Consider the following 141,011-nt stretch of genomic DNA (forward strand, 5'->3'; position numbering starts at 1 on the left):
ATTCTAAATTTAATGTGGGATAAAAACTATGTATTTTTCGTGCTCATGTGGCATTTATTTTGCCATTAGACATACTTTTATGGCTGGAAACTGTATAAAAAAAACACATTCTCTCACACCAATGTCCATTTAGAAAATTGACATTTTAAACAAGCAGAAAACTGGACGTACTTGCCTACTGCTGCCTCGTTGGGTAACTTTGTGCTATCTCAGTAAACCCAAACAAAGGATTTAAAACAAAAAGTCACAGGAAAACATATCAAGTAACTTACAGATGCAGCAGTTGTTAAACCACTCCTGTGTGCTGTGATATAACACCACTGTTTTTCTAAATGGACTTTAGTGCGGGAGAGTGAGCCATTTACAAACTTCAGTTTCCAGCCAGAAAAGTCTGTCTATGTGTGAGAAAAAGTAGTAAACAAAACATATTATTCTGAAGATAACGTAGAGTTAAGCAGGTGTAGATTTTATTAAGTCACCAACATGTCACCCAGGCTGGTTCACGAATGCTTGTTGTATGATCAATATTTCAAACAACCACACTTCAACAAAACCTGAACTATCCCTTTAAACTACTTGCTTCAACACAATCAACACTTTTTACGGCACAGTGATATGTAAAATATATATAAAAAACATTTAAACAAGTCATAGTGAATTAGTTTTATTTGTATTTCCCGTAATAATTTTATATTACATTATAGAATCAGTGAATCATTTTTGGATCGACATGGTAAGTAACCTTTGATATAATTGAAGACTAAGTATGCTACATGTGGTCTAACCTATTATTACCCTGCATCCTATGTTGTATTTCTTTCTTATTTTTTACTATCACTTTTGCTGCTGCTGTGACATTGAGGACACTTTTTGCCTTTAATAAATACATTCTGGGAGATAATAATTCAGTGTACAGATATCCCTTCTTTCCTCAGAACTGTTTGTTGGACTGGCACCGGTTAGTGAGTCTTTAGAACAAAAATACAATGTTGTTACATGTATGCTACCCAATTTTATATACTTTATTCTATGTACAATGCTATTATATATACTTTGTGTACAGTTTCATCCTGGATATGAATGGTCAAGGCATGATTGTTACGTGATGCGCTCAGCATTATGTTATATTGCCGGTCAGTCATTGCATATTACAAGTTTTTATTTGTCGTTGTTCCATTTTCAGCTCTAATAAGCCCAAATTTGGGCTTTATAATCTACAAATGCTGTGACATTGACATCTTTTGTCCTTAGACCCTCAGTTCAGGTACAATTTCCCGCTAAAATCTAAATTTTAAACCAATTTAACAGGGGAAAAATGGGAGAAACCACAGTAAGATAACTGGGTGAGGTAAAGTATTTTTTTCTGTGGTGTAACACAGTAGATGTAGACGTGAATGATTGGGAACATGTACAGATAATATAATCTACATTTATATTTCATTTGTATGAACTTAACCTCCTCAGTCTATAGCTGTGGGGGAAATGAGGACATTTTTTGATTACTGCATTTAGGAATTTTACAAATACAGTGATTTATATCATTACTTGACCTTAATGTGCTCACTCAGCACCTGGACCGCTTCATGTCACCAGTGGGGAGTTGTGTGCGGTGACAGTGAGGCACGGCTTCAGTTTAGTTTGGCTGCTGAGTTAAGCGGCTTAATAATAAAAGCTCAGTTTGCATGTGAAGGTACCTGTGGGCTCCTGGTGGGTTTTTGGGGAGGTAATTTTCTCACTGAATGCTGCCATTATTCTTTTTTTTCATTATCATTTATTGGACAGCATGTACGTGTTGCACTGTGGGAGACACTGCGGCTACAATGTTAATGGGGACGCGCGAGGAGCAGGGAGATCATTTCAAAGTGACGAGAGTTCTTTATATTTTGGGTGAAATCAATTTGCATAAAAATGTCCTCCTCGAGCTACGATTATATACCAGGAGTTACCTTGAGATTTACATTTACATGAGTTTACATTCATTTCAGTCTTTTTAACTGGCCTTGGTAGAACTACACCGTGCATTTTTGCAGTGTTTAACACTAATTGGGATTATGACAAGACACAATCAGGATTTGTGTTAAATTAACATTTTGTTTGAGTTCAACACTACATTAGTTAAATATAAAGAGTTAAAGTGACTCTTTTAGTGCCACTTTGATACTTTAACACTGCTAGACTGATTTACTTTGAATAAATATCACATTAGAGCAATGCAACAGTGTATTTCTCAAATAACAATGACAGTTAAGAATACATTTGACTATTTTAGTGTTACTTAAACACCAGGTTGTCGCTTTCTGTGCATTTTGGGATTCACATTTCATTTGCTGATTACTCGGAAGTGACAAATGCAAATTTGTGGGTGCATTCACAAATGATTACTGATTGCTCCTCCTAGAATCTCATCCCCCGCACAGTATATCATATTTTCTATTCACTGTTATATCAATATAACTTTTACACCATCATATGATTTAAAATACATTAACTGCGTCATTACAACTTGTAATGCAAACATGCACTAGCCTCTATAACTAAGTTTACAAACTACTTACTCCATACTGTATTCATTATTTTTAATAGTTGAAGTTACCTCTTCAGACAATTTCACATTCATTTACTCTCCGAAAAATCATCTTCAATAAGATTTCATTGTTACATTATGCTAACAAAAATATTGTTAAGAGTTGATTTAGACTCAGTAGTCCTATCAGTTTAACCGTTGTTGCCGTGGAGACATTAGGTTTGACAGCAGCTCTGATTAAGCTGCCATCCGTAAAAAAGATTGTTACATGTTTCCTGTATTTTTAAATATTTATCCTCAACAGATTTGTTAATATTCAGCCATTATGAAAACTCAATTTTTTTTTATTACAAAGTGAGACAGAGCCACATTATTCCAAAGTCTCATTTGGACCCAAATTATTCAAATTCCAAGTCCAATCATCCAATCTTTTGACAATTTACAAGAGAGCAGATCTTAGATTACGCTCTTGAATTTAAAGTCAAAGTGTGATGAGGCCGTTTCAGACGACATGTGGGCTAAATCTCCGGTAAACTGATGGCTTAAAAATGGCAAATCTATTTCTTCCATAGTTTATTTCCAGAAGGTTAAAGAAGTGTCTTTGCAGCTTTAACCAGATGATGGCAACAGGAGCCTTGTAAACTGTAAAATCACTCTTTTTATGACAAAAACATGCATTTCAAACACGGAAGCCACCACAACAACAACCACATAAGATTCCGCACATCAGCAGTGAAGGTTCAGCAATAATCAACTGAAAAGTTTTAATAAACTTTTAATGAATAGATGGGATATTTATGAAGGATCATAACACTTTCCTCAGCATTGCCACTGCTCCTAAGGAGCAAAAATGATTCAGCGGGGATGGATGAAAGCACCTGATTTAAATGACACGACTGCAACATATTAGCCCTCGGAGGGGGTGAACATATAATGTAAAAAGTGCATCATCGAGAAACAACAGTTAGAGAGCATAAATTTCTCTGCTGCTGTTGCTGCTGCTCCACAACACCTGCCTCATAAGCTGCTAACACTGTGGGCAGATGGCACTGCTGTGAAAACACCTGGCCCTCCACACTGAGGCTTCTTCACTTCAACTGTTGTCAAAGAGGCAATTTCAAGTGATTATCTCCCGATAAACGGGTTCATTACAGAAAGATAAGAGAATTAAGGGGCTGACGTGACACTTTATTGGACGCGTGACACGTTTATTGAATTTTTCTGTCCTGGGTGTCTTGCCCAGCTTAAGATTCTCTTTTCTTCATGTTCTGCACTTCTAAAGTTATATTAAATTGAACCACGTTTCACACATAATATCAGTATTTTTTCCAAGTTGTCTTAACAAGCTGTTGCTGCTTCAGAAACCTTTATTGTGTGATATAGGAGTTCAGATCATAACACTCATGGATTTAAACATTATTAGACTCACTTTTCCATAATAACTCGACCAGACAAACCAAGGATCTTCCAATAAATAAAATAAAAATAATCTCAAAGTGAGTGTTGAAATATCATGGCATGGATCTTGTGGAATTAAAACTTGCATTCTGTGCTTGATTCTGCACAATATATTGATCACTACGTCAAGAAATGATGACACATGTTATTCACAGTTAGTATTTATGTTCTTTTTATATAGTATAATGTATTTTTTTTTACAATTCATAATGTGTATTGAGTGTTTATTATTGTAACTAGTATACTGTATATATTTCTGTGTGTGGTTTTCATATCACCCCCTGTTGAACCCCCACTGTTACATACTGTCCCTTCTTTTATTATTTTATGTTATTTTTTAGTGTATAAATAAACTATAAGATGATGGTTGAAGAGTGACTATGATTCTCATTAAATAACATAGAACAAGAATAAAGCTATTTGCAGGGGAAACGGACAGTCAAGTGGATTTAGGAGCCATGTCTTCCTCACCTGACCTGTTTTATTTGTCTTCTTTGTCTACTTACAATGCTGAGCAATTTTAATCCCCTTGAACTATAAAATTATAACCATATGTACATTTGCTTATGCCATGTTATGCACATCCTGCACAGGTGTTAATATTCCATATGTCTCTTGTCTTATTTGTGTGCCGTATATTCTTTTACATTTTATATCGTTTGTTTCATCTTAATCTGCAAAAAATTAGTCTTGGTCATTTTTAGCATCTTGTTACGTCCCTTTGTTATGCACCAAAAACACCAACTTGCAACTTGTTGTATATTTAAAACCGACTTGGCAATAAAAGATAGTTATTCTGATTTGGAGCCACTGGAAATAGAAACAAATAAATAAATAAATGAGTGAATAGAAAAACATGGACAACAAGCAGCCACTAGAGGGCAGAACAGGCCTTTTTATGGACAGAAAGAGCCTGAGATTGTAGTTTGATGAAGCTCTCATGTGCAGGGTCAAGAAGGTTTTGAGGATCTGTGGGTGTGCACTGCCATAAGTGTGTGTGGTCACAACAGTAGGAATGCAGAATGTGGCTAAATTGAGGTTTTTCTACAAAACATGACAATTGACTTGAGGAAAAAGGGGCCTCACAATCAGTCAGCTAACCAGTGATTTCAAAAATAAAGGTTGCATCATTTCTCTGTAAGAAAGATCCGTGACAGATGATGGAAAAACTCGTGTCTCAGTGTCTTAAAAGTCCACAATGGGAAGATTTGTGTCTGTTTTAGCTGCAGTGCTGGTGCTAGAGCATAAACATCTCTGGGGCTTTGGTGAAAACACTTTTTGGTACGGTAGCAGATGGCTGGGCCACAGAGTACACACTCACTCGCTCTCTCCCTCTAACTGTCTTTCCACCAGGAAACACCGAGGGACTTGGTCGGTCTATCCTGCCATCACTTCCAATTTGGCTACAACCAAAACCTGCAACTCTTAGCATTTCCACGATCACCACGAATAGCTCCTTCTTAGGCCCCGTTTCAACTCCATGCCTTGTTTGACTCGTCTCCAAAAGTTTAAATGTATTCCTTATTATACTGTATGTTCCATTACGCACGAGTTTAATTACTGTGTAAGGGCATTTATTCCCCCGTAAACCTCTTGATGCTGTTGCAGGGAGCTGTCCATGGTGCTTAAAAATCAAACAAACCCCATAATTCCTTATGCACAGACGCTATAAGAGACTCCCACAGTGACAGGCACACTCTCTATATACAGTACATGCACCTTTTCACATGCAAACCCATTTGGGATTATAACACATAGCTTAAAATTTGGAGAGGCTACCCTTTTTTTTCTATATATATACACACGTTTTTTTTTTTCTTCCTGTAGAGTTGAATTATTAGATTGAAGTTGAATAATAAGCGAACCCTTCATCTGCGGAACTGTAATTAACGAGGAGGGCAAAATGCAGGAGGTGGCGAAGGCAAAAAAAAAAAGAAAAAATGCAAATTATTCTCTGCACAAAGGCTCCTCACAAATTGGCGTCACCATTTCTCAAATTATATCATTACTATATTTTGAAAATGTTAATCTGTTGAGCGGATTTCCCGCGGGAGTTGAGTAAATTAGTTCTATTTCCGAGACTGCCTCTCTGCAAAGGCACGGCAGCGACAAGCACCTCTGATTTGCTGATTACAATTAGACTCCCCAGTTTGGGCTCCTTCAAGCATTGATAATTTTCGGCATATTAAGCACGTTTTAGCAAAGGTGATAAGTCAGTTTTAATTGAAATGAAATTATTATTCTAATGGAAGTTTGGTTATTATTATTAGGAGGCACCAGTCATTCTAGATTCATTTTTAATATATAAATGCTGGGGAGTTTAAAAAAAGAAAAGAAAAGGAAAAAGATTTTGAAGGGCATTAGGGTGTCAGGATTGAATGAGGTAATTTGAAGGGAATTACTTTCCCTTCTATCAGAAATGAACTGAATTAAAAGTCCAAATCAATCGCTTTCACTTCTCCATTCTACTTTGACAGCGGCACAATTACAGATAATTAGATGGGAGGAAACTTTTAATTGTGGGATTAGAGGCAGGGAGAATTTGTTGGATCAGAGGAAAGAATTTCGAGGCAGAGTTCCTTGCTTATAAAATCGAATCAAAGGATTTGCGAGCTTAAAATGGCAACCATGCTTCTTCTTTTTCTCTCCCTCCACCCCACCACACCCTCTCCCTCCTCCCCCTACTGTTTAATTGGAACTGCATCTAGTTCATCCAAATCATCCAAAACAATTAATTTAGATTTAATTCTATAATTATCATCAAATCGAATAATGTGCAACCTAATTTAGATAGTTAAAAATTAACGTGCGTGAAGTTAATTGAGTAATTAAACTCCTAAACTGCCGCCTATTAATTTGCCTGCCTAATTAAAAATGAATTTGATTCTGTGCTGCTAAACTAGGTATCAGTGTTGGATGGGCATGTTGATAACAAAGCCACTTTTTTTTCTCCCCTTCTCCTTTTTTTGGGTGTGTGAGGGGGGGATTGTGGGTTGTTATCATTTGAACACCTGTATATTAAGTTGGCACTCATCCTGTATGGATTTCAGTTATCTGCTTATATCTGCAGTCAGGTGAGTGAGCAGCAGCGAAATCCTCTTATTGGAGACTCGGCCAAGAAAGTTGTCATTAGAGAGACTTAAAGGAGATAAAGTGCAAGTTGATTTGGCTGCGAAATGGAACTTGAAAAGTCAAAGACAAAAACGTCCGCGACTCTTAAATCAAGAGTGGAAATAAGTGAATGAGTGGGTCGTGGGGAGTCTTGTGTCCACCCCCCCCCCTCCTCCCCCCATGTGCTCCATCAGTGCCACTGCTGTTTCTCTTCACCTCATTCATCACCGTGGTCACTTAGTGGACTTAACAGCCTATATAGCGACCAACTTAAGGGAGTGATTAGAGCAACACACGGAGGCAGCAACAGAGGGGGGAAATGGGGGGGGGGAACAATAATGGGACAAGTGGCTCTATATATATATGTGTTGATGAGATAAACACTGTATGATGCTCTCCAGGATTTAGTGTGTGTGTGTGTTTTAATGCATTTAAGTGTGTTTCTAGTGCTAAAAGCAGGTGAGAGGTGATGACACAACCTGACTGAGTGACAGAAAAAGTAGCACAACACTGATACGCAGCTGTTTTATAGCAATATCTAACACTATTTATTCTACAAGTATACAAGCCTGTGTGTGGAAAGTTAATCAATTGGTCTATAACATATAGGCTACTCCTATTGATTCAACCCAACGATACATACATACATAAATGCAATAACGAGTGTTTGTCCAGCTGGAGGAAAACACACAAATACTGTATATAAATTGTGTGTGTGTGCATATGTGTGTGTGTAAGCTTATATAAAGTATATACATATACGACACAATGCTGGCCTTGTTCGCCTTTATCAGGTTAATTAAAGCAAGAATGAATCAATGTCACGCGGCAGAAATAAGGATTTAAAATATTTAAATGCAATGTCTCTGGAGACTGTTTTTTTTATATATATATATATATATATATATATATATATATATATATATATATATATATATGTGTGCATTATTATTGAGTCTGACAAAGAAGGCATTTATCAAATTTTAGATGTTCAAAAAAGGAGGTGAACAGGGAGGGATTACTCACACGATCGTGTCCATGTGCGCAAGAATTAAAGTTTAAAATACAGAGAGAGGGAAAAGGTTGGCGGGGTGGAGTGAGGTGGAGTGGGGGGGGGGGGGGGTTCAAAGACAAGCAGAGTGCTGCTCAAAAAAAAAGAGGGGAAGATGGATAAACAGGCGAGATCATTTCTGAGGAGTTCATTAAAATGTAGGGCTACACGCGGCGGAAGGTGCGGGGGGTGAGGGGGGTGCTGGTGGTGGAGTGTGTGCGCGCGTGTGTGTGTGTGTGTGTGGGGGGGTGTTATTTGGGCTTGGGGTCAAGTGACGAGCGGATTATATACTTCCTCATAATAATATTAATTAAACAATTTGCATGCTAATAGGGTAACAATTATCGCAGCTTCTGTTGAGAGATTCAGGTTATTACAACATGCCAATCCGGGTGCCAAGGGTCAGGGAATGAGTGGGGTGCGAAATTTCAACTCTGATTAACATTATGACAGCGCCAGACTTGGGATAAATAAAGTGGAATTAATTATTTGCAGACCTAATGAGCAGATATATAGGATTTAGGCTAGGTCACATATTGAGCTGGAGGAGCTCCTTGTGACAGGAAGAATCCCTGCAAATGTATATTTCCTTTCTTTAATTTTATTCTCTTGTGTTGTCCTTGTTCCGGTCTCTTCGGCTGCACAGGCTTCTCCTTTTATTTGCCCATATATTTTGTTCATATAACACAACGTTGCTCGTAATTGAAGCTTTCGCCTTGTAACAGTAAAATATTATAGTTTCACTCTCTCGCTTTTGTGCCTTCAGCAGTATCTCAGCTTCCCCCTTGGAAAGAAAATACCACCACCCATATATTTCACCACGTCTCACCTCACTGTGTGTTTTACGCCCTGCGTGTGTGCACGTGGACAAATAAAAACAATAGTAATAATAAAGTAATGTGTTTAAATCATGATGTATAAGTAAAACATGAGTCTCCAGAGGGGATGGAAAAACAGCGTTTTAATTTGAAAATATATAGAAATAAAGATATTTAACCTTTTTGTACAATTGTGGATCTAAACAACTTGTTGTTGCCTTAGATGAAAAAAATGTGTCAAATTCGGTGTATGTGCCAATAAAAGTCATATCTTTCATCAGCCAAGTCCCTATAAATGTGCACAATACACACCAATATAACACAAAAGAGAATGTATGCCCTATAATGAAAATAAATAGTACGATATTCTTTGATTAAGTGTATAATTTTATGGTTTAATACAGTCTTTAAAAAGTGCCGGAGCCTCTGGCCTAACCTATCCGCTTGTAGCCCTTCCCTTCCCGGTGACTGACTGAGCCCTTCCTCCCGGTGGTGGGTCCCCCGTGTAGTTGCCATGTAGTTCTTATCAAAGCCCTCCTGTCTTGTTGTGACAGCTCTGATATTGTTTATTGAGGTGGATGTCAGCTTTAATTAGCAATCGATACGGGGAGCGTCTGCAGAGCGCGCCTCTGACGTCAGCGCCGATTACCGCTTCTCATTGGGCCTCATATTCCCAGAGCCACGGGCTAATTATTGGGAGGTTCATGTGGATAAAGTACAGCTCATCCCCTCCCTTCACATCATGTCCCCCGCTCGCTGGCCACACTCGCTGCATGCTTTTTAAATTCCCGTCGCCGGCGGAATCCAGACGTCGTTTCCTCTCGCCTGCGGGATGATGGACAGCAGGATACTGGATCCACCGCACACCCAGTTCGGAGGCTCGCTCGGCGGGATGGTGGGCTTCCCGTACCACCTGAGCCACCATCACGTTTACGAATTAGCCGGGCATCAACTTCAATCTTCGTCCGCCGTTCCCTTCTCGATAGACGGATTACTAAATGGCTCCTGCACGGCGTCAGTGGGCAATTCCAATCCGCTCTTGTCGTCGGGCTGCGGGATGAATGGAGATAACCACCCGTACAAACTGACAGGTAAGCCACGCTATAAATATATATATGTATATGTATACTACAGACTATAGCGTCACTTGACTATATATATCTCAAGGTTCTGGGGGCTGCTTGTGGGCGCACAAAGACGCAAACGGGAAGACACAAAGACGGAGACGCTGGTGTTTTCTGTGTGTGAAGCTGCACACAAGCACAAGCGAGCAGAGGACAAATCCTGAAGAGGCACAAGAGCAGACAGCTAAAAAAAAAATACTAAAGCAACGACATGCTTCCACAAGATTATTTCATCTCAATTCTGTAGAATTTACGATACAAACAGGCTTTTGACAGATGCTTCAGGGTTCAAATATTTCCGAAAAAGATCCCTTTACGCACGAAATCCACTCTGTTCCAGTGCTATTGAAATGTAGTTATTTAAAACACACACAACATGAGAGAATCCTCCTTTGTTTACATGTGTTCTCATCCTGCTGTCAGACTCGGTGGATCCAGACAAAGATAGTCCAGGCTGCAAGAGGCGAAGAACTCGCACTAATTTCACTGGTTGGCAGCTGGAGGAATTAGAAAAGGCTTTTAATGAGAGTCACTATCCGGACGTGTTCATGAGGGAAGCACTGGCTCTGCGGCTGGACCTCATAGAATCAAGAGTTCAGGTAAATATCCATGTGTATTTTTGTTGTTGTTACTGTTGTGATGGTTTTTAGTTTGCATGTTTTCATTTCCTTAGTATTTATGACAATGTCTCAGTAGCCTATTTATATTTAAAAAAATAATAATAATAAATCTTAAAGCAGCACGGGTCAGTTGTCTGCCATAATGTGTAATTTAAAGGACTCACTGCATGTGTGTGTGTGTGTGTGTATGGTGTGTGTATGGTGTGTGTGTGTGTGTTGTCTGACCTTTCCAGGCTTATGTTGGTCCAATAAATCAATTTTAATTGCACCTTTATTTGGAAAAAAATGAGCTTTTAATGTGTGATATTCTTTTTTTACGTTTAATCATTTTCTAACAAGAAAACCATTTATTTTTTTCATTTCTCACTGTTATTCACTGTTATTCACATTAATGGAATAATTCCATTGAGGGTTTTACAACCATACTTTAATACTAAAAAAATAAAATTCTATATTGTAAGAATATTTGAAAAATACAGCTTCAATTTTAAAATTTATAGACGAATTGCAATTATTTCATTGGAAATTGTGAGATTTGTCAAACCTGACATCAATACATTTTTTATTTTTGACAGTGTTTTGTTTGTTTGTTTTATGCCTGTATGCAAAGCAAAACAGAAAGAGCAAAAACAAACCTCAATATTTGTTTAATTACCATATTATTGTCACTGTAATTGACAATAAATGTGCATCAATCTCTCTGCAGGTCTGGTTCCAGAACCGCAGAGCCAAATGGAGGAAAAAGGAGAACACAAAGAAAGGTCCGGGTCGACCTGCACACAACGCGCACCCCACCACCTGCAGCGGGGAGCCCATGGCCCCGGAGGAGATCGCCCGGCGAGAGCTGGAGCGGCTGGAGAAGAAGAAGCGCAAGCAGGAGCGGCGGCTGCTCAAGTCCCAGAACAAGCTCTTGTCTGGGGATTTATTTCACACCCCGGGCTCGGACAGCGACAGCGGGGTGTCGCATGTCACCGACAGTGACCACACCACAGGCCCGCCTTTTGACTCCGTGCCGGACAGCCAGACGCCGTCGAGCTGCGACCACCACACACCTCACTCTCTCCAGACCCAGAACCAAAGACACTTGGACGGGGAGGCTGGCGGATCCGAGCTGGACTCGCCCGATGCCAGTCACCGGACAAGCCTGATGTGCTCCAGTAACAGTGAGAGTAACAGCAACAGAGGCTCGGGTCTGCAGAAACTCAACCCTTTTAGCGTCGAAAGCCTCCTGTCTGATTCCAGACCGAGACGCACCCCCGCGGCCTTACCCTCCTCACGGCCTTTGATAGGGAAAGGACACTTTCTGCTCTATCCCATCACACAGCCGCTTGGATTCATTGTTCCACAAACTGCTCTGAAATCAACCACATCAACGGCTACAAACTGTGGCAGCGACTCATCGGTGGAGAGGAGCCTGCAGCCCAGCAGCGGCGGCCGCTGCAGCAGCATCAGCATCAGCAGCAGCAGCAGCAGCAGCAGCAGCGTCTCTGCGGGATGTAGGAGCAGCTCGCCGGACTCCGCTGCGCGCAAGGCGCAGGCGGGCTCCGAGGAACGCGCGAGTTCCCCGTCCTCTTCCAGCAGGGGCAAAGACACTCACACCTCGACCACTTTCACCCACGAACACTGCAGCCCACAAGTCACTAATCAGCCTGTCGACGTTGACTGTAAAAAAGAGCATTTAGAGAGCCAGGAGTGTGACAGCAGTCCTGCAGACACAAAGACAGACTCCAGCAAAGAAGATGTCGACATGGAATAAAAACTCTGGGGGTAAAAGAAAAGAAGGAAAGACAGAATAATAATAATAATAATAATAATCAGAAACATTGATATAACCTCTAAAATGACACCTTCCATTAGGCCAAAGCTTCACCATGCAGAATCTACATGTTTGCATTTAAAATTTCACTCTGCTGAAATTCTCTTTCTCTTTTTGCGAGTGTATGTGTGCGTGTGCGTGTGTGCGTGTGTGTGAGGAGTCTCTAGATATCCTTTAATGTGTGTGTCAACAACAACAACAACAGCAGCAACAGCAGAAAAAAATAATCATAACAAGACCATGAGACCAACAAAAATCCTCAAGAGCTGTAAAAAAGGGTATTACACTATTTATATATGTAAGGTTTTTCTTAAATAAATCTATTGTATACAAGCACCTCAAACCGTGTGAGACCTTAAATAGCTGCGGCTACAGTACAGTTCAGTACAGTACTTTCTCTTCTTTTTTTTTTTTTCGCCAAAAAAAGAAATCTCATGTTGTACTTTGTATATTGCCTTAACAAATTTATTCATCTATAAGCCCCCAACTGAAATGAGGTTACGAGCCCGGGGCGAAAAAAAGGACCCGCTCAACTCCTGCAGAGTTTTGATATGAAAGTAATTATTTTCCCGGTGGCTACTGCAAAGGGAGGAGGGGGGGGATTCAGTTTATTTTAGCTCAAAGGGGGGGTTATAATACATTACCGATTTCTAGTGATATGAAATCACATAAACTTCCAAGAATAATAGAATTAGCATGAAAAGGCCTGGGTGTCAAATTGAAATAGGAAAATAATAGCCCCGGCAGCTGGGAGTGTGTGTTTGTGCATATTGGATAGGAGATGGAGGATTCGTGGGGAGGCATTTTCATGAGGGTTTTTTCCTCCTTCTTCTCCTTCTACCCCCTCCCTCCCTCCATCCTCCTCCTCCTCCTCTCCACTTTGTCAGGTTCCCTTGTAGCGCGGCTATATTAAGATAGATGTTCGATGATATCCCTCATTGTTCTGTCGCTTTACATTGATGTTTCTGTGTTATCAGCCTATTGATCATGCGTCGGCTGTAATAGGACGGGCTGAGGCAAACGTGCCTATTTACAATAGCAGAACACATTTGTTCTAATAGGGGCTGGTGGTCCCCGGGGAAGCCGTGCAGGATCTGGGACATCTGCTCCCCGCTTTCTTTCTTTCTTCCTTTATTTCTCTCCCTCTCTCCCTCTTTCTCTCCCTCCCCTGTCCTTTTTATTTCGTGTGTTTAATAACAGCAGCGTTGACCACACAATCAGGACATGTCAACACCTTCCCCCCAAAAATATAGATTTTAAGACAAAAACAAAAGCAAGAAAACAAAATCAAACAACACAATTTGTATATGTAAAGCTGCTAAAACCCTTAAACCCTTTATATACACAGATAGTCCTCGTCGGGATTCTTGATTTGCAAATAAATTGAAAATAATCAGAGGGGTGAGCTTTACGTGTGAGCCGGCGCAAATGAATTTCTGGGCAAGTGTCCCGTTTCAAAAAATATTTACATACATTTCCAAACCCATGCAGCTGTTTGCACTGGGAAGCAATGTCTTATTAGGCTGCAGGAGGAGGAGGAGGGTGGAGGACATGGACATGCATGAAGATTACAGGGCTGCATGCATGAGGTTAGAGGGGTCTGCATGGTTTCCTCACACACACCAGACAGACGCCCTGTTAATGCTTGCTGGTTCTTCCAATTTCTTTATTTTCCTTGTGGTCACAAGTGAGTTTGCAGTGGGGAATTGAACACATGACTTCTAGGTTTTTTTTTTTAAATATAAAATATTGTTGAATTTTAGATTATACATGTAGTCATGTCAAGTCTCAAAAAGGAGGTAAAATGAACAGGTCAGCAAAAAAAAACTACAAATTGCTTAATTGTCATTGTTAATTCATATAAAAAAAAAAAAAACTAGAGGAAATACGTGGTATATATTCTAAAACTACGAGGCCAGAGTGAAATAACCTTTAATATTGCACGGAGTGTATGTTTCCATTGCACTCTCGAGGCTATTTGGGACGTGTGCCCAGTTCATCCATAATTCATTAGCGCACAGTGAATGGGAGTATCGCTGGCTGCACATTGGTGGCCTTAAGGTGAAATTAGCGATTTGCTTAAGTAGTTAAGCTTTCCTTGCCTGAGAGCCGCACGCTGCATGATTCAAGACAAACTATCAATCGATATGCCCAGGCAGCCTCCAGATAATGTGTCGTCCATGAATCATACTTTATGAATTCAATTTATACCCGCAGAAATTTTCAATTTGAACGCCGGATCATTATGGGAGAGTGTAAATTGTTTTTGCTCTATTATGCATCGGACGCCATCATTTTTCTTTCTAATTACGGAGGTGTCAGGTCGAGCTGTCATGCAGACGCTGATTTTCAATTTAACTGATCATCATGCATTCATTTTCCCATTTGATAAATCTGCTCCATCTCCAAGCGTCTCCATGCCCGGAATGCGTAAAGAGAAGGCACAGATTGGCAAAGTAATAGGGGCCTGTATGCGGCAATAAGTGCAGATCAGCCAGCTAATTTAGCACCTCCTGGTATTTTCCATTTCCATTTCTCATTTCCAACTCTCAAAGGAGGAGAAGCAGCCCAAAGGCAGAGAGCTGCGAGGCTTTCCACTATCGGAGAAAGACAGAGGAAAAAGGGAAGAGAGAAAAAAAAAATCTACCAAAAAGCGCTTGTTTTCAACGACACATTCCCCCCCAAATTAGGATATCAAGCTTAATTAAGGCTAATGGAGTTTTCTCAGTATGTGTTAGTTTTATTTAATAGAAACAAATTTGTGCAATTAATTATGGCCACGATATTGATAGGGTCTCATTTGGAGCACGCGAGCTGCTGCAGCCTAAATCAAGCATCTTCACGAAATGTAAGCCGCTCATTTTCCAAGCTACAAATGACTAACCAAATGTTTATTTTACACGTTTTGTTTTCCACTTCACATCCAAGCAAACCAACTCACACCAAGTCATTTTCGTTCCCAGTTAAATGAAAGATTTTGATTTCAAAGATTTGAATGATGTGCTATTAAGTTTCCCCTCTATTACATGGAGGTTTTTTTTAAATGATACAATCCCATATAAGAATGACAAAGAAGGATTTATTTGCAAGATTCATCCTCAAAAAAGGACCTGTGTGTGTGTGTGTGTGCACACACAAACATGGTGCTTTGTGCTGCTGCTGTGTGAGATCTTAGAGGCTCTGAAGGCTCAGTTTGGATGAAAGAAAGAGAAAACGTGTCCCCCTTTAAAAAAAAAGGAAAAAAAGGAAAATGGCACTTGACATTTGGCATCTCCCGCAGCAACTCTGCCATGCCTTTTTTGGGATTATTTTACATCTCATGCTCATTAATGCGCGTGTGGATTTAATCATTCTTATCTTTCCTGTGCATACCTGGGCTAAGCACAAAATTACCATCTGCATTGATTTCTGGACGATTCTTCAAATAATTTTTTTAATTATCTCAGAATATTTTGTGAAAAAAAAACAACCCACACCCTCTAATCAAATAACTCTTCAGTGTTTGCACCTGCAGGTTTCTAAATAACTTGAATTAAAACTACTTCAATTCAGGATCATCTAAAGATTCATTAAAATAAGATTAATTGACTCTATTAATACGTTTGTCTTTAGATTGTGATATCACATTTCAGCTTTATTGATTTTCTGCATAGCTATATTTAAAGAGGTGGATGACACTAGGTTCATAATATCACACCATAAAACATCACAATTCTAATAATGTTTTTATGTTCTTTCCCCCCTGCCCTGAATAAACAAACTATTAAACTATGATAAGACACGACGACACAAGTGATCACACTCAGACTGGAGTAAGTGCAACATAAAAGACCATCGATATAAATGTCGGCTTATAGTGATTGTTTTACATTATCTTTACTCCCAAAAAGGTCTTAAAAACTAAGCAAATATCACTTTGTAAAAGTAAATGAGTTCCTTTTATATCACAGCACAACAGCTGATGTGATCGCTACAGAAAAATCTATTTATATCTGGCAAAATTAGAATTGTGTATATTATGCTAAAAATTGCAAGGTATTGTTCTACAAACAAAACATAAATTAAAGTTAAAGTTTGTGAGTCGCAGAATGAATAATCATACTATTATAAATCAGAGGAATGAGTGCATATCAGTGCAATGGGACATATCATTACATGTCTGCCCCCCCGCCCCCCGCCCCCCTGTCCTGGAATAGCTGCAGGGAAGGATTACAACATTAGACTGTTCTCCACAATAAGAAGAGAGCACTTGCATCCTTGTACGATGATGCCACAGATTAGCACAGAGGCTTATTCAAAAGTGGTCACACCTGTTGCAGTCTTGTCTGCTCTCGTCCCCCAAAGTGACCCACGATTACAGGACGGCTTAAGAGGGACGGATGTGTAGGAAATGAGTTTTGTAGGATAATCTCAAAAGCAAATCTACAAGCACTCTTTTTTTTAAAAAAAACATCTCAAAATGAATGTAAAAGGTGTAAATTCAGAGGTAACCGATTGTTTGGAGGAACAAAGAGCATCTCACACGAGTACAATCATCTCAGATTGTCATTTTATTTGACAATTCCTCCACCTGAGGCTCACACAGACCAATTTGTGACTCACTATCTGGATAACAGACCAATGAAAGAGAACTTGGGATGGAACCTATTTGTGGTGAGTTAACATGTCCTTGGGAAGCATACAGTAGCTCCTGTGAAGCTGGCGCAGCTTGTAAAGTGACTGTACATCAGTTTTGATTTAAAAAGTTCTCCTCCATTCAGAAAAATGCAGCAGAACAAGGGGCAAAGCCACTACACTGTACCTCACACACTATTTCAAGGCTGCTAACTTTTACCTGGGAGACCGAGCATAATAATAATAATAACAATAATAATAATCATTAGCGCGTTGCGTGTTATTGCTCACTTCCAAAGTGGAACGTAAACGGGCTGAACAACAGCTTCTCTGGGCCTTTTAAAGGATGTCTGCGAGGTCAATCATATGCTGCAGCCGAGTAAAACTGGTGGAACAAAGGGACAGGGTGGTACACAGTACAAAGAAACATTTTCCTGCTGTACATCATATCTACATATGAACCAATTATCACCTTCTCTAGTGATTCTATAAAAATACAGTCAAAGCAATTTGAAATAAGGTCCTTGCTCTCTCTGTGGCTCCAATTTATGTGTGTGTAGGTTAATTAGCAGACTCGCTGCCCGTGTGTAGACTTTGCTTCCGATGGTCTTTTCAGCGTGTAATCATGATACAACATCTGTATGTGGTATACATGTGTGTGTATGTATATATGTATATATATACATATATATATATATATATATATATATATATATATATATATATATATATACATACATACATATATAAACCTATATATAGGTAAAGGTAGTGAACACCTTCTTTAGGTTTAAGAAAAAAATAAGAAGTTCAGGAACCTTAAAATAAAGGTTGATTTAAGCTGCAATCAGTGAAATGCAGAGAAACTTTCCCTGGTCTCTACTGTAGATCCAATCCAGAGCCAGAACATGAGGTTAGGCGGTTTGTTCAAAAAACAAATGCATATTCAGGACAATTTTCAAGTAATTTGGACAAGATTATGAACACCAGGACCACAACATTACTAAAGAACAGTGATTAGAAATTGTGAAGTGTCGTGAACGACGATTGGTCGAGGTAATACTTGAGGTATTGCCAGTCCCCCAAAAACAAGACATGGCAAGAATCCGTGACACTGTGATTGATAATCTGACATGTGGTGACCATCGCAAAGGCAGGAATATCGTGTCTCGGCATTAAGGCACGACCCATGGTTAGATCCTAGGCCTGCCAGATTACGAGGCACCAAAAACTGCGTCAGATATAGACAGAGTTACAGAGTCAGTTGGGATTGACTTTAGATCAACAAGAATGTGAAATTAAATAATTACCAGTATCTATGATCGGCCAGCTGAGGCACTAGCTTATAGGGGGTGTCAAACTCATTTTAAGATCAGGGGCCACACGCAGCACAATTTGATCTCTAGTGGGCCGGACCAGACAAATAATAACGAGCACTCAAAATGTTTCCCCCTTTATTTTACATTTAATGAAGTATCTTTTTACAAAACATATTATGAACAACCCGATCTTTTAAAAATAAGTCAAATTTCAAGTCAAATTTCTAGATTCTCTCAACTGCTGTCTCAATATATACTGTCAACTCAGGAATTGGTCAAGGTTTGTTTTTGAAATCCATCCAGGGGCAAGTTAAGCAGCATGGCTTTATTCTGCACCATCATGTTTCAACCGTCTAAAACCCTCCTTTCTCACTTTGCCATCCACAAAACTACCAAACACCAGCACAATTCTGTTCCTGTAAATGGACAGAGAGACAGAGAGAGAGAGAGAGAGAGCGAGAGAGAGTTTTCTATGACATTTATCTGTCCAAGCATCAACTAGTCACTACTCGCAGCAGTGAGCAAATTAGTGCAGCCAGGTAACCTTAATGTTAGAGGTCCCAGTATAGGATTTTATAGTTCAATAAGCCTATAATTTCTTTGATATTTCCTTGCTGGATCTATGTGAATCACCACCGGGCTGCATGTAGCTCATAAAAGGAAGACCCTGGAGGAGGTACATCCTCAGCTGCTGCCTGAAAGCTTTGGAAAAATGAATCTTTTGTTCAATAACCGCATCCCCAAAGGCCCGCAGACACAACCATCCGAGGCAAGACTGATCCAACGGAGAGGAGAAGTGGACACAGCTTCAGACCAGAGTCCCATGTTGACTTCTCCAAACAAAATACAGGTAGTAAGTTGAGCGGGCGTGCACAGACTCTCAGTGACCATCACAGCGACTGAGGCTGAGAGAAAACTGCAAAAACTGAATGTCTGTAGGGTTTCCATCGGGTTTTTCTTAGTCACTCCATCTTTAGTTAGGCTACTGTTGTAAAAACCCCACATTTGTTGCATTCAAAAAATAGTGTGCCCTAACTAGGGCTGCAACTAATGATTTTCTTAATCAATTATTCTGTGGGTTGTTTTTTTCAATGAATCAAGGTGTTTGTTCTGTAAAAGGTTAGGAAATGATGTTCTCAAATATCTCGTTTTGTCCGCAAACCTTAATTATTTAGTCATAGTGATTTGTTAGAATTAGGAGCAGTGGGCTGCCACACTGAGTAGCGCCCGGGGAGCATTGGGGGTTGGGTATCTTGCTCAGGGGTACCCCAGCCCTTTTTGGCCGGGTGGGGATTTTAACCAGCGACCCTCTGGTTACAAGTCAAGTTCCCTTTCCACTTGGCCACGGGCTGAATATTTTCTATTAAAAGTTTAGTGAGTGAGAATCAGTGACACCTATTGGTAAGACTGCAGAGTTCCCTAACTATGGGACATATACGGGACATTCTATCCGCAGGTACATTAACAAAAAAAAAAGTCGCCCCTAGTGGTAGTAAAAATAACAGTCAACAACAATCTGGTACCTTGTGTCGTCCAATGAGGTTTCCACCGGCAGTTTGCTTAGTGGTCAAAACATTATTCTTTGAGTTCAACATGGGTTTGACTCACAAGTTAGACTTTTACACACAATACCATGCAACACGGTAATTTTTAAAATGTCATTTTCTGTAACTTATTGCCTCGCCCAGTCTTTTATTTTAGCCCCGACCCTAACCTCACTAACGCTACGTGCGTATTTGAGTTGATAATTCAGGGGTTGACCAAAATGATCCATAGTTGCTTCTGCTCCCATCCATTCCCGCACATGAGCCAGAGAGTTACAGTACAGTACCCTTGGCATCCTTGTTTTGTCAGCTTCTGCATCAAAATGTGAAACACAATCTGGCTGCTTTACCCATTAGAGCTGTTGTAGAAACATGGCAGTGCAAGGCGGCAGCCACACTTGACCCTTAACGCAACATATCAAGAAGGCTATGGCTCAGCCAATGTCACCAATTAAATTATTTCTGAAGATGTCCCATCTGTTGGACACCAGCAGGCTCGGGTTGTAAAATCAAATCAAAGTTTAGTCAGCTGTTAACCGGGCAGACAACTTGAGGTTGAATGGAACGCTCCGCCTGCCATTGGAGTGAAGGATGTCACTGTGGCGGGTGAGTTTGCTTAGCTGTGTAGCATACAGACAATGGTTATTATGGATTTCAAGACACTTGGAAAGATCTCGACGGCGTTGAATGGATTCGGACGCGCCTCCACTGAGGAAATGGAACAAGGGAAAAAGTGATTGTTGTAGCAGCCGGGTATGTAGAAGCCAACACGCGGCGCACGGCACAAGCATGGGATGATAACAACATGGCCATCAGAAAACAATTTCAGGATGAAGATTCATTCTTTACCACAGAAAGAGGAGCTTGATGAAAGTGTGGAACCGTTGGTTCACTTCCAGAACAAGGTAGTTAAGATAGCGGAGCTTGATTTAACATTACAAAGAGAAACAACAGTTTCTTTCACCAACAATATACTGGGCCGTGTGCGACGTTGTTGTTGCTGCTGTAGCTGCTAAAGAAAGACACCGTAACCAGAGCAAATGTGAAGATATTCATCACATTCTCTGGTCCTTTGCAGCAATTCAAAGGAACTCTTTTGTTGGTTGTAGTGATATGGACTGACGGCAACAACAAATCAAACTTTTTACTCTGTTGTGGACTAAAAAAGTAAAACACAAATTTCTCTTTTGAGGAAATAGTCGTACTGAATGAATACAAAGTGGTTTATGGAATAAAAAGGTGAAAATTCCCTTTTGTGACGTTGTCTTCACTCTCCTGGCAATCGGAGCCTGAGCGAGCCGAGAGCAGATAATTCCACAGAGAGTTTGCGTCTTCCTGTCTCTAATGAAATACATTAACGGTCATTAGACAGATGATTATAGGTGTCATCTTGAGGACTTTAGAATTGCAGGCAGCGTCAGGCTGTGTACATGTTGACTCAACTAGTCACTAGTGTGTACATGTTGACTTCTCGGCCAAGTATATTCAAAAAGAATTCCTTCAACTTAAAAGCGACACATTGTCTTTGAGATCAATTTACAACGGGTTGAATATGGAATTTCTGGTTTCAGGTCTGTGCCACAAGACAACATTCTACTTTACAGCATACGTGAAAAAACACAGTTGTGTATAAAAAGAGAGATTTCTAATGTCTCCATGATTACTTTGAAAAATAGAGATGTTGTAATTCATGTTGTAGACATTTGGTGAACACTTAACATGTAATTTATAATATACACACATACAGTAGAATACTATTTATGGGTTATTTTTTTGGAAATCAATTAAAACCAAACAAACCAATTCTTTATTTTAATATTTTCATGACCGATGACGAATTAACATCACACTATGATCCTGCAATTAACACCTTCTCCTTTGTCTTTATTAAACATTGCAACTTTCGTCGTTGGATCTCTGATCTTTTTTTAATTAACACCTCAAACAAAAAAGCCAATAAACACCACGTTTTTTGAACATACAGAATAAACAACAAACTGTAAATATACTATCTCGGTAAGTATGACTTTTTTTTTTCCATTGTTCCAAAATCTTACAAGATGTCTTAATTCTTTGGTCAACATAAATGAATACTGACATTTTAATTGGAACTTAAGTGTTATTCCCGTCAAGGTCAAGGGTTTGGCCCAGTTAACCGTGTAGGTGCACACGCACAAAGAAACAACACCGAATCTCATTCACTGTGGAATTCTGTTACTCCAAAGCTTAATGTACATGGAAACATGTATCTGTAGTTATTTGCACGAGCCAGAAGTCAAAAAAGGAGACCTCGCCTTATCCAAATTATTATAATTTTTTCTGCGATTATAGCACGAGTTCGCCTTTCACAGTACGGCTCGGAATATTTTGTTTATGCACACGTGCACGGGTATTTGTGAACGAGGATATAAACGGCATTTACTGAAGTGCACCTTAACCGAAAATATCATCCATTATGTGGAATACTATGCATGTAAATGTTGTCATGGAGGGGGAGGGGGAGCGGGAGGAGGAGGAGGAGGAGGGGGGAGGTGCGGCTTCCTGCCCGTCGGTGATTTATATGAAAAAGTCAAGCATTTTCCCCCCTCCTTGACTTCCCAGGGAATCTGTGCCACAGAGGTTAATGAAGTGTGAAGTGTGAAAACTTCCTGAGATGGGATGCGTTAAACAGTGCTCTCACATGTTTAAAAGCAACATTGTCCAAATTTATTTGTGTGTGTCAGTTCTGTTTCGGAGTCTTAAATCTGGCAAACGTGGCCCCCGCGGGCCATCTGCTACCACCGTCGGGGCTAATGCCATCTCGCGTGTTCCACCCGGTCCACATGAAGGGATGTAATAACGCGATCCAACTATGGATTCAAATTGAATTCATGGGATTTGCCGACGCTCGGTTCACCATTTGGAATTTATGATGTTAAATAAATTGAGAAATCTCACAGGAGAATGGATTTTTAGCACTATTTTGCAATTTGGCACGTGGACAGTATCAGGTACACAGCAGTGCGATTAATAAACATGGTGAACACATTATGAAATTGAGCATTTTTAAAAGGGAAATGAGGCAAACTATTAATATATGTAAAATAATACACTGACAATTTGCATCTATAGCCAAGATTATTGATGTCAAACTATGGATTGAAAGAAATTGTAGTGAAAACCCCAGAAAACAAGTTCATTCAAAGTAACATTAGCCAACTTGCATACTGTAGTTTACCAACTGAATCAATTTTTTAATGGTTAACCATTTTCTTTTTTTATTTTAACTTTTGCAACATTTTGAATTGATACTAATTACACGTTTAACCCTTTAACATCGAGCGTATCGCAGACGACACGTTGCACTCTGCATTACCGTAATAACACGACGGTTTGTGCTATGGTGTTATAATTCCAGTTTCTGAAAGCTGAGAAGTTGTACGTCAAAGTCAATGTGTGGTTATTGTGGTAATTTCACTTGCTGTGTTGCAGGAAGCCGGTGAATCAGCGTCTTTGTCGGCAGAGACGAGAGGAGTCGGAAAAAAGCTTGTACGTATAGTTTCCATTTTTTTGGCCTGTTTTTTCACCTTTACACAAAAACTCATCAAATGCTATTTTAAATATTCATTATGCTATTCAAATTTCAATTATAACACCCAGAATGGGGTGTTCATGTTCACATGTTTTTACTGAATAATAAATTGTTAACTGTACATAACTGCCAGATATTGAAAGTTATTCTGGGAAAAATGGGCAAAAGCACTTAGTTACAGGACATTTTCTGCTCTTAAAATAAGCAAAAAAGCCTTGGCGGACATTTTGAGGCGTAGATGTTAAAGGGTTAAACTAACAATTTGTCTGTGGAATCAATACAAATCTTCATTATATCATTTAAAACACAACCTTATCCATTTGAAACACACACAAATGCATCAGTCTTTTTTTAAAAATCTTAAATTCACTCACTCGCTCATCTTCCATCACTTTATCCTCCACATGAGGCTGGTGGGGGTCGCTGGTGCCAATCCTAGCTGACATAGGGCGAAAGGCGGGGTCACATCCTGGACAGTTCGCCAGTCTATCACAGGGACACATGAGACAAACAACCATTCACTGTCAGGCTCTCATGTAAGGTCCAATTTGGAGTGTCCAATTTACAAATCTGCATGTTTTTGGACTGTGGGAGGAAACTGGAAAATCCACACATCATAAAAATGCAAGAAATTATCTTTAACATGGTCTTTTAACACACTAGTCACAGTTTTAGAGCCCTTTAGCCTCTTATTCAAAGTCATATCCTTTTTTTTCCCACAACATCCATAACCCAGATTAACATCAGTGTCTGTATTTGCCACATAAGGTGAATTCCGACGTGCAGCTGACAAAACTGGCGCGTCCCCAATGATATTAATTAAGACGTGAACTATAGCAATCACAACGTATTGATAAAAATCTCTCTCATGATATATTCCAACCTAAAAGTTTGACCTCTATAATGGATACAGTGTCTGCCTAAGGGAAGCCTCACTAATAGACATTTTTGGTTGCAATTAAAAATGGTTCCCATGAAAGGCCTGACATGTCCTCCAAGGCAAGAGTCTCAGACTCGGGCTCCTTCCTTTTTGCCGTCATTAAAGTGGTATTGCAAATGTTCTTAGCACATCCAGGCCAAGACCTCAGATCTCACTATTACATGCACATTATTTAATCCCTGGGCTCTGTGGTAGTACTGACATGTACAATTTCTGTCATTAACGTGCCCCGTATGAGCTCAAGAGATGGACCAGACCTCAAGTGGATCTCGAGGTCCAGTTTTTCATTTAATGGCTCAGGGGACGTCGGGTTCAACTAGGCCTGAAATGTTACTATAAAAGTGCTCTGTCGAAGGAGCATGTTATGGCTCTGTAGCCGTCCCAATCGATCACATTAGGGCTAAGGAAGTGGCGAGATGTGACGGGCCAGAAACATTTCAATACTGACAGTGTGCCTGAGAGCTTCAGGCACACTTGTGGAAATAAAGAAAAAAAGAAAAAAAAGAAAAGAAGAAGCCTCGGATCAGTCCTGTAAATGGGTGTGATTAGTCATAAAGGAGCTTATTGTGCAGAGGCTGGAAGCAAATTAGAGGTGATAGTGGGACGGAATCGATGCTGTTTACCTCTTGGAGGTGTGAGCATATCCATCAGCCATCACCGAGGATCCCTGCTTCCCACCACGTTATTGACAGCCTGGAGAGGACCTGAGGAAGGGACATTTTAAGACATAACATTCATTTCTCTGCCATCGACGGGCAGACCGGGCTTTCAGAATGATTAAGAAAGGGGAGGAAAATAATTAAAAACACCAGCACCTACAGTAGATGCTTAACCTGCATGTGTATGGACAGTCTCGGAACAATTATCATCCTGACAGTAAACAGTCTTTTCTACATGAAGAAATTCCCCACTTTGGATAAATAAAAGTGGAAAATTCTAAATGAAAATCTAAGTGACACTAACTTTGCTACTTAACACAGATAATAAAGTGTTAAACTAGCGATTGTTGTCACAACTTTTGTAGATTTGCAGTAACTACCGATGATAATGATACACATTAATGAGCAAATGCAGATGTTTATAGAATAACTAAGTCATGGTAATACTTTCATCACTGCACATCCTAACATTGTACAAATATAAAGAGATGAACTGTTAAAGCTTGTTATATACAACAAAGATGGCAAAATTATGGATATTATCACGTACAATAGTGTGTAAAAGCTTCTTTTATACAGTACATTGACATTAATTCACCACTGTGGTGTCTATTTTGATCCATGGTGATTGCTAAAATGTAATGTTAAAATAAGGGTTAGGGTTAATAATTAAAATAATTTCCCCTTAATCAACACATCACAAGACAAAACACAGTGCAGATCAGTAAACGAAATAGATGATAAACAACATCATAAATGCATGACATAGCCTGATACAGCCATGATAAAAAATACAAAATCTTAACTAAAAGTGAACTTAAAGTGTCTTTAAAATTACCTTTACTTTAGACTTAAAATTTAAACTAAATAAAGCTGGTTTTAAAAATTCATAGCTTGGTAGCTCCCAGCAAAAGCCTGGTCTGAAAATGTATCTGTTTTATCCATGCTTATGCCAGATTACCAGATTGTGATCGAACACAGAATATATAAAATCTAAGTGTTCCAGTGTTTCACCTCCTGTTGATCCCTTAAAGGGTTTCACACAATAGCTACTAAATTGTTGTTCTGTGCCACAAACGTTTCGACGGTGGTCTCGTCACCGGTGGCTGGAGAATACGGCAAACAAGTCAATCACAAGCAAAGTCACACACCGGGAGAGAAACAACATTAAGGAAATAATAGTATAACTTCCAGCAAAGAGGTGAGCTGACCTAGTTCTGGCAGTGGACTCACAAGCCACAGAGCGTCTCCCGAGGACTGGATTCTCCTCCAGAGGAAGGTGACTTTGTCCTTGATGGAAGGCGATTGGTGGCCTCTCCTGCACAATGAGAGTTTTCCTTTAAAAACACACACACAAGTGTACTGTGTGACACCAAGCCCAAGCAGTGTGGTCTGGTGACATTTTTTTTGTTTTTTTTCAAAATTAGCAGTGAAATTAACTTGGACTATGACAATTAAGTTCAGACTTAAGCCCAGATTCCAGTTTAAAAGGATTCCAAAAGCACAACAAAGTTCAAAATTCTATGGATTATTTGTAAAAAAACAAAACTTTCACATGATTGTTTGCTTCACCCAAACATCGAGGAATGAGAAAAGGTAGAGTACGAAGGATGTAGCAACATCTGCAGCTGAATATCTCTCATCTCACCTTTCCCTTCCAAGAATATATAAAATACAAAGTGCTCATTCTGTGGTAATGAAAACAACAACTCATATTCAGGTACATGCAAACAACCACACAAATACGTGTAATTATGTGCCACATGGTAATAATTTCACCTAAATCTTAAACAATGGCCACATATTTGCTCACATGTGCTGTGTTTTTCCAACATAATTTACAAAATAAACATCTTCAATTGAAGAGGAGCTCAAAATATGTTGACTTTACAAACAATTTGGGAAGTAGTCTGTAGAAAATTGAGTTATTTTAGTGAACCAGTGAAATCCACCACCTAGTGGTTGACATTATCACAGTTTTCTTGTTTTCTTCGCAGCCACGTAGTTTGTATTTTCTGTATTACTAGTTTTGCTAGTAAAGCTCACACATTTAGTTAATATTTAGTTTTGTCAAAGTTTTTTCTTGTATCAAACGATTTTGTTTGTCTTACCATGAATGCAACAGTCCAGTGCTACTTCCTGGTTTGGGCAAACCATGTGACTGTGGGTGGAGCCTGTTTAAATACAGAGGCACAGGAAGTGGGGCAAACCAAGAGGTAAACTAGCTATGGGGGGATTTTTTCTGCCATTTCCTGTCCACACTCCAGTCCAGTAGGTGGCAGTAATGCATGGTTAAGCTAGTTGCCAATCACCAATAGAAGAAGATACATTCATTAATGTTATGTTTTATTAAGTAGTATTTTATTTATTAAATATTTCTCCACATTCTTCATTCACTTATAAAAACTACACTTGAACACTATGCATGTTAAAATATAAATATCCATTAATGTTGCCATTAAGTGCCTTCTTAAAACCCTTCATAAAAGCAAATAAATTGGAAGTATTAAAAGTATTGGCCTTTTTTCCAAACAGTTCCAGTGAGAACTTTGTTTGGCATCAACACACAGTTTTAAGACTTACCAGGGATTTCAGCAATCAATCCAAATCTATTAATAAACATTAAAAACAAAAAGCTGTCAGCTTAATTTCTCTTCTTTTATTCTTCATTAGTCTTAAACCTCCACGCCACATAATTGTGTTTATTGTGCTGAGTCACTGGTGGAAGTGTCACGCGACGTCTAATTTGTGTCTAGTTTGCGCTTTTCGCAGTCGTCGTGCGAGTTCATGCTACGAGAAATCTTCTATTTTCCAATAATGTGTGTTGTTTTTTTTGTTTTTTTTTGGCCATTTCAAAACTACTCCTGAGAAGTTGAACAATGCGTTATCATTAAAAGTAGCCTTTTATTAAAAAAAGAAAGGAAAAAAAAAAGAAGACTTAATTGACCAACCAACACACCATTTCCTGACAACAGCCCGAGCCGTCAAAGATCTTAGAGCATGTCTGCAAATTCAAGATATCCTCCACTACAAAAGTGCTTTTCCCCCATTAATGAATAGAACATGAGCTGGGGAAATTACTTCTTGAATTCTCTGGGCAGATAATGATTCTCATCTTTATCAGTGGTTTATCTTCTAAGGTCAAGATTAAAGTGAAAAGTGACGTGAACCCCCAGTGTCTCCAATTAAGAGGAGCGAGAGACGGGGGAGAGAGAGCAGCAGAGAGGGGATGAGTGAGAGCAGAGGGTGGACTCTTCTGCATTACCCGGCGCCCGCGTTCCCTCCAGTTTCCACATGAGAAATAGAAAACAACACAATTAAATTATGACACCTGACATCAAGACCTCACATCGGTGTGAATCATAATGGACTAACTGCTGAAAGTGAGATCCTGTCAGACAATTTATGTGATCACACACATTAGCACCTTTCTAACTTGACAGTTTTTGATGTTTTTTTCCTTCTTCTTCTTTTTCTTTCTCTGCTGCTCTTGATGAAGAACCCCGCAGAAAGATTTATAGAAATTGCATAGTTGGAAGTTAAAAGTGAACACGACTTTGCGTCGATATGTTTCCGTGCAGTATCTTTTTTAAATAATTCCCAGAGTTTGAGAGCAGCAGGTAACCAATTGCTTACAGGCAGTGGGGGCTTCAATCCTTCCGTTTTCTGCTGTGCTCCCACTGCGTTTTCAGACCGGCTAATAAGAGCTCTTACAGGAAAAACCTCTCTCTCAGATATAGGTGTTAGGATGCGAAGTCACAATTTCAGATAAATTTACAAAACTAATAATAAAAAAACCCCACTCTATTCATTATTTCTCTTCAATTGTTTTAACAGAAATCCACAATTTGACTGCAGTGTTTTCTACATGAAAGTATTCCAGTGCATAAGAAATACATATCTGATGTTTAAGCAACATTGATGATTCAGTTTAGGAAGTAATGGACAACATAGATTTATAAACATTTATACTAAATTTAACAGAATTTAGTAAATTTGATATTTCTTCGCTTAGATTCAGACCCTTGTGATTAATTATTTTATATTGGTTATTTTCTCCATTAATCTGTACTGTAAACCTTAATAATGTAGTTTGAATGGTTTATTTGTTATATGGAGCAAAGAAACTAGACAATAATCACGTTTAGGAAGCAGAAAAATCGGAAAGCGTGTTTTAATTATTGAAAAAAAAACCACGTAAATCGATTAATCGAGTATCAAAATAGTTGCCGATTCATTTAGTAATAGATTAATAGAATGATTGATGCAGCCAAACAGGTGATTATAAGATAAAATGTAAATTTTTTTTAACATACAAGAGCAGAGGGTTTTTAATCTGCATGTTATAATGTAGCACAACATAAACCCTGCCATTTGTTTTTAGTAACAATAGTAATTATTATTTATGGGTGCAGGGAAACAAGCTCACAAGTTTTTACACTTAGAGCTGTTACTCTAAAGCCTGTGCCACACTAGAGAATTTAAAAACGTGGGAGACCACTGACACAACAAACTCTGTAACCCATTTTCAACGCTTTAATCCCGAGAAAGCGCAGACTAGACGATCCAGTCAAGACGCGCGACCACACACTTATGCGTTAAATCAAACCATTTGTGGGGGGGGGGGGAATTCCAGGGATTTGGGATCTCACAGAAACTTGCGTGATTTAACGCGACTTCAGAATATAAACATACATGGAGGCGGACGACGGAATCGACTTGGCTTGAAAGTACGCAACATCTGTTTCCCGGGCAACTCGCTCTCATTGGTTATTGTGGGGTTCTGCTCACGCCCCCCAATCGCTGTTCAGTGTTAAACCCTTAGTGCTCACCTGGCATTGATCTGTGCCGCAGGTGCATCCATGGTAAATTCTGTGGGAATAATACACAATTCCTTATATGGACATCCTGGGGGTGTTTATAGGTCACATATTCAGGCTTTAAAAATGCAAAAGGATTTTCCTCTTCATATGTGTTGTTGAGTCAAAGTTATAATTCACATTGTTAGTAGTGAAACTACTTTTTAAAATACTACTTTTTGCTCAGGTGTGTTAACATTGATTACAGTGTGTTTTTGGATGGATTTTTTTTTCATCAGATTACGGGTCGTGCTGAAAAAAGGGATATAAGACACTCTATATCGCACATATACTGTATGTTTTAACAGTAATGGAAAAAAAACTACCGAAATACTCTGTGTTCTAAAGTACGATTTGATATCGGGAAGACTCAGATGACGTTAAATTCAGGTCTGCTACACAAATATTTGGCCAGATAATCTGCTCAAACCAGCATCAAACGGAACGGAGCACCAACTTTCTTATCATATATAAGCAGTTTAATCCTTTGTTTATTCAGTCAAAGTGTCATTAAGACGCAAATTAAGAGACACTTTAGATTGTCACATAGCAATAGGACTATTGGAAATAAATGGTCATAATATATAAAGGTCATATGAAATTAATTAAATGAAAAGTTAAATAAATCAGGGTTTTGATAATAATATGTTTTGAAATATTGCTACAACCTCCTGGAGTCCCAAAAATGAAAATAAAAGCAGATTTCCAGTGTTAATTGTGAGGACCTACAGCACCTGTCACTCCTGTATATACCGTGCCCCAATAAGTGAAGTCAAATGTCTGACACCTCAGCGGCACCCCGCACCTCGGGGTCCTATTAAGAATACTACTCAGTGCGTTTTCACGAGACTCACTACCGGCGGCCAAAATTAAGAGACTTTCAACACCAGTGGAAATCGCTGCCGAGAGCGGCTCCCCCCCGCTGAGTGGCTGAAGGAGCTGCCACCGTGTATATTTTAAACGTGTAACCGACCCAATGCATAATAAGTGACCGCACAGCTGAGCTGCGTCACACGCCAGATGATGGAAATCCATATGTCCATCTGTAAGTTGACAACTTATTTATACACGGGGTTGTTAAGATGACATTTTTGGCTTAATTGAGTAAAATTGAATAAAATCTTAATTTTTTCTTACTATTTTAATTCGTATGGAAAACCAAAGTTAGACGGTAAGCATGTTGACAATTATGAGAGATCAGAGTGATGAAGGTGTACTTTGCACAGACTTTAAAAACACCACCATAGACATCATAAAGTATTCCTTAGACCAAGGGTGTCAAACATACGGCCCGTGGGCCAGATCCGGTCCTCCAGAGGGTCCAATACGGCCTAATGATTGAATGATTAGAATCTAATCATAATGTGAAATACTATATTTTTCACTTCCAGAAACCTGTGACTAAATGTTTGTGCCTTTGCAGATCCACTGTGATTTGTGAGTTGTAATGCAATGTGGTAAATGGTCAATTTAACTTATTTTTCTCAAGAAATGTGAGAGTGTCCATAAACTGTTTTGTAAAAGGATACATCATTAAATGTAAAACAAAGGGAACAATGTGAAGTTCTTGTTGTTTATAGTGCCTAACCCTAACATAAACCCAAACTTAACCCTAACCCTAAATCCAGGTCTTAATCCTGAAAAAAGCACTTTAAAGTTGTGGGGCCCAGACAAAATGTCCCCACAAAGATAGGTTTGTATGTTTTTTTGGACTCACAAAGATATAAATACCCCGATATAATAAGTCCATACACAGAGAGTCCTAAGGGGGCAGGAAATGGTGTAAGTGCTTAGTCTTGCAAACTTAAACAGTGTGAGCTAGCATGGCTAGCATTTCACAAACTCCATGAATTATGATTTACCTTTATTTGATTAATAAAACAAAATGTGTGTTTGAGTAAAAATGAATGCAACAGTTTCCAGTTTACTGACATTTGCTTTTACCATGTTAATGCACTCGCTGCAGCCAAGCAAGCCAAGAGTAAACTTCCTCCAGTTTTCAAGTCTAAACTGACAAAAAAAACAAAACAAACTTGATTGTCTTGTCTGTGCCCAGGCTCAAAATCTGTCCCAGATCCATGTATTGTTGGAGTAAAATCCTGGAATTCTCAACAGAATGATTTGATTGTTTGTAGAAAATGTAGAAAGAGAAACAAATGATAAAATATGCAGTGGAAATTTGACTGGATGTTTAAATTTTTGAAAATGAACACTTAACACGGGTTGTTTTGTTTGTTTTGTTGTATTTATTTTATTTAAGTTAGGGGGCAGACATAAATGGGAATTCCATTTCTTCTCACTGCTCCTTTGAAATCATGAAAAGTGTTGTCTCAAAAGTAATTATGGATTGGTGTGACATTGTACTGTATTGTACTCTACATGTTTATGAAAGGAACAGAATAAAAAGAAAGAAATAAAGAAATATTATTCCAGGTTTTGTGATTTGTATAGGAGTAGGTAAAATACACTAGTCACCTTAGACCGTCAACAGTGAAGGTTAAAGGTTAAACAGTGTAACCTCAATCAACTAGTTCTACATAGAAAAGCCTTGTGATTTCATATTTCAAACTTTGGTTGACGCAAAAGCAAAAATCTTTTTGTAATAGAGTCAAAAATATGAAATGTACAGTATCACAAACAAATAACGTCAACTTGCTTAGGTGTAGCTGTGTTAACCCTCAGAACACACCACACTTTAGCTGCTTTTGTCCATTAGTACGTTAAAACATATAAACAGGGGTTATAAGAATGTGCAATACAGAGTGTCTTATATCCTTTTTTTCAGCACAACCTAGACACGCTGATGAAAATGTGTTGTCATTTTCACCAACAATATAAACACACCTGAGCAAAAAGTACTAAAAATACTTCAAACAGTTCAAAGTTCAATTTTTTATGAACAAGAACAAAGGAAAAACTGTCTATTTCTGTCAATTATTGGTACTTTATATCACTATTAAAAATGTGATTTAAAATAAATCATAACTTTGACTCAACAACACAAAAAACTAATAATTTTTAAAGCCTGAATATGTGACATAGAGTATAAACACACAACCCCAGGATGTCCATATAATGAGTTGTGTAATAATCCCATGGAAAATGACCATGGGCCCACAGATCCCAAACCCTTAGATAAGGGTTAAATTCAATAATGGAAAATAAACTCAGAAATGCCTGGTTCCTAATGTTTATACTACTTTATAGCTCAATTGTACAGTGTACACTTTTGCAAACTTGTTTTTTTTACTGATTTCAGATTTCAAATTTGTATGAACAGTTTTAAAATTGTCCTCTTACTTTTAAATAAAGTAGACAAATCTTCCTCATTTTGATTTCATTACAAGACACAAACAGACATTGTTGTACCGTTGGTGAGCTGATGTGAGAATTAGCTCGAGTACCTGAAGCATCACAAAACAGGTTTGTATGTTGTTGACTTTCAAAGATCACATTTTTAAGACTTTGTGCTGATCTTTGAGCTACATTAGTTGTTTTTTTTTCAACTGTTTTCAACTGAATAGAAATATTTCAGCACATACACACACAAAGAAAGAAAAGAAACACACGCGTGCACATAACACGTAACACCTACACATCAAGCCCACATTATAACAGTGGGTGCATTGTTATCAACATGAGGCTTGATTAAAGCAGTAAATCCAAGTAATTCAGTGGCAGCAAAAAACAAGTTCAACACATTTAATTGCTGTATGGTATGGTGTCACTATAAGAAACAAACTAAATTAAACCGCCTCAAAGATGAAAATACCACGACGGAGAAAAGCACGAGAGATGGAGTTCAGGTTCGTGACTTTGTGAGTTTATGTTTGACACGTGGAATAAATAAAGACCAGTGTGCGACGTGAGGAAGAAGAAAATCTGCTTTGAAAACAAATGATTAGCCTTTTATTTATTGTACATTTAAAACTTTTCACTCCTCTCCATATGGAAAACATGTTATAATGTAAACGTTACAGTTTTTAATTGATCCATCTTGGATCATTTATCATTAATGTAAATATCTGATGAACTAATACAATCGGTGCTGGTCTTATACGAGTTAAATTCAATGAATCAGATATTGGAGGGGGGAAAAAAAGTCAAATTTAGTATAATCCCAAATCCCTTCAATACATGCTTTACTGAGCACAGGCTGTAAAAATGTAAATAAAATGCAAAAGCAGCATTTTGTTGTGTTTATATCGTCTTTTTGGGAGCAGAATATTTGTGACACAGCTGCTCTCTCATCATCATCCTCCTCTTCCTCACATACGTCACACACTGGTAAAGTGGCATTACATTAAGATAGAGTGACAGATAAGGTGACCAATTATTATTATTATTTATTATTTGTTAACTTTTGTTATTTGTTTCAGAACAAATAGAACAGTATTTCTGTTTTTACTCCAAGTACCAACCAGAGGAAGCTTGCGTACCACTGGTGGCACACGTACCACAGTTTGAGAACCATGGGCTTAAAGAATTTCCCATATTTCAAAACACTGACATTCAAACACCTCTTTAATATGAGGCCACGTTGACTCTCTCGGGGGTAAAAACGACGACTAACAGTCAATGTCAAGCAGGGGGTCTCAAACTCGCGGCCTGTGGCCCACATGCGCCCTCCCATCGATTTCATGTGATCCTTCCACTTAATGTCAATCATTATGATGCAGCAAGTTCGACCAGTTTTTTTTAATTTTATTATTTCTATTATGTAATATAATTATATTATATTTACTATTGTTTCCAGGTTTTACTCATACAACTTGACAGAAACACAGTAAACAGTGTAGGGCTTTTATTTTCTCCTTTGAAGGAAGTGAGTTTGACGTCGACTTTTGGTCAATTTTATTTATTTTTATTGACTCAATCCCAACGTCCTCTGTTGTCGTGGGAATGAGACATGATCTCATGATCAAATAAGACTTTTAGACAAATGTTTTCATGTTTAATTAGACAACAGTGATTAACCCTGTAGCTCTGCATCTTAAAGGTTGCACAACTACTAATAATAACGTGTCGTGACAGAATCAATAAGTCCTCAATCACGTCGACGCGCTAAAGAGTCTCACTCTTGTTTTCGCGCAGACAACAGAAAACAGAAGAGGCCGAGGAGAAAATAAAAGCAATCCTTTTGCTCGGGCGGTTTGTGGCAGACAGATGATTCCACCAGGTGTGTTTTCCTTTTTTTTTTCTCCTTTAGTTGAGCTGAGCTGCATTGATTTGGCAGCATCGGGTGGATGTCACACATGCACTGAACAATGCTCAATGACTTTGCCATCCTATTCCCATTTAAATTGCCTGTGCGTTTCCTTTCTGACACCTGTTTAAATCAATGCCTTCCTCTGCAGGTCATGGGCTGAATGTACGAAGGCGCACACCAGCCGCCTCTCAAATCCACTAAAATCAACACAATAATTGAAATATTTTCAAGCTGATTACACCCAAGCCCAGGGCTTGGCTGGTTGCTAAGAGTACGCTCCCTAGTTGCTAGGGGGAGTAAATCATCTTGCATTATTTGATTTTTGTTACTGATATGAAACTGCTAGTCCCTCGATTAAATGTCTCACAGTCAAACACCTAGGGGATGGACAGAAGAGAGAAGCAGAGAGGGGAAAAAAAAGGAAATAGTCACTGTGAACCTGTAAAATAGCATCTGTAACTTCTCTTTTCCGTGGGGCTTCGACACAAATCTATGTGCCCGTTTACGTTTGTTCCTGCCGAAATAAACAAACCTTCGCTTCTGTTTGAGTTGAGGAAAAGCAGAAAAGACAGCACCACAAAAAAAACAAAAAAAAAAAAACACAGCGACTCCCTCATCACACACACAAACATCACCGGTCCCCTAACTGTCCCCGTTTATCAAAACAGATTACATTGTCGGGGCTGTGAGATGTAAAAGCCTCACACGGTGCGGCAGTCAGTCAAATAAAACAAGAGCGTGCGCCGTCAAATAAAGTTCAAAGATAAATCACACGCTCTTTCACAAGAGTTTTAACAGATGTGACAGTTTATGGGCTGTAATAATTTACCTACAGCGGACATAAAAGTCTCACATTTTACTCAAGATTCTGCATTTTCTCACCACAGCTAACAAGCTCTAATACATTCACTTCTCCTCCTCATCATTAATAGAAATGATGATCTCCCCCCCCCCACACACACACACACACAACCACACCACACTCATCTGGAGCTGATGCTCGTTGATTACAACTGGACCTCCATTCTCATTTCATTTAATATTAATACCGCACTGAGGAGGATTTCCTCCAAAGACTTGTCAGACATCGAGGGCTGCTCCAGCCGGCTTTGTCAAATGAGATCAGTGTGCACCATAATGGTGAGGTCAAGTGGAGGGGGCAGCCTCTCAACTCCATAACAGCTTGACAGTGAGCGTTATATTATGCCGGAGCAAGTAAAGAGCACATAGACTTTACGCAGACACGTTACAAACTACAGACGCTCTTCAAGGTGTGCTGCATCGTTAAAAGAATGTCAATGTAATTCCCCCCCCCCCCCAGAACGGGTGTGAGATGAAGTAGTTAATCTACTTACGCAACATTAGATTCTATCCGTCAAAAGACTAAACTCCCATGAAGAGAATACAAACCATTTAGTGGTATTCTTTGACCTGGGCAATGAGCTGGCCCTGCCAATAAGAAAAGAAAAAAACAAAAAAAACAGCACACTGACAGCTCCACTAAACAGAAGCTGAGCAGTGATCAGGACCTGGCTGTCTCACCACAGACCGGGGTCCTTTCATTAGCCGGGCCGTCAGATTCTGGCTCGCGGTGCCATGGATCGATAAAACAGTCTCCACTCTTTTCTTTTTCTTTCATTATTTACAAACTAGCACGTTTCCTTGTAGCCGAGTTGTCTTGTAAACTGTGGCGCTGTTTAACCGCTTTATTCCCCCTCTGTGTGAGACCATCTGCTCCCCTGTCCTGTAAGTCTCTCCTAAAGCCCAGGCCTGACAAGCAAGAGATATGTCAATGCGGTCCTCAGCACAAAGCAACATCTGCCATGCCTGACGCCCACCATTGTGTGGCCATTTAATCTGTCCCCCTCCTCCCCTTTAACGGCACACAACAGTTCCTGGTATTATGTTTTGCCACTCAATTAGCATTATCATCCCGCTGAAATAGAAGCCAATTTACCTTTAATGACGTGATTGTTAGATGAGTGACAGCAGTCGGCGCCGCCACTATCGCTAGATAAACGGAGGCCGGCCCCTGTTTTCCTGACTGGTCGCGCCGAGGGCTGGGGAGTCACCGTGAGCCAATCACGCCGGCCCGGCTTCACCCCTGCACCACCAACATTGTTTCCTCCAGTTCATAGAGGCAGTGTGCTGGAAAATTGAGTCCAGATTCATTAGGTTTTCAGTGTGCCGCTCGAGTCAGTTAAATTGATACATTTCCTAACAAAATTGAAGTGCTTTTGTGGTGCCTGCGGATGGCTGGTGACCCCACTCGGCCCACTGAGCAGCCGAAGCAAGCTGATGGATCCATTAGACCGCTTAGACTGCTTATTCCTCTCCCTCCATCTCTGACTGACACTGTAAATCTGAACCAATTTCAGACTCTAATCACCATTACAAACCCCTTCCACTGTCCATTTGTTACTCTGCAATTCGAATACACTACCTAGATTGGTTCGGAAAGACCAGTTTAGAGGGGCCCTCCTGCTTCCCCCGTGGTTAAATGGCTCATGACTGGTCCCTTTTCTCAGCTGAAGCAGAAAAGCAGTGGCGACCAGGAGGAGAGGGAGCCGGGTAAATAACGCTCAGTGAAACAAAGGGGCCTTGAACAATTCCCAAAAGATAAACGGGAATTAAGAGAAGCGATAGATAAATGAATAAATATCGGGGTAAAAAATGGATAAGTGTGAAATTCGGTGAGATGACAGACAGGCCTCAAGGCCACACTGCCGGCTGTGGTGGAAGGGTGTCCCTTGAATAACAATCACTGTTACACCTCCAAAACATTTCCTCATCCACTAGCCATTTTTACACAAGCTTTTATCTGCTCAGTCAACCGCACAGCACTAGCGAAGCGGCTGGAGGATATTATTTCCCTGTTGGCCCCAGTCATATAACTCTGCTTAATATGCACTCTATAATTTAAGAAACTTGAATTATAACCCGAAAAGGCCTTGCTTTATATTATCTATCTAACCTTCAACTTTGTTCAACTTTAAATGAGTGACTCGGAACATTTACACATAACAGGTAAAAGGAAAAAAAAAGCTTCAAAAAGTCTTAAAGTAAAGCCTCACATGCATTATTTATGCCCTTAAATCATAGCAGTTCAATTGGAGGACTTATATTGAAAACCGGTAAGTTCGCCCGTCAGTCTCAACATCTAATTAACTGCTGCACCTAAGTGCAGTGGAAACACATTTTAATTGATATTTAGATGTTTATGCCCTCAGAAAGTAATTAAGATTTTCAATTAATCCCGTCTTATTTCTGGACATCTTGCCCCCGTGTCCTTGAGCGTCCAGCGATTAATTCCCCAAACCTCCTCCGAATGAGGGGACTTCAATTACTTTTGGCGAGCGAATCGCAGCCCTGCGAGTGACCTCATCCAAGGTTGCATCATCATTTAAATTAAAGGCAATACAAATCGGCAGCAAACGGAATGGCGCTTTCGTATCCCACGCGCTCCTCGTGCGTCGAGACAAAACCATTATGGAAAGAGCTGCTTTTTGAGATTATCAATACTTCCACTGCGCTCAATTAAAACTGCCTTCTTTTTTTTTCAGTGAAAGTTGTGGCCCCTTTGGGATCAGAAAGGCAATATGTGCCATGTCCGCTGACCTCTCCCCACTCCCCCCACTCGTCTCCATTTTGCTTGTCCACTATATTACGTCAAAGCACGGACTTTTATCAATCACCCCTGAAAACGTTTGTTTCCTCCTCCCAGATACACTCACACCGATACTGGTTTAAAAAAAAAAAAGAAAAGCAAAGCCCGATATGAAACAAAATCCATCTCCTACAGTCGTTTTATACCTCTGGAATTGCGTCTCCCCCCCCAAACCTCAAATGTGTACCTACAATATGACAACACTCTGACTGTCCAAACCTCTATTGTCATGCCAAGAATAAATAATAATTTCTCCTTGCTGCCCTTGCAGTGCTGTTTTGCTCACACATAGAATCACCTGCCCATCTAGGCAACAAAAAGCCTGCTTGGGGGATTATGGTGACATAATCTTAGCTGTGGCCTGTGAGTCAGGGGCTGAATGGGTTTGAACCCTCTATGCCACGCTGAGATAACATTTGTCACCGGGGTTCCTGGGCGTCCTATTCATAGATTAGTGGACTGTCGCCTTTTCAGAATGTGAAATGGCTTTGGCACTGCCGCATGTTTATTTTCAAAAAAAAAGAAGAAAACGTGCGCCTCCAAGGATGAGGAAGAGCGTCTCGTCCTTTCCCCGGGAGCACGGCCGCTTGGCCTCGCTCGAGCACACCGAAATCAGCGGCCTCTGTTCTCTGTGAGGACAGTGAACGCGGGGAGAACGCGGTGGAAGCGCATTGTGGCTCAGTGGAGTCACTGAGGTAATGCAGAGCATGATACGTCTGAAAAGGAAAAAGTGTGACGTCATTTTCAGTTTGTTACTCGAATGCAGTGTGTGTCATTCCTGCTGCTATAGGTGTCTCTCAATAATCCAAACAATTACAAAAAAAGATCCAGGCTGATGATGCTGAGAAGCAGCATGGGCTCATGGGAAATGTTGTCTGGTTTGGATCTCCTGTGTGTTTGCTCTGTGGGGGGACAGAACACACAGTAAGCAGCTGTATCAATCAGGATCAATTAGATTGACAATGCAAGAATCTTTTTTGTCACTAACCCTTCAACACCTAAGCTTCAGAATGTCCTTCTGGTCTTTTTATGCTTATTTTAACTATAAAAGGGTCAGAAAATGTCCTGTAACTAAGTGCTTTTGCCCATTTTTCCAGAATAACTTTCAATATCTGGCAGTATTTTACAATTTACTGCATGTTAAAATAGTGTATTAACAATTTTACATAAAGAAAAAACACTGTAGTTGTACACAAACACCAGATTTAGTGTGTTCAATTTGAAATTTCAACAGTATACAACATATTTAAAGTAACATTTGTTTGAGTTTTTGTCTCAATATCCAAAAACAGGCCAAAAAATCAAAACTATGTACAGGTGTTTTTCCAAATCTCTCCTCTCTGGTGACAAAGAAGCTGCCTCCAAACGCTGCCTCGCGCAAACGCGTTGTCTGCGATACACTGAATCGAATCACTGGCTAACTCTTTCCTCACGTTGAAGTTTCCAGCTGGCGTTTGCCTTGGATAGACCTTGACCTTGAATAGAAGTAGACATTTTATGGATTTAAATGATGTTGGAAATGTTGTAGCAAATGTAAAAGTACACGACTCAACAGAGTCAGTACAGAAATGTTACTGAGACAGTATATTTTTAAGTGCTCTTTGCTTATGTTGTCAGACATAGGTTCTTGCCAATAAGAGCTGATGAAGTTAAAAAACTGGCGGCTGTTTAGCTTCGCTTCGCCAAAATACTGGAAACAATGTAAAACTATAACTGAAAACTAAATAAATATGTTCAACGAAATACAAAGATCTGATGTGAAGGGGATGATCGATGAAATGGACGAAACGGAGACAGTGAGATAAATGCATTGTTTGCGTCAAATCACAATAAGCATTAGACTAAGCATTAGACAATAAGCATCAGTGACTGACGTCACTGATGTCATAATGTCAAATTATAGTTGTGGTACTACTAACAATCCAAGCAACTAAGTACATGGGATAAACGCAACGTGAAAAAGTTTTCTAACAAATCAAAAACTCCTCCTATTCTTTGTACACATTCATTTGAACGAGTAAGACGGATGATTAAGGTGTAAATGTGTTGGCAGGTGTTTTAATTAACTTCGGCCTTTAGGATTAGTTCGGCTAACCGGCAGATGATTTCTTTCAAAATTATTTTTAAGGACTTAACACTTTCCATCCTTAAAACCACCGTGTATCAGCAGTGATTGGTCACTAATTTATGTATTTATTAGTATTTATTCAGAGGAGCAGAACGCGACCGTCTCAAAAAACATCCGCAGTCGATTATGTGAGCGCGCTCCGCGTGCGGCGCCTTTAATCAGCCACAGCGCTCCCCACAGTTAGCATTTAAAGCGAATTCTTTTGCATCACAAAAGAGCGGGATGTGTAAATGAGATGTGACATTTTATTTATTTGTGTGTGTGAGTGGGGGGGGGCTATGCAGCAAATAAATAAATACCAGGGCGATGACAGACAGAGAGACTACAGGGGGAAATCTCCTCCACACTGCACTCACTGGTTAACTGTCACACCATTAAATTGTCTTTCACGTTGACATGTTGCCTAGCGATTGGTTAGCAGATGTAAAAAAAAAAAAAAGGAGCGAACACTTGCCAAACAGTTTCCAAGAGCATGAAATTGATATTGTGAATCACATGTGACAGTGACTCTTCTGCCCTATAATTGATCTACATTAAGGCTACAAGGCTTCAGCCTATGATTGGAAAGCGGGACACATCATGAGACTGTGTGTATCCGCGGCTGGCAGCCAGAGGAGTTTATTCTTGCAATGGAGAGATTACATCTTCAATTTTACCTGAGGTGTGTAGACCTCAGTAGGCCGGCAGATATCGCTCTATAAGTGGGACCTTACTTATTGCTCTTTCAAGTGCTAGATCTATCCATTCACTCTAATTAAATTGAGCTTTTTAATCTGGTTCTTCTAATCCAGAGTCAAGTGTGTTGGGACTCGGATGATGTGATTTGAAAGGGAATACTCCTGATTCACTGAAACACTGTTATCTCACACTCTGCGCTATTGAAATAAATTTGAAAATGAGGTTTGTGCACCTTTATAAGCGCCGCACACTCGCTCGCTTTCCGTGTAAAAATGTGCTCCGAGTAAAGCGGGAGAGGATAAATGAAAAGTAAAAGCCTTCAATCTGCGCCGGTGTGAAATGAAAATTATAGGAGAATCAGACAAATCCAGGCCAACGAGGATTTTTTTTTTTTATCCCCAATGTACTTTCTTTAAAGAGAGCAATTTAAATCACAGCATGCTTCACATCATCACCACATGAAACTGACAGGATACATAAAATGATCAGTTTTAAAATCAATACGGCAGCCACGGATCAGCGGTAGAGGTGGTTGTCTTCTAACCAGAAGGCTGGCGCTCGATCCTAGGCTCCACTAGTCTAGTGTGAGTGAACGGCTGTGAATGGGTGAATGGAAAAACTGTACAAGGTGCTTTGAGTGGCTATGACGACATGAAAAGCACCATATACTGTACATATACGGATTATTTACCATTACAAGGGTGGAAATGAAGAATTAAAACCAACCGGGAAAGACTTTCCGATAAAGGTGATGTAAAACCTTTTTAAGGTCCCCGGGCGCTACTCAGTGTGGCAGCCCACTGCTCCTAATTCTAGGATGGGTCAAATGCAGAGGAATACTTTCCCTAAGGGGATTAATAAAATTGAAACTTTAAAAGACGAAAGATTCGCTGCCATACCTGTATATACAGTATATCCCCACTACATAACATAAATCATAAAGGATGTGAACAGGGCAGCTACATATTAATGTCGGAATCCTAAAAGGCCTTGAACTCCCGTTTAAAACATCTCAACCAGAAGAGAAGATGTTTATCGTCGTGATGTGGATAACAAGGAAACATGTGGAGTGCCACACTCTCTTTTCCCTCTCGTTGACAGACAGTTCTCTGTCAGTCAGTTTTTCATGTATGTAACATTTTTACACTGTTATTTGTCGCCTTGTCATGTTTTCTCATCATGTGATAATCCTGCTGGTGCTGCTCTCAAGCGGACACAATGTCCTTCCACTGTTGACATGGTAAAATTAAACCAAATGAGTGTCTTATTTACATATTTTCTGGAGAATCTAGTGACCACACTCATGCAGTAGGTGCTGTACATGCTAAAGTTTAGTTTGACCCTTTGACACCGAGCATATCGCAGTTACCGTAGTTACGCGTCCTTTGTACTATCGGACAAATTCCAGTTCCTTGCGCTGTTGCAGGAAGCCGGAGAATCAGTGTCTGTCGCCAAGAGTTGGAAGTTGGAGTTTTTTTGGCCTGTTTTTGGACATTGAGACAGAAACTTTTTGATTTTCTTCATTTTAAATTGTTAAAACAGTATTTTAACAGGCAGTAAATTGTAGATCCTGTGCCAGATATTGAAAGTTATTCTGAAAAAAATGGTACTTAGTTGCAGAATATTTTCTGGCCATTTTATGGTTAAAATAAGCAAAAAAAAAGAAAAAAAAACTCTAGACGTGTTAAAAGGTTGATGCCAGAGTTCATTTGGAGAATGTTAACAAAAAAAAATAGAAGATAAATGACTAGGATCTGTACATTTGAAGATGACCTCTCCTAGAAAGTCCAAGGTCCATCTTGCCAAAGGTAAGCCCTCCATCTGAAAAGCAGTAAAGAAAACATCCATCGCTTCACGATATATAACCTCTCTGCAGAATTCATGGAGTTTGGTCTTAAAGATCCAGATCAGGACAGGGCTTGATAAAGCTTGTTCTAGCTGGGTATCCAGAGATACGGGTCTTACCTATGAGTCATTTTCAGCATGATCGCCCTTATCTGTGTTGAGCCGAGCTCCCCTGGCTACTCAGGGGCCCTCTGTTTAACCCCGGCACTCACATGGCTTCACCACACACACACACACACGCACGCACAAAAAAAAACCCTCACTCGCAGCCAAAGATGCTTGTTTGTCAGGGATTAAAGGTATTTTCCCTGCCTCTGTTGCAGCATCCTTATTTGGCAACGGCAGCCGTCTAATTCGGGTCACGGTGCCATCGCTCTCATCAGCAAACTCCAGGCCATGTTCCAAGTTACACTGGCCCACACAAACCTGTGCAAATCATGTTGGACAAACATGAGAACAGCCAACTGCCCCAGCGAGGAAGATAAAAATCCTACAATTAAAAAAAAAAAAAAAAAAAAAAGTTTAACGGTGCATTTTTCGGTGAGGATGCGTAATAAAAAAATGAAGGAAAAATGTGTCGAGATCAAAGCTGGGGGAGGTTTTTTTTTAGCGGGGATGAGGCTGAACCGAGTCAGACAAAGAATTATATTTTAGACAATTACCTCAGAGAGCATGGCAGCGGAGTTCCATAATTTATGTCTGTCAAGATAAAAGTAATCCACAACACAGAAACTAAAGCGCCGATCTCATAATGGATATTTTAATCAGGTCCCTTGCAAAGAAAGAGGAGCCTATTAAAGTCCAATTTTAATTTATGGACGGAGAAACGATTTAGCACCTTAGTGAAAATTACCAAGATGTTGTGCGGGATTGCACATTAAAGTTTAAAAAAAAATACTCAAATTATTTTTTAAATGTTTTTCCATTTTAAGAATTATGTGTTGACCCATAATCTGCTGTTATGCAACAAAGGAATAAAAAAAGAAGAAAAAACAAAAGGCTTTGCATCAATATTTCATGGAGGTTTTGAGGGACTCAATAAGGCGAGCTGTAGGTTGAAGTGTTGTCTCTATGGTAACAATATATCTGGTATATTTACATCTGGTCCTCATGGGGAGGTGCATGCATGGAGGGGCCACCATTCCCAAAAGGAATATCACAGTAAACTAATCATGACACTCTGACACCAGCTCCTCTCACGTCTGCGTATCCCTATGTGGAATACTCTCCTCTAGACTAATTGCCAACGTTAGCTGCACCATGCACATCCACTGAGACATCACTCAACATGGCTTTAAAAACAAACAAAAAACATTTAAAAAAACAAAATAAAAAAATCATCATCTCAGGGCATTTTCTGTTTTTCCACACATCAGGCAAAATCAACAGGGGGTGTCATTTTTTTTCTCCTAACGCCGTGATTTGGATAAACAGATAAACACCAAATTCAGTGGCCCCCGGTTCCATTGATTTAAGCTAACACACATTACGGCTCAAATAGCCCTAAATGGAGGTCTTAAGCAGCAGCAGCTCGTAAACAAACAGCGGCGGAGTGGGAACGGCGTCCGCGCCGCAGAGCGAGGCACGACACTCTTGGGGTTTGCAGATGGGATCTCTCCATGGTGACAGGATGTGATCAGAGATGTCCCTGCTGAGATCTATCCAGGTTACAAGATACCCACAGCAAAGGGGGGACTGAATTAGAGAGAGGGAAAATAAATAAATAAATCATGTGTGGCCACTGACCTTAAATGCAGGTAAAAAGCAAATATAGGCAAAAAAAAGTAGAGTAGGAGAACAGGAGGAGAATGCAGAGCCAAGAGGTAGAAATAAAAGGTTAAAGGAAGAGAAGAAGGAGTGAAGGCCATTTGATGATGTAAATTAAAAGCCTTCGAGCAACACAAGTTCTTTTTTAGACAGAAATTAAATTATAGGAGAAGTGGCTAAAACCAGACCACCAAGGTTAAGAAACATAATTTTTTATACAACTATTCAACAGCTTTGAAAGAAACTAAGGCTGTAAAAATGTATTTATTTTTCCTTAACAGCAATGAATCGCAATTTGTGCAATCACAAATTCTGTTCATTTCCTGGTCACAGCAGTCTTTAAGTCCATATTTACAAGGTAAAACAACTTTTACTTTGTGCATTTTGATTAGAAATCAAATAGATGACAAAGAAAATTAGAAATCTTGACTTTAGAAGTGCAGTGAGCCTGAGGAGACACAGTGTTCAGAAATGTTAATGAACACGGAGCATTTTTCGCATTTTTTTCTGCATTACTATGTCACATAGAGTGTCTTTATATCCTTTTTTCAGCACAACCTACAGGCAATCTGATGAAAGATTTATTTCATTTTCACCAAAATGAAATAAATTGTGACTCTCTGAGAGAGATTACGATTCTGTGAGTCAGACGAGCAACAGAATTATTTTCCACCTCTATATTTTTATGTCACTTCCTGACTAAGTTCAGCTGCAGTCGCATTAAATACATATTTTTTTTTATATGCATAAGCCACATAATGCCAGCGACCATCACTGTTGTTTTTAAAGGTCAGCCCTTAATTAATCACGGCAGCCCCCCAAAAAGAAATGTTAAAACAACTGTGTACATCAAACCTATAGATGTACAAGAGTGGAGATGCAGGAATAAATAATCTTAATGAGCGTCTTAAGCAAACAGCGATGAAAAACACTTAAAATGAGACATAACTGCTGGTGTGTATTTGTCTATGCAATGACAAGAGGTAAAAATAAAAGGGGAAGTTGGGGGTAAATAAAAAAAAGAAAAAGGGGAAATGACAAGCGAGTATTGAGGTCACACTGACGGCCACTGGATTGTGTTGTGAATTGAATGAACTCATCTTTAAAAGACGACTGTGTCTTCTCCCCCCTTTTATCGAGAGAATAGCCATATTAACATCCTGTTCTCGTTGCGAAGGCAAAGCCATATCCGATGATGATTGGGTTTGGGAAACGCTCGGATGGAAAAATAGAGCCCATCGCATCCACATCACCATCTCACACCACATTGGCATACGCGGCTCACTGCCTCCCACTTTTGGCCAAAATTGAAGAGCTTGCACGGAGGAAAATAAATAGACGGTTGAATAGCAATGGCCTCTGCCACTGAACCTTTTATCAGTGGGAATCTAACAGCCGTGCCGTTTCTGAATTTCAGTTTAGCTTCCGATTACGGTATGTCCCGGCATTTTATTCCCAACATCTCTATGCTTCGTAGCCTTCAAACACTTCTCGGTAACTGCCTATTATCCGACAGTTCCACTCCGCTGACCCTGCCAATAAAACTTTTCATATCCTTATAAATGAACTCAATTGCCACGTTCTAAACATTTACACTGCACTAACAGATCATCTCCACACCTTGGAATTGGCTAAATTCCCTTTTCCTTATGAATATATAGGAGGATATTAGAGATATGATAGCTTTTCAGATTGCTGCACCCAGTGAAATTAGTTTAGCGAGCATTTACAGACTAAATTGGAGCCATTAAATAGCGGATTGAATTGATGGCACATTCATTGTCTCTCCATCGGTATCACTGTAAAATCAATTAGCCGTCACTTTTCCATTCTCAATAAAGTATGATTGTCAGCCACGGATGAATAAAGAAGACCCTGACAGCCAGTCGGACCAGAACATCACGAGAAAACAAATGTGTAAGGCTGGAAAATGTGATCAGTAATTGGGCAAAAAGGAAAGAAAAAAAGAGGCACAATTGTCTTTATCAAAAGGCTGTAGGATCGGACGGGCCATTAGTTTAAAAAATGTATCCCATCAAAGTGACATCCAGCAATTTAAATCCAGTGATAACTAAAGAATATTATTGAATTTTGTTGACTTATTCATGAAGATCTGTTCAATTCATCTGCAGTGTATAAACATACAAATAACTGTGTGTTTATTAAAAGTTTCCCCATTCATTATAATAGCTAATAAAAAACCTCAAAATGTCTTATTTTAACCATAAGAGGTCCAGAAAATGTCCTGTAAGTTAAGTGCTTTTGTCCATTTTTCTCGAATAACTCTCAATATCTGGCAGTTATTTACAATTCACTGCATGTTAACATAGTGTATTGACAATATAAAATGAAGAAAAACTAAAAAAATAAAATTTGAGCAGTATAACACACATTTAAAATAACACTATTTTGAGTTGTTGTCTCAATGTCCAAATACAGGGTCAAAAATTGAAAACTATGGCGTTTTTTTTGGCGACAAAGACACTGATTCGCCGGCTTCCTGCAACCGTGCGAGTGAAATTACCGCAATAAGCACATAAACGAACAACAGCTTTCAGAAACTGTCAGAATGTATCTGATAGCACAAACCGTTGTGTAATTACGGTAATGCAAAGTGCGCTTGTGCGAAAGTGTCGTCTGCGTTACGCTCCCCCCGAAATAGAAATCATCTGAGACGTCGACTATGTTATAACGTCACGACAAATAAAACGAAAAAGGTCCAGTGAGTAAGAATTAGTGACTCCTAATGGTGAGACTGCAGATTGCAACAAACAGAGAACTCCTCCATTCGACACCCCACCCCACCTTTTTTTCCAAGCATGTCAAGGTGGCATGTCAACACTTCAACCTGGTGGCTTTTGCAGATCAGAAAACAATGTCCTTCTTCCTAATTTGGCTATTTTTTTCCCAGTTGGGCTTCCGTAGAAACATGAAGGCGCAAGATGGCGGCAAATGCTTAATATATTTAAAAAGGCTTATTCTATGGCTTTATTTTCTTTCTTTTTTTACTGATGTATAACACTCACAAATGTCTTTACTGGAGGTTTGTTTTTTTTCCAATTTACTGGTCAGCTTACACATGCAGTAAGCACACCATATCCATGTCATCATCGTATGCCATGATGGGCCGTGTGCCAATTACTCTGAAAAACATTCCACCATAGATGGCACATGAAACCATCTGGGCTCCTGCTGAGTTTCTATATCCTGGCAATATCAATAAGGAGTAGGAGAATGATTTGTTTAACCAAACGCTGTGTTTTGTAAATGCATTCATTGCCAGTCAGCTGTTCAGTTTGGGTTGCAAATCAAACAGCATTGTGTCATTTAGCCAGAGGCACTACTCAGTGTCCGCTGAGATCAAGACTTTCATCTCATTTTTCTTCTCCCCATCTAATGAAATCAAATAGGGTTTCCCCTCTTTCCCCTCATCAAGATTCTTTGTGCAATATCTACACTAAGGAGAGTCTTCTCCAAACAGCTGAAGCCCCCACTACTCTATATATTATCAGTATAGAGTAGCATATGAGCACCAACCAAAGGCAGCAGCGTCACATATGCTGCATATGCCATAGATAGCCTGGTGAAACGATGCCAGTTTTTCATTAGGCCATTTTGTTGGAATGGATAGAGCAGCTGAAGCTCTTTGTTTTTTCCTGATATGCCAACAACAGATTAAAACCAACAGCATGGTGGTCTTCAAACTTCCGAGACCCTGCCAACAATCACAAGCCAAGGCTTTAAAGCGCGGATGTTAATAAAACATAGGATTTGTTTGCAGATTTTGTTGCATTTCTCAACACAAAACATGCTCTTTTTTACAACATGAAAATGTCTTTATTTAAAAGGTGCAGGGGTGATTCAAGGGACTTGGGGGGGACAAGGATCTGGGGGGCCTACATCAAACCGAACTGGACTACACATCATGGTTTATATGCCGCCACTTTAACCCTGTTCTGAACATCCAGATCATGCTAAGTACAGGTCACAAAAACCATGTTCGAGGTGGTTTGAGGACACACGTGGCCCCATTTATGATCCGTGTCATTTTCCTTTGTTTACGTCTCAGTTTCTGTTTTAATTTAATTGCAAACACCACAAGAATATTAACACTAATTGACGCATGAGTTCTAAAGTAAAGTTTTTTTAATTCACTTAAGCCTCTTGTGTCTCCATACACGCACAGCCAGACTCATTAAAACATAATTTTTGTTCTTGTAGACACTCATGACGTTAGTGTGTATTTTAATACGGGGGGGATCCGATTGTATGTGCTTATATTTAAGGCTGTGTCCACAGGATGTGATCGGATCACTGAGGATGGATGTTAATACCGGGTCCAGCAGGGGGCCTTAAAAGGGGGGGTCCTCACAAAACAAGTCATTGTTCTGGACTAATGTAATCAGCCATTCTCAGGGGCCCCCCTCAAAGCTCAGGGCCCCGGGCAATTGCCTGTTTTGCCTCCCCTGTTGGTGAGGCAACATTATTTCTTTGATTTTCCTAAAATAGGCCGATCAGAGAAACTGTCAACAAAATAATGCAAAAAATGCCTGAATTTTAGTTACACCAAAACGAGGGAAGCGAGATTCGCACCCTTTTTTCTTTGTCAGTAATCACAGAATAAAAATGTCTCAGTTGTCCTGAAGGAAATTATTATATGCAGCTAAATGCAGACCATGATGAGAGGATGATTAAAAAAGATTTGCAATAGCATGCGGGAGCGCAGGTATTAAATTCACTGTCAGGAACATTTTACTCTAATTTCTAAAAATTTAATGAATCCTCATCCCCCCGCTGCAATTACACTGGTGTGCATTGTGCTGCGAGAGGATTGGTTATTTCCACACAAAGTAACGGGCTTTAGGATCCTCAGATGAAAGGTGAGATGGAAATGTGATTGGGTATTATTATTGCTCCATGTTATGAACCTCCCTGGCTTTCAGTGTATGTACAAATACATAGTAGATGCCTCATCTTAGAGGTAAATACTGTGATTTCATGAATACAAATGGTTGTTAACAATAGGCAGGGTTAAGAATTCAATCTGACTATACGATTCAGCGACTCTTCCAGGTCCTTAGAGGAGAATGAAGGGATCCGGTGCCAGCCTTCAGATATGAGATCTGTGTTTGGTTAGAGCAAAGAGGCGAGCTATAATAAACCGCCTGTGTGTTTTGCAGTCGGCCAATAGCTGCCGAGCTCAGAGGGATGGCTTGAGATTGATAATGTTTAAGGAGGCAGTGCAGGGCAGCGTCAGGGTCAGAGGATGTCCCAGGTAGCAGATCAACCTCAGACCAGCTGAAGAGCTCTTTAATGTTCAGGAACTGGTGGAAGGTGAGAAAAGCTTAGAGGGGGTTTTCTCATGAACCTGCTCTGACCTGGGGGAGAGGCTGTATATAGGGGAGGCCCGGGGCTTGGGTGGAAGAAGAAGAAAATAGACAGCTGATATGTTTGGCAGCAGGTGGAGCGCTGCTCTGTCCACAGGTGCTGCACAGATGTCTCGTGCAGCAGCGCGAGCACCAGTTATCCAGGGACACTGGGACCCGCAGGAGCCTCCTGATTCTCCGTCACCCACAGCCCTCGCATCTGCTCAGCCATTCTCTACGAGTAATTATACATGGCACCGGGTGGGCACATGATGGATGCAGGGAAACGAGGAGGGAAATCTGACATGATTGTTTTTTTAAGGTTCAATGGCAACAAATTAGGCAAGGGTTTTTTGAAAAAAGAAACAGAACTATAAAAAGCAGAATTATCACATCCAGTTGTCTTTACTATCTCAAGTTGATCTTATGTATCGGCAACACTTTTCACAAAGAAAACAACACTTTATGAATTGAGCAAACACAAATGAACCACAAGATCAAGTGCAAATAGAATATCGATTTAATCATTAAAAAAAATTGTAATTTATTTGTTTGAAAATACACTTTTTGTTTGCAATGATCGGAATTTTGATTGCGCTCCCTCACTTGTTATTTGCGCCGTGGTTTTTTGTTTGCTAAAGTAGTCTCTGTGCTTGGAGTCGCTGTCCGTTTTCCCAGTCGACATCTGACGAAAAATAATTGTAAGTATCTACTCAGTAGCTCTATGAGCAGGCGGCTTCCTAAGGCCCGCCCATGGTCAGAATCGCAAACAAAAAACCACATGTGTATTTTCAATACACTTGTTCATTACACAATATCAAAACAATAAAATACAATATTTTTGAAGGAATAAATTGGCATTTTATTTGCAATTTGTGTTTTTTGATTGTTTGGCCATTTTTGTTTCCTCAATTCAGAAAGCGTTTGCAGCGTGAAAAGTGTTGTTTGAAAATATTGACACAAATCTAATTCCATATAACCCTGACTTTAAAACCTACAGCACAAAACACTGTAGAAACACCAGTATCCACAGTGCAAAACATGCCAGAGCAAAGTGTGATATTTAAGCGACGGTGCTTTACATTTGCTCGCTCTCTAACGTCTATGCCTGAAGGTAACAGACGATTTTATTCAGAAAGAAAAATGTGTGACGGGTCTTTTCCGAGTCCCTTTTTTTACCTTAAACGACTTAAACCCGTACAACGTGTGCAACATTTAAATGCTCAAGCATGTCCTCAATAAACCTGCCGTAATGGAGCTTTTCTCACAGCAGCCATTTCCGACATGAAACCGCGGGATAAACACACATGTGCTGCCAATGATCAGGGTTCCATTCCATTTGGGTTTCAGAGAGCGTAAGGGTATGTCACACTGCATATGTTTCACTTTGAACTGTAACCTTCTGAAAAAGAATGTTATTTTTACACTGCATACATCATTACATTGTAATAATTATATATATATGCATGTGTATATATATATATTTATATATATATATATATATATATATATATATATATATATATATATATATATTGCAACAACAGATCTAATGGCGGATGAAGACTTTTGCACGGCACAATTATGACTGTTTTATCATAATTACAATAATGTTTTGAATGTAGAAGTGAGGTCAGGTCCATCTGTTGTCTTCTGGGGAATTTTTCAAGATGTTCACTATTTCAGCCATAATGGAGACTGAACGAGGAGACGCCGTCCAAGTGGTGTCATAATTGCTATTTGGGGGATTCATAATTACAGAGTGCAGCCATCAGATAAAGGAGTGCAGATAAAAAGGAGTTGGGCTGGTAATGGAAATCTGTTTGGAGAGGAATAGTTCCTAATAAGTAATTTTGCCTAATAAACTATAACCGATTTAATCTCCGTCTTATCAGGCCAAGATTTCACCACTTTCCTTTTTAATTGGCTATTTTGTAATCCTGATTCCCAACAGAGTGGATGGTCTGTCTCGCTCTCCTGAGAGTTAGCATGAAATCAGTTTGAAACACTGTGTCAATCTCATTCTGAAGTGGCCATCTGGCCAGTGTACAGGAGCTGGGGATGGCACGCCGAAACCGCGGGGTCTCTGTGAGGCAATCATCAGCAGATTTACACAATGTGTTAATGCAAATTTAATAGAGACTTCCTATCGGCCACTTTATTCTCCTATGTGTTCTCACTGTCTGCCTGAGCAAACCCCGTAACTGCAGCAGAAAGGTATATACAACATATACATATATCCAGTGTTTGTTTGGTTCTTTATCAGTTAAATTAAAAATTAAAAATAAATCAATTAAAATCTTTTTTTACCTGCAAAGATACAGGTTTGTATAGATTGTCCGGTACGAACTCATCAAATGCAAGAGTATCTCTTTTGTTTTGGTTTACAGTTCAGTAAGGTGTTTTTGCAATTACTTTTTTCTGAAACAATCATGTTTTGACTAAAATAAAACTATTGTTTAGTAATTACTAATTTTATTGGCACATTTAAGGGCGCAGAGACAGTTAAGAGTCAAGAAAAACTAAAAATGAAAAGAAACACCATAGTTGTACATGAATAAGAGATTTTGCAATTTCATTTGAAAAGTGTGAACAGTATTAAACAATATTTCCAAAATAATTTTCCGAGTATGTCTCAAAATTTGATATTTGATCAGATTCTATGCTCTTTGCTCCGTTTTTTAACACTGTTCTGGGTTTTTCGGCGTGTAATTACGGTAATGCAAAGAGCGCTTGCCCAAACGTGTCACCAGCAATACGCTCTGGTTTTCGTGATATGCTTGATCAGTGTATGGGAAGTTATTTGTGACCTGGGAGGGGTGGATGTCAACATGCAAGTTCATAACACAACTGAGGAGCACTGTGAAATGTCATTGTCGAACGATTAAGTAAATGTTAAATCACAATAATAGTAAAAACACAATTGTACGATGTGATGTAGTGTTTCATGGTTGGAAAAAGACATGAAACAACGTGATTTGATCTTTAAAATGACTAAAAAAGGTGTTTCCATCCACAGTAAACTTTAGTTGCAGTTGTAAAAACGTCGACGAGAACTCGCAGGAAGCTTTCTTGATATGCACCAACATCAAACCGTGAGGTTTTTGTTTTGCCCAAGACACCAAATAATAATTCTCTTTTTCATTTAGCGGGGCAATACAAAGCGCCATCAACGCTTTTTTAATTCAGTATCATTCAATTTAAAAAAAATTCATCCTTTTAATAAATTGCATTTTATGGGCTGCAGTTAATAATTGCACCCAGACCCCAACGCAAAGTTCCGCTGCGCAAAACCCAGAGCACCAACATCCACGCTGGTTTACAAAAATATGTCTATTCCCTCTGTTCATTAAAGCTGAATATATCACACAGAGACATAGCTAGGAATTCTGGGATCCCTGAAAGGATATTGCTCTGGGCCCCGCTTAATTAATTCATACACCCTACTTCGATTTTTATGGCCTCTCTCCAGCTGTGGGCCCCTAATATTATCCCCACCTTTCACCCGTCTTTATTTGCATTGGCCTTTTTCCCAGATACAAACCTTGATTTCAATTAGGGAGATATTTTTTAATTGCGTGCGTGATAAAAATGAAACTAGCGGAACATAAAAACTTAATGACCAAATGACCAAGAAAACAAAAAAACAAATTTAATAAAAGAGAGTGACATGCTACAGAAGCAATACAAACTCATTTGTCGTCACGCTGTGAACTCTTTGCATTATCGAAACACGTACTGCTGTGTCATTTAAGGGAAAAAATGAACAAGATGATGGAATGTTTGGATGAAAACATACCATCACTTGTACAGTTCAGTGAATTTGTACATCTCTTTACCAGAGAACAAAGAGCTGCTGTACAGCCTGAGGGCCTCTCTATGGACACAACGCAGCTTTATTGTCGTTATTTTTCGCCCCTAAGCTATAATATGTCGTGTGATCACCAGAAAATTATACACACACCGCTCTCTCAGTGACCCTTTGGCGTTTTTTCATCCCATCCCACTTTTACAGAGATATAGAGATCTCACTGTGACATCACAGGTGTAAAATCCTGTGATTGTTATGGACTGAAATTATGTGAACGACAGACAAAACGCTTTGAGTATAGAGGTTAAGTCCTGGCACAATGTTCACTCATCAACACTCTGGTTGTTAGTAGCCATTTTACCTTAAAGAACCACTGCCTTCTAATGGTCAAAGTTTTGTACATTTGTATATATAGCAGTATAGCAGTATTTGGACTAAAACAATGGTCTCAGAGGTAGAAGTGAATAAAAATGGAGAAGCGCTTCATGGTCAATCTACTGGCAACTGTTAAATTCACATAGCAACCAGTTACCAGGAAACAGGCACAAAAGATTTGTCCTGTTGGCAAAAAAAAAAAACAGGCCCCATCTCCAATGTGTACTGACATTGTTTAACTGAGGTTTAAGATATTTTACTCTTTTTTTACTAAATCAATAAAAATAGAGGGATCAGTTCCGGGATACATAGCTTTTTAAATGTGTTCAGAAGGTAAAATAAAATCAAAATCAGACAGTGTTTGCACACAATAAGGCAACGGCAATGTATTTGCAAAGAGTGTGAAAATATGATCTTTGACATGGTGGTGTGGAACTTTGGCGCTTTGGTCCTTTAATTTGCTTTGTAACCTCTCAACGCATCTCTATCCCGTTTAGCACTGAAGAAAATAGGATTGTATTCCCTTTAGACGCTTCTAGTACTTTCCTGTGAGTTGCTAAAAAGAACAAGATTCCCAGTTCGAAAGCACATTTTTTTTGCACTTTTGTTCTTGGGGACTTGACGAGATAGTGTCTATTTACAGTCTGTCTGTACTCTTTGCTTTGCCCCTGTTGTCAGTCCCTTTGTTGTTTCATAATGCAGCGCCACAGTTGAGACGACACCATAGTCACTTACGCATCAGTGGACACCAGTGGGAGCATTGTTATGTAAATGTGTATTAATGAACTTCCCTCTGGAGAAGTGCGTCGCTTCTGGCGCTGGAGACGCGTCAGGGAAACATGATGGTCCTTTCTTTAGAGTATAGACGATATATAAACACCAGTGATTGAATGCTCCGAAACATTAAACGGAACAAAACTCTTCAAACAACTTGACAAACTCAATTTATTCTCCTCATTTGAAATCCTAAATGCACTAAATTGTTTTGTTTGCGACGGTGCAGACATTGAGAATTTAATCATGTTTAGACTCTCAGCTTTCGGCGACTGTCAAATAGCTGCTTTGGTCATGCCAAATTCTGAAGTAATTAAAACACATAAGATGGTTTTCAAAAAAATTACATATCTGCATTAGACAGGAGACTTAATTTACTTGAATGTCTGGAATAGGTAAATAAAAAATAAAACAAAAACCTTTGATTCCATTTCCAGCTCGAGTGTTAACAAAAGAGACACGGCCAAAGAAAGGAAATGGATATCAAAATGGAAATTTCCCATGCTGTTTAATTGGATAGCCACTTTTACTTTTACTTATCTTTGCAGCCCAACTCATTCACTGCAAGTGAGCATTTCCAATTAGAGAAAATTACTATTCCTTCCCGCTTCAAAAATATGTCTTTGTCACTGTGCTACTTAGTTATGACAGCGCGCATCCGTGTAAACAAATACGACACTGGCGATGATGTCCTCTTTTAACCTCACTCGTGTCTGTCAAACGGTAATAAACATAAAGTGACATCAATGTGCCCAGGTTTATAAAACACATATGTCATTCAGAATCACACTCGACTCTAAACAGAAGTAGTAGAAGAAGAAGAAGAAGAAGTAGAAGAAGAAGAAGAAGAAGAAACGCTGATAACATGAAACATATTTTTATTTATAGCTTACACAAATGATTCTGGCACAAACAGCCACCCTGGAGATCATCTCTAAGTAAGTCAATAAGACATGAATCATGATGAACGACATTTTAAATGGTGCGCCGTTACAGTCTTAACAATATTGCAAGCTGAGTTAAGAACAAATGATATCATCCTGTATAGCCTCAGAATAATGGAAACGGCTCCTATATTATTGCCCTTTTTTTTTCCTGGAAGCTATAGAGGCTGACATTAATCCCAACTGTCTGTAAAATTGAAGCAATAAAAACCACAAGCAGTGGCATCAAATTTCACCGCGGTGATACTCCTCAAAAATATAGATCCGCAGACAAACAATGATATACTTGATTGTTTCAGTTAAGATTCCTGGACTCTCTGCTTTCCCTTTGTTGTACATGAGAGAGACATTACACCAATGGTGGAATATGACCTCATTTGCTGCAAAGAGGAAATTTAATTAACAGAGCAAACAGCATCTGCCAATATGCCTCCGTGGAGACTGCAGGATAAGAAATACCTTTCACGAGGAGCTGCAATACTGTCTTAAGACTGGACCAGAAGTCACACACACAAACACGCAAGGCACCAACACTCTAATGCACAGCTTTAAAACACCATTAATCGAGATAAGTGAAAGGGTGAACTGTACATACACCATAACCAGCGCACCAAAGATGATACCTGGAGAACACCTTGTGGTAAAGGCCTGAGAGATATTTGCCGTTTAGCCACAGTTAGCATAGAAAACCAGATGCACCATAAAGGTATTTCCAAATATTTGCTGGGTTAGAGTGTACTACTCATGTTATGTAAGTATGAAGTAACTAAGACCATAAACATCTAGCAGATATGGTTTTTATGAACTAAAATATCAAACAAAGCAAGGATAGCTTGTGGTTTCTTCTGAGATTGCAGCAGTATTGCAGTTCCATTATGGTACTGTACATGAGGCCCATGAAAGTCCACTGTGTAACATTTAGTTTATGGGCAGTAATTGAATATACGTTCCAAATGTACAAGTCTATCATATATTGTCCTTATACAGTAAAAAAAAAGGTCTCCTGGTTTCCTCAGTGAATCAGGAAATAAGAATATATAAAATAGCCACCAGGAAACTCCACTGGTTCCAACAAAAACTTGGTTTTAATGGAAGTCTATTAGCGCTTTTCAATTATACAGTCCGAGCACTACTAGGCTCGACTCTACTCTTGCTTTTCCATTAGTGATAGTACCTAGTACCTGCTCAATCAAGGTTTCAAACGAGCTGAACAAAAACACTAAAATGTGACGCCAACAGACTGCCGGCCAGAGATCGTCGTTTAAAAATCTCAATATTTAACAGTGGAGTCTGGTGTATGTCGGGACACCACTGCCGAAATCCGGCAATCAGCCATCAGCCATGATTTAGTTCAGCGCAGGACAAGTAGAACGATTCTGTTTCACACATCTATGCTATGATGACCCCGCCCACATTGAGGAGGTACTATGAAGTAATGGAAAACGACGTGCCTGATACCAAACCGAGGAGAGTCGAGTAGTGCTCGAGCTGTATCATGGAAAAGTGCCACAAGTGAACACGAGGCCCACTACATTCATAAAATCAATGAACATTTACCTGAGGAGTTAAGGGTCGCTATTTCAGGTCCTCTTGCACAGAACATGAAGTAAATTATGTTCAAATTAGAGGAAAAAAGATGATAAACTATGACACATATGAGTGGACTCAGGTTTGCTTGACAGCTGATGTCACTTGTTTGCAGGTGAACGTGAACTTATAAGTTGGTGTCATGGCTTTAAATACAAATTGCTTCATTTCTGGAGCCTTAGAACAAGTCTTCTACGTACTTCTATGTACGGAGGCCATCATTTTTGAGCCACCATGTTTCTACAGCGGCCTGGAATGGACAAACCAGCCAGAGAGTGCATTTGGCATTTCAAAGTGAAAGGTTACTACACAGAGAACACATCCCTGCCCTGCCTCTACCATTCATGCAAATATTTCATCTTCACAATGTTGCGTTCATGTTTAGAGTGGGTGGATGTGACGGTAACCCAAAAAAAACATTCTGTTGTAGGCAGGAAGATACATGATACGTCCCACAAAAAAAAAAAAAAAACACTCAATAAAATGTTGTGGTTAGCGTCACCCAAAATATGTGTATAGTGTCCACGTACACACAATACATATTTATAAAACTTACAAACTATACTGTGAGATTATGTTAAGAGATCACAAGGTCATGAGAGCTGCATCATCAGTGGAGTTTATAAAGCGAGACCTGACAGCGATTCTCTGCTCTTCAGCGGCAGAGAGAGAGCGAGAGAGAGAGAGTAAAAATTTAATATCATCGTCTTTGTTTTAAACTTGTAAAACTGCTCACTTTCCTCCATTGCTGTTCTTTTTTGTGTTGGTTGTGCCAAAGTAAACTGAAAATCCTCAGAGGGGCAATGTGTGTTTCTTTATTTTTTAATCCAATATAGTTCATCTCATGGCCAAACTTACTTTAATACACATGGTAGTGATAACTACATTCACACTTCACATTTGTGCAGTAATTTAAGGAGATAAACTAAATGCACGCGTGTACACACACACACACACACACTAACACACGCACGCACGCACGCACACACAGACAGACACACACACACACACACACACACACACACACACACACACACACGCAGGGGACTACTTATAAAAAAACAGCTCAGCATGAGTAAATCAAAACTGAATTTCTTATTAATTTGAGTTGTTTTAAGATACACACATAAACTATACTATAACCTAGACTAACAAAAACAGCAGTGCTGTCACATCATTTATTCCTCTCTAAGCATACATATTCTTTAAATATTCAGCAGTTCAAAATATAGTATTAGTAATTAATACTTGGAATATTTGGTTGGTTGCTTGATTGGTTGACTGAAGGTGGTAAAACAACAAAAAACATATGCATTTCCCATTATCCACATTTTTAGATGTCCTCAAGCACATTCATGTAAACGACTTGAATATATAGTACCACACGTATGAGATATGAACGTTTGATTGAATTAAATCATCACCTCTGAGTGTCACTAACAACTCTAGGTGCCATCTTGCCTTCATAAATGTGATAATATCTCACAACCTGGCAAAGCGTCACATGGCAAACTGCAGTGTAGAGGTGGTGCTCCATGTGGCCCATTCATGGTTATGATTATTATTGCTATTTGTGCTCTGCCAGAGTCTTAAAACACTTCACTGGCGTCCTGATGGTTGAGTGGACTGATTTGTTTGCCTGGGGAATCGTCCATGTGCTGTTCAGAACTGACAAAACACACAATAAAGAGTCTGGACTGCCTGATGTGGAAGCACAGCGTCTTCTTTCTCTTAAAAAAAAGAAAATAAAGAAAAAGGAAGCAATAGATACTCTCTTGGAATGTCGCTATATCTATTTTTTCTTCATCTTAATTAGCATAATTGGTTTCTGTGATATTAAATTCACAGCTGAAGTGAGCGGCATCCAAATTCCAGTAAACAATTTTAAGCCTAATTTGGTATGAGACATGTCTGGCCCAGTGGCAGTGTGCAACTCCAATTATGATAAGGATTAAGCACATGCAATCAAAAGATAGAACAAGATAATGCGCACAGATACATTTGGCAGGCGAGCAATTAATCAGAGAAGCATGACACCCCTACCTGCGTGAGACGGCGTTCGAACACTTCAGAATCGTCAATGGAAAACAGTGATGTCTTCCACCTGCTCCCAGTGAAATGGCTTCAGCTATGACAGACCATCCGAGGCCTGGTGTCAGGTGCGGGGTCATTAGGGGACTCGTCCACCTCCTTCCCTCTGATTAAGTGAAAAGCATCTGCAGGAAAAATATCAAGAACATCATAATTACTGACCGTGACGTGTGACTGCAATGTACTTTGTTGCCTGCTCATATTTCATGGCTGTAAAACGTATATGTGAAACATCTAAGGGGGGTTTATTGGCATAAATTGAATATAAAGCCCATACATGTGTTTGTGCAAGTGTACACACTCTTTAAGATAAAGCTCATTTCAGCTTTCATAGCCTTGGAATAAGCTCTTCATTATGTGCTTTGGGCGAGGGCCATGTTTCTGCAGCAGCTGAAGCACTCTATGCAAAGGAGGAACAGTTACACCCACATGATGACAGAGACTGGGAGAGTGGAAGAATGGAGCGAGTCGGGAAAGTGTGTTCACGTCCTTTCTGGTATGCGAGGGCCACCGTAGTTTCACAACAGGCTTGCAAAAGGGTGGAGAAATACCCCATTTAATGCAATCTGCAGTCCCACCAAAAGATGTCACTAATTCTTACACACTGGACCTTTAAAAGCTGCCCGTCATTACAACCCCAACCCTCAGGGGACACACTGCTGATTTTGACATAAAATCCTTAATGAGTACAAATGATAATTAGTGCTTAACTACTCTTGTCATACTTGAGTAACTCATTCTACAGCTGCTGTAAGTAATGCCGTCTTTTGGCTAACATCCTACCCATTCATACATTAGCATTCTTCTTCCTATGCAAAAAAAAAAAATGTAAATTCCCTCGTTGTGGGACTAACAAAAGGATTATCTTATCTCAATACACCTCATGAACCTGTTTGGTGTAAACATGTTCATCAATCCAAAGCCCAACCTCATGAGAAGAGAGGGCAGCCTCTTTCTGGATTTCTAGCTTCTGAATGGATAAAGTGTGGTAGGATCATGGAAAAGATTCTCCTGGTTTAACTTCCACTATACAGTTCGAGCACTACTCAGTCATGAGCGCGACGTGCCGACACAAGAATCCAACCGAACAATGCCACACTGTAGATCAGTTAAAAAGACATCTAAATCCTGAAAATGTGCGATAATCTCCAACATTTAGCAAGGACATTTTTCGAAAACGTCAGTATTTGACAGAGGAGTCTGGTGTATTAGCGAAAGCACTGCCAGCGATCGTGAGCCGAATCACAACACGTTCACCTGTATTTCAGTTTGTGCAGGAAGTACTGAAGTAATCTTTTAATTAACTGATTCTAATGATTCAGTTACACCGAAAACAACTGCTTTTATTGTCACTAGTTTGTGTGTGTCGCGTAGAAAATGACCGGGGAGATCAGTGGTCGCTGCTGTTTTGGCAGTTTTAACGGTCATCTAGCTACGCTAAGGCTACTGCATGGTTAAATTACGTGATTTTATTTCATGAGGAAAAGACGTGTCCTCGGAATTTTTAAAACTCTTCCTCCGTCCCGGTGTCCCATCCGTCCGTGAGATCTGAAGTAGCCAGACGGAGCTGTCAGGGAGTCCACTGCGTTCAGTGGCCGCTGTCTGTGCCCGGTGAACCCAGGAGGCAGAAAATGACTGAGTTCACAAGTTGATTAATGAGCGTGCTGCCACCAGTTGTCAAAGGAAATGTGACACTGATTATGAAGCTTCAACTGTTGTGTTTTATACGAGACATCTATCAAAGACTCCATCCTTTCATATATCATTATAGTGCTTTTCAGGTGATGTATGCTGCTCAGCTGCTAGATTGTGAGTGTTTGCAACAGTGGTGATAAATGAACATATCAAACACTTAAATTTGACTAGATTTGGCTTCTTGGGGAAACAGTAGCAGATTCCGCTACTACTACTACTACTACTACTACTGCCACTTCCAGAGTAGTAGAAGTAGTAGTAGTGATGATAACATATGTTGAATCTGTTTGGCTGCTGACTGTCCAACTGTTAGGAGAGATGATGAGATTAATTAGGAGTGGGATGGCTACTGAGGGAGAAATGAAGCTGTCATTATACAGTAGGTGTTGAATAATGATGGCTACCTCATCTTTATCCTGTAGCGAGACCGCCTCCGCCGCGCTTTTAACTCTGACCCAATTAATACCTCAGGTAAACAGGCTCCTGCTGCGGTCATGGGCGCGTTCCCCCCCACCCCCACCCCCCGAGATTACCGGTGAAATGAAGCTGTACATTGTATCTGTGCATCATGGTTTGGAAAGTCAACTTGACAGAACATGGGGCACTTGATAAACAGTCTATCTAGGGCACACACTGTATAGCAGGTCTCTCGAGGGGGGGTAGACAAAACCCAAGACATTACAGGGAAACCCAAAGCAAATTATCTTGACATGGATGAAACAATAGCAAATTGGACAAATGATATAATTTGAGTCATATAGGCCCCAGCAGAGTGGGGCCTTGCACTCTGAGGGATTTGGAAACAAGAATAGTGTTTGATGGTAAAGGTCAAGAAACAAAGGTGGCTCCCCTGCATGGTTTCCATAGTGGGAAGACACAGTGTCCCCGTGAAACACCCCCACCCCCACCAAATATATTCATTATTTTGTTCCTGTTTTGCAATGTGCCTCATATGAGAGCAATGCTGTTTTCATTATCCAGGAGTGTTTCCTTTGGTCTTTGCTCAAAATACAAAGAGATTTGGGGGGATTGTCATAGGTACCAACCCGGAGGTAGAACCGTCTCATTTTTCTACATGCTATAAATCATATTTTGTGTACTGCCGACACCCCTTCAGCAATGCCGTTATTTGATTTCCTTACTGTCACATGCTGCAGCCACAAGAAACAGAAGAGATATCCCAACATGAAAAGATGAATCCGCAGCACACACCTAAACATGGCACTCGTTCCAGCTTATTAGACTTGATTAATCATGAGGGAACGGAGCGATAACTATGACTTTCCCTTCAAAAATCAATTAGATTTTTTTTTTTTTTTTCACAGAATCAGAGGAACAATTGTGTTAACCGAGTTCAAAGGTCTCTGTAGGAAATAGAATTCCTCAACTGGTGCATGGTTGTCTGTCTCCCTGGTAAGGAGGCGTTAGGTTGGGGAAATCTTAGTCTAGACTGAGTGTGCACTTTTCGGCAGGAGGGAGCCCAGTGAGTCATTAATCAACCACCGCTGACACCGAAAACCTTCTGCCCCTCATAAGGGCAAAATAACCTCTAACAATGAGAGGAACTAAGTGGTCAGAGACAATGGGATATTGCGTGCTAGTTTATGGTCCTCTCATAAGCAGCCCAGCCAGCCTGAGAAGATGGAGGAGCCATTCGACGCCGTGCCATGACTGTATACGCAGCAGCAGCAGCAGGGAGGGACATTAGATGGTCAGCTTCAGTGAGGTGGCCTTTACAGATTCAAAGTGCAGAACGGAATGTGGTAGCCATTCCTCACAATGGAACTGACCCTCGGCCGCATCATTATATTTACATTTGGAGCCGAAGGGAAAGATGTGAGGTATCGCAAGGAAACGTTCATGTTTAATGGCACAAAAAGCGGTAATGTACTGGATATCAAACTTTGGCTTCAGTCAAGACGCCTTCACACAAAAATTTGTGGCAATATATGTTGAACCAACCTGCCAAAATAATAAAGAAATAAAAAGTCAACACAGTGGAGCTTGCTGACACAATTTATTACTATTTTGTATCTTTTACTTTTACTCTCATTCAAACTCAATGAACATTTTAAGGATTTTAAGGCACTATTAATATATATAATTATAAAGTTAGAGGAAATATAATTTACCAAGGACTGTCCCGGGCTGTATAAGGTTATGGTTCTCTGAAAACGTTCATGACTAATGGCCAGAAGATGAACGGGCATCTTAGCATTGCGTTACCCAGTTCTTGCGCTCCCACTGATGCCAATAAAAACTCCTTGTGCTTTGCAGAGTCTTTTGACAAGGGAGTAAATGCTGATTAATCTCATTCCTACTGATCAAAAAAAACAGATGATCCGCAGGATTAAACGGCTTTTTGAGAGTAAGAAGGTGGTAGAGTTATACCGATTTTCATAAATGACATCAGTCTTGTTTTTAGTTTCCATCTTTCCACTGCAAGTAGATATGAGATCAAAAAGCATTTCCATGCAACAAAAAAACGTCCATTTACAAGTGAAACTTCAGGGGTTTTTTATAATCTCTAAGAACAAAAGAAATCACTTGCTGTCAAAAACCAATTGCCAATTGAATCTGCTGCTAAAGCAACTTTTAATCTCATTGTTTCACTGGGCAGCTCGCCTTCTTTATTGTCTGAGGTTTCTCCACTTTCTCATAGTGCAGTTTTTTGGCAGCAAACAGCTGCTGCAAACAAGCTCTTTAAAAAAAAAACAAAAAAAAAAACACTGTATGCTCACACAAAAGTGGCCCGACACACGCTGGTGAACAGAGGGGACCATTTAGCAGGTAAAGAGCTGAATATTTTGCCCCCCGGGAGACCAGAAACAGTTAAAAGTGAGCGATTATTGAACTTCCAACAGGTTCAACACAAGCTACAACCCACAAATGTGAAAAGATGTGTCGTAAAGATCAGTGATTTCACTTTTGATTAAAAGTAATAGCAGCAATATACAATAAATGTAGAAAATAAGTGAATACATACTCAAAGATATTACTGCTTTTAAATGAGGCATTCACATGCTTATTTTTATTGCATAATTCATGCTACATGTCAACAACATGCACATTAAAATATAAGATTGGATGCGTGGGAATGTTTAGGGTAAGAATATCAGACGACATCCACTCATAATTATTTATTATTATTTCTATTTTTTGACCTATACTTTATATTTCTATTCATTGCTCATAGTCTATATACTAGTCTGTATAAACTGTTTAATACATTGGTTAACATTCTTGAATTACATCTGCCGTGTATGAAAAGTGCTTTATATATGTTGATTTAGATAAAGTTTGATTGGTTGTAAAACACATGTACAATATTACATTCATGCATTGTCTTATGTTTATCTATTATTGTGTGTTTCTCATGTTGGAAACTTTGTTTCAGAGAAACCCAGCACTAATTACAGTGTCCTGTACAATGACTAATTATTCAGTTAGATTTTGAAAATCTGCATTACTGTATATTGTACGCGATTATAAGAGATCATAAAATCATCCTATTCCGATCCTATTCTGTCAACAGAGGTAATTGACAGTGCATTTCCAGCTCTGTCATGTTTATCACGTCCCTCAACAGCTGAGTCCATACGAGCGACAGTGCACAGCTGTCATTGGGAAACAAAAAGGAGTTGAGATTGTTCTGCTTCCTAAATTGTGTTGTCAGTATCATTAAATTGCAGCTTTCCACTGAGAAGGAAAATGACAAATTTAACAGAGTTTGACACCAGAGTGATTTTGCATGGAAGGTGCACTGAAACAGTAACGTTGAAACACATTTGTATATATAACAGAAGTCAACGTAGTCGGTAATTACTTTAATTTGTTCTTTTTTTTTTTTGCCATTGATCGTTTTAAGCTCCATGGATTTGACATCTCAGCCCTGAACAGTAATAAAAAAAAAAAAACGGAACGGAAATGGAACCTTGCTCTTGCACACATTTGCATCCCTGATCTCATGAAGGTCTGAAGTAGATTGATTAATATAGACAGAGCATGCCAAGACATATCAGGGCTCCTGCACAGGTTAAGTGGTGCTAAGATTGTTTTATATAGTGTGTGATTAGAGGATAAGGAAGGAGAGTCTGATCTTTCAGACTTGCCGCTGACCCTCTAATCGCAGGGGATCTTTCGATCCAACCTGCCCGGGCAACTTCAATCAGACACACTCCTGTGAGTTAAAACTGGCAGGAGGGAACAGGAGACACTAATGAGGACGGGGGAGGAGATTTAGAGAATAGGAACACTTGTCTGTAAGAAGGAACTCAGCCTCGTGTTACTTACAGTACCAGATTCCAGATGTATTAGTTGTCGTCTATGCAATAAAAACACCAGTAAAAGACATTGGTCCTTTTCCTAAGCACCCATGTTGTGCCGTAAGCATTGATGCTGTGAAAATCACCCCCACTGTGTGCACAATAAACATGCACATTCTTGCAATAGGGGTATTTTTCCACGCAGGGGTGCTTATTATGACACACCACCATCTGAGGAAGTTATGAGCATCACTTTGGAGATAATGGAGGAGAGGAGACGTGTGTGGTTCACCAGGAAGGGTTCACAATAGCACATTGGAAAGCTATAGTCATGGACGTACATTGCAATAAGTAATAACATAGCTTAAGTAAGGTCATTGCATCACATCAGTAAACGTAGAATGAAGCAGCAGGAGGAAAAGATGGCAACTCGTGAATCGAATCAGCAGTTTTACTAACACAATTTTACTCTAGGGTAAAGTATAACATGTCCAGAAATGTGTTAAATCACTAAATTATTGCAACTACATACAGTACCTAGTGGAAAAAACATGTTTTAACTAAGATAAGAATTGTAAAAACATTTTATAGATACCTAAAAATAGATGCTGTCGGTACACAGCATATCACATTTTCAAAGATCAGAACAAATACTGTAGATCAGGGGGAGAACCTGAGATTTCTCAAGAAAAATTCAACTGGTGCAATTTCAACAATATCATGCCTAAGTTTACCATTTACACATGTGCATTACTTACAGATCACAGTGGATCTACAAAAGGGACAAAACATTTGGTCACAGGTATCTGGAACTGAAAAAGTTCACAATTTATCCAGAGGGCTGGATTGGACCCTCCGGTGGGCTGGTTCTGGCCCGCGGGCCATACGTTTGACACCCCTGCTGTAGATGGTGAATTTATTGAATTTACTGTTATATAGTATTTTTGTTTGGACAACTCAAAGTGCTTTACAGTGTTTATCTTACTGACCCATTCTAGGACTATGAATCACATTATCCAGGTATCTTAGTCTGACTAAGACTAGCTCGATTTCAGTCGGACTAACGTGTTTTCATGACATAAGAACTGACTGTGTCTTGCTCAAGGACAATTTGACATAAAAGGGATTGAACCAGAAGCCTTCAAGTCATTTCACACACAGTTCTCCTACATAATGTTGGCATTTACTGTTGGAGTAAAGTCGCTTTCCTTCGAGGTATAAAACCCATCACTTCTAATACAAATCACCGCAGCCATGACACAAGGTATAAAACAGTGAGAGAGACGTGTAATCACTTTTCAAGGAGTCATTCTGCTGACTGTTATTTTCAGTTGCATTTTGCACTTAAGTGTCAAACACTCAACGTATCTGTGATAAATACACACTTTAAGTAAAAAACTAAAAAAGTATGACATCAAGTTATTTGGTTTCTTTATTATTTACATTGGCGTCGTCGATCAGGAAATCAGGCGTCGGGGCTTTTCAGTAATTTGCTTGCGCAGTGCCAAAACTCTCCGGAGTGCAACATAATTATCTACATCATCAAAAGCAATTATGGATGCATAAATTGAATGCATGTCTACATCCCTATTGTCCCCTTGCATATTTGTCCCCTGCACAGATAACACAGCATTAACATCACAATGGAGGGGGGAATAATGGAGTTGCCCAGCTGGGGTTAAAGGGACATGACAATAAGTGAGACAGGCCTCAGTCAGACGCATCGTGGACACATGGGGGAAAAAAAGGAAAAGTTGTTTTTATCCCATTGAAATGTGGGCGTGTAGAGTCAAATGAAACACGGCCATTGTGGCTTCTTGGAGATTAACTGCCATGTTATTGACATTGACTGCACCACATTGGTGTGAATAAACAGAAACTGTGATTCACTGCCATTTAGAGGCTATGATTTAACAAAATAGAGTTAATTTGACTCCTACAGTATATTGTTGTTGCTATATTGACTCTTTATTTCTTACATTGCATTTTAACCCTTTAACACCTAAGCTTCACAATGTCCGTCCGGACTTTTTTTGACTTATTTTAACCACAAAGGGGCCAGAAAATGGGCCACTTCAGACTGTGAGTGAGATTTTAAGGTCGATTAACATCACCTGTCCAGAGTTAAACATAAAATAGACAATGTTTTGGCTTAAACTTCTCATTATGATGTTAAAACTGATTGCGTAGTTTAATGGCAATAGCAAAAAAATGGCACAATTTGTGTTTTTATTGGTTCCATACAAGCATTGCTTTCACTCTATTATTCTCTAAGCCACCAGAACATGTTTTTTGTGAATAAAGTGCATATTTCTTGTCCAAAACGATGAGGATCTGTGTGTTTGTTTCGACAGAAAATTGAAAGTTTATGAGTTCTTCAGGTGTTTTGCTACTGTTGTGTTTGAGTGACCAAACAAGAATTTTGAATTGGGACACAAAAGTCCTTTGTCGCCTCTTCAAAGTAAAAAAAAAAAAAGAATCATATCAATATCAGATAATAAAACTGAGTAGTTTTAACATTTCAGATTATTTTACTGTCGATTGGAAGATAATGCTTTCATGCTTCTTGTCAGGAAAGTGATCATAGCTATTTTTTTCTTAATTTAAAAATCTAATTCTGGTAATATATGGCTCAGACCTCTAAGCCCATGTGTTGAGGTATGTGCAGAAAACGATCCGCAGCACACAGACACATGTACACAACACTTTGCAGAAGACAGAAGTTTACCAAACACGGCCACGACATGCGAAAGACTGAGCGGCATATTTAATATTTTGAAAGCAGTGCAGGACCAAGTAAGTGTTTGCTATTAAATTAAACCTTTTAAGCCTCTTGAGAATCTTAGAAATAATGTTTTCCCCCCTCTTTTATCAGAGGACCAAATTCCTCCACGGACCTTTAAAATAAAGAGTCTCAAAGTGATGATTTTCAGACTAACTACAAATGATTGGAATGTAAATATTCAGACACGCTCCGGCGACTTCAAATCAACTGTCTAATTATTTGTCAGAAGAAAACTCCACACTGAGCATTGATTGTTTAGATTTGTTTCCGTCTGCACTGATAAAAAGTCAAATTAAAGCATCAACAGAGCTGACAAATAGGAGAAAAGCTTCATGTTTGAAGTCGTCATTCAGACATTGGCGTTTGTCGGGCGGTGAAAACGTGAAATGATAGACTGTCAAACATCGATTCATCCACTGATCCGACGTCTTTATCCTCAATCAACGAGAAGTGATAAACGCCTCCAAAGGCTCGATCCACATCATTATCTCAGTCCGCTGCAGTGTCTCACTCTGGGCCTTTATCCTGAGCTGCAGTCAGCACACCAGGCCTTCCACTGTTCAGCTGAGACTCTCCGAGAATCCCTGGCAGCTCATATATCAAGGGAGATCCTCACAGCAGCACTCCTCTTCATTTTTCAATGCACAGGGTAAGTATTTTAATTAGTTGGCTAATTGTCTAAGTAATTGGAAGACAACTTAGCTCAAAGAGTAATCAATCTCTACAGGGCTGTGTTCTATCACATCAAAGGATCTGTAATTAACACTGCAAACCATGGGATGGTCTTTGACTGAGCTCGATAGCGCGAGGGCGCACGATCACAGATAACACCGAGGTTTGCGGAGATGGATCTGGGAGGCTTCCAGGGAGCGTGGAGAGGTGTTCATCACTGAGACACAACCAGACTCAGACCCTGAAACAACAGAGCCCCGAAGGCTGAAACAGCCCCGAAGGCTGAAACTGTAATGCAAGAGTCGCACTCCATAAACTATAGCCAGGTAACGCGCTGGTTATTAAAGCTAGGTTACACATATTCTACTGTTTTTACTTAAAAATGCATTTTTATTACATTACATTAGTTTAAAAAGATGCTGCCAGATTTGTTTTTTGTTTTTTTAAACTCCAGGGCTGTTATGTTATATTCAGTTTCACCTCGATGTTGGACTGATAATAGAAATCCCCTGCTTTAATTTTCACCATCATTTTTTACCAAATTACAGAAAGAATCAGGTTCCAGTTTACACTAATGATACAGAGCTGAAATGCTCGCCTGGAGACGGATCTTAACACCTTTTTTCCAAATGAAAATATAGTCGTATAGTTGTAGCTTAAGTTTATTAGCAGAAGCAAGCTACTTTTTCTTGAAACAAAAGCAATCAATAAAGCTCTGGATGTCATGTGACTCAGTCCACGGACATTATATATTGCAGAACATGACACAGCGACAGAATAAATCTGACCTTTAAAATCCACCCATGGTGCTGTTCACGAGTATGGAAACACTATCGCAGACCTGCAACATCCCAATACAACTTCAAATTTCTGATAAACTTTCCCTCATCCTACTTTGGAGAACATTTAGTCGAGGGGTCTCAAACTCAAATGACCTGGGGGCCAATGAGTGTCCACTTTGGTCAGTAAGGGGCCGGTCAAGTGAAAAAAAAGTCCAAGTTTTTGAGAAAAAGACATTTAAACAAAAATATTTATGATGATAGATCATATAATTTCAAAATAAAAGTGTTACTTTTGATATGGGACGATAAATAGTTCACAATTTATCATTAAATTGATTTGGGGAATCATGTCTAATGGCAGCGTTGTTTTGAGATCTTTGAGGATGAGGATCCGGTAAAATGTTCTCCCCTTTCCTTTTCCCTGACGAGCAAAGACATAAGTTGCCCGACATATTGCATGGTATATGTAAACAGTAGTTTGAACATTGCGGCTTCCTGCCAATATGGCGTTGTTTTGAATGCATGTTGGGATTGCGTGACATCCCTGAGTGCCTGAAAACGTGGAAGTCATCGTTTGTTAAGGAACTGGTAAATCTGAGGTAGACTCAAGCTTAAGTAAAATAAATAAATAATTTTCCTGTGAAATATAGATGGGAATAGAAGTATTATGTTGATATAAATGGACATACATCAAGTAATTCAAGCAGAACACTGTCCAGAGTGTAATTTTCAGGGTACAATTCTTAAAAAAGGTACAATATGAGTAAACAAAAATCACGAAATCATCTTTATTTTAATGTTTCTTGTAAATAAGTCACCCATAAAAGCCAAAAATGCTTAAGTACAATCCATTTTTAAACTGTGAGTCCCTTTAACAAGTTTTTATCTTTCTTTTTTTTCCCAGACAGCTTTATTATTAAAAGTGTTTCACAAACTAATTACAGAGACTATAGCTTTAAATGGTGTGTGCATGTGTGTGCGGAGCTTTCACACACCTGAGACGCTCTTATTCTTTAAAGTTCGGGAAAACTTGAGTTTTTATTGCCAATAAAAAATATGGGGGGGGGGGGGGGGGGGGAATAAAACGAGATACATTCAATATGAATGTCTTACTACAAAAGTGTGAACATTCAAATGTGCATCCTCCCCTTAAATTTCCCCAAAGAATATCTGTTAGCTTGATTTTGACAACACAATTGGCAATTCATTAAATGTTTTCATATACCAAGTATCAATTTCACTTTGCAGGGAAGGCTCGCGCCAGGCATTAAAAAAATTATACATTTGGGATGAACAAGACTAATCATGTCTCAGATTCATCCATTTGAGGCCCCTTAATTTCCCCATTGTAGAAAACAAGATGTATAATGAACAATTATACATAAAGTCAATTTCAGTGTTGTGCAGAAGACTTAATTAAAATTACTAATGAAAAAAAGGACTGCTTACACTGAGGAAGTTTGCTCATCAATTTCAAAATGAGTAAATGCTTTGTCCTCGTGGACTGTAATGAAAATGACCTGAATGGCAACGCACTTCATTTTTTTTTTCTTTTTGTTGTTGTTTACAAACAATAATTATGAATAAAATGAGTGACCACACAAAGGCGTCTTGTTATTTATTCTGGAAAGAATTTGGTATAATTGGCCAAACACGTGGAAGGAAGGAAACAGCGGCTAAGTATCGACAGCGTCGTATCACAGCGTTACTCTGGGACCGCATATCACGTTATCAATTAACAGATGTATTCAAACTGCAGAAATGAATGTCATGCTTGCGACGGCAGCCTAAAAAACGGATAATTACGATGAAACATCCAGAGGAGAGCAGTCACTGGAAGACATGATATTCCCTGAAGTGATTCCTCCCCCCCTTTTTCCTTCCTCCACCCCTCCTCCTCCTCCCTCCAGTCCCACGTTCCCCACCGCAAGGCACATTCCACACAGTGGCACTGACAGATTGACAAATAAGGTTAATAAGTACTTTCCACCTCTCCTAAAGGCTAATCAAATATTAATCCTTGAGGTGTGGTCAGCAAAAAAAAAAAAAAAGGGAAAAAAACAACAACAAACATTTGGTGGAAGGGAATTGATCGAATTGATTCTCTCTCTCCTAATGCTTGGGGCCACGGAGGAGATGGAAGAAGAAGAAGAAGAAGAAGGAGAAGGAGAAGAAGAGAAGAAGGAAAAACAAAGAAAGATAGAAAAAAATGAACAAAAAAGGAGGGGCGGCAGTTGTTGGGCTGTAAGAATTCATTTCGGGCCGAGAATGGACATTTGGATATAAGCGCTTAAAGCAATTTCAATTTTTAATCTCCACATCCTGGTGGCCCGGTGGGTGACGTTTAGAAGCCACATGCTCGTCGTACAGTGGGTGCATGCAAGTGTGTCTCTGACAATAGTTTTTCAATAATCATCAAGTATTTGAGAAAATAAAAATCCCAAAACAAGTTGTCGAGCAGTGGAACACAGTTCAAGACTAATTTGAGTCCTGATGTCATAATATTTGCTCTGAATTCTTACTGCGTTATGAGGATAACCCGATATTTCTTCATGGATAGCTCAAATGTCCACCATTGTGTTTAAATGGAGTTCGCCAAACATTAAACCACCATAATTGGGATAAAATAGGAGCTGTAACTAACGATTATTTTCATAATTGATTAATCTGCCGATCATTTTCACGACGAATCGAGTAATCGCTTAGGCCGGTTTTTTTTTCGTAATATTCCAGCTTTATTCTTGTTATATTACAGCTTTATTCTTGTTATATTCCGACTTTATTCTCGTATTATTCCGACTTTATTCTTGTAATATTTCGACTTATCCTGTAATTCTTGAAACATGAAAGCTTTTTTTCTCTTTAGTTTGGCCCAAATACTCCATCATAAGATGGCTATGAAGTCATAAATGCCACATTTGTGCAAGAACTAAAAAAAAAAATTGTAACAAATTTTACACAGATCTCCTTCCTCCACCCCCCTCCATCAGAACAGTTTTCACTAATCAGACGCCCCGGGACATCTGAGGGAGGAGGAGGAGGAGGAGGACAAGGAGGCCTGGTGGACCATGTGAGCAGAGCCACACACTCACTGTACTGATAGGGCAAAATTGGATCCAGTGAGAATGCAAAGAAGCTTATCAACCAACACTTCCAGGCAGTGCTCTCTGCAAGAGCATATGTCAACATCATTTATTAGATGTGGCCAAGGACTAAATTATGTATGATCACAAAATGAAAAAAAGGGGGGGTGGGGAAATAAGATCACACGCAGCAGGTGGATAGAATAATATTTGGAAAGAATAGGAAATTATTAATGGAGGCCCTTAAGCGAGAATATTTGTTAACATTAACCGGTGAGTCATTTGTATTGGTTTGAGTGTATAATTAATCACAGTGGACATTTCCAAAGAGTTAAGTGAATCTTTTATTTGCTCCCCTGTTTTGTGGGGGAGTGATCCAGATCATTACTGTCACATATAGTATTTCTATATTAAACGTGTAGCGATGCGACGAAAAAAAGAAGTAAACCAGACGTTTTGAAATTGCATCCGGTAAATTGTATTTCTTAAATACCACAAGTGGATTTAAAAAAAAAAAAAAAAAAACCTGTTTAAGTGTATTTCCTTCACTCCAGCCAAACATACACTAAGTAGCTTTAATATTGCCAGATGAGCAATCTTTCAAGCAAAATACTCTTCAGAGATACTGTGTAATTGACTCCACATCTAACAGTATGGAACAAATCCCACTAGCAGAGGGAGTTGACAAATTGCATTAAAAACACTCAATTGAGGCCAGGATTGGATAGAAGCTGATGTTCCTCCTTATCCCATTAAACATGAAACAGTTTAATCTCAAACTTGCTGACATACGGACGTTGAGCAAACAGCTCGCGTTTGATTTGTCGGAGGAAATCAGGGCGCAAAAACACGGGCCTCTGCACCGGCAGACCGGGGTTACCTCGACATAGAAATAACATTATTTTTAATCTTCAATTACAACATTGTTTAACAGCAGAGCAGCGGTGAGACTGCGTATGATTTGTTTTACCGCACGCTTAGAGGCGCCAGCAGCAGCAGCAGCAGCAGCGACATTAAAGAGACTCAAACTGTCAAATCATCCAAGTTTCTTCTTCAGTGGCTTACCCGATTTGAACATGTTCCGCTTCTTTTCATGACATGTAAACAGGTTTTGACATGGGTCTAGTTAAACGTGTAAGACGTGCTGGAAAAAAAAAAAAGGAAGGAAGGAGGGGGGGGGGAGGGAAGGGAAATGTCTGAATGTGTGGAAAAATAAATAAAGAAATAAATATATAAAACAGGCCCCAAACCTGTCAACACACAGTACCTGCTTTAAATCTGTTCCCCATTTTCAGGCAATCTGTGGGAACCAGGCCTGTGGAGTCTAATCCTGTTTTCATCCGTACTCCTCTCCCCCCCCCTCACCCCAACACTCCCCTCATCTGTATCACACTTTCAATTCCACTTGCTGGTGCCTTTGTGTGATTTTCATTTGATCTCGCATTTAAAATTCAAAATCTATTCAAGTTGGATTCACGTTTTCGCCATGAAGCCCCATTTATGCTCCAGATTTGGAGTTGCAAATCACAGGGTGTGTGTGATTTAGAGAAGGAGCGGGGAGTCCAAAATTCCTTTGGCATCACCTTTTATGATCGTGTAGGTTTGAAATGTTAACAAGGGTGTTTTAGCAAGCTGATTTGTGCAGCATCAGCCCGTCTGTGCCTCTGTGTGCATGTGTGTGCAAAGCAGTGGCGATTGCTCCAAGACAGCAAGGGAAGCTCAGCTTCCTCTTAAAAATGTGGTCAAAATATGAAGTGTGTTGTATTTACATTTTAACACTAAACATACGCTAGAACGCGATTAGAACGTGTCGCTCGTTCCTTCAGAATTGGCCGTTTATCACGGATGACGGATCGGGTTACATGATTTTTCGTATTCCCGTAGCAGCCTCCACAATAAACAGTTCAGAAAAGGGTTTTTGCACTGCGGTGAGCTCTGCGGTGATTGGACAAATGCGGCAAAAATTGCCACTTCCACGGAAGCTCAGCTTCTCTGGGAGTCAATGGAGCAGTGGGATTTTGCATAATGATTGGAGGAACTGTGTGAAAGGCGGAGCCAGTTTTTGTTCGGCAGCGTTGCAGAAACATACACGACAGCGGAGCCTTTTCTGCCTCAGTCCTGTGTGGATTCTGCGTGTCTGTGTAGACAAATAGCTGGTCGTTGTGTGTTATTTGCTCGGCGATATTGACCATTTTCATTTCTACATATAAATACACAAATAAAAACACTACTGTAGCACTTCAGTTTTACATAATTATCATGTTTCCTTGTTTTAGTTGTTCAATTGAAGAATTTAGGTATAAATAACTGGGCCTGAAATGAGCTTCCCCTGTTTCAGAGACCTGCACACAGGATTCTTTGTGACTGGAGCAGAAAATAATTGTGGTAAACTTAAGCTCCTATTTTCCAAAGTCTGTCTGTGGCACAAAAGCTGTTTTTAACTCGTCTAGACAGCCCCAGGGTCCCACGTACTCTACTAAAGCACCAACTACTCCTACTCAAATTTTGCACTTCTATTTTGAGTACAGCAAATATTAATGACCAGAGTTTCCCCTTCCTTATGCTGGACCTGCATCTGAGAACAACCCACAGCCTCATTAATACATATATTTGTATTACCAGTTGAGGTGAAGGTTATTGTCTCTCTATTAGCTTCTGTTTCAAATTCTTTCTACGTTTCACATTCTGTATTTTATGTTCCCTCTCTTTGTAAGATGTTTTGTTTGTAATCCGCTAAACTTGAGTGATTTATATAAATAAAATTGCCTTGACAGTACTTCAAACCAAGAGAATTACAGGAATTGAATACACCCCCACATTTTTCTGAGGATTTATCCACGTAGTTTTATTTTCCAACAGTTTGGAACAATAGTTTTAGCTGGTTTGTCATTTCTGAATGACCACTAACGTTTTCACCATTTTATTTAATGTATTTGTGTAGCTTTGGCATTACTTTTCAGTCACATCTACTTGCATACGTGGTTTTTTTTCATCTCAGGCCAGTTATTACCGCCGCATCTCTTTACATGCTGAAACCAAACATATGGGTGCGCACCGTGATGCATCACAGCTACTAAAACAACCGTGAATCCTGAGGTGAGCAGTGATCACACACTCGTCGCGTGAGCCGCTCTGCACTCGTGTGCCTGTGATGACTGCTGTCACCAGACTCTCAACATGCAGTGGGATTTGCACAAATTGAACAACGGCAATGAAAGGAAATTACCAAGATAACCCGATAGAGGAGTAAATACACAATATCACAGATTTCCGGAGAAATAACCTTTTCATTTCAAACAGTGCCGCTAAATGTCAGCATAAATTGCACAGAGAAACATCCCCATGTACAATCTTGAATTATTTTTATCAAAAGTATAAAAAGCCTCCAGTATATTATATTCTATGATCCACACTCAGTTTTCCAGCGGCAGGAACATTACGACTTGTAACAACACGACAAAAGAATTAGCATCAAAGAAAGCACACACTCTGGATTGATTTTCCCTCCGACTCAACTCCTGCCATCATTGTGATACCAGTGGGACAATCTCAATATCTGACAAATTAATAACTTCCCTGCTGCAAACCATCTCAGACTGCACTGTACTTGTATATTCTCAGAGTTAAAATAATAAAAAAAAGTGAATGAGGGAAACAAACTTTGGCTCGATTGAATCCCAATGAGCAATTTATGCAAAGAAATTTAATAATATTGCCGCAGACTCTCATCTGCTTTGCAAATAAATGGATAGTCCTGAGCCCCGATAAAGAGCACATCATAAAAGAAGCCACATTTGGAAGAGAACGTTAACATTAAAAAAAGGGGGATACTTGGTTATTTTTCAAATGTCAAGGCATAATAAACAACTGAATATTTCTTATTTGTACTTTTTTGGTGTGTTTTTCCCATATAGACATGAGCTGCTAAGCATACGTGAGCCTTTGTTGATGACTTTTGAAGTCGAGTTTGTTTTGGTATAAGTTATGAGTGATAATCAAGACACTGGCGACGACAGTAAATGTATATCTGCTTATCAGACAACATTGTTGCCCTTACCTGGTGCCCAGTCAGGGATTTAGGTGAGCATTATGATCTCAGGCATACCAAGATGCTGACAGCCGGCCACTGTTGACATTTCTGTTCATATTGGCAGTGAAAAGGACACAGACTTACAGCTCTTACAGGACTTACACAGTTGTATTTCCCCCCTTTTGTTGGTTCTTGTCGCGGGACTTAGCGTATCATCTGCAGTTGAATGAGCTGTGTGGTACAGTGACCCGTCTTGACAGAGTGAGATCGTACACGAGGAGCTGCTTTCTCCATCATCACCGCTGTGTGGTCTGGCCTGGAACAGCTGAAACATCACAAATGCAAAATGTAAAAGCCCCATTCTAAAGCAGCGTGTCAAAAGTAGCGGATGTAATGGATCGGGGGTCACGGTGTCGCTGTTTTGCAGTCAGATCCTCACCTGATTGGTTTGTGTTAGGTGTTATCATTAAAATAACACAGACCCTGCTTACCATAAAATAACAGGTGAGGTTAATGGCGAATGATTTGTTGCATTAAAACCACAGACTTTGCCTCAATCCTCCTCTTTTTTTTTTTCACGTTTTGCCCTAATGGATTTTATTTAACTGGATATTCTCTGTGAGCATACATAATTCTGTATGAAAGCAAATCTATTTTTCATGAATACAAAGCAATATTAAAAGCACAACTTAAGAGACTATGAATTCATAATTTTGTACTACTGAACATGAAAAATGCACATTAAAGAACTTTTTTTGTCCACACCTTCCCCTGTGGTGGCTTAGGAAATTATACACTATATTATAATATTACACATATCCACATGTTTGGAACTAGTTACATGGAGTTTATTTCGTGCATATGGGAGACATTTGCAGTTTCATAAAAGGAAACATACAGGAAATATGGAAAGACAATATTTGGATAACAATATTTGGATCTGTCCTAATTAATGTTAGATCGCATCATATTGGTATTGCCTACATCCACACACACACATGGATTTGGGTTAATGTAGTCTCCAGAGAGTTAGGTGAAGTCTACATCATATTAATATCCTCATAATTCGAACTAATTACAGCTTTAGTCTTTACGTTTTTGTAATTAGTAACAAATATCAGTAAATCACTAAAGACATCAGTGAATTAGCCTTAATAGTTTGGCATTTGCAGTTTATTTTTTTGTATTTGGAGGGAAATAGTGCTTTTGTTGGGACAATTTTCAACCACAGTCTTGTAGGCCATGACTGGAGAACAAAACTGTACATATATATTAACTAATTAAACACTAATTAAAACAAAAAATTATAATGTGGTAAGGTGTGCTAGTGCTGTAGCCTCTTACTTGGAGTGGATTAAATTCCAGCCACATGAGACACAACAATTTAATTATGTTTGCAGAATTAAAATAATCTCATTGTAATTCAACCTAAGATAAATGCTTAATTGAAACGTCACCGTTTGTTGGTGTAAAGTGTGTTCAATTTACATACCTGTGCCGTATCTCCTTTCCTGTGTGCGTGGGTCAAACCAGTCCTGACTCAAATGAGCGCCAGGTTAAAGGTTCCGGGAGATACCATGTCAGAAATAGTGGAGGGGTGGTAGCAAACTTCCGGTAGTTTACTAGGGTCAGTATTTATAGTTTCGTGTTGCTTTTGCTTGAATAACATTACACATAACATAATTGATATTGCTTTCGGTAGAGTAATTGTACTCCTGTGTGTGTGTTTTGTGTGTGTTTGTCGATGTCATCTAAGGGACAGTTTTCCCTGAGCTGTGATGGTGGTGAGGGTCCTTGTTAGTGACAGGCTCTAAGGCTGAAATAATCACGATAAAGAGGGATCCTGTGCTGCTGATGCTGCCACCAGGACCACATAGTATAATTAAATTAAAAAATAGTATAAATGACACATTATAATATTTTTTAATTAAGTCTTGGAAATAAAGTCACCAGTTTAGTAATGCTCCTCATGTCCTTCCTGTATTCAAGTCCAGCTCTGACTTTCTGAAATTTGATTCATAACAATTTCTGAATGTAAATGTTTAGTTTTGGTTGAATTAATACAATAATTAGCTTTTTTTTCTAGGGTACAATGAAAGCTTCATTGTTGTCACTTCACTTATTATAAGGTAATATAAGAATAAATTGTTTTTGGTCTTTTCTATGGTATTCATGGATCAAAACCAAAATAGTGAATAGAACCAGCCAGCAACTCACAACCCGTAAACAGGTTTTTTTGTTGTTGTTTTTTTTTGACTATTTGGACATTGGAAATTAGTTTCTAGAGTATTTGGACATCAATGGAACCTTCATTCAGGTAATATGCCATGATGTTTGTGGTATTTATGGACCAAAACCAAAATAGTGATTCGAGCCAGCCAGGAACTCCCATCACATGTAAACTATTGACTTCAAACAGCCATGCAAAGCATCAAATGACGGTACGGTGATGATCCTTGTTGTTGCAGTAGATTTGACTAAATCCATACCGGCCACTGTGGATGGCATATCATATGCTCCAGCAAATCCTTTCACCTATTTTAATGCATTTCCATAATGTTAAGAAATACTTATTAGCTTATGATATGCCAAATCCTTACATCCTATATTCATCCATGTGTAGACTAAGCTTCCCCTACCCTGAAGCACAGACAGTGACTGCCGGGGCACTGGCTTTTCCCATGACATTTAGAGGTTAATTTGCACTGGTTTCATGGTCGGTTATTGGTGGAAGGTTTGGAAATTAGCATTCACCACGCTTTTTATTGACAGAAGTGTTTAATAATAACCCATCAAATCAAACAGGCCGGCCAGCCAGCTGCAATTCACACCGCGTAAGTTCACGGTACAGTGTTGTGATGTGTGACGAGCGAGGCCCAGACATTAGTGTCAGCGCGGAAGATTTGTGCCAGCGACGCTTTTGTGGAAAATGTTCTGCAGAATGTGAAGCCATGATGTTGGGGCTAATGTGTGTGGACCTGCATGAGCTGCATGAGCCACTGTGATCCAGATGGAGCTGATCAGTGTAGTGGAGATAGATGAGGGGAGAGGAAGGAGAGGTTTCTGTCTCACCACAGGTCGTCATGTTGTTTTGTTGCCTCTGGGTTTGTAGTTTGTCCATCGCTACATCGCTATGTTGTTGTTTTTGGAGGTTTTGTTGTCAATCACACAGTATTATTTTTGTATTATGTTATTCATTAATGCTTTTCTCACTTTGCAAATGTTTACATGCCATAATAGTATATGAGGTATATTGTTTTTAACCACGTGACTTTGTTTACCTTTATTATGACTCACCTTCATTACTTGCATTTAATTTACTCCACTTTTTTTTTGTATTATTATTTTCAGAACATGTGATTCAATCATTTGATTACTTTATTAATAGGCACCTGCTGCCTTCGTATACTGTTACACGTGTGCTTCAAAGAAGATTCCATCCAAACTATAATTCTATCCAAATGATTTTTTAGATTTATTGGACATTGGGTTTCTTCACATGTTTTCTTTTGGACCGCCTCTCATGGACTCTCTCTTTAGATTAAAGGGCCATGATTAATGTGAATTGCTATATGCCTTATCATCTATTTTACTCAAAATTAGACCATCATTTACATAAAGAACATCACGCTGTATTAAAAAAGGTCTAAAACTTGTGATAGAAACTATAAAGACCCTTTAGGAAAATGCAAAATTAAGTGAGATGTAGGATCATTAGCTTGCCAGTGGAGTTGCCGGTTCTTTGGTTTCCTTCCACAGTCCAAAAACATAGGGATTAGGCAAATTGGACTCTCTAAATTGACCACTGGACTGACGACTGATCCAGGTTGTACCCCGCCTTTCGCCCTATGTCAGCAGGGATTCACACCAGCGACTCCCTCATGTGGAAAGTCAGGTAGTTACAGTATTTCGCTGCTCTTCCTTTGTCACAGTCTCTTGAGCAATATTTGTGTTCTTTTTGTGGAATGATGAGGCCACAGAGGAGATTTAAGAGGTTATGGTACAAACACACAATGTACCATGTTCACCAACTTAGCAAAGTATAGGCTCCTTTAAAACCGAACAAAACTGTACGTTTTTTTCTTCTCAGGAAATTAGTTCAAGCCCATAAAATACATCGCACATAATTTTTTGTGATCTCCTTTATAATTCCCAGCTTCCTCTTCCATCCTTATCTCCCTCTAACCACTGTTGTGCTCAAATGTGCGTAATTTCACATCCTCAGATTCACACGGCATGTCACCAACGTGGAGTGAAATATACTTATGTTCAAAGGATCCCTAATGTGGAGTGATGGGGAGGGAGGGGAGGCTACAGCATAGCCTCAGAACTGTTGACACACAGCTGTCTTTGCTATAAATCTTGCAAATCCACACCAAAAAAAGAAAAAGAAAAAAGAAACTCCCTCGTGAGACTTCTTTTAGTGGTAAAATTGCTTCAGCTTTGGAAGTAAGTGTAAGATTCTCTATTTGGACAAGACGAGAGCAAATAATTTGAGTTCATTTGAGAAACGCAGTCGAAGCTGCAGTTCTAATAACAAAAAGACGTCTAACATATAGACAAGGTTAATCCTCCAGGTTAATAAATACAATGCATTCTCCTGTTAATAGCGTGCAGGGCCGTGTCAGAGTTCCTTTATCTACAAGCTTTGTCTGCCTGGTTATTATATAATTATATTATTGCATTTTGTCATGCGAGGTCACTCTCGGGGTGAGGAACAAATTAAAGCAGTGAGTATGCTCACTTTATATAAGCAACACAAACCGTAGCCAAAGTTCATATTTTCTTTGTAATGAATGTTACATTATTTATATTATGAATTATGGATGAACGTGTGCAGAACCTGCGCAGGCCTGAATAGGGTGGCTTGTAATCAATCCCTGTCTGATGGACTTTTCCAACAAATGTTTATTAGTAGGTCCACTGTCTCAAGTCTACATGTGTAAGCCTTGGTAAAGAGCAATGATATGAGCTGTTATTACCTTCACGAGCAATGAGCAGCCCAGTTAAAAGGATGAATATTGAGATTTTAAAAATGTCCTTGCAAAATTGGAGATTAACGCATTTTTTTAAGGACTTTTATATGATCTAAAGTTCGGCATTGTTCGGTTTGATTCTTGTGTTGAGGATAAAGAAAGAAAACATGTAAAAACAACCACACGGTGGTGTTTTGTATCTTTTCCTTTCTATTAAAATGAGGAAAGGTGGAATAAACAAGTTGTAACGTTAGCTAAAAACATTCACACTAACAGCTATGCTAATGGCTCAAGGATGAATGTGTGTATTAGCATTGTGCCAGAAATAATGTGAGAATTTGCACCACTGTCGCTAATAAAATTAAGTAAAATAAAAATAAAACTGTTCTACATTGTAAAAAGAAAGATTTGTTACAGTAAAAGCTTTCATGGCTAACTGCTATGCTAACAGTCGGAAGATGTGTGTGTCTTAGCGTTACATTGGAAATTACTCGGGACTTTGCGTAACGGCTAAAAATAAAAAATAAAAAGTGCGTTCCTGGGCCACACAGTGACATAGTAGCGCTGTTGCCTCACCCCAAGAAGGTTGGCGGTAGCCTACAGATCCTTTTTCTCAATTTTGGCCGCAGTGTGTGTGGGTTTTCTACGAGTTTCCTCCCACAGTCATGCAGAGGTTAATTGGACATTCTGAACTGACAGCGGGAATGAATGTGAAGGTGAAATGGTTGTTCGTGTCTATATGTTGGCCATGTGATGAACTGGTGACCTGTCCAGGGTGTACCGCGCCTTTTGCCCTATGTCAGCTGGGATTGGCTCCTTTGACTCTCATGTAAAGGATAAAGCGGAAGACACTGAATGAATGAATGAATGAATATAGTGCCTTGCGTTCCCACTAATGCCGAACCGATAAAAAACAGCATGTGTTGCAGTCAAACAGTTTAAACCTGGGATTACACACTTTTTTGACCAGTGGGAATGAGGTATTAATCACAGAAAAGTCATTGCCAGTCATTTGGAAGGGGAGAAAAAATGATGATTTAAAGATTGTGGCAACAGAGATGGAAACAGTTCACTGGTTAGCCGTCACTGAAAGAGCCAGTTAATGTTTTTTCACAGAACTACTAAAGAGAACGCATATTAAATGACAGCATCCTTTGAATTAATACACTTTGCAACTTAGCAGGCAGTGGCATAAGCGCAGGAGTGAGATAGGGAAGAAACATTATTCATGGTGTTTTTTTTCATCCTAACTCTACTTTATTAGCTTATTTGATTCCCCATTCTCCTCATAGTTGATTCAATACATTCCCTATTTGCATAAAACTGTCCGGTAAGATTATCTTCACTTATTCGATCTATCCTAAGAGTCACCTTGTTCAGGATCTTATATGAATAATGAGATTTTAAATTGGAAGACACTCACACAGAGAATGAGGCATTTACAGTTAATTCATCTCATTGAGTTACATTGCTTAGAGGTATTGGAGGGTTTAGATTTTCATTCAAGCATCATATTTAACAGTGTCTGCTTCCCCCACTTTACTGGCATTGAAATTTAAATGGCCCGAGTCTGACATATCCAATATTGCAACCCACTGTTGCTATTTTCCTGGGAGAAAATGTATTGTCAGAATCCCTATATCCAGAGAATGGGGAAGCAGAAAGGACTGATCAAACAGATCCACTCACCTTTCACAAATATTTTATTTTTTTCAATAGCATCCATTTGTTATTTGGCTATATATAGAAAAATGATACACATCTGAATGCTGCGGGGATCGTTTCAGATCTCAAGAATTCACGGCTTGAAATGGCTTTAAAATAAGCAATCACAGTTATATCAATGCAAATGTGTATAATAGCATTGCCTGCTCAAATTTCTGTCACACACAGTGACTGGGATTTTATAGAGAAAGAGAAACAGAGTGGGAAGGAGAATGAAGGGGGGGAGGGGGTTAATTGGCTTTTTATGACTCCAATTAAATAACATTATGCATATACTGGCTTAACGGCTTATATGTGGCCTCCATTAACAATGTCCTCTTGATTGGTTCTTGGGCTTAAGGTCTCTTCCAACCCAGGCAGTGCTTGTCATAGTGTTTAAACCCATATGTGGAGAAAATAGCTTATGTGACAGTTTATGTTATATGTGAGCGTTTTAAGGGGGGGGGGGGGCTACAAATCTGAAAAAGATCAAAGGCCCCCTTCTATACGGCCGCAACCTGCAACAAGACCACTTGAAACAAAATGCGTCCAAGAAGACAATTGAATAAAATAAATCTCATCATTAAGGCCTTTAGTGTGATATCTTGAAAGAAAAAAGAGGGAGAAAGAAAACAAGCATGTGCCTGTCCTGAAGCGAAGCTCCTGAGGTGTTAACTAATCTCTGGTGGCCAGTCTATGCACTGCCTCCTCTAATTGCTCCCTGTATTTCAGTCTGGTGTGAGAGCAGCCATTGTAGCGAGCGCCCAGTCAGCCCCCAGAGGTCTCACACCTTCATTATCACTCTTTATTGCAGAACCTTATACGGGCATTCGGCACCAAACAGCCTGCCCGTTAAAAATAGAGCCTTCTCCTCTCCTCTCCTTTTGGTGGTTTCAGTTTTAATTACTAACACAGAGCCAAAGCCAGAGTCCTCAGCAGGGCTGGCGTTTTTTTGTTCACTAATTAAAGCGAGGACGGAGTTTATTGAAGGGACCCTGACTCTGCTCTCTCATCTATTATTAAGAGGGCAGGACAAATCATTTTCAAATTTATATGCTGAAACCTGTCCAGGGACAGGCCCAGGGCAGTAAAGGTTGAGGGGGGAGGACACAAAGGGGAGGGGAGGTGGTTGAGACTATGTGGAAAGTGGACGAGATAAATAATAATAATTAAAAACAAAAACGTCTATTAAAGCAACACGCAGGAAGGAGTGCAGCAGATTAATGCTAACCGTTGTACATGTGCAAAAGTTCCATGTGATGCAGCACAAACCTTAATTCTGATCGTTAAGGGACGAGAGTGTGGTGGACCTGCACCAGTTGTATTAGCAAACATAATGGCATTGATTGGAGGACACCCTCTGTGTGTTCTGTGTAAACAGTGGGCATAAATACCAAAACAGCAGGGTGGTAATGTGAGAGCACAACGTCCAGCCAGATTGATGTTCTTAGTGATTCACTAACCCCCTCTGTCTAACATTCTTAATTGTCTAAACAGCCGCGACCCTGGCAGCTGCACAGGTACCTCGGTGACGGAACAGAAAGACAAGACTTTAAAGACAGCTGGCACGGAATAAAAGAGAGGGAAAAAAAGTAAAGAAAGTTGGAGTCTTCACATACTTACTCGTACTTAAAGTCTTTTCAAGTGCAGGATTTGAGCAAATATGCCTGAATAAAGCAATTTCAATCTTCAAAAAATAAGGATTTCATAGGCCAAAAAAAACTTGTGGGTATAAAATATATAATTTCTTGCAGTGTTTTACCTAAAATGTGTAAAATGTTTCTCTCTGGAACAAATATTTGTCGTTTTCTGTCAATTTAAGTCGTTTCATGGGATTTTAATGAAAAATGCCTTTTATTCAGGTGAGCAAACCTAATGATTGAACAACAATAATAAATTGCAGTATGATTTACTTCAATACTTCAACAACTTTTGATATGTAATATATGTAATGCATTATTTAGATGTAACCTAAAATGTGTCAAATGTGTCTCTGTTTAATGATTTATTTTGTCCTTTTTCTATTAATTGTGAATTCAAAAGTGCAATCAATCAGTTTTGTGATTTACATTGCATTAACTATTGATGTTGAACTGATTTCTATCATGATATAGCCATCTTGCCCAGTCCATAGTAAACAGCATACATTCCTGATTTATGTACATTATTTTGAAAAACCAATAGTTTATTTGTCTGCACACACACAAACCAGACCAGAGAGACACAAACTGCTTAGCACTGACAGATAAATAAAATAAACAACACAACCCCAACCTCTTTCTCACAGTCATGTACAAATGAGTGCTTTTGTTCAACCGCTGCTATACTATACATTAAATTGGCCTCTAACTGTTTTGCAGTGTGATCGGAGTCTGAGTTGAAACACAGAAGTGGGAGCACAAAGTCCACGTTGAAGAATTAGCAACATACAATTAGAGAAAGAAATTCTTCCTATCTGGTTTCTAACCTTTATAAGATGTGGATGGTGGGGTGAATTGAAAAGGAGGGAAATAATGAATTTAGCCATGTGAAGAGCAAAGAGGATCCTCCCTTAGCCTAACAAGCAGCTCGCATCCTCAGGGCAATTAGTCACTGTCATATAGGGGCAAATGTAGAACCCTTTGCATGCTTGTTAAGTAGAAACTTACACAGAGGTCACTGACATGTAAGAGAAATGCAGTGTGACCACTGAGCTATAGAAAATTTCCAGCAAGAAAAGTAAAAAAAAAAAAAGAGGCTGGACAAAACTCAAACCCCAAACGGATTTCAACAAATTTGTGGGACTCGAAATAAGATCAAACTTAGTCTCATTAACCAAAAAAGTGTGGGATTAATGAATGCACAATCAGACACAATGGTCCTGAGTTCTGACACGTTTGGCATCATAAGGTTTTGTTTGTTCAATTGTGTTCACGTTATAATACAGGATAATTAATTATTCAGCCTATAGCACAAAGAAAATACTGTAAAAAAAAAAAACAGCGTCAGACTTGGATGATGTGGCCAAAAATGTTGAAATCAGTCAATATCAACAATTATTGCTAATAGACAGTTGTTTGCTTTTGAGTGTAAGTTAAAAAAAAGCAGTTATATGTGGTTTTAAACTTCTGTACAGGCAGAAAATAGTGTCTCATATGTGCATGAATCTCATGACGTAAAAACCTGTACTGAAGCTTTTGTTATTGAGGAACATTTTAATCAGAATCTGTTTTTTATGTCATTTTCAGGTTCATGTGCCCCATGGGGCCTCCAAAACTATATTTTTTTGACAGAAAAAAAAAAAAAAGGTAATGTACTACAAACTGAGGAATAAAGTGAATTTCACAGCAGCTCAATGTGTGATTGTTTAATTCCACAATTTGTCTGTGCATTACAGATGCACATTTCTTTCAGGGTGGATTTTTTTTCCTAGCACGTACAGGGAGGGGATATATAGGTCAGAGACCCCAGTGCCTTATCAGTAATTCGCCATTGCCTGGTTATTAAGGACAGCTTAGGTGGAGAGGGCTAGAGTACCAGGAGGGGTTAAGGTGAATTGATTGCCTGTGGACATGTTAAACATGACCCTGTCAGGCCTCCACTCCACTCCTAAAATGCACCAACCTGTGCACCTCACTCCACATAATCAGCTGTAGAGGCTTTAATAAAATTCAGAAAACCCAGAGAACCCCCCCCCCCCCCCCCCCGGGGGAATGTACCAAGTTGGAAATAATCAAAACCCGCGGCGAGAGACATTTGCACTGTGTTACCGTTAGGAAGCATAACAAAATGCTTGGCGCTCTGAACCCTTAAAAAAAATGTTTTCAGGAGGGAAGAAGAAAAAAAAGAAAAAAAAGAGAAGTTGTGGTTTATGAGTGTAATGAAAGGTTGTAGTTGTTCACTGTTAAACAGATTGGAAAGTAATCACCAAAGTGTCTGTTCCTCTGCTGACTGGGTTCAGATGCAGCAGCTTGCAGCAGAGGGCCAGTGGCAGGGTAATTACGGGGGTAACTTGGGCTCAATCTGTCTGTAGACGCCCTCCCTCTTGGAAGGGGGTGTTTCCCTTGATTAGTCCGACGCAGGGTGAAGCCCCCTCTGCAAACGGCAGATTGAAGTTCATCACAGGGGTCTCAGCTGCCAGTATGTTGCAATGAATTGCTTGCTGTAAGAAGGTGTTGACGGGAGCAGCTGGACATCAGCGAGTGATGAAAAGAAAGGGAGAATTCATGGAGAACCCAGACAGAACGGTCCACTGGGGGGGAGGGGGGGTGCGGGGGAATTGGTCGTCTGCTGGTGGAGAGCAAGAACTGCAGCCATTTGCCTATTATGTGTGTGTGTGTGTGTTTACAAGTCATGTTTGTTTATGTGTGGCATGGGGCCCTGTGTTTGAGAGTTAAGAGTTGGAAGTTCAGTCACACTAATGGAGTGGATCACTGCAGCCTCTGGCAATTAGTCAAGTCATAACCTCCCCCAATATGTCAAGTAATAATGTGAACCATTCGGGAAAAAAAATGAAACTATGATATCCCTATATCCCACTGATAATATGATAATAATGGTGAGAGATGTCCAGTGAGTTTGCAGTTGAAATAAAATTACGATAGTATGAAAAATGTTTAAAACCCCCCAACAATTGTAAGAAGTGATTTACCCCCTTTGTCATCTCACATGCATTTGCAGGAATTCATGTTAAAATCGAATTTTAATATGCCTTAAGTGTGCTGATAAACGGACAATTATGGTTAATAAATATTTTTTCCTGGTTCCGCATGCACCTGCAGGAATTGATGTAAAAAATTTCAAAATAAAATCATATTGATGCTAATAGAATGTGGATAAATTGTCAAATATGTTTCCTCTGGTGTCATCGTGCAGTAAAACAAATGGTAAAATGAAGCGACAATATGCCTATAGCGTGTTGATAAAATGACAATAATGATAAGAAATATTTTCCCCACTACTGTGTCATCTCTCAGCTGGAGTGTTCACTTGCAGGAAGTTACATTATAATGGTGAAATAAAATTACCAGACGCCTAAAGCACGTTGATAAAAAAAAAAAAGACAATAATTGTGAGAAATATCGTCTCTTCTGTTGTATATCCCAGTGTTCATTTGCAGGAATTCCTGTTAAAATCTCCCCAAAATGTATAAACTTGCAGGAATTAATGTTCTAATGTTGACATAAAATGACAATTTGCCTCTAAAGTGTGTCGATAAAATGACAATAACAACATGTCAGATATTGTTTCCACTGTGTCATCCCTCGTACACTTGTAGGAATTCACACTGAAACCTGTTTAAAGACACCGATCACATCAAACGTTGAAATAAATGACGACACAGGACACAGACAGTAACATACTGTATAGGTGTCCATTGTCTCACCAGTGCTGCTCCTTAGCCCAGCAATAGTGTTTATAACGCGGGTGAAAAATGAGAAATGTGTGTGTGTGTTTTGATGAATAGAGCCGGTGCCCTAAGGTGAGGACAGACTATATTGGTGTGATTCTACCATTCACTATATTAATGAACTGCCTAAAGGTGCAAATTAGGTTTTAATGGGTGTTACTTTACCAGCTCGGTTCTCACACAAAAGCCTTTTTCCCTCCTCACTGTTGTACTCCTGTACCTTTTATGAGAGGGAAGGAAGTGGGAAATGTAAAGCAAATTTAGACAATTTAGCGATGCCAAAACAAAACACAAACATTAGCAGCTCAACTTCTCGTCTTCTGACGCTTTTTCCCTCCACACTTGACATGCCTCTACTCGTTTTTTTGCCAAATTTTTTGTCTTGCACCAGGCTCACCGTGAACAAAGCCAAACCATTTTGCATGGCTTTCGCGTGGCCCTCGTGCTGTCTAATTTAGCGCTTTTTGTGTTGCGGCGGAAGGAATTGGAAAGAGGGAATGCAGATTGTTGCACTTCACAGAAACGGGCGGGAAAAGGGGGGAGGTAAAATAAAAAAAAGAGAGAGAGAGAGACTCATTTAAGGGAGGAAAACCCCTCCCAGAACAAATGTCTTTTTAGTCTGCGGTTTGAGAGAGCAGCTCCCTGCTTGACATGCTGTCTTAGAGTAGGTGACACCAGCCACTACTTAATTAGCTGCCATCATCTCTGAGCCCCAGAGAAAGAAGGACAGGCTAATGATTAATGATAAAAAAATGCCTGGGAAAAAAAAAAAAAGAAGGAAAAAACCGTTGACAAAACACAACATGTCATTCCGTGTCCTCTACAGACGTGAACCCTGTTGCGATTCACTCTCCTTGAATCCGAGGAAGATTATTCATGCTCACAAACCGTGATTAAGCTCAGATTTGCCTCTGCTTCCCCCCCAAAAAAAAATGACTGCATGTGTTTGTACTTGCAAATAAATAAATGTCTCCCCCCCCCTCCATCCCCACAATCGCCAAAGGATAGGATTTATTTTTTTTTCTATTTGACACACATGTAACAGCTGACTGTGCAGAGTCTATAGGGAAATCTGAGGAGTCATGTTTCTGTCTGTATGTAATGGTCATGGCTGTATTGCATTTTTCATGCTTTAACTCCTCCACTGAATCTTCGAGCACACTGCAAAATCAATTGCTATATTGATCCATAACTAATTAGGGCAAGATGAATGGTTCAGCTAAACAAATACGGGCTCTGTAATGAGCCAATACACAGCAAGACACATACATCGAGTTCTGCATAATATGAGGTCATTCTTCTATATTAGATCTCGTTATTTCGACAGACACCTGAAGCCAAAAAAAAACGACACTACACTAGTAAAACATAGGAATCATATTTATTGTATTTTTGCAGCTAATAAGATGTCTGATCTCTTGTGTGTGTGTGTGTGTCTGTGTGTGTGTAGGAGCCAAATTGTGTGGTAAAACCACCTCTCCGGCGTGACTCGTGTTGTGTGCAGTCACCGACGATCAAAGGCTAATTAGTTTCAGCTGACATGGAGTGTGGCCCTCAGGTCAAAGATCATGACTGATGTTATGGAGATGATGGTGGAAGGAGGGAGAGGTGTTGGGGGTTGAGTCGAGGGATCTGAAATCCTCATTAACCAGAAATTGTTGCTCTTGAATCAAATAGCAGACTGGGACTCTAACGCAACACATTTCATTTGCTGCAACACTTTGGCTCGAACAGCCTGTGTTTTTGTTTTTTTCTTCTTTGAAAAGACAGGAGAACTAATAAAAGAGATCTGCACTCGGAAAAATAATATGCATTTTACTGTATATACAGCAGCAGAGTGTATAGTTCATAGACAGACTCATAACCATGGGCTCCCTCTACAGGCCGACTGCTCACCCCAGCAGTCTCTCACTGACAGCACGCTCTCTCGCAATGCTTCATTTGTCATAGCAGATGTTCAAAACTATTTTCCCTGGAAGCCTAAAATCTGAAGAAGTAAATTAATATCCCCTCCCCTCCCGATTTAAGTCCCTCAGACTCAGTTCATAGCCTGCACTAAGTGCCCTTGTTGACTCAATTGGATTAGCACTAATATGTAAACACAGGAGGTAAGAGGAGTAATCCTCTAATGAGGGGAGGGAGGAAAAAAAAGTGAAATAAATAAGTTGAAAATGCCGTGCCTCGCTTTTAACGGAGGCATCTGTCAGGTGAGCTGGATATGAGCAGATTGAGCACAGGTATTAAAAAAAAAAAACGTGGACCGCAGGATATTCGGAGGTAAACAGTTGTGACCATTCAGTGACAGCGTAATTACTCGTTTGTAACTTAGTTGGATAATAGGAATACAGCCTCGAGGGGATAAGACAAAGACTTGTTAATTATTAAAGCTTACATCAGCCTGGCACTAGAGAGTTGCAATTATTAATGTTGTTGTTCTTGTTTGTGCTTAAACACTACCTCCGCTGTTAATATGCTCATTAACCAAAATGAGTGATTTTATTACTCTTGATTTGGTTTGGGGTTTGTTAAACGTATCGGGGCTCAGCTGTCGTTGTTTACTGAGGGATAAACACTTGCCAGCTGATGTGGACAGGTGACAAAAGAAAGCCACCCATTGATTCCCATTTAATCACATTAATTATTGCAGCTCGGCAAATGAAAAGTCTCCCCTTTCTTGTGACGTTTGTTGTTCTGTGCATGTATATGGTGCACAGCGGTTAACTGCATCCACCCGTTAAAGGAAATGTCATTTACGTGTAATCACGCAGATATGCACTGCGAGGCTCCACTCCTAATGTCACTTATCGCTCTCCCTCCCAGTTTAAACACAATATCACATTGTGCTCGGGATTAAACAAGTTTTGTCTAATTAAGCAAACAGTTCCCGCTCAAATTTTCCCAAAGTCCTCGTTGCTATATAACATAACACATCCCCGTGAATTAAATGAAATATTGCTCTATTAATAACTGTTGCATAAATAAAACATTATGGCTCGGAATGTGAACGAGCGGCAATTAAACCGTGATTTTCCTCCTTTAAAGTTTCCGAGCATGTGTGATAAACAGTCACAGCACAAATTAAAAAAAAGGCAGAATTTAGCTTTATTTATATTGATACACAACTGTTTCACATTAGGGCAGTTTGCCCCTAATGTTTTCTTGGTAAAACTGCATGAGGAGTATTGATTTCAGATGTCCTCACACTGTTGTTGCCGCTTTCAAAGACTCTAATTGTAGCTGTCTGCTGCTTAAGGAAAGTAAAAAAAAAAAAAAAGGGGGGGGGGGGGGGATGTAAACACTGGGTGTCACTTAAAGTGCAATAATGTATGACTGAGGTGCAGTGAATTAAACACAAAATGTTACAGGAACAAGTTACAAATGTTTTAATCTCGCGTCCATTCACAAAAAACAACACTGGGGGGATAAAATATAGAAGAAAATGTTCTTGAAACACACAAACAACAACAAAAAGCAAACAAGCAATTATATTCTCTCACTCTCCATTGTGAGCTAAAACCATATGCAGCTTTAAAGGGTGTTCCTCCTACTAATGGGCCCCATGGGGACGAAGGGGTTAATTGATGCAGATGTTGATCGCTTTTACACACAATGCAGGGAGCATCTCCCCAGTGGCTCCTATTAGAGGCAGTTTTAATGAAGTGCTAAACAGAAAGCTTTTCCTACAGTGTGGCCTGTCCTCAGGAATACACGCAGCAAAAGAAAAGCACTTCACAGGAAAACAAGGTCCCCTATTGATTATGATGCCAAATAACTGAATCCCCCCCCCCCCCCCCCCCCAGATCAATGCTTATTTTCCAATTTATGGAACACTAATAGACAACACAACGTGAGAGAAAGTCAATCAGTGCGGCGGCGTGAATGAGTGAGCGAGCGTTTGAGGAGGAAAAACTGCAGAAGATTTTGACCTCTTGAAATAAGAGCTAAATTATTAGGATCATTGCCATAGTGGTGCTTATAATTTAGCTCTTATTTCAACATGTGCTTGTCATGTAGTGTAAACTCTATACTTTAAATGGTATAAATGTTAGTAAAAAAAAAGTTATTACATTTTTGTATGAGCATCGCTAAGAGTCAAATATGATTATTGCATTGGATGAAATAGTAGAATTACCTTTTTTTATTATATAAAGAAATTATATATATAGAAAAAATTCTTTCTATATCATAAATAAGTCCTGTTTGAACTAGTCAGTGGAGGTTTTTTTTAGACATAAATCGGCAAATACAATGATCACATATGGGTAAAATTGAGTTAATGCTGGTAATCACGATTTAATTCCAAAAAAATACACTTTTTTTCTAAAATCCCATGAGGATACAGTCATGCTACATAACATGTACTCGTCAGTGGATTTTGGTTAGATGCTGAGAAGAAAATATGATGAGTGCTTTGGGCAGAACACAAAAAATTAGGAGTTATTGTCCACAGTTTTCTGGAGTTCCTCTTCAATCCAAAAATACATTTTATTTCTGAAATGTTATCAGAAATAATCATATTTGAAATAGTCAGGGGAGTTTGGTTAGATTCTAAGAGGCAAATAAAATGACTGCACTGGGTGAAATACAAACAATTGAGAGTTACTGTCCACACATTTCTGGAATTTTCCATTTTCATTCCACAAAATACATTTTCTTTCTGAAATGACATGAGGATAAAGTCATATTTGAACTAGTCAGTGAAGTTTGGTTAGATTCTAAGAGGCAGGATACAAATACAAAAAATAAGAGTTAATGTACACACTTTATGAACAAATTCCAAATTCCAAAAGATACAATTTTATTTCTAAAATCACATACGGATAAAGTCATACCACATAATATGTACTCGTCAGTGGAGTTTGGTGGGATTCTAAGAGGCAAATGATTGTAAAATGCAACAAATGAAGACTTAATGACGACACTTTTCTAACTCTAACAGATCCCCAATTTAATTCCAAAGAAAATACCCTTTTATTTCAAAATCACACAAGGATAAAGTCATGCTACACAACATATTGTAGTCAGTGGAGTTTGCTTAGATTCTGAGAGGCAAATATAGTGACTGTGTTGGGCAAAAATAGCAAAAAAGTAAAGAGTCAACGTTCAGGCTTTTTCCAAAAATTCCCAATTTATTTATTTTTTTTTATTTTACAAACCACAGTTTTCTCTCCTAAAATTACACAGAGATAAAACCATACTACATAATGTGTATTAGTAGAGTGGAGGTTGGTTAAAGTGATGGTAATGTAATGGGGCTTCTCACGCAGCGTTACCAGCCCATAGTCACTAAATTCTGCTCATTAAAATGACAAACCCAAACACACAGTTACTCAGGCGTGATCTTCAGCTGTGTGTGGCATCTGGCCCTGACGCACCTCCGCTCCCCCGCCCCAACTCCCCAAAGCATCGCACAAAAACACACACTCTCTCTCTCTCTCTCTCCGACACACACACACACATATATACACAGACTCACCCCAATCAAATTTTAAAACGATCAGCATTCCTTTCATTTCCAATTTAGCCACCTGCCATAGCCTCCTATTAGTGTCCACTATGATACAGTATTAGAGGCTCGTAAATGAGGGCGGCGGCTTCCTCCCCTTCAGTCTGGAGGAGTTTTCCGGCGCTTTCCCCTCCAGTCAGCCTCTCACTCCATCCGTCAGCCTCCTCCATCCTGATTATCAGGAGACACCAATTTCAAAGAGACATCTTAATAGTGATGTCAACGTATTAATTAGAAGTGTTAATGAGCTAAAAGCAACCCAAATTAAATTAATGCAGCAATAGACAGAGAGCGAAATTAGCTTCAATTTCTGTAAATGATTCTGAAGTGTGCACAACATATCAGCCTGTCTGAACATTCCCATCCCCCAAAGCTAATCAAGAGCTACATTGCAATTAGCTGCTTAATTAAAGCAACACTCTGCTCGGAAAATCCGGCACAATTAAGTAATGGCTGTTATAGCATGAAGACAGACTGTATTTTTCTTCTGGAGGAGAAGGGGGGAAAAAATAGAAAACAACATATTCTATCCCTAATGGCCTGCAGGGGATTGAGCCAGCCAAGATGTGCCAAGATGGAGAGGTTTCTATCTCACGCTTCAATGGGGATCTTTGCTCCAGCTGGAAGCCTTGTGAATCAATGACAGCAAGGCAGATCAAACTGTCGTGCCCAGTGTTGCTGAGACATCTGAATTGGCACTGACTGGGGGTGACTGTGTCCGATCATCACCGGCTCTGTTTCAGCAGCTCAATAGCTTCCAGTTGGACAGAGGAGCTCCAGACTATTGACACTTTGCACATATTTCAGCCGTGGACCTGTTACTGATCCCCGTGGCTGTGGACACTGTTGTCCTCCGGCCCCTGCTGGTGCGGCTGAAAAACACTACAGTGACAAATAAACTGTCTCGGAGCCAGACGAGCCCATTTACTCAAGAGTTGAAACGGCCACATGGTTGTTTTTTTTTTACCTGCATTCATTCATCTCTCAAAAATGATGTAAACATGTCACTAAGTAGACGCCCAGCGAGAATACAACTGGCCAATTAGTGTTTAAAATAGACATTTCCATCATGAGGGATTCAGAAGATTTGTTTGCGGGGGATGTAATCACAGGTTGATAGATAAGGTCGTTTGAGGAGCTTGTTTCTCGTGATAAATTGCAAATGCACTGTGTATTTTGCAAGGAATTCAGTGTAAAGTGGATGAACTGGGATTGTGTCCAAATTCCATACATCAATTCTATATCCGCCCATTATCTGTAACGCTTATCTTTTGAGGTCGCTGGTGCTTGTGAGGACGATTACGAACGACAGGTATACTACCACGCAGCTAACGCGCAGAGACAAACAACCATTGGTGCAGTCACTCCAGAGTCTCCATAATCCCAATCTGCATGTGTTTGGGGACTGTGGGAAGAAGCTGGATTACCCACAGAAAACCCACACACTAAGACGGAGAACATGCAAAGTGCAGGGATTCAAACAGAGAACCTTCTTGCTATGTCGTACAAAGCACCACAGCTAATTGTTATGGTATTCACTCGCTCTTTGTCGAGCACTTGGTATAGGACGCCGGAGAACCTGAAGAGACCCAACGCTCAGAAAGGCCCTTGGTCGAACCAGGATTCAAACAGGTGACCTTCTTGCTTTGGGTGATACTGGCTGTTGTTCATGTTATTATTCTGCCTCTGTTGTTTGTATCCATCCATCCATCCATCCATATTCTACCGCTTTATCCTCCACAGGAGGGTCGGTGCCAATTCCAGTTGACATAAAGTGAAAGGCGGGGGTATAGCCTGGACATCACCGGGACACAGAGAGACAAACAACCATCCACTCTCACACTCTACGGTCAATTTGTCTGCATGTTTTTTGCACTGTGGGAGGAAACCCACCCACACGCGCACACACACACACATGAAAACATGCTCTGTCAAGCAAAACTATCAGACCTGACTGAAGGAGCGTGTTTGAGTACAGTACAGGAGCTGTGCAGGATCAGTTTATCCCATCAAACTGCTGAACAACCAGGTTTTTTTGTTAGTTTTTTTTGGTCCTTCCAGTCATCCTCTAACCTTTTTCACTATCGCAATGTTGACAGAGAAAAACATCACTTCCTGGGTGCAGTAGAGCGACGTCACCAAGCAGCATGTGGTCTGAACACGACACTGACAAACACAGAGTTCAACGGAGCCGATAGGCGCAATCAGCGTTGTGTGAATTCATTTCAAATAATGATGATTAGGATGCAGCAGAGACGGTGAATTTAAATTTAAATTAAACCACGCATTAAAAACGTGTTAGATACAATATAGTGTCCTTCCAAAGTGCACCTTAAAAATAACAGTGTCAAAATTATTTGGATGGTCACTGATTTGTAATAAGGAGAAGAGTGTGGAGCTTTTTTTTAATTCCCACTCTGCACCAGAACCTCTGTCCTTACATTATGTAAATTTGATGAGTGGGTAGGAAACACTGTAAAAAAAAAAAGAAAAAAAAGAAAGTCTGTAACTTAATGAGAGCCAGAGACTCAAAACTTGCCAGAATTAGACCTGGCAAGCTGAATCAGTTGAAATGACCAAGAAGTCATTCAAACATCTACTGTTATCATGGCAAACATGCCACGATATAAGTTTATGGTTTCAAATAAGTTTACTGGATGCACATTCAACAGAGTCCAAATCATTTCAAGTTTTTATCCCTAGTAGGAAGTGTTACCTAAATATCTGTATGATCAGATCACACAACAAAAATGAGTGTAAGTGAGAAACCAGCCCCCCTGCTATTCATTTGTTTTCCGGTATTAAATGTGTCTGAAGGAGCGGTGAGCTGTGGTTAACAGCCTTCTTTGGAGGCGGAGTCTGGGGACCGTGGTGTAAGCGCCGTCCTTTCAGCAGGTGTAGGCCACAGCAGAGCATATGCCGTCAGGTAACCAGGCTGCTTCGCTCTACAGAGACTCCACTCTGTTATCGTTTCCCTGGGCCTGCTTCTGCTGGGAAAACGGTGTCAGTCACAAACACCATCTGCCAAGAAAACAGATCCGTCTGCTGAGAGCTTTTATCAGCAGGTCAAAAAGTGTGAGACCCACTTCATCAAACAAAAGAGGGAAGGTTGCTTTACACTGCTTTTATTGCTCCTCGTTTTTTATCTGTCGGAATCAAACATAACACAGTAAAAATCACTGCTGTGCTCCAGGAAACCTTTTTCCCTTTGCTTTAGAGAGGGAGGGGGGGGAAGACACCTGAAGTGTTTGACGCTAAATTAGCTTTTCAAAGACAATAATTAGACTTCTCCCCCTAAAGGTAAATTACCTGCTAACCAAGTGAACTGTGTTCTAATTATAGGATCTTGCCTCTGAGCCATCGCCGAGGATCCTTGTTCCCAGCGAGGAGATGTAAAACACGTTTTCTCCTTTTTGAAAAAAGGGAAAAATGCATGTTTTAGTGGTGATACGTACGGAATACAGAGGCAAAAAAAACCCACACGCTCCGTGCTTCAGTAGAGCCGCAAAAGTGACAGATCACTCGCGTATAACCTTTGGAGGATTTAAACAAGATAATTTCACAACAGCGACCAGACGGAAACCGTCGTTCCTTATGTGCATTTCTGACAGAGGAGGTTGACTGAGCAACATTGGATGGGTGACAACTAGGTACTTATCTGTGCTCTGCATATTTTTGCAGTTGATGCGTCGACGCCGTAAATTGATTTGTGCAGACACACAGTCAATGGAGGGATATTGAATGTTTGCGCTCACCATGTAATAAAAACCTATCATGTCTGCAAAGGGTGTGTGTGTGTGTTGGGGGGGGGGGGGGGGTTGAGGCTTGTGTTGGCCTTTTAGCTCGAGGTAATTCCTCATTGTTCTGCCGGGGTGAGTGTGCAGCCTCCCGCAAGGCGGCGGTGTCGCCGTGGATCGCTGCAGCAAAAGAAAAAAGAAAAAAAAAGCAACCGCCACACATTTAAATTCATCATCTGTGCTGATAGCCTCGCCACTAATTAATATGTAAATTTGACATTGTTTGTTTGCGGCTGTGTCAAACTTTGATGTGAAGTGCAGCTTCCAGGTTAACAGAGATTTAGTGGAGATTGAGAGCTGGAGACCTGCCTGCACATCCCAGCCAGCCGGGTAATCTAATATTTTATTTAAATACATCTACTAATACTGTACGTCTCCACAGCTTAGAACCTGGGAGACAGGCTAATGATATTTTATTAAGCCAGAGTAATTGAGGATCCCATCAAAATATGTAATTAAACACTTAAACATAATTATCCAGCGCAGTAGGAACCCGAATGAATTAATTAAAAAAAACGCCAATACATCAATTTATTTGAATTCATTTGTCCCTTTTCTACTTGTAATAATTAACATTTTAATTGCCTTAATTTGTGATGAGTACAAGAAATTCACACCTGATACAATATGGGAAATACAGCGGGAAAATGCAGGGAACTGAATGAATGAATGAATGGATGGATGAATGAGTGAATTCTAACAAGTAAAAACTATTTTTTTTGGTCAAAATGTTTGTTTCTTCCCTTTTACTTTCACTTGACCTTTATAGAGTTGTGTGTGACCTTTTGGTTTCTTGTTTGTTTGTTGTTGGTTGTTTTTCTTTTAGAAAAGATGCATAAATGCTGATGCTTTTCATTTAAAATGTTGTATATGTTTATGTTTTTGATGTGTGTGTGGACCCCAGGAAGAGAAAAGTTGCAACCGTAATGGAAACTCATTGGGACCCAATTAATAGAGAATAAAGAATATTACACATTCGAATCATTTTTTCACTTATCATTTCTTACCCTTTCTTCCCTGACTTAATAAATTACTAATATGAACTTAATCACAACACACATAACATTTATTTTACACTATATTGACACAAATATCATTACCTTTTATATAGTGAAAAGAGTGGATTCGGGTTGTCATTGTTGTTTTTTGGTTTAACTTTTAATGTTAAACTTAACTTAATGTTAAAAACCGTTATGATAAGTGGTGATGGAGGTGTAAGGTGGTGCTCATTCTCTTCCATGCTGTGCATCTCTCTCGATGAACAGTTTTTATATGTTGTTTGGAAGCAGGGTTTCTTTGGTGTGTACATTATTTGAATTTAAATTTGACCACACAGGCACATAAATAGAGACATGAAAGCTTCATTTCTTTTTTTAATATGTTGGCTTCGTTGTGGGGTTAAAAGGTAGGGTGAGGTGTGAGTGAGTGTTCCCTGCCTGGGTGTATGTTCATTATCAGCACACTGCCTGGGCTTGATGCATACCTGGAGAGCAACTTAATATCCTCAGGCCACTACTACATGTCAGGCCAGGAGAAAGATACACACACAAGACAGAGGAACATCTCTGGCCCCAGTGGAGCCATTTACCTTTCTCCAAGTAGGTTCAAGATATTAATTAAGATAAATGTACCTCAATTCACACAGTCTGCCATCTGCCTATTTATCAGAATTATGTTAATCATTTCTGTAGGGCAAAAGAATTATTACCCATTTTGTGTGTAATTCGCATTAACATTTAGGACTAAATGATTTTTCTTTTTTTCTCTTTTTTTTTTTGCATTCTGCTCCATATGGACTCCTTGTGCCGTGACATATTTTGGGCGTACAGCACGGTAGTAAAATAAGAGACACATTCATAACGCTCACATGACAGCGATGTCCCCGCGGTACTCCCACAAACACTGTGGAAATGGATCCGTTCTAATCATATGCGGCCTCTCAGGATATGTCCGTCACCATCCACCTCGTCCATTTGAACAGCTTTAACAAAACAATAATCTTACACTGATTCACTCCGTCTCCGTGGCTGTGATTTCAAGTGATTCAAGGTTGCTTTTTCTTTTTTTTTCTTTTTTTCCCCCCTTTCTCCCCCACCCTGCTTTTAATAGATGAGCTAGTTAATTAAACTCTGAGGAGATAATTAAGATGAGGCGGCTGCTTGAGTCGTTGTGGTCATTGTGTTATTATGTGGGGCAGGGCCGACAGGTGGCACACGCAGGCCCTGCATCAGGTGACAGCTCAGCCGGCAGATCACTGTATATATGTGCACATTTCACAGCATCGCCTCCCCCCCAGTGCAAGACTCTCCTGATGTCCAAGCAAATCTACTGTAGATCTTCCAGACCTGGTGATGGCTACTGGTGTCACGTCAGGGTCAGAGTCAGGGGGCGACAGGGAAAGTGCCAGGTCTGAAACGGGGCAGATCATACTCCTGCACAAGCCATGGGCTAATGAGGGTGTGAATGGGGCCAGGCGATGCTATGTGATTAAATTTAGATCTGGAGGGAGATCTTGACCCACGGTGGCCTCCGTCTAAGTGACATTTACCCAAGAGAAACACACTGCAGCTGAGCCTTATTAACCTTTTATAGATCTAAGCACTGCCGTCTGTCTTAATTGGCAATTGGATTATTAAATAGGCCAAATTCATAGTGATTTGATCCAACAAGGTCTACAATGTGGGGGCTGTTTTTGAAAGGTCCATCCTGTGACAAACGCGCGCGCATCCGATCCATGTAAGTCATTCGATCCTCTACAGTGAAGTAAACTCGCAACACGAGATATTGAAGTTAAGTCACCGGGTTAACGGTGAATTAGAAAAAGTGTAGTGCGGAGCTGCCAATAGTTCCAGAGCAAACCTATAATCTATAAGTCATCAGCAATGGACTGTGCAACAAAACACACTGTTCATTATACTTTTCTTACAATTACAGCATCTTAGACAAATAAGAGTAAATAATAACAATTCATCAAAAATGCACACCTTTAACTCATTCAAGTCTGAAAAGATCACATTCATGAGAGATGACAGTGAAAAACATTCGACTCATTTAAACTAATAGGAGAAAATGATGTATATTTATATTTCCATGCACATTTTTCTTCAGATTAATGTAATCTACTTTCCAAACATTGCCCAGAAAATAGAAAATATGGTGAACACAGGATGCTGTGCGTGTAGATTAAGCAGGTTTTAACATAAGTCTGCATTAATTAGGAATACCACAGAGAATAGCACTTAGCGCTGATTACTGGTGTGATGTGTAAATGATATACGAGAGAAACACCTGACTGTGCATACACGGTATTTTATACTGCTTTGTGTGTGATTTTAGAGAGATTTCCCGACTTAAAAAGTGTTTAGACATTCCTCAGTTAAGTTGGTGTTTGTCTGCATTGAATGAGGGTTACATTAGCTATATTTTCACTTTGTGTATCTAAATGTCACTTTTTTTTTACTGAATTCCATGTTCAACTTTCAATGGAAAGGAAAAGAATATTTAATAATTTTCCATTCTTTAATTGTTCACCTTGTGGAGGTCAAAGTACAGTAAGTTACATTTATATAGACATTGCACATTTGCAGCACCATAGGTTTGTATTGATGTGCAAAAAGCAAATCATGTGACTTAATGTGTCCATTTTGAAAGCTGTACGCGATTCATCTTAAATTGTAAAGGAGCAAAAATGGTTCTAGGTCTAAATGTCATTATTATTCGTTGAAACACAGTTTATTTACTCAAAGATTCGACTGTAAAATTAAGACGATGACACGGTTGAGGGGAAAAACGCGTCATTAAAACACATCTTCCCTGCCTCTCTGATGCTTATGTGTATGTGTTTTCATGGAGGTTGATGTTCATTAAGCAGGAGACGGCCACTTTTATGGACTTCTTACAGTCAGTTAAGATGACCGACAAGCAGTGGGAACATTAGTTCTGTGCCACAAGTCCCATACATCAACTGTCTTGTGATGAGTAAGGGAGGAGATCAACATATTCTAAATGAGCAGACATAATCCCACTGAATGTGGAGTTAAGCCATTTCATAATTAGCAGATTTTCTAATGTATGCCAAGCTTTAATGACCTTTGCAAATGAGAATGGTTGTTTGAATTTCCATCCTTCACATCGTTTTATCCCTGCCATATCTGCCTGATAGAATGAGTGCACCAGTTGATGATATGCATAAGCTTAATGAACAAGTGCACACACTTCTGAATGGAAACTGATGGGCTCAAGGCAGCGAGATTGGAAATGCATTTCCACACCTTGCATATCATCATCATGACCATAAGTGGTGTCTCTCTGACCCATTAACAATGCATTTCAAGCCCTTTCCTTCAATTAGGCACACTTTTCAGTCACATTTCTCTCATCAAATTGCTATTAGTGCACTAAAGTTTAAAGGTATACTGGACTTCTATGGCATCGCAATCCTTCACTGCTGTAAATAACAAAATTATTATTCATTTTGCCAGTGCAGATTACAATCAGAGAGAGCAGAGTATTGCCTCCGTCGCCGGTTAATAAGTTGTCTCTGAAGTGCTGCTATACAGACATTTAACATGAACTTTCACGTATTAAGTTTTAAATTGTCTTGACTTTTATAATAACAATAGACCACATGACTGCAAATATTTTGACAGAGAGTTAAAAAATAAACAACAACAAACAATTCTTATTAGATACGTAGTTTACCGTCGAAAAGCAAACTTTTTTTGTTTAAATCACTGTCATGGGAGTTCCATACATTAATTTGGAATGGGTGTGGAATAGTGCTTTCAGACAGACACGGTTCTGGCTCTGGTCTCAGAACCATGTTGCTTTCTGGCGAACCAGGCCGTGTTCACACCAGTTTAAGGGGAAACAACGACGGAGGATGTTACTCTGCGTTACTTAGGCGGAAGTAAACACAACACCGTCACTCTCCATACTTCCTCTACTTCCTGGTGTCTTCACAACCCAGAAAATGACACGCCCACTGATGACGTCACCGTTCGCCTATTTTTCTTGAACCAAATTTCAGGTTCAGAACCAATATTTTTGGGGTCAGAATTACGTTCGGGAACTGGCATGGTGTGAAAGGGCTAGAAATGAGGCCAATGTGGAAATGTCTGAACCCTGTATTCTCAGGAATGACCATCAGGGGGAGACTTGTACAAATATAAGTCAGTTTATATGCACTGTAAGTGTATGAAAGAAAGAGCCTTATTCTCACTTGATTTCCAACATCAGTATAGATAAGGGCTAGAGGTGAGGCCAATGTGAAAATGTCTGATACCTGTATTCTCAGGAATGACCATCAGGGGGCGACACTGGTCGCAAATAAAGGTCAGTTTGTATGTACTGTAAGTGTATGAAAAGAAAGAGCCTTATTCTCACTTGATTTACAACATAAGCAAACATTAAACTGATCAAAAACACTCGTTTAGTTCAGGCTCTTGTTCAACACAGCATGATCTCCATTTTGTAAATTAAGGCCACATTTAGAGGCAAATTAGCGAAAAACACATCTTCCTGCACACAACGGGGATATTTTTTAGCAGGGGCTCCTTAACAGCATCTAGAAGCAACATCCCATGTGCTAACACTAACAGTGTGTTATACAAACTGTTAAATCAAGGCTAAGGCAACAATTAACTGTGCATATATTTACCAAATCCACACATATTCCATATTTTGCACAAAGCCAAGCTTGTCACGCTGGCTTGGAGACATACAAATGCACTCATCAGCCACTTTATTAGGTACACGGGAGAACTAATAAAGTGGCAAGAATGGCACTGGGGGGGGGGGGGGTTGTCTTGACTGCTGCTGTAACCAATCGGCTTCAACTTCAACATTGTTGTGAGTCTTCATTCCTTTTGAATTAGTTTCCTTTCTGTCTTTTGAAACCGGCCTCATCATTCTCCTCTGATCTCCGGCATCAACGAGGCATTTTCACCGCTGCTAACTCACTATTCCCCCCCTTTTTCAGACTGGTGTACCTAATAAAGTGGCTTATAAGGATTAGTTTAAGTAAAATGAACCCAAATGTAAGACGATGAAACTGAAGTACTGTAGAGTGACGGTGTATGGTAACATCCTCGTCTGCAGGACGGAGACGTGCCAGGATATTTAACTCATAAGTTTAATACAAATGACAACATTGACGCGTTTAGCGCTCAGCAAAGCCACGCGGTGGGCTCCGCTCAAAGCCACCCAACATCCATCGCGGGTTTTAATGCTATCAAACAATAATCTGCCTGGGATTTCATGTGTGTTAACACAGCTACAGACGCAGGAGAAGCAAACACTTCAACCGCACTACACAAAATGTGTCAGTATATTAGCTAGACAATAAACAACCTATTCAATTCTGGGGGATTTGCATGAGAAACGTGAGCATTAGTGAACAGAGACAAGTCTCCTGCCTTTCTGCTGAGCCGCAGGACGACTTCAAACATGATCCTTTGTCAGACGGGATGGGAGCGACGCAGACGCGCGAGCCGCTCGCTTTTTTGGCAGATCTGGTTTCGACAATGCCGTAGATTAGCGACGGCCTGACCACAGAGCTGAAATGAGCTAATTGCTTAATTAGCTGACCCAATTCTATAAGCTCCTTTTAGCATATTAACCAGAGCTATGTGACAAATAGTCGTGTCTCGCAGAGGCGGTGTTTGTTTATGGAATTACAATAATGGGGATCAAATATGAAACATGCGGTCAAACGGCTCCCCTTTTATACCATCTTTGCTTTACACAAAATGGAAGCAGATTTTTCAGCGACGTGCAGGTGCTCTGACACGTGTAAAACTGTATTTACTGGCTGATCCATACGCAAATTGTTTATGTCATTTGTAGCCGACATCAATTCTGCATCCTCAATCTTTTTGGTTTTTCTCTCCGTTTAACAATTAAGCTGCTTTGGGGGGGGGGGACAGTTTGACCGCCCTTTCAATATCTCAATATTTCTGGACATTTGAGCTACAAGGGTGAGAGAGAGAGAGAGAGAGAGAGAGAATGAGGGGGAAGAAAAAAAGAAAAAAAACGTCTTATTAGATTGAATGATGATTGAAATGGATTAATTTACATTTTCGGCATGCATACTTTACATACATGATCTTTGCTCAGCACAGGGAGGTCTGGGCAAAAGAGCACTATTTGTATGAGATGAACTCATCTATATGCTAATTCTTTGGCATGTAGACCTGCTTCATTTCTTCCATTCAGGACTGTTTACCTATTAGCTCTTATACATGCAAAGGGAATTGGAATATTAAAACCAAAAAGCTAAGGAATACAGAGCATTAGCAGTACATCAGCCGCCATTATATTTATATTAGGGCGGCATTTCTGGCCTTTGTTTCAGCAATAACCACGAGGCAAATCACGGGACACTTGTCACAAATAAAACAAGCCAAGTTTTTCACTTACGTGAGACTTGTTGCCTCTTGACAAAGGCACAGTGTTTTCAGGGGGAAAAAAAAAGTGCTTCAAAATACTAGTGTGTCTGGTTCAGAGGAGGCGTGATGTGACGCTCAGAGATGTCAAACAATGGCGTCTGTTTGTCACAAATGAATTCCTGCGTTTGAAAGCATTAGTGTGTAACTTTTAAATACAGACAAAGGTCCATTATTTTCATTCTTTTGCGTTTTACGATGGGTATTTTTATGCTTTGCTTTGTTTTTTATACTATGTGTTTGTCTGTAAAGCTTTTATTTTGTAAAGCACTTCTTATAAAGGGCTGTAGAAATAAAGTTAGTTATGTGACATTACATTCAAACCGTTGTCAAATTCACACAGAAGCCTATCAGCTCCACACGACTCTCTCCCGTTTCTCTCAGTATAGCGGTGTTTAGAACATCATGTGTTGCCCTCCAACATTCCCACACTGCACACAGGAAGTGGTTTGTTTTACGTCAAGACAGACAGACAGTAAAAACTCAGTCTCAGAAGTATACTTCAGCGGTTTGATGGGATACTCTTCTTACCCCGTCCGCCAAACTCTCTCTCAGTCGGATCTGATAGTATTTCTTGGCGGATCCTATTTTTGGAACATATCTGTGCATGGAAAGCCAAACTAATCTTTCAAACTAATTAGAAAGACTAACTCCCTTTCTCGTATTCAAGGTTAGTTTGAGGATAATATATTGGCTTTACAATTCAGAAATGCTTGTTAAACTCTGTGTTTTACGTCATCATCATCATCGACAACAACAAAAAACACCACCAAAAGTTACGCACTGCAGCTTTAAGTTGGTCCGACGTTCCTCTACGCAGCACACTCCAGTGTTGCAGAGAAGGACTAATGCGGCCTTATGAGGTTTTGACAGATCAAGTTACAAGTGATGCCAAAATGCTAATGTAATTTCACATGAACCAGGCTGAAAGAGATGCAATCAACCATCCCCCGATCCGGCCGACTGTTGTGTTTAAGAGGATGACAACCCTCTTTCTTATTGTCTATGTAATTCACCAAAATTGCCACTTACAGCCACTAAGAGCAGGACGTTTCATCTCCAAGCTTCCTCTGGTCTTTGCTACTCATCCCATTTCTACTTCCTCCAAAAGTGCCACCACTTCATTAACCTTGCCAGGCATGAGATAAGAGAGGCAGCGCATCAAAGCGGCCTGCCCACAGAGAGAACAGAGCGCCGCATGTCTCCACTACACAGCAGCCATCACTCACGCGCGCCGATATACACAGTCCACAACCCGTTCAACACACAGAAAAGACCTTTTGTGTTGCAAACTGTCACTCAGGAATGTTTTGTGTAGGACATCCTCATGTTTTAATGTGATTCTAAGAGGGGTGAAGACATTTGCTTGTTCCAAACGTTTCCGCCGAGTGTGATTGAGGAGGAATGCAAAAATAATTGGCCTGGGTCAGACTCTTCATTGGCTCAGACACTTATTTTTGGCATCTCATTGCGCTGTTATAAGAGGAGTTAAGGTGCACAGCGCCGCCGTCGCTGTGACCTATACACTTAAAGCCTTGAAAATGAGAAAATTAAACAAGAAAAGCACCGGCGCCAACTTCAGCTCCGTGTGTAACAACTCCCGACTTCCTCAAAGCATGAAAGTAGATGGTAGAAAATGTATTAACTGAGTCACAATATTGTTTTACTTGCACCACATACAAATCTCTTTCGGTGCGTTTAATCCCTCTACCCACAATTCTCAGGAAGGAGGATATAAATTATTTTCCTTTGGTGGAAACAGCAAATCCCTGTCTGGATTCTGTTAAAAGGCTTAAAATGTCACTAAATGCCAGGGCTGAGACTCCCGCTAACACGTAGGGTCTTTAAGACAAGATGTTAAAGCGTTGAAAGTTACCTGAAACTGATGAGGTTAATATTCTTATCACAAAGTCAGGCCCCTGTGAAAGTGGATATTGAAAAATAGCCAGGTAACCCCTCCGTATTAGAGGCTACGTATCACGAGGATTAGCAGCATAAACACCAATTACACATTTAATTGTTTAGAAAAACATGCTATATCCATAAAAGTGGCAGGGGTGTGTGTGTGTGTGTGTATATGTGTGTGTGTGCCACAAAAATAGGTATGTGTTGGAGTGGAGGGAACAAGGAAAACCGTGTATAAAATTAGTCAAACTGCTCAAGTGCTAGACTGGAAATGAGCAATTTTTTGCTTCACTATCCCTTTTCAGCCATATGAATTCCCATATGTTACACTACCACGGAGGTGCAGTATTTAGACAACAGCCTACATACGTAAATTAAAAGCACTAGGACATGGTAGGAGGTGTGTGCCGCAATTAAATATTGCGCATCGGAGTATAAAAAAACTAAACGGCATAAGAAAATGTCCTGAAAATAAGGGAAACCGGTGAATATTGGACTGTAAATGAGCAATTTATCCTTCTCTTTTCCTTTAACTATATATATATATATATCGGTATATACATACATATGTATATATACTATATATACACACACACATGAATTTCCACGTGTTATACTCACGTGGAGATGCAGGATTTAAAAAACCATCCATACATTAAAGAGGATTGGGAAATAGCAGGGGGGCATAAGTCGAGAAAAGCAAAAGTGTCAGTGTTTAGAAAATAAGTCCAAGTAAATGCTGGACTGACTGTAAATGAGCAATGGATCCTTCTCCATCCCTATAGAATCATCTAAATGTACACATTGAGGTGAGGTATTTTAGAAAACAGCCATTAATTAATATAAATGATGCAGGGAGTGTGTGCTTTAATAAAATATCATAGATTATGTGTTATGTGAGCATGACTCTCACCGTCTTACACTTAAGTCAGGGGGTAGTATTTTTTAAAAAGAGACACCAGTGTGTCCGGGCCACAGTGTGTGCCACAATAAAATATCACAAAATATGCGACTGAGAAACGAAGTAAGAAAATGTCTCAAAAAATAAGTCAAACTGCTGAACTGTTATCCTTCTCTATCCCTATAGGATGATTCAAATGTACACAAGTTACACTAACAATGAGGTCCATTAATTAGAGTTAATGTAGCAGGATGTGTTTGTGCCATAATAAAAGATCATAGTTACTAACAAGTTAAACTGTTGAATGGTGGACTATAAATGAGTATTTCATCCCTCTCTAGCCCCTTCATGACCACATGGATTTCGCCATCTTACACTTAAGTCGCGCGCACGCGCGGGGGGGGTATTATTAAAAGAGACATCAGTGTGTCTGGGCAACAGTGTGTGCCACAATAAAATATCATCATATATGCGTTTGAGACCAGAAAACAAGAAAACGTCCCGGAAAATAAGTCACACAGCTGAACGCTGGCCTGTAAATGAGCAATTTATCCTCCTCTATCCCTTCACGACCATATGAATTTCCACACATTACACTAACATGGAAGGGTCTGTCACTGAAATTTGAAATAGAGGACAAAAGGGCCAGCGAGCAAATGGCTTTTTTCTTCTTTTTTTTTCCTGGAGACACCATCCTCTGAAATCTCTGCCAATGTGAATCAGAGGTAAAAAATACAGTGCAGTAAGTCCACCTCTGAGGCGGCACAGAGGAGGGTAGAGTGAGACGTTCTGCTATCTATTAAGACTTGCGCTATGTATATATTGTGTTTGGGAGGAATTTTACTGATCCACAAAACCAGCAGGAAGGGATAAGAGCGAGTCCCTAAGACCATGTGGTGAGCAAATGCAGTGCAGATTCTCGGGCAAAGTCGAAAGTTGCTGTGCCGTTAAGGGAAGAAAGTCTGGCAGAATCCTGCATGCCCACTGATAACATGGTTGGATTAAGGATGTTTAAGGGAAGTGAAAATTATTCATTTGAGTTGGATGAAAGCAGCACTTGTCAAGTCTACCAGTCATGCACTTTATACATTTCATTTCCAGTAGCCGGCATGCATAATTTCCCCTCAATGCAAATTTCTACACACTGGAAAAATGGTGAGCATATTTACCCCGCTCCCTTAACACATTCACTGACACAGAAAACGGATCATCGCTATTGAACGGGGGGCGGGTGTGTGTGTGGGGGGGGGGGGGGTGACGACAAAACAATGCAATTTGGTTTGCAGAGGTGTGAGAATCTAATTTTGTGCGGCAAGATAAAGTCACGGGACTCGGTAGAGTACAAACAACAGCTTTCATTTGAAATCACGCCTGAATCCAATAGAAAAAAAAAAAAAAAAAGGAAAAAAGTAAATGTTTGGTGCTCTCTGTGCTCAACAGCGTGACATCTATGGAAATAATTCTAGCACGGGCCCACTTATCCAAACAGACTGGTATAATTACTGGTTTTAAGTTGCACATGTCTCGGCCTCACTGTTGGTCTAAGAGCCTCGTAAACCGAGTACATGTACTGTATATCTGTCTCTCTATACAAATATTATGATCTCTCTGATGAGAATTAAGTCTCCTGCCTGGATGGCCAATAAATTAGAGGCACGCTTCTCGTTTACTCATCAGAGCTAATGAGCCTGATAAAATTACCTCGAGAATCATAATTACAGGCTAGTGGCAGAGTCTCTGGCAGGGACTGGAATAACACGACACACACACACACAGTGCAGTGACACACACACACACAGAGAGAGAGAGACAGAGAGAGAGAGAGAGAGAATTCAGATTGTATTGCAAGTGGCAGCACACGACAGCTAACCTAAAACATCACAAAGCACTCACATCTCATTAATGGAAAAACACTGATGTCAACATGGAAACCAAAGCAAAAAAGGTGTCCCTCTTCCCTCCCTTCTCCCTCCCCCTGCAACATAACTGCAGCAGCTAATGAGACATAAAGAAAGTTTAAAAAAAAAAAAAAAGGACAGGGTGTTTGAAATCACCACATTTGAAAATAAAAAATGCACAGGATTAACATAATGCAAGGTGCCGAACAATATCGCCAGTCCCACCTCTCCGTCAGAGCGGTTCAAACAGATTTTTACCTCCCTTTCATAAAGATTAAGCACTTCATGGGTAATGGCATATTTTAATGAATGATGGCAGCCTGGACACAAGAGCTCACCTCAGAGGATTCCATTTCATCACACATTCACAGGATGAATTGTTTTACTTATGAATATTAATGTCCCTCTAATTTGAGGCTGTTGTTAATGCTTGTCGCTAGGAGCTTGGCAAATCAGGTCCCATTCCTGTTAAAACCATGTATTAGACACCCGCCCCCCCCCCCCCTCCCCTCCTGACACTAAGCCCTCGCCTTTGATTCTTAATTGCAGAAGTGCAAGCATTTGCAGTAGATGGGGCGCAAAGCTTTAATTAACTCTAATATCACACATTCAGTCTCGACTGTCACCCGCATCACGCGTGGCATTTCTTTTTTTCTTTTTTTTCTGTACCAATATCATACCCCAACTCTGCTCGGGTAGAAAGATTTGTGTTCCAACTTCACGATCACAATTTCACGCATCTCAAAATGAGGGAGGGGAGGGAGAGGGGGATGTCTCGTTGGTAAGTCGCTGGAATGCTATATTGACGGCACGTGAATGATCATCATCAGGACGAAGAAGCGATCGCAGCGCGTCGCTTTAACGGAAGGGGAGTCGCAGCATTTTCGCGTTCGCCGGATCGACATTGGAGCTTGAGTGAAGGGATAAATGTAATAAAAAATAAAAGTTCTGTTCAGCAAAAGGAACATAAACACACACACACACACACACACACGCGTGCTAATCTTCAAAGGATTTATTGGACAACAAGTTAAAAAAGAAGAAGAAAATAGGAGTACAAGTACACGCCCTTGAATAACACTTCTAAAAATGCAACATTCCATTCCGTTTCCTTTAAAAAAATAAATACAGAAATAACCACCACACGTCCCTTTCAACTCAGTAATAGCTCAGGTGCCGAGCAATTGTGATGCAGATATTAGTGTAAAGAGTAATGTTTAATTAAACCAGGTTTGAAGATAAAGCGCTCGGTACAACCTATAGTTTTATAAGCCTTCGCCGCGGCCATAAGCTATAACTGGCTCCACCTAATCCTCTCCTTCTTCCACATAACATTACTGCATCAGCGCAGCCCCCCAAAACACTTTTGCAGCATTTATAAAATTAGCAAAAAGAAATTAACTGTCGCCTGCACTGTGGCAAATTGGATTCCCCGAGTTGTCGCCGTGCGATTCAGCATACCCAGGCTGCCACCTACAGTACAGCACGAGAGAGGAGGAGCAGCAGCAGCAGCAGCAGCAACAAGGCAGCTCAACATGTGTGGCTCCAACACATTCTTTATTTTTTTTTTTTTTTTTAACCAGCCCCCTCCAACACTACACAGTCATTCAAACTTAATTGTCGAGGCTCTTTCCTGCTGCTAATATCCTTTACAGGAAATTTGTTAAAATCCATTATTAAATAAATAGTGAAATAATTTCATTTTTCAGAGACGGCTGAAGGATTACACTCTTTATTTCTCCCGCCTTCCTATTTGCACTCGGAGCAGCCAGTGCTCCCTGTGTAATTTACACTTTGTGAGAGTTAATTTTGACTCTCAACATCCATTTTTTTCTTTCTGACCAAGCGCATTTTAATTTGCTCACCTCATAAATTAGAACCCTCGTTCCAATAACTCAATAAATACAGAACATAAATATAAATATAAATATATGTATATATATATATATATATATATATATATATATATAAATATATAAATTGTGACATTTCTTGTGACCCATACAAGTGAATAATTCATGGCAATTATTAAACGTGTGGTTTTTTTTTTGCCTGTAAAAAATAAACGTGAAATGTGAAAAAAACAGAGTCACTCCTTGTGACGTAAGCAAAACAAACCCTAACACGTACAGAATTCTCTCCCTAAATTACAACCAAACCATGAACTGAAGGTGAACCAAATATAATTTTATATTTATATTCTCTAAACGTGAAAATCCACAAAAAACCCACATCATTTCTCCTCATAACAACATATTTTAGCCTCACCTCCAATTTGTACACATGCAATTGATATAGAAAACACCTTCAAATGTATCTAAAGAATATTAATTTAGCTATTATAAAACAAGTTTAGTGAATAAAATACAAATATAAAAACCTTGCAGGTCATTCCACTCGTCTCTTACTTCTTCGCCTGAAGAGTTTTGAGATGGAGGTTTTCCTCTTACTTTTTGCTTTCTTTACACCTATTCATCAACACAGATGCATATGTATTTTTAGAAATAACGTAGTCAGACTGTATTTCGATAAACAATGTAAAATAAACCACACTTACCAAGATTCTTCATCATTTCGTTCAACTGCTGATCCTCCTCCACCTCCCTGAAAGTGTCAAACGCTTGAATTATTTGGCCTTCAGTGCATCACGGATTCATGTTGTTATAGAAACAGTATTTGCATACGATTAGCACATTAATTCATGTTGTCACCTGAGCCGGTCCTCATCCAGACCCTCCAGGATGGCGTTCCTGCCGTTCACGATCTCCACCAGCCTCTGCATCAGCAGCGTCTCCTGCTGTCGCTCGTCTCCGGACTTTAAGTGATCTGCAACGTCAAAGTGGACACTTTGACTTCAGCTCCAGAGCAGGACGGACGTCGACTCCGTCCACCGAGCGCTGAGGACGAACCTGCACATGCACGCGGCAGCGTCTCACCTGGCTTTTCCAGCAGCCGGCGAAGTTCGCCCTCCACACCTGGCTGCTGCTGCTCCAGTTCCTGAGTCCTGGCTCTGACGTTAATTACAGGCGTAAAGAGAGGCAAATCTCATTTATTCTGCAAATTCAATCTTCTACCCCCCCAAAAAAATGGTAAGGATCTCAAACTTGTGAATTTTCTTTGACGGGTTAATAAGTTGTCATGTTTTTTCCAAGAGTTATGCAAGTGCATGGGAGACGGCCTTTCATTCACACAGATGCATACAAGAGCAGCTTAAACTGTAGAAACATAAGATAAAAGTATATAAAACAGTTGTTCACTCACATGTATACAAGTTCGGACTCTTTTCTAATGATCATCTGCTTCTTTCGAATCAGCTTGAACCAGTCAACCATCAGCGGGTCCATCAGTATGTCGCCCTCTCCCTCTAAAAGAGGAAAAGAACAAAACAAAAACACACATATAACTTATTTAAATAGTAAAGACATATGATAATCTCTAGAAACTCTATAAATGAATAGTTCAATGTAACCTAACTGCAGTGTACGCCTCTGATGTAAAGATAATAATATAAGACTCAATTCATTTGTTGGTTATTTTGTGAATGTAAGATGTTTTATGTATTTTACTTATTATTTATTCACTTACTTGTGTTTTAATGGTATTTTTATGTTACTGTACAGCACTCAGTGTGTTGTTTCCTTTAAATGTGCTCTATAAATAACGTGGATTGGATTATTTTAGTTATTTGGTCCATAAAATGTCACAAAGATGTTGCTAGTTGTTTCCCAAACTTCAAAATAATGATGTTCTCAAACGTCTCGCTTTGTCCACAAACCAAATATTTCCAGTTTCAACGATTTCTTTGTTTTTATAATTATCAAAAAGTCACTCAAAGTGAGTAACCTATAGTTGGCGATAAATAACACATTAATCACTGCGCCGCTATTCTCATGTCAAATACTGCAGCAACTGAGGTCAAAGGGAAAATTTACAATAATATGTTCAGCTCACCATCTTTATTATCATTAGACTGCATTAATTACATGATAATACAATTAACTGCAAATGCACTGATTGGGTTTGTGGAGTCATTTTGGCTATTGGAGGTTTGATGGGGGCTGATGTCAGCACTGAAGCTGTAGCTGGACCTCAGAGTAAGGTCATGAAAGCACTGCAGCAAATCATTACTCTACTGTTAAGTGTCATAATAAAGATTTAAGAGCTGACATGCAGTTTTTGTTAGGCGTAAATTTGTTTATCACTTAGTTGCTACTTCTTGGGAGAAGATCTGTTCTCATCACATATGAAAGTAATCTAGGGTTTAGATGGCGTTGTCACATATAAAGGTGTTTTTAAATGTAAAATTGTGTACTCGCAAACTTTAAACAAACATTTTCTGACTTTGTACTTTGATGCAGCCTGTATTTAATGATGTCTACTGTAATTTTTATTTAATATCCCACAGAAATGCCAAAAATGCATATTTCAAAGTGAATTAAATTAAGGTTTTTATCATGTAGAGAGAATACACAGTAAAGTGTCTACAGTAGATCATATCACCTAGTAGCAATTTGCTTATTTAAAAAAACAAAAAAACAACAACAACATTGTGCAGCTTTTCTACTAAAATATGCTCAAACTTTTAGGTGCAGTTGATTTAAATGCTCCAACTTAGTGATAGTGACACCCGGACATCAATATCGACAGCTCGTATTTTCTGCTTCCCTACATGAGTCAGACAGGAATACCTGCGTAGGTGGATGAATTGATAAAAAAAAAAAGAACGATTTTTAGCCATTCCCAATTAGTGACCGATCAACAGAATCAAATTAAAGGACAACGCAGTCGCACAATCAAAACAGACGACACTTCACACTCTCAACACTGAAAAATTCCACTTGAGACGTGAATGATCTCGAACGTATGTCACATTTTAGCCATGGGATTTCCATTCTGAGGTTTCCCGACACACAGAGTAAACAAAAAAGGCAATATTTATATATATGTATTACTATACTACAACCAAGTCATGTTGACCTTGAGGAAAGCAATCAGTCTCCTCCCCTCCTCCTCCTCCTCCTCCTCCTCCTGCTACCTTAAAAAGAGAAGCACTGTCCCAGTGGGCTGTCTTTGCCTCTCACCTCATTTGGCTGCAGAAACAGTAATAGAAATGACAGGTAACACTGACGGTGTGTGTGTGTGTGTGTGTGTGTGTGTGTGTGTGTGTGTGTGTGTGTGTGTGTGTGTGTGTGTGTGTGTGTGTGAAGCAACCAGGACACAACTTCAGCAGCAGTGGGATTCAGCAGTTTGGACAAATTCAATAAAATATCAAAGTTTGTGGGCAAGGTTATTCTCTACAAGAAAGTCCACATCAGAAGTAAGTGGGTGGGTTTGAAGGACTGTTTACTTTCTTAAATTGAAAAGTGTGTTTCTAAATTTGTCCACATTCAGGTTTTTGTATCTGTGAAAAAAACGGGGACTCGTGGGGCGAGGGAAAATAAAGTACCTTCCTCGCAGCAGCGAAGCTTCTTCTCCAGCTCCACGCCCTCCTTCTCCAACTGAGCCAAGTTTGTCTCGATGTCATTCAGCTCCCTCTCGATCTGCTCCACCGGGATGTGATAAGTCCTCACCTGATATAAAACAAACAAAAAGAGTCACAGTCACGTAAAAGACCAATTTAATAAAAAAAAAAAGGCTGGCTTAAGGATACACCAATGTAAAGAAGTTTAAAGTATATATATATATATATTTTTTTTTTTTTTATCCCTGGGAATGTAATGAAAGCATCTTTGCAGAGCTGTAAATTAATCTCTTAAGAGACTTAATGGAGGGAACTTACAGAGGGTGACCTCGTTTCACTCCTGCAGGCGTCGGCGGGTGACAAATACTTTCCCTTTTTAGCACCTAGGAGGTAGATGAAATAGGATTTGATATTCTTTCCATGGCAGCAATTCAGAGGAGGCATTGTCACAAACCATTTCACCTGCTTTATTTTAAGTAAACATGGAAATAATACACTGTATACGTGAAGCTACCACGAGGACGAGCTGAGAACCGACCTGACGCACGTCCATGATCGGCTGATGTCGGTGTTGAGAAGCCAGCGGATTCCACAGCTGGACGTCTGGACGGCGGTTTCACAGGCGAGTGTTTAGAGCCTGAGATGAGGACGCAAGGGTTTAATATGATGAGGAGCAGCAGCAAGTTTGACCAAAGCCAAAACAATATAAACAGAATGTCAAGCTACTTTGGTCCAGACTGAAAACTCAACAACTTTAGAATGAATGTTGTACAGACATGCACAATCCTTTTTATACCAAGTACACCTGAGAAAATAGTAACATAACTCCTTATATGGACATCCTGGGGGTGTGTGTTTATAGGTCACATATTCAGGCTTTAAAAATGTGGGTTTTTTTTCGTCTTCTTTAGAGTTGTTGAGTCAAAGTTACGATTCATTTTATGTCACATTTTCAGTAGTGATATAAAGTAGCAATCATTGTGCAGAAGTGACAAAATAGACGTTTTTCTTTTCTTTTTGTTCATAAAAACAAGCCAAGTGAATTTTTGAACTGTGACCTAGTTCCAAATTTCACAAATTCAATGCGATTTTAAACATTAGGAGTAGTTTTTTGCTCAGGTGTGCTTATATAGTTGATGAAAATTATAGAGATTTTTCATCAGCTTGTCTATAGGTTGTGGTGACAAAAAGGATATAAGACACTCTATATTGCACATTATTATACCCTCTGTATATACTATACGTTTAAACATAATAATGGAAAAAAGCAGCCGAAATGCGCAAATAGTATTCAAAGCAAGAAATAACTTACTTCCAAATAAAATAAAGTTGTGTTTCCAGCGAGACAAGGGGTAAACTAAATTTAAAAATGCAGTGGTGCCAGGACAACTTTAAAAAGTATGTGTGTTAAGAGAGTAAAAATCATACAACCAGTTATATAAGAAGATATAAGAGCAGTTTAATCCAGGCCAGTGATGGAAATGTTGTGTTTAAAGCCAGCTTTGTATAAAATACTGTAAATATGTAAATATTTGGTGATGGGATGAAGTAGTTTATAAATTGAGTTGTGTGTAAAAGGACTGGGGTACAGGTACATTTAAGTTTATACTTACTCCTTTTCAAACATGTGACGAGATGTAAATGTAAACGTGTTGTCATTGTAAATCTATCTATTCCCAATAAGATAATTAATCCTCTCATCCTCCTCCTCTTCCTCACTTAATACTCCACACACTGCTTTAGCAAAATTAGATCAAGATGGAGCTGAGGTTGGATTTCCCAGCTCCTTTATTATAGATTCAGATGCGTCTTGGGCAAACACATAAACCCCCACACATCGCGTCTGGTAGCATGTGAATGTATAGAGATGCTGTGCATGAATGCATAATGTGAAAAGCTATAGATTATTACAGACCATTTACCACTGGAGTGGAGCGGAAAGTGCGATCAGGTAAGAAAGTGTGCGGTACGAACGGACCAGAGGTCACATGTGACCAGAACGCGAGGAGAGACCTTTATTATGAAGTGACTTACCCAGGTTTACAGAGGTGGGCTGAGGCCTTTGTTCAGCAACGCTAACTGGAGGTTGTGAAGGTGCTGGAGGTGAGGGAGACCTTGCTGCCATCCTGGAGACATTAGAGGAAGGCGAGAACATGACTCCAGCTTCACGCTGCTCGCTGGAGGCTTCGGCTTCAGCATCTCTGTAAGAAAGTCCCGATGAATTGAGCCTAAAAGGTGGCAAGCGTTCGGGAAAAAAAGTGCAGCTTTTTATGTGACGCAGAGGTTCCTCACCTTCCAGATTGATAGAAAAAGGTGGGGAGAAGAGCGGAGGAATCATCAGCAGAGATTAGAAATGAGAGAAGTGTAGTGTTAGGGGTACGGGGGGGGGGGGGGGGGGCAGGGCTCAGGCCCGGCATTCTTCAGAGCTGCTTATGACGGGGGACAGAGTTAGTGGCCGCAGCCTGAGCCAGTCAGCAAGAACAGAGACGGCGGAAGCTGGAGGTTTCTGCATTCTGAGAAGAGTGAATGAAGACGCTGAGTGGTCAGAGAAAATCTTTCAAGATGTTTCATTTCCACCTGTGTGATCTTCCCATTCCCAGCTGAGTGAGTAATATATGAAGTCAGATTGATTTTTAGATTACTGAGAATACTTACTTTAGACGGAGCTCCGTTCTCAGCGGTTTGATCTTTGATTGCTCCTCACGGCAGACTGGGAAAAACAATGTAATAAAAACAAAATTAATGATGTTTTATTATTATTATTATTATTATTGATTGATTTGGTGATTATAATTCAGTTTTTATTTAAAGCAAGTTTTACGAGTTCAGGGTTTTTCCTTCCCAGTCAACAATGTGTATTTGCTCCATAAAAATGTCACTTTAGTTTTCATATATCACTGCATTTGCATCTTTAGAACATACAGTACATGATTTTCCTGGAATAAACTGCTGTACATGTAGCAAATAAATACCAGAAATAAAGCAACAAAACAGAACATAGAAAAACAACATAACAGTATAATAGATTAAAAAAATCACAAGACTGGAGGATGTGTGATTAACTGATAATCAAAACTATCCAGATGATGAATTAATTTGGCTCTAAAACAACTGTATAAGGCAAAAATATCATCATTACATTATCTTGTCGCACACAATTTTGAACTAATTATAAACAAAGAGGACATTTCCTCATCGACTTTGGTGTGAAATCTGCTTTTGTGATAATGTGCGCGCATGTACAGCTGATAAGGAAAACAGCTAATTATCTCAAATCAGAGCACATTATTGATCCCGACTTGCACATGTATGTGAAACAAATAGGGGGGGAAAATGCACAAACTCCATTTTGGCATGAAAAGGAATTGCTCTCCGAGATGGAAAGGCTTCCATCAACGCCGATAATACGGGGGGAGCATTTATAATGACAACCAACAGTAATTGTATTTCTGTCTGAGAGACAGAAATTAAAATGTCAGCTAACAATGTACGAGATAGATGCACTGTCTGTGTAAATAGGGCAAAACAAGGGGACAAAGAGGGCTTTGTTTTCCATGAATACATTCGGTGACAGACAGAGAGAATGGGTGGGTGTGGTGGTGGTGGTGCATGTTGGCTGGATGTCAAATAATGGATCAAGAATAACTGAAATGAATTCAGGAGAGCTTGCCTGGAGCGCTTGTGTGTACAGTCGTTGGCCCCGTGTCGTCTCTGCCTGTGACCTCAAGACCTGGCGATTCCTTATTGTTTGTCTGGCGGGCCGTGGGCCGTCCTGCCCAGTTTCCTGTTGGGCCTTCGCTGCATTTATCTGGACTTGGCTCAAACCTGCAGCGAGAGAAACAGCCTCGCCGTCAGCCCTTAATAACAAAAGTCATTACAAACCACAAACATACAATGGGAAAACACTAAAAATATCCAAGGAGGAGGAGGAAATAAAAATCAATTCAAGCCCACAGAATGTAAACAGAGCTCACCGTCTCTCTGCTGAGCGAACAGTGAACGGCCGTTTGTTGTTATTGTTGCAGTTTGCTTCTGCTAGTGTCTTCCCAGCTGCAGTCCTGGATCTGCTCCTCTCCTCATTAGAACTCAGTTGGACCTTTGACCACGCCAGAATATCAGTGAACTCTGCAGACTTCCTGTTGTCCGCCGAGGACTCCGAGACTGAAGGCGCAGCCTGGAAAAACCTCTGCCGGGCCACCTGCGTCTTCTGGGCCGAGGCCGTCCAGGACGGAGAAGGTGGAGCAGGTGGAGCAGGTGGAGCAGGTGGACTATTTGGATTCCGGACAACATTCAGCGGCGCCGACAGCACGGACGAGGGGCGTGACGCAGGCTGGTTCCGAGTGGCACCGTTTGGCCGCGCAGCTGAACCGGTGGGTGTGTTTTTGGTCCCCGCGTCGGAGGAGGAAGGATTGCAACTGTTGTGGTGGGTGTTACAGATGAAAGTGTCCGGATTCTTGCCCGCTCTGTAGCCTCCTGCGTGAAGCACGCCGGAGCACTCGCTGCATCTGCATCAAAATATCAGTGTGATTAAAAAAAGAAAAAAGAAAACACATGAAAAGGAAAAGTATTGATTAAAAGAGATCCAGGTCTTACTTGAAGCAGCTTCTGTGATAGAGCTTGCCGTCCACAAAGTGCCTCTGAACCAGATGAACGTGGCTCCTGCATGCGGCACACTTGCTGTTGAGAGTTCCACTTTTGTTTGCGTTTTCTGCCAAAACTGCTTTCTGAGGAAGAAAAAGGACAACTGAGAGACGTCTAAAAAAAAAAAAAAAAAAGTCTAAGACAACAAAGATGCACTGTAACCAGAGCAACAATGAGGAGGACGTCATTGGTAGTAACCTGAGCTGCAGCTCTGGTCACTTTGGGTGAGGCCGGAGCCGTGAGAGTGGATGGTACACATTTGTCAGGAGTGGTTTTAGGTGCAAAAGTTTTGGCAGCCACTGGTAGATTTTTCTTCTCTGATGGCTCCTCTTTGGAGCCCTCTGCTGGCCTTTTCACACCTCCCACTGAGCAAGGACAAACAAAAAGACACCATTAGTGTCATGACATGACAGTGAAGAACAGGAGAGAAACTGACCTGTACACCTCAGCCTGAAGAGAGAGATAAGACAAGTTAAATGACTCTGTCAACCTCAAGTTATGGCAGTAACTATTGGCCACAGGTGTATTTTTTTGGCTTATTAACATTAAAAAGTTTGGATTTTTAAACAATGACACTTCATCTTTTCAGCCAAATAGACGTTTGATTGAAGATCACAAACCTGTTTTGTGATATAAATGTGTTGTGATCACATAATTCCCTCAACCTGCTCCAGAGAGATCACGTTCAGAGGCAAAAAATGTTTTTTTTAATGTCAAAGCAACCTTGAACGTAAACGTCGGCAGTTTTTCAATGAGTCTAAATGTACATTCCTGCTAAATATGACATAGAAGGATGAGAATGAGGATGAGGGGACAAACAAACAGCCATGTTCTCACTTGGTGTCCGTCCTCTAAAGTAGTTGTAGTACTGGGACACATAGGTCAGAATGCTGAGTCTGTCCGGGACCCTCAAAGCCACCATGTCTTCAGCGTCCAACAAAGCTGGGATCCCCAACTTGTCCTCTGCGACCCAAAACGCCTTAAAAATAAACAAAGTTTTCACCAGCAGTCATTTGGGATTTAATAACCACACAAAAATGTGTAAATATGTCAGACGCTCCATTTTAAACAGAGTATTCTGTGGCCCGGTCCACACCCACACACACAGGTCTGAAAATGGCTGTATAATGAATAGAAAACTTCCTGTGAGCTGGCAGAGATGAGAAGAATGGGAACGGAGGGAGCAGGATATCAACGCTTTGTCTAAGATCAGACTGGGTATGTTCTTTAAAGTTAAAGCAAAGCCTCACTGAACACTCTATCTGCTGATGTTAAAGGTCATCGTGTGTAAAATATAGGAGGGTTTACTGGCAGAAAATGAATACACTCCCATAAGTATGTTTTGTATAAGTGTATAATCTCTGGAAAATTAGCCTTCGAATAAGCTTTTTATTTGCTCTTGAGGCGATGACCTTTTAAAAGCGGCCCAAACAGTCAAATCAGCCAGAGCGTGCATTTCACATTTTGAATTGGAACGAACCGTAGGACGCAAATCAAGAAAAATTACATCATTTCTGGTCCGCGAAGGCCACCATAGTTCCCTCACGCACTTCGGAAATGAAGAAGGGGAACAGAAGAGTAACAATCTACACTCTCACCATTAGATGTCACTATTTTTCACACAATGGACTGAAAAATGTATAGAAGGTGAGGAGCGTTCAAAGTGTGCAAACTCAATGTGAACTATTTCACTATATTTAAAGCCAAAATGGCCAACTCTCACGTTTACTCCGTGCTAAAATTGGTTTTCTATACGGGGAACCACGTCACTCGTCTCTGCCACCCGGGTGCGCTTTCTGTGGGACAATGATGATTTGATTTGTGTCGCACAAAGACAACAGCACTTTCCTGGTATCTCTGAAGATGGCAGGAAAACTCAACTTTGCAACTGAGAAATAATCTTGTTGAAAGAAGAACGAAAGCAGATGAGGAAGGAGACTGAGGAATTTAGCTCCAATAACAGTAATAGGTAAAATAATCCAGCAACATATTATATTAATACTACTCTAGTTGATGAAACTGGGATTTTTACAGTTGTTATTGAAATAGTCTTTATTCTTTTAATAAACAGACAAGATTGTTACTTTACTCCAGAAGAGGAACGTAGGCTTTAACCCTATGATTCAATAATCCCGTCTACTGTACAAAAACACAGTCACTCAGCATAATATATTACCATTGGGTGTGTCTGGACAGAGCTGTGTTTAGCTACTTCTGCAGTGATGAGATAAGAAGCTGGCCTCACTCTTGACGTCCGTCTTGAAACCACCTCAGAGTTAAATTCAGAACTAACTTTTTTTTCTTTATTTTGGTTATGATGGTGTCCCATATTTCCTCTGGAGCATGGCTCCAAGGAAAACTTCTCAAATCCATACGAGCGTGTTTACTTTACATGTCTGACTGAACAATAACACGCCACCTGGAACCTCTACAGGGAACCAGAGATCTGTCGTCTCACGAGCAAGCCCTGAAATAACCACCTGTAAGTAACACGACACGATTCATGAAATATAGACGCGTGCATAGTCATCGCTCTCGTGTTGCAGTGCAGGGGAGCATCTTCAGACGCCGACCAGCACTTGAACCTGATCAAACGCACTATTCTCTCGACCACAAATCTGGTTTAAAGTTCTCCTCGCATCGACTCGGGAGAGACGTATATAACAACAACATCCTCCAGTGAGCCGTCATCATGTGGATCGAGTGGCAGGAACAAGCAAGGCTCATTCAAAATGAATAACCTGCGTGGAGCTCAGGTGTTGTTGCAGAGGCTCGTCCAAGACAACCAAGGGAAGTCATGCAGCGAGCGTGCAGCACTTGTGAGGCCTGTGACCCCCCCCCCCCCCCCCCCCGCACAGGAAGCTTGTAAAGCGGAGGAAGGACTAAAAAATGGAATGGTCCCGACTGTGCCGCTTAAAGGTCACGTCGGGGTTAACAAAATAAGTTTAGGTCAAGTGCACGGAGGAATTTGGAGATTGAGGAGATCATTTTCAGTGTGATAAGAACTCAGAGCTACTGTTTGTTGACGTAAATATCGAAGTATTTAGACATACGACGAGCTGCGAAAGAAGTGTTGGTCAGTATTTTCAGAAACACACAACGGATGGTGTGAAGAAGAGAGACTATCCAGTGAGCAGCAGACTGATTCGAGGGCAAAGAAAAACAACAATAACTGAACCTGAAAAGGAACGGAGAAAAAAAAAACCATCTCTGAACATTACACAACACGTGGAACCTTGAAGCAGATGAATACACCAAGTGTCACTCACTTTAATTGGGTGTACATCAGATTTTGCACCTGGGGGAGGAGGAGGAGGAGTGTGTGAAGGCAAAGCAACAAAAGGCTCAGCAAACTCACCAATCTGTTGTTCTCAAACACATCCTCCTTTCTGAGTGAGTCATAGTCTCTGCGTATAAACAGGAACACAATGAATACAGAGACTCAAATAAGTTTATGGGACAAAAAAAAACAAAAACCTGAGTTAGGATCAAGAGTCTGACAGATTCAACTATTAATAACTTGTTACAAGTTCTACATAATAAGAGCAGGACTCTAAGAAGTTACCTCAGATCAATCAAATACAAGTACAAGACAAAACTACATCACTATAGAAAGTTTGAATACTTACATTAAATCCGGCCTGTACTTGTGTATGAGTGCACAGAAAGCCAGTCCGCTCCTGAATGACGTGGTCATGTTGGTGATGGCCACATCTCGGTATCCATCACACTGCGTTTTACACCACAGCTCCAGAGCCTTGATGGCAGCCATGCTCCCGCTCCCACTCCCACTCAACACACAACACGCACTGAGTTTGCAGGAGGAAAGCAGAGAGTTTCAGTGAGGAGGAGCCGGAGGAAAGACAGATAAAGAAAAAAAAGCTTCAGCGCAGCAGCAGCAGCAGCTGCGTCCTGTTTCCTCCGCTCTGTCTTTGCCACAGTGAGTTTAGGCTCAGTATGTCTGTCTGTCTGCATGTCTGTCTGTCTGCAGGACGAGCTGGACGCTGTGAGCGTTTCTCATTACGCTAATTGACGCCGACTGATGATCCGTCACTCAGGAGACACAGAGGCGCGCATGTCCAAAAGTTTGTTTGTTTGTTTATTTAATCATGTTTACAGTCGAGTTATCACTTTAGCAAATACAAACCATTTATGTACAATATACTTAAAAAGACATTAGGTTTGATAAATGACGTTATAATCCAAATTTATTAAGGCAATATTGAAGTGGTTTCTAACTGTTTCTAGTGTATTTTGGCGTTTGTGTGTCTCTAACATATTGTAAATTTCTCTGTAAGATGAATAAAATATCTATCTATCGATCTATCGATCTATCTATCTATCTTTCTCTACTTACTTTGTATCTTTGTGAGGTCCAAAAAATGTACAAACTTTTCTTTGTGTGGGGACATTTTGACCTTGTCTGGGTCCCAGAACTTTAAAGGGCTTTTTCAGGGTTAAGAGCTGGTTTTAGAGTTAGGATTAGAGTAAGGTTTATTTAGTTGTGATAGTTAAGGTTAAGGTAAGGGCCTCACTAAGATATAAAAACAAAGTTTGTGCATGTGTGTTTGAGTGATCACTCATTGACAGACATTCCTAGTATTTCTCTTTTTCTATCCAAACTACATTAAAGTTGCCTCTGTACACACTGGTGTCCTTAGTAAGTCCCCGACCAAGTTTGAAGCCTGCCAAGCAGATAGATAGATGGATAGATAGATAGATGGATAGATATATAGATAGATGTTCCTATAGAGGCATTTAAATAAAATGTGTGATTTTTTTTGTGATTGCATTTTTGCTCCTCATGCTTTAGATCTATGGTTTTTAAACGTGTACCACCGGTGTTCCGCGAGCTTCCTCTGGTTGGTACTTGGAGGAAAATCAGAAATACTCTTTTACTGTGTTCGCCAGGGTATGTGATCATATTGGAGCTGAGGGACGTTTGACCAGATTGTGTAGAAAATTAAACAAATAACAAAAAGCAAATGATCTTGTTGGGAATAAATCTGCCTCCTGTGAGAAGTCCGTAGCTGACTTTGCTCGGCCTATTTCCACCTCTGCATTTTAACGTTGGCGATATTATTCTCAGGTGGTACTTGGTATAAAAAAGTTTGAGAACCCCTGCTTTGGATCGTTGAATCCTTCTGTCTGTCGTAGCATCAACTTACACAAGTGTCAAACTCAACACACAACTGTCTCTCTACATGTATAATTTGCTAAAGTACTGTTTTTACTAATGAGCCACTGTAAGAATTTAAAGTCAAATGGTAAGTTTTAATTTCTCACTCTGCTGGGAGTCATGTGGACGTTTACAATAATAGTCATCTTTTTGGTGGGGGGTTTCACGAAGATGGGGGGGGGGGGCTGTTGGATGTGAGAGGTAATTAAACACCAGATCTAAACCAGCATGTTGGCAATAACAGAATCTATGATAACTGAGCCTAACTGAGGATAACTATTGTCTTGACCTAATTAGCCAACATTACAGTGTCCTGGGGTAAGAAACAACTGAGACTTGATTCTGCAACTTTCATTGACTTAACTGGTCATGAAGAATTATACAACACGTACAAACCGTCTATTGAAATGTATAACTTTACATTTGACCCACTGACCTTACCGGTGACCGTGAACCCTGTGACTAACACAGCGTGAGACCAGAGCTGAAGTTGAGTCTCTGAAACGTAAGCGACCCACACTGACCTCATTCCTGAGGACGAATTACACATATACTGTGGACATGAATAGTTCATCAACTCAGAGAGTACACACAAATAAACTGTGCTTTTAGTATTTAAATGTACAGTTTGTCAAATGTGTATCCTTTCCCTTTCAGGTGTGTAGGAGAAAATGTGTAGCCTTTGGTTTGCGTGAAAAGATGACCAGTTATCCACAGCGGGGTATTATAAAAACATGGCGGTGGAAAAAACAAGGTTATTGTACACTTGTAAAAAATATTAAGTACAATTATTTTATTTTCAATTTCTGTCAAAATGAAAAAAATATATATATTTTTTACAAATATCTTACATACCTTTAACCTTTAAACAGAGACGTGTGGTCTTCTGTCTGAGGATACGCTCATGGCCAGAAGGGGGCAGTGTAACTCTGTATTACTCAAGGACAGTGATCATAGTATAAAAGCGGAAGTGGAATTCAGCCAGCACATCATATGATTTACAATTATACAATCAGAAAATCAAATGTACGAGTAGTTTGATAAATTGAAATTTTCTGCTGACTGTGGGTTTAAGTATAATATATAACACTGTATGCAGGATTAAAAAAAAAAAAAAAAAAAAAAACACTGTTGTGTTTTCTTAATAAGTGTAGCATTCAAATACACAATTCGACACTGAATGTAGTGACTGTAGTGTTTTTGGACAATAAGATGTGTGAAAATCTCTCAATACTAAAATGTCAGTGCATAAAGTCCTTAAATGCAGTTGTACACGATCTTTATTGTGTCACTTATACACTGCGGACTCGCCGTTCAGCCACTTCCATTGTTTCCTGTGAGGAGGACGTGTGGCTGCACGCAGGCATCCTGCCCGTCTGTGAAACCTAATCCGAGAGGTCAGAAATAAGTTCGTCATTAGTGAAATTAATTAAAGATTACTCGACCGTATCCCATTTCTGCTGCAAGGACGACATGATATCGTTTGACTCGAGTTGTGTCCAGTTTAAGTCCAAAAAATATAAATTTGTGCATCCTTAGAAGACAACATGTTTTACTTGAGATTATAAAAAAAAAAGAGATCAAATTCACCAAAATCTAGATTATTATCAGGATTTACACCAAATGTAATCTTTTATAGACATTTAAGTCAGTTTGAGATGTTGGCTTTTACTATTTTTATTGTTTAACTGTCTTTTTATGGCACTTTAGCCAACTGTGTTGTCTTTAAAGTGCTCTATAAATAAAGTTGGACTGGATTGGATAGGATAAGACTATGAATGGCAGATTCTTTCACAAATCTTTGCAATAAATGGGTCTGTTTTGCAATTTTAAGTGTGTTTTTTTTGTATCTTGGATTGTCTGCGAAATCTGTTCAGTTGTAATTTTTGAGTAATTCCGCTAAAACAAAAACAAAGCACAGAAACATGTAAATACATTTAAACAGCATGTGTTAACTAAATTTGTGTCACATACACATAATTTTTCAGTCTGAGTAGATAAAAAATAACTTTAAACGTTCTGTTTAAATAAAAAACGAAGGCCAATTTATAAAACATAAACAAAATGAGAACTTTTTAGTGATTTAAAAAACAACATATATGTTAATATATATATGTGTATATATATATACATATATACATGCATATATATATACATATAAATATGTATATATATATATATAAATATGTATATATATATATATATATATATATATATAATATAATATATTTGATTAATTTCAGCTACATAAAGGATATAAAAGGGAATGTTCCGGCGTACTGAGAGTCTACATTGTCCTCTGTTTTTCTTTTTGTTACGACTGTCTGTACAAACAGGACGGAGGAAAAAAAAAAAAAATCAATCACTGTGCGTGGCATCAGCTTCCTGTGTTTGTGACTGTGTGTCAGCCCCCGACATGTTTACAGTGCTGTGGATCTCGGCCTCATGCTCTCTGGCTTTGGCCCTCAGCTTGGCGATGCTGCAGGAGCGGAGCTCCTCTGAGCTCGGCCCCTCCGGCCTCTCCCACTTCCCCGACCCCTGGGTCACGGGCTGCTTACGTACGCTCAGCGCGACGCTCGCAGCCTTTGTCCATGGGTAACTGTCTCCTTCCTGCCGCCTCTCCGAGTGCTCCCTGTCGGAACCCTCCGACTGCTGCTGCTGCTGCTGCTGCTGCTGCTGCTGCTTCAGGCTCCTGCTCGAACTCTCCGATGTTTCGTCAGTGTCTTTTTTCACATACGGCCCTGCGACGAGCTGACTCTGCAGTTTCAGCTGACGCCGCATCTTAGCGCGACGGTTCTGAAACCAGACCTGGAAACCAATAAAAGCATAATAATAGTGTATGAAAATGCACATAAAACAATGTAAATTACCTCCAAGAAAACCCCCATAAGTTCATCCTAATCCCTTTAAAAGATATTTTGTCATTTATCTATAAGAGCTTTAATGTCACTTCTTTGTTATTTTGCTGCCTGCTCATTTTATTTAGCTATTTTCAGCACGTCCATCTAAATAATACTCAACTAAAACTATGCAACCAAATATACCCATTAAAGCCAGTTTGTCACTTTGACCCCAATTTCTTCAAAATGGTGACAAAATAATTTTGCAGTCAAATAATAATTAATAGTTTAAAGATATTTACATAAATCTTTAATGGTTTTGTTAAAATGCAATCCATTTTCCCAGAATTCATTTTGACACTGTTGAAAATGGTCAGTTCTTGAATGGAGCTGATTAAAAAAAAAGGAAAAAAAAACTCACGCAGGAGGTTGTCGTGCACACACGTCTGCACGACAACAAAGGTTAATTTGAACAATTAAATTAGAACATCCAAGTGTTCACTGAACTAGTTACTGAGAATATCAACAGTAAAACTTAAATTTATCTGTAATTTATTTGTTAATTTATGGAACAAAAATAATTGCAAACATTAAATGTTTGCAATTATTTTGTCTTTACTCTTGTGGTGTTGTTTTGAAAGCTTCTCTGAAGCTTTAATGACATTTATAAGAAAGAAAGAAAGAATGGGGGTGTTGGAAGACTAAAAGTTCCTTAATTCATCTTACACCAATTTGAATATTGAGTGGTTATTATTTTGTTTATTTAAAGACATTTTGCTACTTTGCTGAACATATATTTGACCATGTTTGAATAAAAATAATAATAATAGTACATTTATTTTGCAAGCACCTTTCAAACACTTAAATAAGAAGGAATTAAGTTGAAAGTTAAAAAGTTGAGATGAAATAAAATGGACCAGCTCAACACAGTAGATGGAAAATAAAACAAACTAAACGAGGTTACCTGCACTCTGGCCTCGATGAGGTCCAGTCTGAGGGCCAGGGCTTCCCTCATGAAGATGTCGGGGTAGTGCGTGCTCTCGAAGGCCTTCTCCAGCTCCTCCAGCTGCCAGCTGCTGTAGTTGGCGCGTGCGCGACGCTGCTTCACTGGCCTCTGTTCATCTGGAAAGTACAGCACAGGCAGCAATTACACAATCGCCAACGGGTGACAAGGAACTAATGGCTCTAGATTGGGTAATTAGCGCCGCGATCATTAGGCCCACTTTAACGCCGCCTGATAATTGATTGTTAGTTACGAGCTGTTAACCAATCTTTTGTAAACATTTACACTGCAGTCAGATGGTGCTCCATGTCTGTCTTGTAGAGGCTGTGCTATCATCACTGTGCCAGTTTGGCGGCATCACGATCAACCACAACCACATCACGATACTCGGGTGCAATTCCGATTTATTGTATTTGGGTGATATTGTGATTGTGATCCAAAATTACAAGACAATTGTTGAGATAATTACTCACAAATCGATGTACATCACATCAGTTAGATTTCATAATCGATTAATCTGTCAATTAGTTTCACAGTTAATCAAGTAATTGTTTGGTCAGAAAACGTAAAAAAACGTTGATCAGTGTTTGTCAAACCTGGATATGACGATGTTCTCGAATGTCATGTCTTGTCCACTAACCAAAATGATTCACTTTTAATGATTTCTTTGTTTATGGAGCAACTAAATGAGGAAAATATTTAAAATTTAAATTTAAGAAGCTAAAACAATCAGAAATCTTGTTAATTGATGATAAATATAGTAATCGATTAATAAGAGTAACTGTTTCAGATTTACTAACAATCTGGCATTTATCTAAATGATGTCAAGTTGTGAGAGTCAAAGTTAACAGCTATATTTAGCTTCCCCTGCTAAAAATAAACTAAAAAACTATCAGGCCAAGTAGAAAATAATCAGTGTGCTTTAAGAAAACAAGATAAAATGCTCTCAAAACAGGACACAGCACATGTGGGCCTTCAAATGAACATAATTCAGAAAAAAAGGGTATTTTCAGAACCCTGGATGCAGATAAAGCAACAGAACATCCAATACCAAATGTTGTTTCTGTCTATAAATCTATTAAAAATATCACAATTCTGGGAGAAAACAAAAATCATCAGTTGCCGTGGACTCACCTATGCCATCGGCGAGCAGCCCCATCCCGACCCCCTGTGTGGCCAGCAGCAGAGCCTCCTTGCATGGCTCCGGCTGCAGATAACTCCTCAAGGACTCGTAGCTGATGAAAGGCCCCGGGATGAGAATTTGAGGCTGGGATCCCAGTCTCGTTGGGAACGCGGGGAAAAAGTGAGCTGCGGGGGAGTGGAAAACTGCAGGCAGGAGCGTCGAGACCAGCTGCCCCGGGCCAAACATGTCCAAGCTATTAATGGTCCAATTTACACGGCGGGTCCAGGTTTAATCCTACAGGGATGCTGCTTGAATAGTGAAATGCATCCCAACAGCCAGAGTAAGGAAACAGTTAAGATCGGTCTACTTGGCTGCTGGCTGTGCCTCTGCAAAGGTGTTACCTGAATAGTAAATGTAAGACTTGAGTAGTGGAGGTGGTCTCACCTGAGCTTCTCCTTCAATCCTCTCCCACCTCCTCTTCCTGGTCACATGACCTCCAAGCAGACAGCAGGGCTGGGTTTATAGGACCAGGGTGAAATCATCTGTCGGTGGATTATCTGTTCTAACGCATCAGTGTTTGCCGCAGCATTCGTCATTCGTACCTTTCCCGGTCACAGCCTGGATCCTAATATATTATTCTTGTATAGATATAGATTGTGGTGATAAGGAATGTTTCCTGTGAAGAGTCTGGGACAAGTTGCAACATCTTTGGCTTCTGAGGTTTCACGCGCTGAGATCTCAGTGCACACACACACACACACACACACACAGGTCTCTTATCTGACTGGTTTAACAGTTGTCAAGTATAATGGGGACAAATGACTGCAAAGGAGACTTAATGAAAACACGCAGGTTGTTCGGTCCTGTGGGAGAGAGGAAAAACAGCACGAACACACCCATCGTCACAGACAATGAACCGGAAAAAAAAAAAAAAATCCCATAAATCCTCTCAACTTACACTTAGTCATGATTTTATTTATTTTTTTTAGGATTATTTTTGCCCCTTTATTTGAACACTGGCTGTGAAAAAAAGCAGAAATCACGTCAACGACAGAACATTTAACCAGGTATGAAATAATTGACGTAGGGGGCGCTACATTAAACCAAACCAATCACACCCCTGCCAAATTGTACCACACCACAAACCCAAATTTGATTCTACTTCTTCGTTTGGTTTCTCCCGTCAGAAGTGGCCACAACAGATCATCAGCCTCGATCTCGTCCTCTTCTGCTACACTAACTGTCCTCACGTCCTCCTCCACAACATCCATGATCCTCCTGCACGTGACCAAACCATCTCAACCTCGCCTCTCTTACTTTATTTACAAACTGTGCCTCAGATATGCTCATTTCTAATCCTGTCCATCCCGGTCACTCCCCCCCCCCAAAAAAAAAACCTCAGCATCTTCAGCAGCTCTGTCAAAAACAAAGCATTGAACTGATAATAAACCATCTGCTACAAATCAAATCCTTCTGTCGCCCTCATGAGGATTTCTGAGTGATTACCAAAACACTACTGACGTGTAACCCCCATTTTTAAATGATAAAGACATTCTGAGTTTAGGAAGCTTTCGGTGACATGAAGCCTCATTTTTAGTTATTTTTTAAATTTAAATTTTTTGATTATATACTGTATTTATTTATCTGTAACTCCACCTGTGGTGTTTGGTCACGTACAAACTTGTGGGACAGCATTTCCTCCGCTCTGTTTACAGCTCCTTTATGTGTACAATAGATTCCGGCCTTAATGTTTTAGTTGTAGATAGAAACCTGTCTTTGTGAGGACATTTGGGTCGGTCCTCACAAACTTTTTGAGGATGAAGACCTGGTTTTAGGGCTAGTTTTAAGTTTAGGTTAGGTTTAGACTAAAAAGTTACCATTAGGCATTTAGTTGCAACAGCCGGGGAATGCACCGTCTGTAAAGGTGTCCTCACTAAGACTACTTTTCAAGAATGTGTGTGTTTACTTGTATTTATATCTTTGTGAGGTCCAAAAAAAACACACAAACTTATGGCCCTATGGGCCCCATGACTTTACATGGCTTTTTCAGGGTTAAGACCTAGTTTTAGGGTTAAAATTAGGTTTAGGTTGAGGTTAGGGTAAGGGCTAACAACAATGTGTTCTCACTAAGATGTAAAAACAAGTTTGTGTTTCTCTGTATGAAATCTGTATCTTGATTTTTCTTTTTTTATTATACTGGACTTTCATATAAGTGGGTCACAAAGTGAAATGGTAGTAATACAATGTGACTGGTGGTAGACTTAGGGCATTTTGTTGTATAGAAAGCATGTTTTTCTTACATTGCAATAATTGCAGGTAAAGTTTCATTGCTCTAAAGCATCCAAACAGTCAGCGTCAGCAGACACTTACAGGATTTTTCCGTGTCAGATCAAAGCTCACACATCAGCACATTAACAGCCAAGACAGGAAAGATTATTAGCCCTTTTTTTTCTTTCTTTTTTCTTTGCTTTCTTTGAGCGAAGCAGCTGCGGCTTAAGTGTTGATGGATGTGTGATGAGATGATCGCCAGCAAACGTCTGCGTGAATTAAAACACAGGTGTGTCAATTAATCTGAGGATACACACATCGCCCGACAGCAGCAGCAGCAGCAGCAGCACATGTCACTAACGCGCTCGTCGACGGCCGTGACAACACTCAGCCGTCGGTGTTGTCACCGCGGGAAGTGGGCGGCTTTGATCAGTGCGTCGGGACCTGTGCAGGAGGCAGCTGGCCGGAGCCGAGGTGAGTCACAGCGTGGTCATCCTAGCATGTGACTGCCTCACCTGTGGCCCTTTCATCTGCACCTGTTCAAACACCACGGTAATGCCTCTGTGCGGGCAGTGCAGAGGTCAGGATTAGGATTGTTTTCAATTGTTTTTCCTTTTTTTCTCTCTAAAGCTTGTGTTTAGAGGGCGACAAACGCGGGTTTTTCTGTGGCTGATCCTGAAGAAATCAGTGCAGCCGATGGACAATATATAGTGCTATGAAAGAAGATTGTGAACTTTCTGTTATAAAAATAAAAGTTAAAAAGGGCAAAATGATGAGAAAAAGTGGATTATTCTGACTTTTTTCTCAGAATTCTGACTTTAATAAACATATAATAACAGTGCAGAAACTCTTAAATAAACATTTATTGAGAAACACTAATGATTTTTACCATCTGAGGACAAAACTGTACAATTAATTCGAAAACCATCGCAATTCATCAGCCCAACAGTTAAATTGCCTGATATTTGACACATTTTTACATATTTTCCTATCAAAGGAATTGGAGGGATCCACCCTCAATGTCAAATCCTCACACTTACACACCCACATCAACCAGACTAAGACCATAATCTGAATAATACACCACCCCAAAAACAGTAAACGCTATTTTTCTGGTTACCTTGACGCAAATATGGCCATAATCAGAATAAACAAAGACCTGCGGAGTATTCTGATTGTAGTCACACTATGTAGAAATGTATAAACTATAATTATTGGAGTTTTTACACGCAAGTCGTAATCAGACTATACTCTGTGACATATAAACCGGATTATTTGACGGATATTGAGCAAATGCTTTAATCTCTCTCACTCTCAATCTCGGGGGTCACACCCTGGACAGGTCGCCGGTCCATCACAGGGCCACATAGACACACCTAAAGTCGAATTAGAGTGTCCAACACTATAATCTGAATGTCTATATTCTATAAATTTAAAATCTGAGGTATATTTAGACACTTCTGAATGTTTTGGGGGACAGACAGACACGGAAAAAAGGAATTATTTCCTGGTTTTGCAGGTTCTGCAGGGAGAAGAAAAGCTGTGGCTAAATAAACACTGTGTGTGGTAGGACAGTTTGTCCCCCGACACACAGGTAGTTGTCCCCCCCCCCCCCCGTGAATCTGTGTTTGTCTGTGCGTGGGTCCTTTAACACCCAGTGATCCAGATAATCAGGGACAAAAATTGGTGGAAAAACCAGTCGGGGAGGTTCCGACGCAGTGGCCGCACTAAAGAGCTGCTTGTGGATAATTGAAGGAGGTATTAGGGCAACAATAGTGGCAGCTAATGCCGGGCTTTTCTGGTCTCTCAGGTATGTTGAGCTCCCTGGATGATAAGACACCAGTGGAGATCCTGCAGCTGAGACGGTAATCACGGTATCATTAGGAGACCGTCGACGGCGCGGACGTGTTGTATAATATCTGTCAGTTTAGCGAGCATGTTTGAGCTTGCATTCATTCATTCATTCATTCATTGGAAACTCAAGGGGGAAGAGGCATCGGAACTCCCGCCTCTGAGGTGTGTTGTTGGATCTCGGATAACACCATTCTGTCATCTGGGAAAGACTTAAAGCCTTCCTTCGCTCAAGCAACTTTGGTACAAGATGACGTATACTGCACGTACGACGTCTCAAAGAAAGTTTGCAAACACATTAGCTCTGTTTTATATCAACTTCATAGGCTGTCGGTTTCCTTTTAAACTTTACTTTTTTGCTTTTAAAGCCATTAATGGCCTTGGTCCCCCGATGGGGTGAGCGTTCCTTTGCTGTTGCTGCTGCTAACGCCTGGAACATTGTTACATGTGATGTTTTTGTGTTCCATCACTCAGCTGGGAGCTTTTCAAAAGTAAACTCAAAACATATTTACTAAGAGTGTTCTTAATTGTAAATTTTTTGGGGGGTTTCTTACCGTTTTCCTGTTTTCCTTTTTTACGTGAAGTACTTTGAGTTGCTTGCAGATATCGTTAAGAGCTATATAAACATTGATTGATTGATTGATTGATTGAAAAGCAGAGCAATAAATACAATCTGCAGTTTTTCCCCTTAATAAATATGTAAGATGCCGACATTATGTGATCATAACTGCGATATCAAACACATTTTTGAAAGCCTTATATGGTTGGGTCCAAGTTGAAGTTGAATTTGTCCTTCAAACGTTGAATTAACTTGTTATTTATCCTTCAGTCTTCCCTCAGCAGGACCTAAAACCGTCCACCTCGGTTCCATTAGAGGATTCTAAAGTAATGTCTTCGTCACCCGCACAGAAGAATGTGTCACGAACCACCTCACCAAAGTTGCCAAGTATAACGTGAGCTGTTTAACCTCTCTATTCCACGAGAGATGCTGCTCAAGTGGATTAACTGTCACACTGTGCCCTCAGTGAGACAAGATACAATCTGGCATAATGGAGACCCCGAGCACAGCATGGAATGATTCTCTCTCCTCCACCAGCACCACCGATGGCACTCCAGCTCATAAAACACCAGTTATGCCAAATGTCACGCGAAGACGGACGATTATCGTCAGCGCCGCTGTCACGGGAATATGTCTATCTGCCGTAATTTGCCGACTGGAGCATAAACGAGCGCGGATAAGATCAATATTTAATGAAAGTGTAAGTGAAGCTTAAGGGTTGTCACTTGTGCCGCTGCTGTTAATGGCATGTCACATTATCATACTTATCAGATTGGGTCAATCTTAAAGCAAATTACTGGCCTCATTGCTTTTTTTTCGTTCATCACGAACATCGAGTCATTTTGAGTCGCCCACATCTGTGCAAACACATGAATGTAGCCTCTGCCTGTTTGTGCGCCTGCACATCGACCTGCACTTAAGTCAAGCAAAAATCTATTAATGACAGCGTGGACTGGCATAATTCAATCAACACGCCGCAAATGTGTTTGGAACTCGGAAGAAAAGTGTATTTCATGGCTGAGGAAACCCCTATGCACGGTGCCCCACTCTCCCTGGTAACAGTATCCCGCAGTGAGCCAGGCTGATTGTTTTAGTCCTGGATCACTGGCCATGGGATAAACCTGAGAGCCCAGTGTGCTTTTCATGTCAAAAACCTTCAAGGGAAAGCGGCCACAATCCGAGAGCAATCACACTTGAGACATCAAAGTTCCAGGGAGGAGAGAGGCGAGAGACGGTCTACATTTTTTCCACGCAAGCCAAGTGCAAGTCAAGCGTGGAGGAAAGAGGAGATGATCTAAGGCGAGGGTGCCATTGAGAGGAAGACGGAGAGCAGACAGATGTGCGTGGGCAGGTAGCGGCACATCAGGGCCCCTCTGGAAACTCAGAGAGGCACAGTGGAGGCTCCGCTGGCCGCATTCCTGTTTGCTGCTCACTGACTGTCCACTGACGCACTGACGACCGTGAGCCGGCTCTTGGACACAGAACTCACACGATACTGAGGGAAGACGTTTTTAGATCCTTTACTCAAGTCAGGAGTACTAACAAATAAAGATGACAATAAATAAAGTTTTATCAAATTTCTGATCGATGATTAACAATTTTTGAAGAGAATAAGTTGGATTTTGTACAAAAATAGACTTTTGATTTTTGTGATTTTGAAACTAAAGACGCTAAGAAGGTTATATGAACAAACAAGGAATGACATTTCTTCAACATGTTTGTTTTAGGTATCTGATTTATGACGAACAAGTTGGATTTTGTTTTAAAAAGAGAACAAAACGTTCAGATTTTGAAGAACTAGACACAATACATGTTCCTCAACATTATATTATTCATAATTAACACACTGTTCAGTGTTTATAAAACTTATCTTTAAGCTTAATAATAATTAAGTGCATAAAAACCCAACTAGAAGGAATCTCCATCTTTCCCTATGTAAAACATCCCACGGTTAGTTTTCTGTTAAATATCATATATTTTTTCTGTGTCAATTTATTACATCTGTACAAAAAAAACTAGAGTAAAAATGTTTTGCAGTGAGAAAGTGTTTGTTTTTATAATCTTTTTTTCTGAAGAAAAACACTCCATACTGTAAATATGGTCGTTCTTCCTACATTTAGACAAATTGAATTAGTAACCCAATTAAATTATGTGCAATTCTTGACACCTAAGCTTGTACTGGGTTATCTTTTTAAGTTCATATTTACTTATTGTTATTTTTGTACGGGCTCTTACAGGTTTCTACCTTAACCTCCCTCTCAAAAACTGTAACTGGTTGATTATTGATTCTTTGTTTTATTTATTTATTAATGATTATTTGGTTCCCAGTCACTTAGTCAGAAGATGATTACGTTCGAAGTGAGGAAAAAAGTATTTTTAAAAGCACTTTTTAAACATCCGTGGAGTTGGGAATTACTTTTGAACAATAGTTACATTTATTCATATAGTCTACATACATTGTAAATACAGTTAAATGTTTGTTTTGACATAAAAAAGAGAACTAATCATTGAATTTGGCAACTTGTGACAAGATGTGCTCAAGCAACCAAAAGTGCACAAATGGAATACTTAAGTACGCGCACTTAGTTTCCATGGTTACCTCAATAAATAGGTTTTCTATTAAGATATTTTATTACCGTGCGAGTAAAAAATGTTCAGCGCGGACAAATGAGCAGCTGCATGTGAGGATGAATAAAGGCAGAGGTTGTTAACTTGTCAGAGGTCCGTCACACTGCTCAGTCCCCGTTTTCCCTCCTCCTCCTCCTCCTCCTTCCCCCCCGGCTCGTTAGCTGTCACTCATCTCTGTTCCGCCTCACTGCTGTCCAGCCAATAGGATGCTGGCGCCTGACCAAGAGCCCAGGCTGCGAGGACATGTGTAGCGGGTTGATTGATAACCATAAACAGGGCGTTCATCCAGTTATAGGACACCGTACAGGTGCAATTAACACATCACACACCACTGAGAGATGAGTGGGTCCAGGTAATTATCGTGCCAATTTTTTTTCTTTTTTATAAAGCAATGGCAAAATATTATTTCATTAATAAGCCAGTGACTACATATTTGTGTACCTTTATGTACTTGATAAATGTCACTCTCTGTTTATTTGTCAATGCTTATGTTAGTTTATACATTAAAAAACTTAGTGCAGACACATGATGCAGCTTGGGGAGACGGTGGTGTTTAATAAATGTTTAAAATTAAGTGTCTGTGTGTGACGTCACACAGACAGATAGGAGATTGTAAATCATAAAGTCTGATACAATCCCAAAAACTCCAAAGAGAAATATGCGTCACCAAAATCATGTGACCAGGGTGAGAGTGAAGGATGCACATGTTGGCCACGGTGCAGTGACTTTTAAAAGATAAAAGAGGGAAGAAATGCAAACACAGTAGAGCCTAAAAATCCGAGAAAGAACTGAGAACTGATCACATTTAAACAGAAACTGCAGTGGGCCGCCGTTTGCTCGATGTTTGACGCCAAAAAACAGATAGTTTCATTAAATTTAGGGGTAAAGCCTTCACTCTATAGCTGCCATTTTGTTACGACTTTCTGCAGAAATGGCCTGCAGGGCTGCACCACTAAGACGGTGGCTGTGGTATTTAATGACACATTGATTTTCATTGAAACATTTTCATTAGATCAATTAAAAAAGAAAAGAAAAGAGATGCATGTAATTTTGTAACACAAACTTTTGATCTAGCTATCCCTAATTAATTCATTTAAAGTTTTTCTAAGGATGCATCATATTATAGGCAGGGTATCTGCCAGCTGTAAAAAACAGCTGTAAGTTGGCTTTAAAATGTATGAAACACACCATGAATAAAACAGTTGGCTGAACAGAGTGTTATCTCCTTGACTTCTCTACAGCTATTATTTTCTCATATTTACTTATTTTGCACAATTAAGAGCATTTATATCTACACCTGCTGCAGCCTGGGTATGAATGTCAATAACTAAAATGCTATGTTAGTTTCATTACAGAGGAGACTAAATAACATCTTCAGTATACAGTGCTTTGCTATTCACACCCAGCCTGAATTCTTCCAAATTTTTGGGGGTTTTATTAAAGAGACCTACACAAAATAGTGCATAAGTTAGAAATAATGAATGGATTTCAAAATGTACAAATATAAATCTGAACAGTGTGTAAGTATTCACCGCTCCTTTTATTGTGAAAAGCCATAAGAAAAATACAGTGCAACCAAATGCAACCTTAAGAAGTTCCACAAAAATGTGGAGAAGATCCACATTTTGCAAGGCCCAAACACTGCAGATATATCAGTATATGGGATATCAGCAAAAAGCCCAATATAGTGCATCTCAAATTTTAGTAAAAAGTTTTTTAAAGTAAAAAAGGAATAATAGTATATAGGAATATGGAGGATAAAGCGGTAGAAAATGGATGGATGGATATAGGTGTTAGCCTTTTGGGGCATTATGATGGTTTAAATGGTAAATTAACAGTTCTTTTTTTAACCATATTTCTTCACAACCTTTTACTTGACTATTGTTGCATTAAAAGAAAGTAGCATTTTTGACCTCCGACCTACTGCATTTATTACATGAAAGAAAAAGCTGCACTCATGTCGTCTGAGTCAACACCGAGTCTCGTTCTGATGGACAGGCTGCAGTGACCCACCAGTGTGGACACGTCTGTCTCACCCTCACTGAGGATCCACAAACACACCACGGCTTCTCCTCCGTGTCGTCCTATGTAACCAAACACCAGCAGAAAGAGCCTGCACCTAAGCCCACATCCCCGCGTCTTCAAAGCAGCCTTTGGTCCACCTTGATTGAACAATTACCGCCATGGATAATTTACCATCAATGGGCAAGTCCACTTTCCTAGTTTACCGGCATGCCTACATATTGTCTGACAAAACCCTTTGACTTCCATCAAGAGGGTTTTAAGATGAAGTCAGCAGCACAGGGCAAAACAACTCACACTTTCATGGCAAAATGGTTTCCATCACAGCGTGTG

At 39.8% G+C, this 141,011-nt stretch overlaps 3 protein-coding genes and 1 long non-coding RNA gene across 5 annotated transcripts; 1 reads left to right on the forward strand and 3 right to left on the reverse strand.

Moving 5' to 3' along the window:
- Nucleotides 1-9,268: 9,268 nt before the first annotated feature.
- uncx (UNC homeobox) lies at nt 9,269-12,858 on the forward strand. The gene is made up of 3 exons (XM_058652550.1): nt 9,269-10,053; nt 10,510-10,685; nt 11,413-12,858. Exons 1-3 carry the CDS (start codon nt 9,795-9,797, stop codon nt 12,460-12,462), a joined length of 1,485 nt encoding a protein of 494 aa, XP_058508533.1. The 5' UTR covers nt 9,269-9,794; the 3' UTR covers nt 12,463-12,858.
- Nucleotides 12,292-79,115, reverse strand: LOC131474852 (uncharacterized). Its single transcript, XR_009242475.1, has 7 exons — nt 79,075-79,115; nt 77,745-77,907; nt 60,223-60,395; nt 26,381-26,487; nt 25,134-25,214; nt 23,945-24,056; nt 12,292-12,412 (listed from the first exon to the last, which is right to left on the reverse strand). It is a non-coding gene; the product is annotated as an uncharacterized LOC131474852 (long non-coding RNA).
- Nucleotides 79,116-112,103: 32,988 nt separating this feature from the next.
- On the reverse strand, nt 112,104-125,779 carry micall2a (mical-like 2a). Of its 2 annotated transcripts, none has more exons than XM_058652572.1 (17): nt 124,835-125,779; nt 124,564-124,612; nt 122,043-122,184; nt 121,404-121,570; nt 121,158-121,288; nt 120,539-121,069; nt 120,235-120,389; nt 119,220-119,274; nt 118,599-118,690; nt 117,103-117,201; nt 116,883-116,947; nt 116,550-116,673; nt 114,365-114,467; nt 114,040-114,113; nt 113,815-113,929; nt 113,661-113,707; nt 112,104-113,571 (listed from the first exon to the last, which is right to left on the reverse strand). In XM_058652572.1, exons 1-17 carry the CDS (start codon nt 124,975-124,977, stop codon nt 113,492-113,494), a joined length of 2,172 nt encoding a protein of 723 aa, XP_058508555.1. In that variant the 5' UTR covers nt 124,978-125,779; the 3' UTR covers nt 112,104-113,491. The 2 variants fall into 2 exon arrangements, with proteins under 2 accessions (XP_058508555.1, XP_058508554.1); XM_058652571.1 differs by having other exon boundaries at nt 118,599-118,765.
- Nucleotides 125,780-128,632: 2,853 nt separating this feature from the next.
- On the reverse strand, nt 128,633-132,919 carry si:dkey-43p13.5 (homeobox protein unc-4 homolog). Its single transcript, XM_058653980.1, has 3 exons — nt 131,362-132,919; nt 130,189-130,346; nt 128,633-129,192 (listed from the first exon to the last, which is right to left on the reverse strand). The coding sequence occupies exons 1-3, from the start codon at nt 131,594-131,596 to the stop codon at nt 128,743-128,745; spliced, it is 843 nt and encodes a 280-aa protein (XP_058509963.1). The 5' UTR covers nt 131,597-132,919; the 3' UTR covers nt 128,633-128,742.
- Nucleotides 132,920-141,011: the final 8,092 nt, after the last annotated feature.

This window comes from Solea solea, chromosome 16 (assembly GCF_958295425.1).
Source record: "Solea solea chromosome 16, fSolSol10.1, whole genome shotgun sequence".
NCBI classification, from domain to species: domain Eukaryota; kingdom Metazoa; phylum Chordata; class Actinopteri; order Pleuronectiformes; family Soleidae; genus Solea; species Solea solea.

Excerpts from the sequence above, each read along its gene's own strand:
- uncx (XM_058652550.1), top strand. The coding sequence starts at position 9,795 with ATGATGGACAGCAGGATACTGGATCCACCGCACACCCAGTTCGGAGGC. Across the intron at positions 10,054-10,509 it reads CCACCCGTACAAACTGACAG|ACTCGGTGGATCCAGACAAA; the intron begins GTAAGCCACGCT and ends TCCTGCTGTCAG. Across the intron at positions 10,686-11,412 it reads TCATAGAATCAAGAGTTCAG|GTCTGGTTCCAGAACCGCAG; the intron begins GTAAATATCCAT and ends ATCTCTCTGCAG.
- micall2a (XM_058652571.1), bottom strand. The coding sequence starts at position 124,977 with ATGGCTGCCATCAAGGCTCTGGAGCTGTGGTGTAAAACGCAGTGTGAT. Across the intron at positions 117,202-118,598 it reads GCCCACCTCTGTAAACCTGG|GCTCTAAACACTCGCCTGTG; the intron begins GTAAGTCACTTC and ends TCCTCATCTCAG. Across the intron at positions 116,948-117,102 it reads CGATCATGGACGTGCGTCAG|GTGCTAAAAAGGGAAAGTAT; the intron begins GTCGGTTCTCAG and ends TCTACCTCCTAG.
- si:dkey-43p13.5 (XM_058653980.1), bottom strand. The coding sequence starts at position 131,596 with ATGTTTGGCCCGGGGCAGCTGGTCTCGACGCTCCTGCCTGCAGTTTTC. Across the intron at positions 130,347-131,361 it reads GCTGCTCGCCGATGGCATAG|ATGAACAGAGGCCAGTGAAG; the intron begins GTGAGTCCACGG and ends TGTACTTTCCAG. Across the intron at positions 129,193-130,188 it reads TCATCGAGGCCAGAGTGCAG|GTCTGGTTTCAGAACCGTCG; the intron begins GTAACCTCGTTT and ends ATTGGTTTCCAG.